The sequence below is a fragment of the Ascaphus truei genome, chromosome 18 (assembly GCF_040206685.1).
Source record: "Ascaphus truei isolate aAscTru1 chromosome 18, aAscTru1.hap1, whole genome shotgun sequence".
Classification (NCBI taxonomy): Eukaryota; Metazoa; Chordata; class Amphibia; order Anura; family Ascaphidae; genus Ascaphus; species Ascaphus truei.
In genome coordinates, this window is record NC_134500.1 from 23,765,990 (window position 1) to 23,867,626 (window position 101,637).

A 101,637-nucleotide genomic window follows, 5' to 3' on the forward strand; every position below is an offset into this window, starting at 1 on the left:
TGTAAAGTGAAAATGTACTTAAAGTGAAGCACTACCTTTTTTTCCCCACTTATCGATGCATGTACTGTACTGCAATCGTCATATACGTGCATAACTGATGTAAATAACGCATTTGTAACAGGCTCTTTAGTCTCCCCGCCTGCGCACAGCTTCGGTACAGGTAGGGAGCCGGTATTGCTGTTCAGGATGTGCTGACAGGCGCATGCGTGAGCTGCCGTTTGCCTATTGGGCGATATGTCCTTACTTGCGAGTGTACTTAAAGTGAGTGTCCTTAACCCGGGGTATGCCTGTACATACATATATGGCCGGCGCTGGTTTGGCCTCTTGTTGCCGCCGGATCCAACATCTCCCCAGCTGCTTGCCTGCCTCTCTGTCTGTCCCTCGCCGGGCTCTGTGACGTCGGCTCGCTCCAGAAGTTGCGATTCGCACTTCCGGCGTGCACCGGCATGAGAGCCCGGCGTGGGACAGTACATGGGAGAGGCAGGCAAGCAGTGGGGGAGACGTCGGTCGTTGCCCGGCGGCAACATGAAGCCCGACCAGCACCGGCTGGGCCCCCCCGCTTCCACCGCCAGGATAGTGAGGGAGAGAGGCAGCAGCTGGGGATCGGCAACCTGCAGAGAGCTGCAAGTAGGAGCGGAAAGGTTGCCGACCCCTGTATTAGACACAACACCTACCTCAGGGCTAAAACCGCCGTGGCCAACAGTCCCTCAGTGACTCAACAGCCACCGCTAACAGTCCCTTTCTCATTAAATAAAGCCCTAAATATGTAATCTGTAGTACTCAATTAAAAAAAAACACATTTGTCGTTGTTGCCTTTTTACCAAGTCTGTTAAACAGGTTCACTGACATTCAAGGTGTGTGTAGCATTCAACATCGCTGCTTCTATTGTTAAAGTTTTCCTGGAAGGTATAAAATTGCAGCTACTTTATGTTCTGTTACAGGAAGGTAACACCATTTATATTTTTAAACGGTATCATGGATTGAAGTTTTGAGGAGGAGTATATGCAATGCATATGTTTTTCTAAAAATATAAATTGTCACCTTTACTTTTCCATAAAACACCTGGGCTAGAAGACACGGCAGGGCCCATTTACTTAATGAAGCTGTAAGGCGTCTTCCAGCACGGGATGGTGCTTAAGCAAAAACACTACTCAGGAAATCAAGGGATTCAATGGAATAGTAGCCCTTAGCAAATAGGGGCATTATTAGAAAAAGCATGTATGCATTGCATATAGTCCTTCTCTTGAATGGACTGTAAGGTGTCCTCCAACGCTGGAGAGGATCTTATGGAATAGCAGTGTTTGGGGCTACCAGCAGGAGAGCCAGAGAGCCGGGACAACCCAGGGCCCTACGGTGGTAGAGGGATCGGCTGGCAGATCACAGAAGTTGGGCCTGGCCGGCCAGAAATTGGGCTCAGCCTCTTGGGCATGGCAGATAATCCTAATTCTTGGATCATCTGCCAGGCCCACATGTAGAAACAGACCCTGTCCACACCCTGCCTTCGGGCCTAGCACTGCTTAGTCAATATGGGATATAATATATGACTCTTTTACGCTTTGGTGTTCTGGCAAGTTATAAAGAACTAAGAGCATATGATCGGCACAAATATCTTTAAACATGCTAACCCGACACATATTTAAATGTATTCCCTTGTGGAGAAGACAGAAGGCCTGAGTATCTACTCCAGGAACATGACCTTCTCTGTGGAGTCTTGTGTTTTACCTTGTTCAGCTAAATAGTCAATGTCTTCTTCTGCCAGTTCAGAACCTCCAACATTGGTCATATGAAAATAGGTACAGTATATTTTAGTTACTCTGACAATGTGGGATACAGGAGCTTACAAGCGAGTAGCTACTGTATGATAGAGGGACCATAACACTTTGCAATTTATTATATGCACAGATCATTTTACCAATAAAACGCTTATATATATACACACACACAAGGTATTAGTGGAGATAAATTCCTTATAACCTGTGGATCATGCATCAAGCCAATCATCAAGTTGCGGCAATTAGCTGAAGGTTCGAAAATTCAACCAATGAAAGACAGGCATGGAGTTCTTCTCAATTCTCAAACACGGGCAGAAAATATAGGTACAGCAACTGCTAAATAGTTATAGTTGTAGGGCCTGCCAGTGTGTTGCAAGCCTGATTGGCAATGTGGGTAAAGCCCCAGTTGCAGCAAAGAGAAAGCGCACTATTATATTAACTGTTGTTTCATAATTTAAGATACGTTTAGTAGCTTTGTCGTTAGGCTTTAACCCTTGGCTGCCAGAGTGACCTGCGATGCATTGAACAGCCATTGGAAGTGTGTAGTGATATTCAGTACGCGTTCATGTTAAAGCATTTTTACACTGAACATGTGTCCTGCTTTTAAACCCTTCATCACAGCAGGGTCACTCACCCTCTCTGGGAAGCCCAATAGAGCTTTCATGTTTGATAGACTGCAAATTGCACCAAGCATTAACCTTTTCCATCACACACAGGCACATAATGTGTCCTTTCCATAACTAATTGAAACATGAAGACCGCACAACACAGTTGTAGTTTCCTAGGCAAATAGGGACTTCTTCTTTTCGCTGGAGTTAAACAGTAGGAATATATGATACCTGCAACATTTTGTAAAAGAATAACTCTAAAGACATCCCGCATACTAAGGCCGCGATGACAGTGCGAGCGGCACAAACAAAATGCAACCGCTCTATCGGGCCGGCCTTAGTGCGGGCAAGCGATGAAGAGCGACCCCGCGGCAGAATTTTGAGCCGACAAACTATTTTGTTTTTTTCGCGTCACGTCAGCGGTTCAGCCAATGATGTTGAACCAGCCTGGTGATGTCACGGCCACGCCTCCCCATCGCCTCCATCTAGGCTGCACACATCGCGCGGGCGACAAGTACGCACGCCCCCACTATAATCGATGCCTTATGTGTCTTATTGGTGTTAACAAGTATTATTAGCTCTAAAGTTGAAATGTTGTCGTTCTTTGCTATATTCATTATTTTGTGTTTATTTGAGAAGGTACTTACATATTCAGTAGCATATACATGTTATCGCATATCGATAAGCAGGTAAGATGCCTATTCAGAGGAGCTTTCCATTAAAAGGATCTTTATGAGCGATCACCAGTAAGTACTTGTCTAGGAGTGAAGATACACAGCAGCAATTCATAAATCAATCCCATATTCATGTAGCCCTGGGTAGTTTGGGGCTTATAGGTCTGCCCTCCTCCTGGCCGTAATACCTGGTAAGGGCAGGTTTTCCAGGAGCAATCATGGGTTTTCCGCACACATGCAGTGAGTCAGTGAAGGTAGTGTCATCAGGCCTTGTGTCCAATTAGAGACACAGGGGTGGTGCTTACTGGAGCTGTACTTAAGGCATGGCACTTACTGATTTAGTCAGTCTGCCTCTACGGTGAGAGGGGCAAGGATACCCGTACCGAGCTGTCAGGTCTCTGGCAGGCTTGAGGCCTCCCTCCGGGGAGCGTGGGTTAACCATACCTCCTATCCCACAAGGGGATAGGGGAAGAGCTAGGACCACTCTCGGTGCCCTTTGGCTGGGAGTAGGATCCAGGGACATTTTGAGGGTGGATACCCTAAGAGCTGCTGTGAGCTGTGACTACTGAAAAAGGAAGAACAAATAAAGTATCCTGTGCTTTTATAAAATACCTCCTGCCCGAGACTGAAGTATATTGGGAGGAGGAGAGTTCTTTTGCAGATACTTCACCCCATACAGCTGGGGGCTGCACAAGATGGAGGCGCTGCACCTGTGAGTACAATTCGGGCAAGACCCCAGAAGCCTGCCCTGTTAGTCACCTTTACCACCATGCGGGAGATCCCGGGCCCCCTGTTACCAGCAGGTATGCACCACACAGAGCCATGTAACCGGAGTAGCATTTCCCCTAGGAGACCCTATGTGAGATTGGGTGGGGGAAACAGGGTTACATTCAGAATCAGAGTGTCTTGGTGCATAATTGCACCAATCATTCTACTGGGAAACCCCTAGATTTAAAAATTACTACATGTTTCTATACTCAGGTTTTTCCTGGGCACATGTTCATTATCAAATTGACAACACTGGTGACTATATCAGTCCATATGCCCCAAACTTGCCTCAGGCCGGGATTATAGTGGGCGCGCGATGGAGCGCATGGCGTAGCGCGCCTGCCGGCCTAGTGATCTGTGTCCTATGTTCCACAATGATGGGGAGGTGTGGCTGTGACGTCCCATGAGCGGTTCATCTTCATTGGCTCAACCGTGCATGTGTCCCGGCCGTCAAAATTATTTGTCTTCTCGAGAATCGCGCGGTGCTCTGGTAAGACCATGGACAGTTAGGTGACAGCTAGTGGTTCCCAGGAAGTATATGGAACAGTTGTTGCAGGTAGCCCATGCAATCCCGCTCGCGGGGCATCAGGGGTCACTCGCACCCGAGCCCGGCTATTGCAGACCTTCTACTGACCGGGGGCATCACAGGAGGTATCGGCGTTCTGCCGCACCTGTGATCTCTGCCAGTGAGTCGGCAAGTTGGGGGACCATGCGAAGGCTCCCCTAAAACCGCTACTGGTGATTGGTGAGCCCTTTCAGCGCGTAGCGGTAGATATAGTGGGTCCGCTTATGATCCCTAGTCGCTCAGGGAAGCGCTACGTCCTCACGGTGGTCGATTTCGCCACCCGGTATCCTGAGGCTGTAGCTCTGTCCTTGGTCAAAGCGCGTAAGGTGGCGGAGGCTTTGATTGGGATCTTCACTAGGGTAGGTTTCCCAAGCAAGATCCCAACAGATCAGAGGGGCGCAGTTCATGTTGGAACTGCTCCAATGTTTCTGGGCTACGTGCGGAGTCAAATCTCTCTGCACAGCCCCCTACCATCCCCAAACGAACGGATTGTGTAAGCGGTTCAATGGGACCTGGAAGCAAATGCTGCGAGCATTTGTGAAAGCTGAAGGGGAAGACTGGGAAGCTCGCTTGCAACACCTGCTATTCGCGTATCCAGAGGTGCCGCAGGAGTCTACTGGCTTTTCCCCCTTTGAGCTTCTGTATGAGTGTCATGTCTGGGGACCGCTCAATCTGTTTTGTGAGGGCTGGGAGGGGGAGACCGCCAATACTGATGCCTCTGTGCTGCAGTATGTGGTGGGGCTCAGAGACCGGTTAGAGGAACTCATGGGGTTGGCACAGGCTAACCTCGAGTCCGCTCAGACCAGGCAAAAGCTCTGGTATGATCCTAATGCCAGTAATAGAGAATTCATCCCTGGGCAGCAAGTGCTTGTTCTGAAGCCCACTCGGCAGAACAAATTACTTGCAGCCTGGACCGGCTCGTACACGGTCCACCGGCGGATGAATGAGTGCAATTATGTGGTAAACCTGGATCCAGAGACAGGTAGCCACAGGACTTACCACATAAATATGCTCAAGGAGTACCATATGAGTAGGCTGTCGGCATTGGCTGTAGCCTGCCGCTGGGAGATCTGCCAGGTACTGCCCGATGTCTTCGGTGAAGCCCGGCAGGAAGGCTCAGTGGAGCAGGTGGGCATCGGTCCCCAACTCACAGCTCCTCAGCGGGAGCAGGTGCGAGAGATGTTAGACAAGTACCAGGTCCTGTTTACGGATAAGCAGGACAGGACCCATCTAATTGATCACCCGGTCAACACAGGGGATCATCGGCCCCTCCACAGGAACGCATACAGGGTCTCTGTGCAGGTGAAGCTGAGCATTGAGGGGGAGGTCGAGGAGATGCTGGCCTAAGGGGTAATTGCACGGTCTCAGAGTCCTTGGGCTTTGATGGCAGTCTTGGTGCCCAAGAACGATGGGACCACTCGGTTCTGTGTGGACTGCCGGCAGCTCAACACTCAGACCGTGGCAGATACCTATCCCGTGCCCCGCATGGATGAGCTCTTAGACGAGCTCGCCGGGGCCAGGTATCCTGTGTGGGGGTGCCGCTGCGCCGCTGGGTCTGGGACAGCTGGCAGAGTTATCCAAGCTCTCCCCCTCTGGCGGACGCGGAAGCCCTGATCGCGGGCAATTTTTTATTCCACGATTCGCTTATAACGCGATCGCATTATGTGAACCTCAAGCACCGAGTTATAACGGGGTTCAGCTGATAGTGATCCCTGTGGTTAAGGTGTTAAAAGTTCTGGTCCCCCGTGACACCGCCCACACACAAGATTTTGTTTTGTACAAGAGTGACTTGCTGCTTTATGGAGGAAGTTAGTCTGTACAAGGTAGTGAAAGTTATTTCTCAACATCACAATGAATGAGAAAACAAAACTTGCCCATGAGATAGAAAAATAATGTCTGTGAAAGCAACAGCTAAGCGAAAATATGACTCAGATCCAGTACATTGTGGGCTATGTATTAATGGTGCAATCCCCCCCGCCCCACCCCCCCCCAAAACAAGTTTTAATAAACGACAAACTAATGTAACTGTGCTAAAATGAAATGTTTGACTTCTTCAGTCTTCTGGAGATTAATTACAAATTGCATTTCCTCGGGGCCTCTGAATGGGGGAGTATTTTTTTCCAAGTGTTTTCTTTACCCTTATCCCACACTGTACTAAAAGAGAAAGACATACACAATCTTAGTGAGCTCAAAACACAAACGCACAGTATTATATATGTACCCGGGAGTAAATTTTCCCGCTCCCCCTCTGTCTCCGCTCCCCCGTTCCCAGCTCCTTCCCCCCCATTCCCAGGTCACCCCCCCCCCCCCCGTTAAGCTCCGTTCCCCCCCTGGACACCTCACATCACTGCCCTCCCCCTGCACTGGACAGCACTCACCCCCTACACTTCACAGCACTCTCCCCCCCTGCACCCCACATGACTCTCCCCCCTGCACCCACATGACTCCCCCCCCCCCTGCACCCCACATGACTCCCCCCCCTGCACCCCAAATCACTGTCCCCCCCTGCACCCCACATCTCTCCCCCCTTGGACACCACATTACTGTCCCCCCCTGCACCCCACATCACTGTCCCCCTGCACCCTACATCACTGTCCCCCCCTGCACCCCACATTACTGTCCCCCCCTGCACCCCACATCACTCTCCCCCCTGCACCCCACATCACTCTCTCCCCCCTGCACTCCACATCACTCTCCCCCTGCACCCCACATCACTCTCCCCCCCTGCACCCCATATCACTCTCCCCCCTGCACCCCACATCACTCTCCCCCCTGCACCCCACATCACTCTCCCCCCTGCACCCCACATAACTCTCCCCCCCTGCACCCCACATCACTCTCCCCCCTGCACCCCACATCACTCTCCCCCTGCACCCCACATCACTCTCCCCCCCCCTGCACCCCACATCACTCTCCCCCCCCTGCACCCCACATCACTGCCCCCCCTGCACCCCACATTTCTCCCCCCTGCACCCAAAATCACTCTCCCCCCCTGCACCCCACATCACTCTCCTCCCCTGCACCCCACATCACTCCCCCCGCACCCCACATCACTCTTCCCCCCCCTGCACCCCACATCACTCTCCCCCCCTGCGGCCCTCATCACTCTCCCCCCTGCACCCCACATCACTCCACCCTGCACCCCACATCACTCCCCCCTGCACCCCACATCACTCTCCCCCCTGCACCCAACATCACTCTCCCCACCACTGCACCCAACATCACTCTCCCCCCCCCTGCACCCAACATCACTCTCCCCCCCCCCTGCACCCCTCATCACTCACCCCCCAGCAGCCCTCATCATTCATCCCCCCGTGCATCCCCCCCACGTCCCAGGCGCTTGTTCCCCCCCTCCCCCCGTCCCCTGCGCTTGTTTCCCCACCCCCTCTCTCCGGCGCTGGGTCCCCCCCCTCCCAGGCGCTTCCAGCAGTCCCCACTGAGGAGCCACCTCACCCCGGTCGGCGGCGGTCGTCGTCCCCCCAAGTCCCGCGGGGTGAGGAGACAGAGTGGGCAGGCGCTCCGCAAATGTTTCCGCCGCTTGTCCCCCCCCTCACCTCGTTCCCCGGCGCGCGTGGCCATTCACCCACCTCACCCCGGTCGTGTCCCCCCCCCCAGGTCCCGCAGGGTCAGGAGATTAGCGGGGAGGGGGAGGGGGCGGGGGGTGGGATCCAGCGGGACAGAGCGCGGGGTGAGGAGAAGAGGGGACTGGCCGGGTGGTTGTGGGCAGGTGAGTGTGGTAGCGGGGAGATGAGCTGCGGGTGAGGGGGGGTGATGGTGAGGAGGGGAGCTTTGGGTGAGGGGGGAGGTGATGGGGGGGTGGGAATCCAGCGGGCCAGGCCGCGGGGTGAGGAGAAGAGGAGACTGGCCGGGTGTTTGTGCTTGCCCAGCTGTGGGCGGGTGCGTGTGGCAGTAAGCCAATGAGACGTGTGCGAGGGCAGGGCCGGGGCACGGACCAATCTGATTGGCCTGAGGCTGAGTGACAGACCGACGGACCAATCAGATTGCCCATAAGAACAGCAAACATACAACGTTTTCAAATATATATAAATATATATATATACACACACACACACACGTAGAGGTATAAGTACCGTGTTAGCCGAGCTTCAATAATCAAAAAATAAATAGATGATACCGTTCTGTGGCTAACAAAATGCTTTTATTTGTGCGAGCTTTCGAGATACACTGATCTCTTCTTCCGGCGATGTTACAATGAATGAAGCAAGCAAAAGGTATACTTAAAAACAGTGTCTCTTGGAATGTTATCTGTGCTTGTCCTTCCCCCGGTGTGGATGTGTTTTATGGCTAGAGGTGTCAAAGGGTTCCTGAAAGCAAGTGATGTAAGAGAGTGTGTGTGTGTATCTGTGTGAATATAAATGAATGGAGAGCCCACAGTATATACAGTGCTTTACAAAAGGTGTGTGTGGAGTGGGAGTGGATATAAATGGTGTGGGTAAGTGTGGAAATGTGAGAGATTGTAGCACAACTAAAAGTGTGTGTGGATACTATGTGGTCCCTATTGGTGTATAGGGATGGAAAAACAAGGAGTATTAGTATGTGTAAGAGACAGCTGTGTGTGCATACATATAGCACAGTATGTACCGACATGGCCTTTAGCGCTCATGGGAAGAGAGTCCACTTGTGGCAGTAATGACTCATAAAATTTCGATCTCTGTTTAGGCCACTGCTAAGTGTCCCGAACAGTTGCATAAATTTGTATTCATGCAACCGTCTCTCTTTCGGTGTTTTAAGATTACCTTTGGCAACCCTCAGATCGTTCATCTTATGGCCAGAGTCAGAGAAATGTTCGCCGACAGGACTGTCTTTTGTTCCGCGTGATTATTTATATATATATATATATATATATATATATATATATATATATATATGTGTGTGTGTTTGTTGGAGAGCTACTGGGAAAGGGACCTCTCTATGCAGTGGATGAAATACTAAGGACAAAGTATAAAATTGGTGGTGTAGGAATCTGGTGAAAGGGTCTACCTCAGGGGTAGCCAACTCCAGTCCTCACAGGCTAACAGCAGGTCAGGATTTGAGGACTTCCCTGCTTCAGCACAGGTGGCTCAAACAGTGACGCATTGAGCCACCTGTGCTGAAGCAGGGACACCCTGAAAACCTGACCTGCTGGTAGTCCTTGAGGACTGGAGTTGGCTACCCCTGGTCTACCTTGACGTGGTTGCAGCTTGACTTTTTGGCCAAAAGGTTGAATTAAATTACCCATACTTCTGAGGGGAAAAAAACCCTGATATAGAACTGAATTGGATGGTCTTTCATACTTTTGAGAGACAATAAAGATGAATGCAGTGAGAGGGGGAGGGGGGCTCTGCCTGTGCAAACTGTTGCTGAACACACAGTGACATCTGACAAAGGGAAACAGCCAGAGGAAATCAGACCCCTCCCAAGTCTCAGCTCACCGTGTTTACCAAATAACTTTGAAAAATGATTTTAAAATACTGGTAAAGGTGTCAGATTTGGGTAAACAGGCCGCAGTTACCCAGGGTGTAGCCCCTTCAACATGTCACTGTCATTAGTGCACTTTGGTTCCCGGAGGCACTGTCCCTTTAACCCTGTGGGGGCCCCCCAACACGTAGTCATTACATCATGGGGCTGTGGCACTCCAGGGGCCCCATGAGGCCTCGGTCCCGCTGCGCTCGTTGGTGCGGGCGGCCACACGCGAGTTCCCCACCAGCAGGGGAATCCTCCCGAGCCGGTCCCGGTCCCCCCTGGCTGCACAGCGCACTACACGCTGTGGCGCGTCAGCCGCTATGGGACACAAGAAAATGGTGTTCCCTAGCGTTGACGCGTCACGTGGTGTGGCTGTGAGCCAATGGGGAGGGGAGGCTTCGGGAGGAGGAGAAGCTTCGGGGAGCGGGGAGGAGTGTGGAGTGAAAGTAGCATGAGTGCCTGTCTGTGTGTGTGTATGTGCCTGAGTGCGTGAGTGCCTGCCTCTGTCTGTGTGTGTGTGTGTGTGTATGAGTGCGTGAGTGCCTGCCTCTGTCTGTGTGTGTGTGTGTGTGTGTGTGTGTGTATATGAGTGCCTGTGTGTGTGTGTGTGTGTGTGTGTGTGTGTGTGTGTGTGTGTGTGTGTGTGTGTGTGTGTATATGAGTGCCTGTGTGTGTGTGTGTGTGTGTTGCTTACCATCAGCAGCTCCAGCCCGAGTCCGTGGAGGGAGGGGGGGGAGAGTAGCGGGTCCCTCCGCTCAAGCCACGCCCCCCCTCCCTGTCAAGCCTCCCACTCCCGCCCACCTCCCGCTCCGGCTCCCTACAGACCGCATATCGCGGTCTGTGTATGTCCACCGCCTGTCTGCAGTGCGGGCGCGCTGACTGAGGGAGCGGGGCCTTAGCCTGAGGCAGTGGCCAAGTCCTGCCCAAGGAAAGATTCCTTTCCAGCTTGTGTCGCGTCCTGCGTGCTCATGCAGCGCAGGGCGCGATCTGAATAGAAGGGGAGCCGTTGATGACTCCCCTTTTCGTTTCCGGGTTAACGGCCGTCGCAGTCCTGTGACCGAGCTTTGCCTCCCGGCACTCAAAGGGTTAAAGCCGGTGTCATGACCTTGGCTGACAGTTTGCCCAGTGCATTGCAAAGTTCCCAAAGGGAGGTTGTTGCGAAGCTCCTGCATCCTTTGGCTAACACTATTTAGTGATACTATATTATCATATATTACTATATTATTATTGATTTTGAGACGCCGGTATATTTTTTTGTATCTGTTGTGTGTATAGATCCATCTATCACTGTTCCTGGCAGCCTTCCTATTATTTTTAGGCACCGTGGTTACTACTGGTAGAGTTTATAGTACACTACTTTTTGATTAAGCATTAGCGCTGTAGCACACGCACTTTTTTTACACTAACACTATTTAGTGAACGAACCCCATTAATATTGTCCCCTTTGCTATGCACGACCTGTTATTGTTTGAACACACAGACACATATGAAGGGATTATTGTAAGAATATGAACAACTGGCCTCAAGTTTTTAAAGAAATATTTGGAAAATGCTCAGGGTGCATGGGCATGTCTGAACAAGTGTCAAGTATGCAAATGATGGCCTGTTATCATTTTCTGTTCTAAAGGGACAATTACATATATGGGGTCTATGTATCAAGGCATTTTTGGAGCAGAACCAGGGCACCTTTGTATCAAAGTATTTCACTCTAATTTAGCGCTGGTTTTTTTGGCTTTTATTTGCCCCCCCCCCCAAAAAAATCCTCTATATCTGAACTGGCGCAAATCTAAAATTCTGCATCAGAAGTTAGAGGCTGTTCTTACATACGCCACAGCTTAGCAATAGAGGTGGGCGTATTTGGATCCGCAGCTAGGGTTGCCAGACGGCTTGTCCAAAAATACTGGACACAATGGTGAAAGGTGCGACGCGCGAGAATCGTTGGTGGGGAAGTATGTTATTTATAACTGTCCTGACTGTTATGTCATTTTTTCTAAATTTCACTCCAAGTATTCACCAATTTGTACCAATTTATATTCTGTTTCGTAAAAAAATCTGGGGAGGAGTCTTGGGAGGGAGCGCCCTTCCGAGGATTTTTTTTTAGGAAATAGAATATGAAATAGTGCAAATTGGTGCATGCTTGGAGTGAAATTTAGAACCAATGACATAATGGTCAGATAATTTATAAATAACTGACCTGCAGTCATACTGTACATGGCGAGTAATACTAATCTTAATGCTCCTCACACAAATTCCAAGATTGTTGCACCCCTCCTCATCCTCTCTCTCCCCCCTTGTCCTCGCCCCCTCCTACCCACCTTGTCCTCTCACCCCCTCCCTTCATCCGCTCTCATCCTCTCATACCCCTCCCTTTATCCTCTGTTACCCCCAATCCCTTCATCCTCTCACCCCCCCCCCCTCCCCTGTCATTATCAGTACAGTAGCTTTCAAATTTAGACTTCAAAATCCAGCTTTAAATTGCATATTAAATCATGCCACTGAATAAGTAACCTGCTCTGCCTTCTTGGGGATGATCTGTAAGTAACAATGCTGCAGAGATTGCAATGCTGCTGTGATGAGAGCTGAGTTATGGAGCCTTTCTGAGCATTTACAATGGTGGTTATTTTTAATAGATCTTGAAAATGGGAAAACAGTTAGTACAGCAGGGCCCCGGGAATATGGCGGGTTCCGTTCCAGGGGCCCACCGTATAGTGAAAATCGCCGGAAAGCAGATCCGGTGATTTTGCATGCACAGAATGGCGTTTTCGCCGTCTGCGCATGCGCGGCCTATGGTCTGCGCGCGCAAACTACGGTATGCGCGCGCAGACAACTGTCTGCGCATGCACGCCGGGCGCACCCGCCCATTCTGCGCATACGCGACTCGGAATCCAAGATGGCGGCCCCCTTCTCGGTGCCGCCGTATCAGCGGATCGCCGAAAGGCGGGGCGCCGAGAAGCGGGGCCCTGCTGTATAGTAAAAGAAAAGTAAGGGTGAGTGAGCAATTATACAAAGTTGCCAGTACTGTATGTACTATCTGTCACCACACACACACACACTGAGACATATACACACACACACACTGCGACATATACACACATACACACACAGAGACATACACACACACTGAGATACACACACAGACATTCACACACTCACAGACTGAGGCACACACATATACAGGCAGGACACAGACAGAAAGACAGACACACACACATACACTAACACACTGAGATACACACACACAGACAGACACACACACACTGGCAGGGCACTAAGACACACACACAGGCAGGACACTAAGACACACATACAGGCAAGACACTGAGACACACATACAGGCAGGACACTGAGACACACATACAGGCAGGACACTGAGACACACATACAGGGAGGACACTGAGACACACATACAGGCAGGACACTGAGACACACATACAGGCAGGACACTGAGACACACAGGCAGGACACACAGACAAGCACAGCCTCACCTCTCTGCTGCATGCTTTTCCTCCGCTCTTTGGCCCCACCCCCAGGCTCCTGCTACCTCCTGATTGGTTGCTGCTGTGTAATTCAGCCAATCAGAAGCTGCCCAGCCCCCTAGCAGCAGCAGACCTGCTCTATCCCATGTACGGTATTATCTCTCATATTTTACTGGACAGGGGAACCAAATACCGGCCTGTCCCGTTCAATACCGGACACCTGGCAACCCTATCCACAGTGGATCGGCCGGTTCTTTTGGTCCGCGCATTTCGTCTCAAAAATGGGCGCTTCACGGTTTGCGGATTATTTATTATTATCACCAATGCACTCTGCGGATTGTCGAATCTGCGGATTGGATTCTACAAATCCGTCAATGGATTTTATCCATTGGCGGTTTGTGATGAATCTGCGCGGATTAAAATCGACCAAATTCCGTTTGTGGATTTTACACCGCAAAACGGATTTTGGGGGGAAAATGCGAGAAAATCCAGGAAACGGATTAGGGCGGATTCGCCAATCGCTACTCAGCACCAAAAACCTCCGCGGTGATACCAACAGCCGATTGAATTTATATGACACATTCCTGTATTGCTGTGACATTATTATTAGCGTTTATTTGTAAGGCGCCAGCATATTCCGCAGGGCGTTACTTGATAGTTACATATACAGTTACATACAAATAAGGACAAACATGCAAAGACAGGTACAGAAAGGTAATGAGGGACCTACTCGTGAGAGCTTACACTCTAGAGCAGGGGAGCGCAATTGTTTTTCCCTGCGCCCCCCTGCTGGCTGTCCCCCTCTCCTCGCGCCCCCCCCCCCCCTCCTGCTTACCTTGGTTCTGACGTCCTGATGTCACGTTGCCATGGCAACGCAACGTCAAATGACCCCGCAATGTCATTTGATGCCACGTTGCCATGGCAATGCGTCACCAGTAGCGTCTGAACAAAGGTAAGGAGAAGTTAACAGAGGCCTTGCAGCTCCCCCGGCATTAATTTAAATGCCTTGGGGAAGCGCCGGGGCCTCTGTAAACCCCCCAACCCCCCACAGCGAATCTTGAGCCCCCTCTGCATGGCGCTCTCCCCACTTTGGACATCCCTGCTCTAGAGGACATGAAGAAACCTCTTGCAAAGTTATGGCCATGATGTTAGTGCATGCTGGGAACTCAGGATAATGCACTGGTTGTACACACGTCAGGAGTTGGATATCACATTGGTTCGGTGTGCTTGAACTCTGAAGAAGACCTGACTGGGGCAATAGATTTGTTACATAGTAGATGAGGTTGAAAAGTAGATGTCCATCAAGTTCAACCTATACTAAATGTAGACGACATACTTATCCTATATTTGTATTTACAGTATTTTAATATAGAGGAAGGCATTGATGCTATAAGTTAACAGAGCTCCCTGTACCAAATTGATTACATTTAGATTTCACTCTGGTCGCTTGTCAAATTTAGCAGGGACATGACCAAGAAAATGTTGGGAGGGGGAGTAAATCGTGGCCTGCTTGACGGCAGTTCTAACGAGTCCCACGCTTACAGAGGTCCCGCGCTCTTCCCCACAACAATGAAACTGATTGCTCGGGGAGAGCGGAAGGGGGGAGGGTGTGTGTGTGTGTGGGGGGGTGGGGATTGGTGCTTCTTACCTTTTCCAGCTGCATCTCCTCCTCCAGTGTCCCGTTGCCATGACAACGTGACGCCACATGGCACCGTGTTGCACTGACAACATGACGCCGCAACATCATGACGCTGCTGTGTCGTCTGAGGAGGAGATACCGCGCCGGACAGGGTAAGAGGCTTCCGCAGAAGCCTCTGCGCCAAGCCCTGCAAAAGTCCCAGCAGGCCCTGGGAGTAATCGTCCATGACACAGAATAATTTGAAGCAGGTCCACACTGATCAGAGTTTTTTTTTTTGTTTTTACTTCAACAGCTCCTTTCAGGACATATACGTGTAAATATTAAGCGCCCCGGGGGGGTTCAAATGGAGTTCTTCCCAGGATTTATGGCAGTCTATACATTATCATAGTAACCACATATGCTACAGATTAAGAAAAACATGTTTTTAACACTAAACATTTTCGTTGCATTATAAAAGGCATTATAAACGGCTGTGTCCATAGTGCGAGCGACGGTGCACCCGCCGCGCGAACAAAATGCAGTAGATCTATGGGGCTGGCCATAATGCGCGCGACGGCGCGGCAGATTTACTGTATGAAAAGACAAATTATTTTGTTTTTTCCCCGCGACGACCGTGTCACGTGAGCGGTTCAGCCAATGAGGGCGAACCAGCCTGGTGACATCACGGACACGCCTCCCTGTCGCGAGCGATTTGAACCCACAGACAGGCGGGCGCGACTCCACCCCCCCTGGCGCGCACGCGCGTGCATGCACTACGGACCTAGCCTAAGGGGCAAGTTAAACATTATATACAATGGCTGATGTAAGCAGGACCACGATGCCGGAAATGGAGGTAGATTCTCATTCTCTGAAGGTGTGGCCAGCCCGATCTTCCCCTAAAATAAAACAAAAAAACAACTGCCCATAACATACCTGGTATATCGTAAGGGCCTCTGGCGTGTCAGGGTCCATGCCTTACCAGGTATGTCACAGGGGCACTGTGAAGGTTACGCATCAAATTTATAGTAAGAATGTTTTTTTTTGCGTCTCTTCATACATAGCCTCCAGCGTACGTGCAATGTTAACTTATTATAGGTGCTGAAGATGATGAAGACACCGCACCATCCAGACTCTTGTGTTCTTCTCAAGGATGTCTTCTTTCTACCCCCTTTGTATCTAAAGCCCTCTCCCGCCTTAAACCTTTTTCACTGACTGCCCCACACCTTTGGAATGCCCTTCCCCTCAGTACCCAACTAGCACCCTCTCTATCCACCTTTAAGACCCAACTTAAGACACACTTGCTTAAAGAAGAATATGAATAGCACTGTGGATATTCTGAACACATGATACATAAAGCTTGGCCCCCTGCAGACCCACTTACCAGAACTCCCTCCTACTGTCTCTGTACGTTCTCACTACCTACCAATTAGACTGTAAGCTCCTCGGGGCATAGACTCCTCTTCCTTAATGTTACTTTTATGTCTAAAGCACTTATTCCCATGATCTGTTATTTATATTATCTGTTATTTATTTGATTACCACATCTATTACTTCTGTGAAGCGCTATGTACATTAATGGCGCTATATAAATAAAGACATACAATACAATACAATAATGGAGCTTACACATTAAGGCAAAATGGGTGAAATTCTGGAACAAACATTCTAGTCCATATGTATCGAAAGATCGAAGTACCCTTGAACTAAATAGGATTTTTGTCTTTGATGTATCTGATGCAGTTTGTTTGGCACCAGAGTTGCACCACTTTTCCATTTGATACATCTGCCTTAATTAGCATTTTTATTTTTGTTGCTCTTTTCTGGGAAATTGGCACTGTTTTTCAAGAAGCTGTGCGCTTTTTCTGCCTCCGATTCCCCCACTCTGTTAGCACAAACCCCTTAAATGCCCTGCACCTTATGTCACACAGAAGCAAAGCAACAGAGACAGAAATGAGTTGAAAATAGCATCTGGTACTTTCATACATTATCCCAACTGATTCCTGACTCTGCTGATCTCGCCACCTAATTGCAAATGGGATGCAAATATAATCCTTAGGCGACCATGCTATAAACTGGTAAACATACTCTTGGAGTAGCCCTATTATAAATGCGTAGATCTTTGAAGTGGGAGGACCTGGTTCCGCAGCCATCCCATTGCCACCACCAAGAGACCCTTTCCCACAATAAATTAGAGTCTAAAATCTTCAGGGCGGGGATGGATTATGCCTGTAAATCCTAGTTATGCCATTGTAAACCCAACTGTGGAAGGCATTGCCTACACTCACTGTCAGTGTAGTACAATGATGAATGCATGATTATTAAGTCAAAGGGGAGGTGTTATGCTTTCTCATGTTGCCTGCAATTCCCAAGTTGCAAGAATCCAAGGACCAATGGGATCAGCAGAAGCAACTCTGTGATTGGTTCAGATGCTGTAAGACCCAATCTGTTCCTGCCTTTTAATTGCAGGCTATGGCTTCTTTGTACAAAGCAGTTTAAGCTCCTATTGCAGATCTGCTGCTAGGAGTCAGGGATGACTTCTTAGACTCAGATCAACCCAGGATGTGGCTTCTTGGTGACGTCACCCACAGATGTTTTTCAAGACCACACCCCCACGTGGGACTGAAACACGTTCACACAGTGCAATAGGAGAGAGAGGAGGCTCAGTGCATCCCAACATGTAGCTCTGAAATACAGGATCGCCCTTCTAACCGGGATCCATCAACAGCTGTCAATGTCAGGATTCCCCTTCTCTCCCCTGGACTCAGATGGATTGCTTTTATTTTGCAAGTTGGGAGTGATCTCCTACATGGACCAAGTGCAATCGGGTGTCAGCTAACAAGCAGCCCCTTGCAACAACAAAAAAAAAAAATCAGCAGCTTGTATGCAAAAGGGAATATTGCAATTAGAAAAATGTCAGCAGTCGCCTATGTGGATCATTTTGCTGCAGAGTGCCTTGTATCAATGTCCAGTCGCGCTATTGTCCATACACCTAATGGGTATCCAGATCCTAAAAGTGGAGCAGCAGCACCTCCTCCGCTGCTGGGAGAAGATAAGAAGGAGGCTAAGGACACCACATCTCTGTTTTTCGTGGCCACGATCCTGGCTGATCTCAACCAGCAAGCCCCAAACCTCCTCCCCCTGCACACAGAAAATGCAGAGAATAGGAAGGTGGTGGACGAGCTAAGCCTTGCACCTACTGGGGGTCAGGGTGATACTGTGTCTGCGGGAGAGAGTGCGGCCACACCTCCCCTCCAGCAGGAGCCAAGCCCTAAACAAAGAGCCAGACGTGGAAATAGCAGCTGTGACCCCGAATCACCCCTGAAAAAGCACAAGTGCCCCTACTCTGGCTGTGAAAAAGTTTATGGCAAATCATCCCATCTCAAAGCTCATCTGAGGACACACACAGGTCAGTGCTGTGCATTCAGTAGCTCTGCCAGCCAACACAATAAAAAAAAAACACACGCACACACACATCTAGATTGTAAGCTCCTTGGGGCAGAGACCTCCTTCCTACAGTATTGTCTGTTTGTCGTAACATATATGTACGCTTTTGTCATACAATGTTGTCGTCCTCCCTCCCACTTTGTACTGCGCTGTGGAAAATGTTGGAGCAATACAAATACAATATACTATACACACACACACACACACACACACACACACACACACACACACACACACACACACACACACACACACACACACACACACACACACACACACACACACACACACACACACACACACACACACACACACACACACACACACACACACACACACACCACCCTCTCCCCCCTAGAAGTTATGTTGTGGTGATCTCTAGTACAGTATATCCCCACCCACATCTGTCACTGGCTGGCAAACAAAATGCCATGTAACTCACATTTAAAAAGGTGACAAAAACCCTAAAATAAAACAGATTACAAGCTTGTTGCACATCACAAACCAGACATCATATAGAACATTTGCTCAGTTGTTCCTAGTAACAAGTGTGCAGAGTAATACTATCACACCTAGAAGTGATACAATGAAGCAGATGTTTTTGCAGATATGTTGCTGGATCATGTTGTGCGGTTATGGGGTACTGCAGGTTTAGGGGACCTGTCTGAAACATGTAGCTGTGCTCACAAGTGTTCGCCATCATTGCTGAACAATAGAGGGTTTATGTCACTTTTTTTTTTTTAATCGCCAAAACTTATTTGTGTACCTTCATCATCTGAGTGTGATTGATAGAGGAGCTGCAGGCTCCCTCAAGGAGCAAAGGGTGCAATTATTTGGGTGGATGCAGCAGTTACGGTGTCATTTTTCTTCTAGTGCAGTGTGTCTGCAAAACAAATGCTTAGCAGTTTCATATTCAATGGGTGGATCTGAAATAACCTAATCTATTATAGCAAGTGATTAGTTTGTGTATTGTGTACAGGCAATTATAAACATAATATATATACACACACACACACACACACACACACACACACACACACACACACACACACACACACACACACACACACACACACACACACACACACACACACACACACACACACACACACACTTCAGCCCTTGTCAATCCACTGCTGGATGAAGACCTCCAAAATGAGATATTTTATAGATAGATAGGTAGATAGATAGATGTGTGTGTGATGACCTGTCCCTAAGGAAGAATGCTTAAATGTAACTGTGGCAGGGGTGGAACTGTGATCATAGCTGCCAGAATGAAAATCCCTGTTTTTTTATACTATTTATGTGTGTGGAAGGGAACTGGGGCAGAAACCTAGGGAGGAGCATCCCAACCACTGACTTTACAACCCACCTCATGCCACCTCTGGAATGTCACTATTTCCCTATGTTTCAGAAGCTGACTGATTGTAAGCTCTCCAGGTCAGAGCGTAGGATGTATTCTGGGGATTTAACGTTGCAAGGTGTCATGTACAATATAGAGATTATAGTCAATTAAATAAGAATCTTGCTGGGACCCTCTTTGTTATACAGGGCACACCCCCCTTGTACGTCATGGCCACCCCCCTCCTTACACACCCTCGTCTGTGGATCACGCCCCCAGAAGCATTTGCTGCCTATCCCTCAAGACAACCTAACCCTCCCCCCGGTCTCGCCCTGTGCAGCCCACTCTTCTGGCCAGCAACAGACATCACTAACAGATCCCAGACTGTTCTATGTCTGTGAGCTTGACTAGTAGCTATGAAGAGGAGGAGTAGTTACAGCTCAGTGAGGGGTCTGAGCAGACATAATAATGTTGGTATATTTCTCTGAAGCTCTGTACGCAGCATCATAGAAATCCCTGACCCATAGGCCCGTACCCTCTAAATTTTGGTGCCGACATGATCGCTGGCGTAAAAATATTAGATTTTTTTTGCCCCTTGTATATATTATTATTATCGTTAGATAGTAGGACCTGCCCCAAAGAGCACAATGTGGCTGCCTGAGGCACAGGCAGTTCCAGTGGCTTGCCCCAGATCACTAGAAGATCTGGTATTACCATTAGACTAGGATTGCGCAAACTTTTGGGGCTGCGTCCCCCTGCCTGCTCCCCCCCAGGGCTCATGCACGCCTGTAACCTTTTTCGCCGGTGTCAAATGACGCGTGGGGTCATGTGACATGGCGTCACGCGTTGCCATAGCGGCGGGCGTCATTTGACTGCGTTGCCATGGCGCCGCGTCACACCAAGTCTCTGAATCTCGGTAAATTGAGTTGCAGAGGCCAACCGCCGCGCCCCCCCCCCTCCCCCAAGTTTGCGCACCCATGCATTAGACCACGTTATCTGCTTCGTATCTATATTTCAGCATATATATTTTTGAGCTCATCAAGCCCTTGATCTACACACCAATAATGAATAATGGGATCCTTAACCCTTTCAACGTTGCCATATCCCTGACACTTAGAGGGTTAAAAACCATTTGTTCCACACTTCCCCGCAGGGAGACTCCCTGATAGCTCAAAGTGTATCATCTTTCTACTTTCTCCCTGATTAAAGTTGAAGATTCAACAATCTCTCGATTGCCAATCAGCATTGCTTGATCGGGACAGGGCTAACGGACTGAACGAGACCTATATTTACAACAAGTACACAAAACATTATGCCTGTAACACATTTATTAATAATAATAATTTTTATTTCATATAGCGCTTTTCTCCCAATTGGACTCAAAGCGCTTCACAATCCCAATATAGTGCGTGGTACATGGTAGGGTTTTTGCGGACACAGTCCCTGCCCAGGTGAGCTTACAATCTATGTTTTTGACGTCTGAGGCACAGGGAGATAAAGTAACTTGCCCAAGGAGATGACACTGGGATTTGAACCAGACTCCCCTGCTTCATATTCAGAGTCTGGCATTAGTCACTGAAAATAATAGAGAAGAGGCAGCACTTAATCCTAGGCAAGCATTACACTCTCAATTCATAGATTCATCCGGATTCCTATCAGACAGCACACATGGTTAATGATACAAGAAGTTACCTCTATTTAGAAAAGGAACATACCACACAGCAAGCAACGTTTCAGGCCCATACACTGCCTTTCATCAGGTAGGTGGGACAAATAAGTTCCCAACAGTGCAGTTTATATACCCCTCCACCACAATCCCTGGATCTACAGGAAGTGATGTCATTGGACCGGAAGTCGCAGCCACGTTCAGTTGCTAAGATTCCGAAAGGGCACAGTGAAACATCCCGATGCCGGAAGGCAAACTCAAGTAGGCTTCCGAAGACAGCTGTATAGGAAAAAAAACTGATTAGAAAAGATGCAAAATCCATATATAGAGAGACAAAGAGTCTCTCAAAGGCATTATTTAATACCCCCTTATGTCCGCCATCACTCCAGATTGCATCCGGAGCTACGTAGGAGCGCAGGACACGATATCCCCTAAGATGACGAGCATTTTTTGGGTGGCGTTACTACTAACTCATGACGCACCCAGAGTGCAAGAGCACATGACATAATAGCTATTTTCCAGGGCACTCAAAGGGTTAAAGCAGCATTCTGCGCTGACGGGCATTTATTTTATTGTATATATGTTATAATCGATCGTCTCTTGCCCTTCCAGTGGCAGTTTTTATTTTTACAATCCGATGCTTCGTTCAGGAGATAGGAGCTTTTGAAATATTAAGTGTCTGGGAGGTAACAATGGATGTCTTCCAATGGTCCAGTGCAGTCTAAGGCAACAGCGCCAGTCACTGCGTTCATCGGAGCGCCTGGCGGCACATGCTCCACATGCACCGTTTTAAGCCGCGATCTGCAGTCCTACAGAAGATTTTTAGCGGGGGCACGGCCATGATGTCATGCGGGTGGTTCGCCCTCATTTGGCTGAACCGCCGCCGTGACGTAGCCAGCGCTCGCCCGCCGCGCCAAAAGACACATTTCTTGTCTTTTGGCAAAGGCGGTCACGCATCGCACTTTCTGCAGGCGCACAGCCAGTGACTGGGGCCGGCCCCATAGAGGGCCGTATCTTGTTCGCTCCGCGCACGCTGTAGCGCGTGCCGCCACGGCCAGTGGGGACGAGGCCTATGGATACTGTGGTAATCTAAGATGGCTCGAGATTAAGAAAACAGTGCATTTTTTTAATAGGCCTACTGAAAAGATAACAACATTGAGTTAAACACATATAGGCTTTTAGAAATTCACTTTACTTTTTCATTTTCATCCTAGTTATAATCACTATCCAAACCTCCAAAGTTTTAACATTTTAGAGAAATATTGATGTAAAATTATTTATTGTGGGGCCTCTTAACTAGAGCTGGCATTTCTTTTTGAGAAATACCATACATCTCAACACAAATCAGTGCAATTTTACAGGCAACGGAGGATTCTTGCTTCACTGAAATATGATCCTTTCACCAGCCCATTATGAAAGCGTAATCTATATTTCATTGTTGGTGTGGTTTTTGCAGACCAGCTATTGTGTATTTTTTTTTACATTTTCTTTAAAGCTATTAAAACGTGCCGTAAATTCTAAAACAGATAAAAATGTTAGACATGCCCCAGCTTTTACATTTTTGCACATACATGTTCTTAAAATGGGATTAGTGCCGGTGGCGGATCAAGTAAATTGTGGGCCCAGCAAGTATATGAACTAGGCCTCCCTGCAACCCGGGGCGGCTGATTGCAGAAGTTGGACCCGACTTCCCGTGCGAGGCTCCATCCGGCAGGGCACAAGTGGAACACCGCTCAGAGGGTAGATCCTGGGGGGTGGGAGGGAGGCAGAGTGGACCCCACAGAACTGCTAAAATAAGTGCCAGAACGGTGTTTCCGTTGCGTTCCTGGTCCACTCTATCCCTGCTACAAAGAAAGATAAGTCCCTCCGTCTGCATAGGGAATGGGCCCAATAAAAGTCGTGAGCCGTGTTACAGGTGGACCGGCAGTAGGTTCGCCACGGACTAGAGATGGGTTACTAACTCCAGTCCTTGAGGGCCGCCAACAGGTCAGGTTTTTAAGGATTTGCTGGCTTCGGCAATGGTGGCTCAATAAAAATGACTGAGCCACTGATTAAAGCCACCTGTGCTGAAGCAGGTCTATCTATCCTTAAAAACTGACCTGTTGGTGGCCCGAGGACTAGAGTTGAGCGTCCTTGGACTAGATTAACGTATTAACGCATTAGCGTAGCCTCTACTATACAGGGTTGCAAACAGTGGCGGATTTACAAAAGTGCCGCCATTAGGCACTCACTTGGTGCCACCCTCCTCCTCCTTCAGCATCAAGTGACGCTGCGACGTAACATGGTGTCACGTTGGCACGGTAATGTGACGTCACACAGCGCCTCATTACCATGGCAATGCAACGCCGATATCATGGCACGTTGGCGCAGCATTGCCATGGTAATGAGGACCTGTGTGACGTCACGTTACCGTGGCAAAATGACACCATGTTACGTCGCAGGTAATGAGGGCGGCAAGAAGGATAAGGTTAAGAACTTTACAGAGATCCCCTCTCCCCCGGTAATCAGTGGGGAAGAGAGTGGGGCCTCTTTATATGGGGGGGGGGGGAGGAAAGGCACCGGAAATATACCACCTAGGACCTAATGTGAAATCCGCCACTGGTTGCATTACCTGGCAGTGGAGGCGTTCGTTCATGCACGCTGCTCTCACACCTTCCCAGTCCTACTTGGGACAAAGGCCCAGACTCGTTAAACCTGGTAAAATCAGGGCAAATAGCGTGACGTTTCCTAAATCAGGGACAGACATTATTTGCCCTGAGGATAACAGCGTACTTGCAAAACAAATTATATTCAAGAATAACATCAGTGTTACAGCTCATAGGGTTAACGCCATATTATTTCAGGATAAAGCTGCGGTATGAGATTTTATTTTTGTCCTGGCGTTACTCCCAGCCCGACAATGAAATTGGGCTTTCAGAGGAGAGCAGGAAAAAAAAGCTGGGAAATAACACTATGGCGGGGGTGCCAACCCCATCCCTCAAGTCCCACCAACAGGCCAGGTTTTCAGGATATCCCTGCTTCAGCACAGGTGGCTCAATCTGTAGCTCAGTCTTCGCCTGAGCCACTTGTGCTGAGGCAGGGATATCCTGAAAACCTGACCTGTTGCTGGCCCTTGAGAACTGGAGTTGGCCACCCCGGCACTATGGGGTCAATTATATATACTCTGAAGTGACTGTTCGGGATGTTTATGGCTTAAAATGCCTGTCTGGTCCCATGGCCAGATATAGAATCACCCACTATTATTTAAATCCTACCTAACCCTTGCTGACTCCCAGCCACGCCCTGACAGAGAGCTTTTGTCCTATTTCAGTATCAGGATGGGAGAAATGCCATATTTAGGTATGACTTAAATAACGTGACGTTCTTTTTTTGGCTTCAACACTAACGGGTTCGGCAGTGGGCTCATTTGCATAGAACTTGCATCTTCATTTCTCTAACGTCTGTTGGTTATAATGCTAAGCTTTTAACGAGAAAAGGTCTAACGGAGATTACTGGAACATAGGCAGGGCAAGTATGTGGTAAGCACAGTTTTCAGTGGGGCCATTTGTAGCTTCTGCCCCTTTAATGTTAATCTTTAACCTCCGTGCATGGATTCCTAACACACAGTGAGGCACACACACTACAACTCACAGACATTGATATACACATCCTAAAGGCACCAATACACTGTAGTTTAAACACAGAGACACCGACCTGCTAGAAGGGATGGATAAATCCCGGGAGCCTGATGGGATGGCTGACCTGTCGATCACCTCAGCAACTGGCAACAGCGCTCCCCTAAATCGGATCTGGCTTGCTGTGACCGGCATCTGCAGTGATTGACAGATCACCCACCTAGTTGCTGAAGAAACACTGGCTCCTGAAAATCCTGGCTTGCTCCTAAGTATTTTATATTTTTGTCCATGGCTTATGCACAGATGAACATATCCACACTTACATGTGTAGCTCTCTTTCCCCCCGTGTCTAGGGTGAGTATGTGTGGTGCGCTGTTACCTGTAGGCTCACAGGAGGCCTGATCTTCTGCTGCAGGGAGCCTGGGGTGTACCTGGTTCGTTTGGTGACAACGCCTCCACCTGTGAGGGATCCTAAAAATGCTGGATAACCCCGTCACAGGACCAATACAAGAAATGCACCCACTTGTATACATAACAGGTTTTACTGACCACATATATGGTTATACCACAACATGTATAACGTAGGCCTCGCACGGCCGTAACCCCACAGTGCTCCCAACCACCTTGTCCACACCCTGGTGGGGTTTACCCCAAAGTACTGGGGCACCTAACCACCCGGTGTCCACAGGAGCCAACCCACCCAGTGTGTGACAGCGCTGCCCACAGTAAGTGTTATAGTTGGTGCACTTGTAGAGGGTGTGATACCTGCCGGGTGCTCCAAAACCCGGTAGCGCCGACTGAAGACAGGGGTACGTCCGGTCCCACGCAGTCACTGTCAGCGATGGTGTCCGCCTCCACGTGGGGTGGTATCCAGCTGGAGGGTCCAACCGTAATAGTCTCTATATGCGTTGGTGGCCTGATCCCCGACCACAGGCCGCAACTGCTGCGCGGCATCCTGCTGTGTCCCTGACACTGATCAGCTAATGGGGCAGTGTCCCTGTCTAAGGGGCCTGTCCCTGTAGCAGCCACAATCTTACAGGGGGGTCGGGGCCTAGCTGGAGCCTATCGGGGGGTCTCTTGCCTAGTGCAGGGGCCACAGACACCCTGCACATACACTGTCACTCACTGTGACATCACGTACACTGTAGTGTCACAGCTCTGACTGGCCTGGCTCTCTAAGCGCTCCAAATGTATCTCTTTACGTGTAGGAGAATCCGTGCACCCTATTGGTTGGTTTTGCGCCATGTGTCCATACTCCCAGAGGCTAATGGGAGTTGTAGTTCCCCTGCGGAGCTGTGTGTGATGGCCGCCACTATACTAATTCTACTGCGCATGAGCGCATCTGAAATGGCCGCCGCACTCTCCTGTTGTGCCGTGCATGCGCGAACCTCACACGCGCATGCGCAACCCACAAAATGGCGGCGCCCTGGGCGACCGCGGAGCACCGGAGCACTCCCTACCCTGCTGGCCGCAATTCTCCCTGCCTGATGGCGGGTCCGCCTCTGCCTCGAGCGGCACCACACCTTGCCGCCAGATGCTGCTCGCCGCAGCGGAGGTATGTGGGGCACCAAAGGGGGGGGCCGAGGGGAAGCCCAAAGGGAGACCTGCCCCTAATTGAGGATCCTTCATCTCCAGATCTATATCAAGACATTTCACTTTTAAGACTTTTTATCAATGGTAGAGTGCAATAATAGGGGATTCTTTTGTGATCACTCCTTGATCAATTGGTATTTATTAGTGCTTATTCCCCATGCACCCCATTATTTGAAGAATATTCATTTATTTGTCCGAATATTAAGGTTGAGCGGTTGATCACCTCCCCCTCTTTTTCTAGTCTCCAGATTTGATCTCAGAACTTCAAGTTGGAGTCCAAACACACTACAGCACCTTTGGTGTCAGGGAGTGGAGAGATGATTGCCCCGAGCCCCCCATACCAATGCAATCTATCGTTTTGGGACCTCCCTCTACTGTCAAATACAATTGAGGGTTATTCATTGATGTCAAAGCGAGCTTCAGTGCCCGGTCAGCACGATCACAGTTTAATGAATAACCCACAAGGCTTATATTACATTTCCCACATTACCTATTCCTTATACAGGCTTATTACCAGAAGAGGCCTGCACACCATTACGAATATCACTATATTTTCTATTCTGCTTTGAAAATCCCCAGTTGACACGGGGTACAATGGACCTCTGTAATTCCCAGCCAAAAGGAGAAGACACGGGCCACAAGTATATTAACCCTTTGAGTGCCATCGGAATGTGGTCACCGATGACGGAACGGAAGAGGCCGTGTCCCCAGTCAGATCAGCACAGAACTTGATCTGCCCTGGAAAACAAGCAAGTGGCATATAACATGGCTACTACGTCAGAGTGCCAGACCCTATAACATAGCTAATCCAAAGGATTAAAGCAACAGTCTACGGTGATTGGCATTTTGTTTTATGTTTTGTTTACTTATATAACAGGTGAAAGTTGCAGGTAACAGGTAAACCTGCAGATGAGCACCACAACACCAGGTAGCAGCGAATCTCCCCCCCACCCTAAGGGAGATTCGCTGCTACCTGGTGTTGTGGTGCTCACCTTCAGGTTTACAGAAGGGCCTGAGCTTCCGCCGATGTTAGTGGGGATAGACAGGACAGGCTTTTGGATCTGTAGCTCTTATCTTCTTCGGTGCAGCTCCTCCATTCCCACAGGGCCTATCAGAGATAGGTGCAGTCCCTGCCGAAAACCTCTTTCCCTCCCCCTGAAGGACTGCAGCCTCAGGCAGGAGTAAAAACAGAACTGGGTCTTTATTGAGAACACATCGCAGCACACAACATACACGTTCTTCTCTGAGTCCCTGGAGTCAACCCCATGGGCTTGAGGCCCCCGGAGTCTCTCCTCGTCTCCCATGCTCCCTGATGGAGTATGCTCCCACTCCGCACGCAATTTGGCTGCAGCTCGTTTTTGTTAATAGGGGTGGGTCCCAGGTCTTAGCCCCGTTGTGGGCAGTACCTAGACCTTAGGCACCCCCCCCTATCACTCAAGGGAGCCGTTTACTGCAACAGGGCATAGATTTAACCCTAACACTACCTGCGCTGGTACCAGGACTTATGTATTAGGCAGGGGAATTAGTAGCCCAGGTGGTTACCTGGCTACACTTAATTTACCAAACGCTCTTTTTGCCCTTTCGAAAACTATTTTTATATATTAAATCCAAAAGCTTTGTTCAGGAGTTATGGGTTAGAAATATTAGGTGTCCGGAATGTTTAAAATGAAGTTCTCTCATAACCTCAGGAGCTAGAAATTAAGAAAATCAGGATTTTAACACCAACTTGTGTTCCTTACAATGAGGAGCTTGATAAAGGAACCGGAAGGTCCAAAACGTCACTTCCTTTTTTTTTCTCCCTGTATCTAGCCCCTAGTCCCGCTCCCAATCGCAGATCAGGTCCCCTAAGGTATTCTGGGGTCTGGCTAGGTGTCTCTGTGTGGTGCATACCGGCTGGCAACAGGAGGGCCTGAGTCCCTCATGGAGCAAAATACTAAGCGCATGGAGCAAAATACTAACACTGATTGTGTCTGAAAGTCTTCTGGGGTAAGATTGCAGCTTGAAGGGGATTTTAGACTTTTTCTTTGTATCATGCAGCATTAGAATATCTGGTTACCCTCATTGGTTATAAAAGAAACTACATTACCCATTATTAGTTTCCACATTAAACGATTTTAATCTAGAAGCTTTGGCATAAAAACGTGTTCCTAGCTACACAAAACATTTGATAGAAACATTATGAGGAATACATTGTACTATTATTTGACTAAAGTAGACTATACAGAGCCCAGTGGAAGAAAATGAACTTGGAACTTGATTATATTTGACATGTGTTTTTGTTCTGTTTTTAGAATTAAAGCATGTGGTAGGGTTTTTTTTGTGTGGGGGTTTTTTTTTCTTCCTTGGATCAGCTGTTTGGAGAGGGCACAAGGCCGAAAGAGCCAAAAAAACAAAAAACAAAAACGTATTCCACCCCCACAAAAAGTTCTTTTATAGTTTCTAAATGTTTGCTCGTTTTTTCACCGTTGTTTTTGCACTTTCTTTGTTGTGTTGAAATCATATGACCAGGCAGATAAGGATCTTGCATTGTAGGGATACAATGCGGGTCATTCGAGTGTAGAATTGAATCCAGACACTGACATCCTGCTCTGCAGACTCAGCAGTTCCACGGAGCCTCCTTGAGGAGTAAAAGCAAAACAAAGTTGGTTCAACGCTCTACGCAGGCAGTGACAAACGTGAGCGCCTGCATTTGCTGTTGCAAAACATTGCCTACAGACATTTGCTAACTAGGAACTTGCCAGTGTTGAAATAGAGTGGGGAATGCAAGTTAACCCTGTTAGTGCCTGACTGGTCTGCATGGGCTTCCCTGTCAGTTACGGGGTTAATGGAGCAATTCCTCTATCATTTTGTTGTATCCATTGACCAGTCGTTCTTTGGGAGACCTCAGAGAAATGTAATTTTATACCCTTTTTGCAGGCCCGTGTGGCAGTGATAGGGTTAATACGTACTGGGTGTTGATTTGTCTCATCTGCCTCCGGATCATTTTAATCTCCCAAAGTAATTACAATGTAAATATCTAAAGGGGCTAAAGGTGCAGTTCCGTACTTGTGATTAAAAATATATATTTTTTTTTATTTGAATTATATTTGCTTTTCATCCTAGATATATACTCCACTGAAATTCTCATATAATTTTTGGAGGAATAGGGATGTAGAACAGGCACCACAGTGTATGGTTTTTACTTAATGTTACCCAAAGAAACAGCACCCTTAGGGAAGGATATGACTTAACCCCTTTAAAAATTATATATGTTATATAATTTGGATATTCAGCTCAGCATCGCCCACTCATCATGCATTAGAACAGAGGTATTCAACTTTTATTTGGTTAAAGAATCCTATAATTATATTGTAATTCTGCAGAACCCCAACCCTCTCTAATAGCGTGTCTGAGATCAGATGCATTGTTAGGAACCCCAACCCTCTCTAATAGTGTGTATGAGATCAGATGCATTGTAAGGAACCCCAACCCTCTCTAATAGTGTGTCTGACTATTTCGTAGTGCGAAACGCGTAGAGGTCACGACAGGTCACTCTGCGCGTGTTCTGACAGGCTGAGACGGCGTTTGCAGGAAGCTCCGGCGGTGTTTAGATCTCTGCGGTGGTGTGATCCGGATCCTTATACGTTCGCCGCGGCACCCGTCCTGGGCTTTAGTGTAAGTCTCCGTCTCCCCCTGTCAGTCTTTAGACAGCTGTTTAACTATAAAATAGTCTATTCAAGATTTAGTTATCCTGATTACTGAACACTGTCTTTTTATTATTTTTATTGTTCATTGTGTATTATGCGTTTGGTGAACTTAGTTTTACTAGGTAGTAGTAATTAACCATAGGGTTTGGGTTCTCCGTAACCGAACTTAGTTCTGCAACGCATATGTACTGAGGTGGGGTTGGATCCCCTCGGTCACTTTTTATTAATAAATATTTTACTATTATTAATCCCTGGTGCGCATTGTCTGCATTTTTTTCTTTTCATTACCCAGAATCCCTGGCTGCAGTGGAAGCATTGTATGCTAGGAGATAATGAGGTAATGTGCTCACAAACATTCCACCCTCTGTCCAGGACTTTCTGAGGATTCATGAACACAAATGCTACACGACGAGTACAACTTAAATGAAGATTTAACCAGTTCAGTTACCTAACAATAGTTAAAAAATAACTACAAAATTCGAGTAGGCAGGAGTGTTGCTTTAAAAGTCTTTATGCACACAAAACCCTAAACAGGTTTATATTGGACAGAACTGACCCTCTTATATCCTATAAAACTCTTGTACAGGGTGGGGGGGGGGGGGGGGGAGACAAGCATCGCATTACGAAGCACTGACTAAGATAAAATACTAAATAGGATCTTTGTTTTCTGATTGAAATTGAACAGAAAAGATACACAACATGTAATATACACTTTAATAATAATAAAAATACACCGTTTATTCAAATATGGAATGGATAACATTGTATCGAGCAAAAGGGAATCTACACTGAACGAGAGGCTTCCAGAGCTAAGGCAGCAGCCATCTTAGGTACAGATACACTTTGTTCCGTTAGGCTATTTAACCCAACGCTAACCTAATGAATTCACCAAAGTGAAAACCTAACGTTAACCCAGTGTTACGCCTTGAATTAACGGGCAAGTTTTTTTTTTCCGGCTGTTAGTGCTAGAGGCGTTTTCCCTACCATTGCATATCCACTAAAGGCCGTTCAGGGTAACGTAGGGATTTAACCTGGCTTTATTTAGAGCATATGTAAATATGGTGTTACTCCCTCTCAGACCCTGAAATTTGGGTCCTGGAGGGGGAGGAAAGAGATGATATATTTCATAGGATCTGAGGTAATCTTGTATAGTAAAGAATAAGGAAGAAAACTATGGGTCTTCTTATACAAAGTCTGTCCATGGGACTGGGCTGTTTGCACGACTAGAAAAATGTATAGGCACTTGATCAGATCTAAGCAGTTTTATTTCACCGACGTTTCGGTCCCCAAAGGAACCTTTCTCGTTGAGGCACAGGGAAGCTGCTTCCAAACGTGTTGAGTACAAGTAAATACATTTTCTGTCCTGCTTTAAAATCCCAGGTTGACCCAAGAAAGAGGAACAGATCAGATGCAGAGTTGCTGAATTCAGCATGTACTTTTTCATGGCTCAGGCACATATTAGCTGTGGTCACAAGGATTAGTCAGTCGGAAAAAATGTGTGTTGCCCGACTTCAAGAACAGTGTCTTTACCACTAAGACCAATGTTACACTTGATTTGCACCTTCAAATAGATTGCACAATGTTTTTGAAAACAACTTACCAGTCACATACTGACCAACTCTCCCTATTACTGTGGCAGACCCACCCACATCTGAAATGTTTTTCACCTCCCTGAAAAGAATGAATTGAACTTAGTACAAGTCAGTGGAAGTTGAAGAAATCACACACATTGTTCTACCATACTGTATCTCCTTGGAAAGAGTTTTCAGATGTAGGATAGTATGTTACCATGGTAATGGTCTCCCGTGAACAATTGTAATCATACTTGATGCAAACATGGGACTGTTTTCAATTCTTTGGAAATGAAGGTGAAATTTCATTTAATATGGGGCTCTAAATAGTTAGTGCTCGTCATATGTTTACTCAACCTTTATCACACACTGTCCATGTCCGTAATGGGAAGGATGGAGTAGGGATGGAGTAGATAGCCCCTGCAAACTCCTATTCAGTATATAGCGATATCATACAAAAGTGGGTAGCCAGAGGAAATCAACCCCCTCGTTTCAGGCCAGCTTACAAATGAACGGCAAAAAAAAAAAAAAAAATGATTTAAAAGCAGCAGTTCATTCTGGAAGGATTAGAAACTTGATTTCCCCCCCCCCCCCCCGCCCAATCCCCGTAGTTAATTTTTGCCTTTCCTGACAGACACAAAAATGCCAAACATTCGCCATGATTACAAACATGGCCGCAGGGTCCCTGAAAGATGACATCACTCACACTGTAGTTAGTGTATCCCTAGAACCATCATCATATGCAAGCCATATGAGGCATGATGGCAAATCCTGAAGCAGACGCCTGCATCCCAATGCAGAATAGTGCATTGCCAACTGCTTTGACAGCGACAGGGGTCAACTTTAAAACTCCAGTCGTCTGCCAAGCCCCGTACATACACTGCCAACTTTACTTCCTACATGACTTTTATCTGTTGAGTCTTACTGAAAGCAGAGCTCATGAAAGATTACATTCAGGATTAGGTTTTACTCCAGTTTGGCAGCATGTCAAACAGCCTTCCTGATATGTCCATTGGTAGAACCCATTATTTCAAAGATGCAGTTCCTCTCCGTGATTACCCGTGCTGCATTGTGAAATCCTCCACAAGTTTTGTTTCTTGCAAAAAAACCAGAAAACTGTGCAGATTCTCTTAACCCTTTTTCAGTGCCGGATGTCCAGTAGCCCAACAATAACATGGCCCATGCCAAGGTAAAAATGAGAAGTCATCATCTTCCATTCTGATCGTGGAAAGTTTCCGGCACCCCCCGAATAGCATGCTGCTCCAGTTCATGTTCTACCTGAAGTAGAAGGAGACGGAGTGGCTCAGTGAGTGAAGACACTGACTGGCACTGAGTGAAGCAGGGGAGCCTGGTTCAATTCCCAGTGCCGGCTCCTTGTGACCTTGGGCAAGTGACTTTATCTCCCTGTGCCTCAGGCACCAAAAACAGATTGTAAGCTCCACGGGGTAGGGAATGTGCCTGCAAAATGTCTCTGTAAAACTAGCAGCGCTATACAAGAACAAACAATTATTATTATAGGTGGAAAAAGGCAAAGATGTCAGCCAACAAGGAATTGGTGACATTTGATGGTTCTAGACTAAAAGTTGGGCATTTTGATAGAAAATGACTCTTTTTTTTTTTTATTATCAGATACACAGAATTGAATCCTATGAGACTGGTGATCTTAAATATCAATGAGACTGACTTCAAATCCATGAGTGTTTCTCAGTATAAGTTACATGGCGGAGTGGTTTTCCATGTTAGAAAATAGATGTTGATAAGTGAGACTGAATGTGTAAAACCCCAGTGCCAGTTAGGGCCTTATTCAATACGCTGTGAAGCCACTTCCCCACGCAGGAGAAGATTTAATACACATTCATTTGAAGGGCGCTCTTCTTTAGCAGCTTCACGTCATATTGATTGGGACCTTAGATGTTTGAAAAATACTTTCTTTTATACTCTGCCTTTGCTTCTTCTCCTTCGTCCAATTATTAGCTTTAACGAAATGCGGAGAGAACATCATTTTTGCAAGGTTGACATTGTAACTTTTCTAGGACATGGCTAAAACGAAGCCCAAATCGCCCGGACCTTGAAATCCGTACAGCATTTAAAAAATGTAATCACATACAAGACCTAGGTCAGGGGTGGGCAACTCCAGTCGTCAAGGGCCACCAACAGGTCCGGTTTTCAGGATACCCCTGCTTCAGCACAGGCAGCTCAATCAGTGACTCGGTCTTTCGAGCCGCTGATTGAGCCACCTATGCTGAAGCAGGGATATTCTGAAAACCGGACCTGTTGGTGGCCCGTGAGGACTAGCGTTTGCCCACCCCTGACCTAGATGGTCTCCAAGCAAAAGTTGTGTTGTTGTGTGTGGTGTGTGGGGAAATGTGCTGTTGTGCATTTCTCGGTTAGGCTTTTGGGTTTACATTTGAATAGATATTAAATAAACTGATCTATGAAACATACGCTGTATAATGTGTTACACTCATGACTGATTTTACTTTACTACAAAGTCCAGTGTATGATACAAAGTGGGACAAAAGGTCAAGAACTGCGAACTTCCTATAATTGAACTTTCCTGCCGCCAGCTCTCTCTCGTGTGCCAGTTCCTCTTTTTGATCTTTCTAAGGTCGGGCTTTTAACATCATAGCGCCAGAAATGCAAATCCTATGTTGCAGAAGTTCATTTTTCTGCTGAACACTGCGGTTTTGCATGGTCCATAGGTAGAACTGATTAACATCTCACTCATCAACTATCCCAGCTTCACTGCAAATCATTCCCAAATATTGGTGTAATCCACATTCCAGAGGAAAACGCCCAATATTGCATTCTGCCCTCTGCCCAGGGCTCTCTGAGGATTCATGAACACAAATGCAACCGGACGATTACAACATAAATACGAGGATTTAACCATTTCAGCTCTAATGGCGTTTCCTGTTATGTCACGTTGCCTAGCAGAGGCCCTGTTGATGTAACTGATACAGTACATCAGGGGAGCGCAAATTTTTACAGTTGCGCCCCCCTGTCTGGCCTGCTCCGGAGCTCGCACCCCCCCTCCTACCTTGCAGCTGCGTCAAATGACGCTCCGGGGTCATGTGATGTCAGGTCACGTGACCCGCGCCGTCATTTGACGCCTGTAAAGTCATGTCACGTGACCCCGCGTTGCCATGGAGACGCATCACAGCGTCTGAATCCCGGTAAGTTTTATTGTTGCAGAGGCCTCACGCGATCCCCCGGCATTTAATTCAAATGCCTTGGGGAAGAGCTCGGGACCTCTGCAACTGCCCGGGCCCCCTCAAGAAAAATCTCCCGCCCCCCAGTTTGCGCACCCCTGCAGTTCATCACGGTGAACGATTAGGTTTCCAGTGGCTAACCTGTGAGAATGCTCCAGTAGCGCAGACATCCTCAGGCCCGGACCATAGAGGAGTGGGGAGAGCGGAGGCGCGCTAATGCTGAGGCTCTCCTGCTTCAGTCAGCGCGATTGCACGGACTTGCAGGCGAGCCAGCGTGCGCGAAGGGAGCCGGGGGGAGGTGGTTGGAGGCGGGGCAGTGACGTCGCTGGGCCAATCGCCCGCGAGGCACTGACGTCAGTGTCACGGCGCCGACGTCTCGGCGCCGTGACGTTGACGCTGCTGTGCTGTGATTGGAGGTTTTCAGCCGACAGCGCGCTGAAAAACAGCTTGGCGCTCGGCTGAAATCTCCATCTCGTCAGCACGCCTGCGGACGCTCGCGGGAGCCCCCTCTCAAGGCATCCTCATTGAGGATGCAGGGGCTCAGCGTGGAGCGTCCGCACGCCTCAGCACGGCCTGTCCGTCTATGGACTCGGCCTAATAGAAACGGAAGCAGAGACCCCTCCAATTCATTTTTTGTCAGCCAGGAGGCGGTGGCGGTCATGTGATTGCTGCTGGACAGATCATATGACTGCAAACGCTGAGGCTCTCTGGTGCCGATAAACCCCGTGGACACTGAACATGTTAACTTAAGAAAACAATGATACATTCACGCCTTACTGAACGGCGCAAATATAATAATTCAGCTTGAATATAGGTTTGTTTTTTTTAATATTCATTTATTGATACACTTCAATAAATTACAATGGCATCTATTTTTGCATTTAACATAATTGACATGAGTTTTACCATATGCATATTCGACAAAACAATGCAGGTTAACCGGACGAGTCTTGTGGCTATACCGTAGAGAAGGAGATATTGTAATACTTTTATTTTTTATTTTAATTTAATAAACTAGAACTTTGAACTTGGTCCGCCTTTTAAAATGCGAGTCTTGTGTGAAGAATGAATAATAGAGAAAAGAAAAGGGAGAAAGATCTCAAACTTATTCCAACAGAGACTAAATCACAATCAGATGTGTTAAGGGTAAAAACGCGTGTTTAAATGGGTGAGGTTTTAAGACTTGAGACATTTACTAACAGAACTTCTCACGGTTTCCAAGCACAATGGGTTTCCTGGTCCAAGAAAAAGGATCTCGTTTACAGGTTCTGTGGAACTGGGCTTCAGGGTTCTCTTAATATATTGGAGCGGTGAGCTGAGTTACTGCTTGACATCTTCTTTCTCTGGGAATAGAATAATTGCAGCCAGGCAATAAGAAAACAGCAACTACACCATTATAACATGCAATAAAACATAACATAGGACATGGGAACACATATAACAGTCCAACCCTCCTAAGAAGGAGATTCCATTTAGATATAGACAATGCTGTTAGTAGAAGAAAAATAACCGCATATCCATCACTATCATATAATTGGTGGTACAGATATATACATGAGTACAGAAGAGGTTGGAAGCCGCTGTTACTTATATTGTGAGATTAGCCTGGAGAGTGAACGCGGGCCGGGTTCTTTCTCTGTCGCTACCAAATCAGGGCCATCGTGATGGCGGTGCAGTCGGTGCTACTGCACCGAGCCCTGCGATTACAGAGGCCCCGCACTCTCCCCCACATCAATTAAACGGTTTGCTGGGAGAGCGCGGGGCCTCTGTAACTCTTACCTTCTCCTCCTGGTATCTCCCCCTGCATGGTCCCATCATTATGGCTCTGCAATGTAAAATGGCGTCGTGTTGACATGACAATGGGACACCCAGTGGCGCCGCAACGGACAACGGGACACCGCATGACGCACTGGTATTCCATCGTCATAGCAACACGATGCTGTTTGACGCCAGAATGACGGACCATAAAGGGGGAGATGCCGGGAGGAGATACCACCAGCCACCAGATGCCTGAATCATAATCTGTGTAATAATTTCAGTCAACTGATTTGTCCCTTGTACCACAAAGGTGACAGCAGCTGCATCCTCACCCTGATGCACAAGCCCAGTCTGTGTCCGAGGACCCCTTGCTCTCACTGACCGGTCACACATCATGGTAGGGTTCTCTGGGGTCACAGGGATCATCCCTTATCATAGATTACTTAGGAGATATACTAGTGCTTTATCAAATACAGGTTCCTGAGATGAGGTTCCCATAAGTCTGCTCTTGCCTGGATACTCAGGATACTCTAGAGAAGGTAAAAACCACTGAATTCAGCAGCTGTCCCTGCAGACACATACTGTACCTGCAACAGAGGCTGGCTTCTATAGTGCCATGAGGTAGGCCCAATATTTTCTTTTAATCCTGGACTTCTGGGGAAAGGACCAAACCGTTCAATAATGGGTTACGTAGAGCAGGCAGGAGGTACACTCCCTAGCAATACCTTTCAATTTGGGCTTTTTACGCTTTTAAACATCGATGTTTGCAGATTATTGTTAGGCTGAACGGGAGCTCCTAGAATCTGCAGCCAACTTGGATCTCTACCTCCCGGAAGTCCAGTTGATCGGCGGCACCAGAGTGCAACTAGACTTTTGCCACTACCACGTGATAGCTTATTGTGGCGATTACGTGGTCGCGGGCAGGCCTCCAGGACAAGAATTCACCATTTACATTGGGATCCCGTTCACTGCAACATTGCGTTCACACTACAACCTCCCCCTAGAAAATGTGCATTTAATGATGTACGCTGTATGTCATATGGCCCCTTAAGATGTGCAGGGTACGTCTGGGGGCACGCAAAGGCTTTTTACTATTTTGATCAAGTAGAGCAAACCGTACTGCTGGGTGGTATTCATTATTAAGGTAATTTGTGAATTATTTAACTTGGAATGCATATGGCTATTGAGCGTTGCCTTTGCTTTTCCATAACAGTTTTGGGACTAGTCTGGCAGCCATTTTGTTCCGACATCATCCACGTTGGGATTCCACAAACCCAGAGTAAGGCTTGTTTTGTTAATGACGACCAACCTGGGATCTCTATTTCAGTGATGCCCCACAGCGGGGAGGGGGGGGGCTGGAAAGAGTGACAGACTGAAAGAATGGCCATATTATTCAAATAATACCCCGCTAACGTGGAATCCTTATTCTATGATATGGGATTTTTGGGGAGAACCAAAACTTGGTCACCCTCCATTTCTCAGCAAATACTGATGGGTTCGATAGGCTTTTGGGTGGGATGTGGCAGTTTAAAAAAAGACTAGGGACCACTGTTGTATTGCTCTTTTAAGAGACTGGTATTCTTGGTCCATAACTACAGAGGTGCTGTTCCATAATACTACTCCTGGTGCCGGAAGACGCCTTACAGCCCATTTACGTGAATTAAAATATATGTAAATGGGCTGTCAAGGGGTTTAGTAAACACAGGCCCGTCAGGGTGTTTGTATCAAGCTTAATGTTTAATCACGTCACTGGAAGCATCTTAACGGTGTTCATATCTTTTAACTGTAGATTTAGTCCTAGTAAGAAATTAGGATGGGCACTAGCTTTTAAAGGAGCAATCCGTGCAATATCCTATAGAACGTCTTTTTTTTTTTTTTTTAATAAATCCGTTCTGTAGTATTAGATATACTTATTAAAAACATTTTTTTATTCAACTCAATGTCATTTTCTATGATTTTTAATATACTGTGCATCGTTTGATTCCGCAGCAGTGCAACATATTTGTAACACTTTCCTGTTTGTGATAATTTGTTGCCAATATTCCCAGCAGTTTGAGCTGCAAACAGTAACAATTGATAATGTTACCTTAGAAATATAAGAATACATTGCAGCTGCTGAGTTACACGGGCTGAAGGATTTATTGAAACTGAAAGGCAACCATTTAGTGAACCCTGTGAAGCAGGATCTTAGCTGATCGATCACAGGAGAACTAATCGATCGGCTGCTTAGTTAATTTGTTTTCAATAAAGGTAATCAAAGTCTTTATATATTAAAACATTTTTTTTAAAGTGCCGCTTGTACTGCCTCTTTAATGTTAACCCAGTGCAAAACAACAAACCTGTTTTTTCTATATAACATATGCTAAAATAAATGTCATTTATATTCGGATTTTATTTTACACCCATCTTTCATTTGGAGTGTGTTAAAAACTTGTTTAACTTAACCTTTTATAAATATGTACAATGTACAGTAAGTGGATTGACGTCATAAAGGCACTTAACCCAAAAGTGAAGATTAGAAGGTTTAAGGGCATGACAGAAATATACATTCCAGTACTGTGTATTCATGTCTCCAGAAAGAGACACAAATAGAAGTGAAAGAACAACTATTATGATAAAGGGCTTGTATCATACGACCTGCCAGGAAAGAGTGAAGGACCTCAGGGTCCTGGAAGCAGGGCTGCAGACAGATTTCCCGGGGCCCAGGACTAGGGTTCCAACCTCCCCTCCCGTCTTGTAAGCCCCCCCCCATTTCACACCTCGCAAGCCTCCTCTATTTTCCCCTGTCTCACTCTTACCCCTCTCTCTCTATCAATTACCACATTACCACTCAATCCCCCTCTTCACACTCATTCCCTCCCCCCCAAAATACATATAAACCCCCTCCACCCCCAAATTACATAAACCTCTCCCACGCCCAACATACATACAACCCCCCACCCCACAAAATACATACAGCACCCCCCAAATACATACAAATCCCCTCACTCCCCAAATACAAAGACCACTCCCCCACCCTCCCAAATACATACAAAACCTCGCCACCCTCCCAAATACATACAAAACCTCACCACCCTCCCAAATACATACAAAATCTCACCACCCTCCCAAATACATACATAACCTCACCACCCTCCCAAATACATACAAAACCTCACACCCTCCCAAATACATACAACCCCCCAACCCCTAAATACATAAAAAAAAACAAATATATACAACACACTCCCTGAATACATACAACCCCCCACTCCCAAATACAAACCCCACCCTACCACACCCCAAATACATACAACTCCCCCCCCCCAATACATATTTTTAAGGAACCCTGGCGCCCCTGCCCGGAAGAAAGGAGTAAGAGGGGATATACGACAGAAATGTTCACATACAGGATCTCTACAACATACAAGATGTTCTAGCATTCCTTCTGTGAAAAAGTCTTCCATGGGGACATACTATGAACCCTGAGAGCCAGGGAAAATATAATGAAGTTCTTATTCACTGAAAGGGTGGCAGATTCATGAAACCTCAATGGAGAATGTAACCTTGCAATCCAAAAAAGTAGAGAGGGAATCAATAACACACGTGGTGATTGTCCAGATCTAGAGATGTGCAAAACGATGATGCAAAATGCAGTTTCAAAATATCCAACTTTTATTTTATTTTGTTCAAAATTGGATTCCTGCAGAACTTTAAAGAACTAAAAAGTTTGCAGAAATCCGACATTTCCACCATCAATTCTGCTCCTGAGGAAGTTGCTTGCCAGCGACAAAACGCGTATGGCTGTTCTGATTGGTGGTTCCGGTAGTGACGTCATTTGACGCGCTGCATCTAGTCCCGCCCCCGATCGCAGACAACGTGGGAATCCCCTGCTCAGCTGTGTGTCGGCGTAGACATCGGCTGCTGAACGCCGAGTGCACTCTCCTTCACGGCGACACTGGAGCCCTTTCCCCGGGACACTGAATAACATCACAACAGAGCCCTACGGAGACCGCCCAGACTGGAGGCTGCAGCAGGGAGGTGTTTCATCCGGGTTCCAGTGTGTTCCTGCAGCCACCGCAGAGCAGAGATTCCTACCTATTATCAGATTTTTCTACTATGCGATTTTAACACCTATGTTTGTGCATTTTTAAGGTTTTCATCAACCTAATGCATGTATTAAACGGTAACACATTATGCGCCATGCGCTCATGCTTTTTGTACTATATATGTATACACACACACACACACACGTGTGTTGGACCGGGTCCTACTTTAAAACAAAAACAGATAACCGGTACCCGGCCAAAATTAAATGATCTACCCGGCCGGGCACCCGGTTGGCACTTACCTGGGGGTGGAGGAAGACGGCGGTGACATCTAGGAAGGTCAGCAGCGGTCCTGTGGCGGTGGCAGCATGAGAAGTGTGTGTTCAGCCGGCTGTCCAATAGGAACGCTTCTGCTCCGGTCACATGGTTCCCCAGCTCACACTGCTATGGAGTCCTGCAGCTCCCGCGCAGGCTGAACATACACTGCTGATGCTGCCACCGCCACAGGACCTCTGCTGACCTGCCTAGATGTTGTCGTCGTCGTCTTCCTCATGGGTCTTCCTCGCCTTCCGTTGCTGACTGCAGGTAAGATATGATGTATTTTTCAGCTACCCTGACATTACCCAACGCCGGGCCACTTCTCAGTTGCCGGGTACGGGTAATGTCTGGGTAGCTGAAAACCTGCCGGGTACCGGGTAATTCCGGATACTCGGTACATCACGAACACACACACACACACACACACATTTTAGTGAGTATTACAATATATTTTCCCTGCGTCTTTTTCCTATTTTTATAATATAATATTAAATGTAGAGTGCACCAGAATTAATAATCCCTCTAAATTAATGTTTTCATGCCACGTAAAATCTGTGTATGATTAATATATCAAGGAAGGTACAAACATTATGGTTTATACAGTATTGTCACATGTAAATATTACACTCCAATATAGATATTTATATCTACAGGTAGAGAGAAATTGTATATACTGTACATAAATACACATATATACACATAATATGTGACGGGATCTGACTCATATCTGCTTTATCTCAGTGTGTGTATACACTAGATATGTATATCTATATATGGCACTGGGGTCTGACTGCAACCTTGCAATAGCTGCTGTATTTTAGACTTACAATCTATGCAATGTGAATTCGAACCAAAACCACAGAGCATGACTGCTCAGAACTCCGGTGCTCAATAGAGTCACCCTCATAAGTCTCTCTGTTGATAGGAGAAATAATTCCACGTCTGTATGGCAATAGAATATTAGCTCTTAGTGAAAGTCAAATGTATTTACTCATGGCTTGATGAAATGATAAACGATCACGCTTGTATAGCCACGCGGGTCCGCAGGTCAGCAACTCTACGCGTCCTCTTGAGGTGTAGTCGTCGACTGGCATAACCGCTAGCACAATGACGTCGCTGCAAATCACTCACAAACCGCTGTGCTCGATTGGACCTGGGATGTACCCGCGACTCAGCGTCTCCACGTATGGCCGGTCAGACAGTGCTCTCAGGGTACCACAGCCACCAGCTTGACGATAAGCACGGCATTACCAAACTGCAATAAACACTCACAAGCCACTGAATAGTCTCCTATCTGGCGTGCTCCCAGATGGATTCAGAAAGCAAACAAACATCCCATACAGGAAGTCCCGTGTAGGAAAAGATACCGGAGCATTGCGTCTCACAAAAAGAAAAAATGGGACATGATAATCAAAAGGATTTATTCATATAAAAACCATGGACAAAAAGTACAGATGCAGACACTCTTACGCGTTTCACACGCAGGGTGCTTTATCAAAGAGAATTCAAAGTGAATTTTAACCAAACAGGTCATAATTTGCTGCAGACATGTGTGTGAGGAAGGGGTGTGGTTGATCCCTGGGTGATGTTATGGCAATCTGGGCCTTATAGTTCATCTATCTGTAAGTACTATACCATTGGACAAGGTGCCATACTACAACTCCCAGAAGCCCCCGCAGAGATGTGAAATAACCTGACAAGCAGCAGCCTTAAACACAAGCACCAAAAGTGGATTTTGGGGCGACCAGACACCCAGGATTTTTTTCACCCCTGGTGTTACCATCAAATTTTACGGGCCGTTAATGTACGACACATCGATGAAGATAATATGAGTATTTACCTAAAATGTTGTGTTGTTTTTATGCCATAATATACCACAATAGATCTACAGTATTTAATCAAATGAAACTGAGCGAGAACTCTCCTTTCATGTACGACATCAACAAATATCCAAGGGTTACTATGCTGTTTCTGTGGAATTGGATGGCCATCAATTTCTGTTCTTCTGTTAAAGCGTTATGGTAAAATCAATGTGCTCAGAAAACCACAAACCGCATATGGGCCTCAGAGACAATAATATTTGTCACAGAAAATTATTGTTGACCCAAGCAGGAATAATTTAATATGATCTACTGCGCGTATAATTAAACCTCTTCTAAAAGCAAGATGGAATTGCAATGCATTGCCTTGCTTAACCCTCTTATCTGTGAAAGGGATTAAACTTTGGGCACAAAAGATATAATCAGAACCTTCTTAAACACCTTTTTGTTTGGAGGGAATCAAGCAATGCAGAAATAGAGAGATATAGAAAGATGGAAGATATTGTCGGCAGATAAGAACCACTCAGTCTGCCTATTCCTGCTGTGAAAACTCAAATATTATCAGATACTTTACTTTATATTTAGGATAACGTGGTGTATCGAAAGCATTTCTAATTCCCCTAAAGCTGCAGTTCAAGCTGCTGTTTTAAAAAAAAAAAATTCCATTCAGTATGTGCATTAATACAATCTGGACACTGACAAGTGATTATCTAAGTTGCCGATTGATCCATTCTCCTGTAATCAATCGCTGAAGATTCGGCTCGGGTGATCTTTATATCACTGTTAGGGCTGCAGAAGATTACCCAAGATGCAAAGTTCTGTGTCGAAGAACATGTGACCAGGCCGGCACTAGATACAATTGGTGCACTGCTAAAGAGAGGGCAGTGCTCAAGAGCCAGAGCCTGTCTCAGAAGAGGAAGGGGATGCGACTTTGTAAATGGTTGCTATAGAAACAAAAATGCTTGTTACATTAGAAAACATTAAAAATGTCTTTAAAAATACTACAAGTATTTTCTCCTAGTACAGAACTGATTTATTAAAAAAACAAAACACATGTAGGATATTGCTTGAACTGCAGCTTTAATACATTATATTACCTTCTACTACCTGTGTTGGGAAGGCATTCCATGAATCACCCATCCGTTCTGTGAAGAAGCACTTTAATGAAGTTTCATGACCTACAAGCAGCAAAACTTGAAATCAGAAGATAGTTGAACACAAACATACAAAACTGAATATAAAATAGTATCAGATAGAAACTTAGCAGACAAAGATGTTTTTATTAGCACTAAGCTACTCCTGAAGCGAATATTCACTAGAAACACTGTCTGTGAGAGCGTGAACCTGGTTTGGGTTCATCACTGCCTGTGGTTTTGGGCAAATCACATCATCTCCCTGTGCCTCAGGCACCAAAATTTGATTGTAAGTTCTTCCGGAGAGGAACTCATTGCGGCTGTAACATTCTATGCACAGGGCTGTGTACGCAATCGGAGTGGTGTAAGAAAAACGCGAATATATTTTTCAGCGTAGCCTTTTGTTCTCAGAAATAGGGAAGCTATAAACGCTGCAGAAATAAATAAACACCTTCATTTTCCCTCGACAGTGTTTAATTGGAAACAATGAAGCCTATAGTCGTAATTCTCTGGCTACTTACTTTCTATTTTCTTTTCTTTGTCTCACACATGCTGGCATTTCCATTGTGAGAAAGGGATGATCCGCCGAGGTGGAGGCAGACACAAGAATATTAATAGGAGCTGGTACGGAGGCCTAGTTTTCAGTGTCATGCTTTTATTAGAGAGTAGGGGATTTCATGGCATATGATCACATAAAAGAGACACTTTTATAAAAGACAAAACCATTCTTTCTTAAATGAAATGGAACAAAAAGCAGACAAGCCTGGTGGGCATCACTCCGCCTGAATAATTGTGTTTTCCCCTCCCCACATTGGCTAAAGAGGAAGGCATTTTTGAAATGCTGAACCCTGATTGGTCACAATTCTGGGCATTAATGGCCAGGTAATGTCCTGTTCTGGGAGGATTATTACTTAAAGCAGGGGTGCTCAACTCTAGTCCTCAAGCCACCCCCCAACAGGTCAGGTTTTCAGGATATCCCTGCTTCAGCACAGGTGGCTCAATCAGTCCCTGCTTCAGCACAGGTGTCTCAATCAATCCCTGCTCCAGCACAGTTGGCTGATTCAGAGGCTCAGTCTTTGACTGAGCCTCTGATTGAGGCACCTGTGCTGAAGCTGGGATATCCTGAAAATCTGACCTGTTGGAGGGGCTTGAAGACTGGAGTTGAGCCCCCCTGACTTAAAGAACACCCAACAGCTTCAGTGGCCAAAGTTCTACTACTTGTAAATAAAAAGGAGTTACTCTTTCCCCTCCCCATTTTGCCATCAAAACAATCTATATGAGGTACGCCTTCCCCCTGATCTATTTTGTTGGTTAGAAAGAATAGGGATGGAGACAAGCTTATCACCAATCAATTATAATGAACCTTAGGACCACCACCATGTAGCCCCGATCTGTTAGCTCGCTGTAAAATCATTCAATAGTTTCGTGATTTGGAGACTGAAGTGCAGATACTGTATGTAAACCTCAGAGGACTGAAATCAGTTAGATTTGGCGATTCTTACCCCCAAAAATAGCAACTTATTGACAAAGTACTGATTTTTATCAGCGAGACTCCGTTAAGGTCTGATGATAAAAATTAGTCGGACTGACACAGAAATCAGTGAGACTTGACAGGTGTGTATAATGATGTAACACAGGCCCGTCCATAGGTATACTTTGGGTAATGCACCGCCGAGGGGCAGTAGGTATCAGCGGGCGGCAAGAGGGAAAGGGTAACAGCACTGCTGCTTTAAAAAAATATATATATGAAGCAGGGGGTTTCGGGAGCTGAACCAAGTAATTCCAGCTACGGGGACCCCCTGCTTCCTGAGATACCTCCTTATGGGGTGCCTGCTCAGGTTTAAAGCCTGCGGTCACATGGGCCAATAGGAAGCTGCCTATGATGTCATGGCTTCCTATTGGCCAATGTGAGGGGACAGCTAAACCTGAGTTGGAGATTCCGGCACCCCTTACGGAGGTAAGTAGCTCAGGAAGCAGGGGGTCCCCGGGAGCTGAAATTAATGTGGTTCAGTTCCAGAGACCCCCTGCTTTCTACCTAGGGGGGGGGAAAACATCAGCACTGCAGTGTGATAATGATCAGATTTTCATTGTGTATTCATATCCGCTACATTGATATGAAATAGATATGAAGATAGACAGGCCCGCATCATAAATGTGGAGTTGGACGGCAGGCATCCTATTGGCATTTTCTAAAAACGGTTGCATACGCCGTTCCTTATTGCAATTTTGGAATTTTTCTGCATGCTTTCCCTTGTAGTAACAAAAGTGGGGAGAGGGAACAAGGGATTACGATACCTTTTATTGGACCAACAAGTAGTTGATATATGTTCCAAGCTTTCCAACCTGTCAGCGTCCTTCATCGGGCATGGCAGAAATAGAGAGACACAATATTATATACAGTGTTTGTAAGAGGGATATCTGGTTGCTATGGATGTTGAGAGGAAGTTGTGTTTAGCTAATGAGTTACTAGAACAGGGGAGGCCAATGTAAAACAGTTGATGGCCAACTCCAGTCCTTAACTGGCCTGGTGTTGGGGATATCCTTGCTTCAGCATAGGTGTCGTCTCAAACAGTAGTTCAGTGACTGAGCTAACCTGTGCTGAAGCAGGGATATCCTTAATACGTGACCTGTTGGTGGCCCTTGAGGACTAGAGTTGGCCACCCCTGTACTAGCAGAAAACACCAGTCCCTTCAATTTTATTAGCAGGATGGGATTAACAGTGTTAATTTCAGCACCGTTGACCCCTGGTACAAGATACCGGTGAAGGTAGTGCTGGTATTTCCTGGTTGCAGTCCCCACCAGGTTAAACAAAATGGCGGTTTAAATCGTGATGCGTGCCAATAGGAACAACAAAACAAAACACAGCACACAATGCTCATCGTGAAAAATGTAAAAACTCGGTTGCGAGTCAGACGCTGATCCATGAGGTTGAGACTGCTACTCCTTGGTTCTATCTAGTACTGGATATTTTCATTTGGACTCTGGGGACTGTCTATTAGACAATTTAAGCATCTTATTGGCTGAACGGCAGCTGTTAACCTACTCTGGTCATAGACTTATGATATGGGGAAAAACATCTGATGACTTCGTTTCTGTGCGGTCCTAATCCAGTTGCCAACGAGTGGTAACAGCTACATTGTAGCAATCTGTGCCTATTTACTTTTGTTTTGATGTACGCAGAACCTTGAAACCTTTTAATATATAATAACTGTTTTTTTTTACATTTTTCACGATGAGCGTTGTGCGCTGTGTTTTGTTTTGTTGTTTCTAGTTACCCAGGGTTCTGGGCTACCCTATGTACAGCGGCAGACGCTTTCTCATCTACTGATTGGTAACAGTTTCATCAGTAATTTCACCTGTGTGTCACCTAAATGGGCATTTGGTGGTAAATCACATTCACATATATGCACATTTTTCTTTAGTTCATTTTAGTTGCGCACTTGTCCTTTATTGTTATTGTGCCAATAGGAAGCCTCAATTAATAATGTTGCAACTTCCTATTGGCCCATGTGTTACGGGCGATTTAGACCGCCATATTGTTTTCCCTGTAGACGCTATCTTCACCAGTAAATATCTCGCGAACCAACGTGACCGACCATTACATTTTGCTGAGGGTTTTTGCATTTATCATCCCTAATATTCTCAGCCATATTGACCTCTCTGTTGGAATGTGATGTTTGACCGTGACTAAAATCGCCGCCGGAACTCCACCGCCACACATGTCGCTGCGACCAAATACTTGCCGGAGATCTGTCTCCACCGGGGCTACTCATTGCATGACAACTCACCGTCCGGCACGTCGCTGCTTCACATCTCACAGCCGCTCGGATCTCCCCACCAGCCGCCGCTATCGTTAAATGTCCTCTCTCTCAGATTTTCCCGCGCTGCCGTCGCCATCTTTAAATGTCTGCTCGGATCAATTTCCCTCTGGAAATGTAAAAAAAGGGTCCCGGCTGCTGGTGGACACAATGAGTGTCCTGCTGTGCGCACGCATGGGCGCGCTCACAAATGGCATCAGAGGTGTGAGGTATACCCTGCGCTGAGGACATTTAAAGATGGCGGCAGCTGTCATGGAGATCCGAGTGGACATTTAAAGAAGACGGTGGCAGCGCTGGGAGATCAGAGAGGACATTTAAAGATGGCGGCTGCCGGTGGGGAGATCCAAAGCGGCGACGTGCTTGGCGGTGAGTTGTCCCTGTGGCAACATGTGTGATGGCAGTTTGACCACGTCCAAATGTCCTAGGCCAGCGGTGCACAAACTGGGAGGCGGGAGAATTTCTTGGTGGGACGCGGCGCTTCTAACTCACCTGCTGCCAGCCGGGTCTTCGGCGATGTGTCGCCATGGCAACACAGCGTCAAATGATGCGGTGGGGTTCACGTGGCTTCACATGACCCGCGATGTCATTTGACGCCAAGCCATTGGGAGAAGGGGGTCGCGAACGCTGCGGCTCCCGGGAAGGGGGCCGCAGCTCAAGAAGTTTGCGCACCCCTGTCCTAGACCACCTCTCCGTTGTTGAGAAATGTAACTTTTATATAGGCAACCCCTTCTTAGTTGCTTTGTAAACATGGCGAGCGGAGACTTGGGAGGAGTTTAGCTGCTGCCCTTTGTGTGATGTCACTGTGCATTCAACAAGAGTTTGCACAGGCAAATCCGCACTCCCCTTCCTCCTGTTTGTATTGGCTCTCTGATAAGGAAAGGATAAAGAAATGCAATTTCTAATTCATTTTCAGTGAAACGAAAGAAGACCCATCTTTGCTTTTAGCACAGTTAGAGTAGTGGAAGAAAACAAATTAGATTGTTTACAAAATAGTTTTTGGACCGGCTACTACAGAATGGACCTTTAAAACCACTGGAGAGGAACACCTGGGTCACCAAAAGCCGCTACATTATAAGTAGATTACATTGCGCCTTCCTATTGGGTGATCTCGGGGCCATTTTTGTTTTTCCATTATGGCAACTAGGGGGCCACAATACATTGGTTCAGTGCTATATTAGCTCAGGAGCTCAGTATTGCTATGTAATGCAGCATATTCATTTTCTGGGAGATCTGCATGCAATTATCCTTAGTGTTGGCAATGACAACGCGCTTAGTTTTCCATCACTTGCACAACAATTTATTCACAACACCAGTCGACGTTTCTCCGTGACAAAGCATCTTCTATGCTCTACGCGAGCACAAGTCCCAGGGTCTGAGCGCTGGAAGCGAATGTGGGGTTATTGATTAAATAACACTAGCACATTCACAGAGGAATATTTTGACATTTGTAGGCCTGCTGCTCCAAAAAAACAACAAAAAAAACGTGTTTTCTTGGCTCATAAGGAGTTGACTTGCCAAACAACCAAAACAAACGTCACATGTGCATCTTACAGAACCTCGGGGCATTTTTACCCTTTGTCTGCCGGGGGGTTCTGCTGGTAAAGGCTGTATATGGCTCCACAGCAATGGATACGGGAGAATACAATTCTGCAGACCAAAAAAAGCTATTATATTATCTTGTATTAATAAATATCTCTTATATTGTAAGATCTCCAAGACAAAGCAAACAAGGAAAATATGATGAAAATTTTTTTTTTCCCCCCGTTTGTTTTTCTCCAATTTATAAAGTTGGTTTAACCTTTTCTGTGCGATGATAATGTACCCGGTACGTCATGGACCACATTCACGTCCGTTTCCTACGTCAGCCGACCAGCTGCGTCACTTGTGCCTTCACGTGAAACGGAAGTGGCGGGATTCTGGTGGCACTCCGGTGCTGCCAGATCCCCCCGCACTAAAAAGGTTAAATCCGCATATCCCCCACAGGTATTTATTTTCTTATATGATCTATATCAAGGGTGTGCAAAGTTTTTAACTTGCGCCCCTCCCCCCCCCCCCGGCCTGCTTACCTCCCGACTCGTGCGGTGTCATTTGATAAAGGTTACCATGGCGACATCTCGCCGAACATCAGATAGGAGAAGCTGCAGAGGCCTCGCGCGGTCCCCCTGGCATTTAATTTAAATGCCTTGAGGGAGAGCGCGGGACCTCTGTAGCTGCTGCGCCCCCCGGAAATTCTCCAGCCCCCCGCCCCACTTTGCGCACCGCTGATCTATATTATTTTATTCATATTTTACAGCCAGCCTCTTGTGCACGAAAAAAAACACTTATACGCGGCCACGGGGTCACCCGTAAAAAGCTGCAACGTTAAGTCTCAATGACTGAGTGGGCCCGGAGAGAGAAGAATATCATTGTTCACTGGATACAAAATAAGTAGTATTGTTCCTTTAGGGATGGCTGAAGCCTTTGAATGGTAGCCAGTTACATTGATAAGTTGTTTACGTTTTGATCTGTAACTTGGGACTGTCCCTATTAATGAATTTGAAAGAAAACAGTGGAATGTTTTCAAAATGGTAGACAAAGTGTTACTTGCAAGGTCACAAAATCTAATTCAAGCGAGACTGCAGCTTTAGGCCGCACGTATAGTGACCGCGACGGGCGACGTCACCCGTCGCCGCCAGCGAAAGTTATATTTCGCTTTGCGGCGGCGTCGCGTGCGTACTGGCATTTGATTGGTTCAGGGACTCCTCTTCCGAAATTTTACTTTTATGTCTAAAGCACTTATTCCCATAATCTGTTATTTATATTATCTGTTATTTATTTGATTACCCCATGTATTACTACTGTGAAGCGCTATGTACATTAATGGCGCTATATAAATAAAGACATACAATACAATACAATACTGTCACATGAGGCGACAGCCCTTGAAAAATCAAATATTGCTAGCTACCAAAATTCGTTACGCTCCGTCGCTCCGTCGCATTGTCGCGCTTACTATAAGTGCACGCAGCAGCGGCGGCGGCGACAATGCATTTGTTTTTGGGCACCATCGACGGCACTATACACGCGGCCTTAGGCTGCGCTTAAATTGACAGCGACGTCACGTCAAAACAAATGCATTGCCGCCGTTGCGTGCGCTTATAGTAAGCGCGGCGCGATGGCTTGGTCGCGATCGCTGGAAGTCATCTCAATTTGATTTTTCCAGCGACTGGAGCCTGCCGTCGCCGGTACAATAAGCGCAGCCTTACGCCTGGGACATAGTGAGTTTTAAGCTCGCTGAGGCGGGCTGAGCCGCGATAAGCAGATGCACAAAGCCCCTGCATCTGTCATCAGCGCGGCTATAGTTTCTCCCTCCGCATGCGCGCTGATGGGTGCGGAGGCTGAGAAACTTTGCCGAGACAGGCATGTTTCAAATTTGCCGCTCGGGGAAGCCATGTGAGCGGTCACGTGACCGCTCACATCCAATGGGCGCGAGGGACTAGCCTCGTCTCCTGCTCCGCCTCCTGGCACGCTTCCGCCCCCGCCCCCTGAGCGCGCTCACTGCAAGGACAGGAAAAAGCAGCATTTTGGCGCTGTTTGCTCCTCTATGTCCCAGGCCTTAGGCTTAGGCCTACATGTTACAACCCATTCATATGCCAGTAATTACTCATGACTGTAATCCGGCCCATGTTTACTTGCCCATAGGGCACATCGTTGTCCATTCATATTGTGCCTTATATCTTAGCAGCACTGAGTAAAACAAGGTAATGTAACCCCTTGAGTGCACCATGACAGAGCTACCACATCAGGAGATCTGCCATTCCAGGGGCGCCATAACGTAGTATTTATGCGATGGATTTTTTCTTGGCTCGTATTAGGGGAGATTACGTGACCGCGATCTGACGCCTCTTGCATCCCCGTCAACTGTGATGTCGCGATCACATGATCAACATGTGGCCGGAGTGGCTGTGGCACTCAAAAGGGTTAATGTCTATAGGTGCTGGGCAAATAATACGTTTCCTCCCTTTGTTGAAAGATCAGATTTAACCACCAACATGTCTCTGAATGTGTAGAACACAAGCTACAGTACCTTGCCATCTGGTGGAGGAGGGTGTGTTTGTTTTGTGAGAAGGTTCATCCATTCATTGGAAACACATTCCCATTAGGGAGTACTACATCTTTGTGTTTCCCAAGGTAACGGATATATAGAACATGCGAGATAACCAGTCAAATATGCTCAACCTGGCTTCTACTGTACATCCCCCAGGAAATAATCCGTTCCACATCACCTGTTCTCTGTCACTGTCACCGTGGCCTCTTACTCCCCTCCAAGTCCCCCCTGGTAACACCAGAGCTGCAATAAACCGGAAAGCCATTAGGCACCTTCTTTACCATGATTAAGAGACAATAGAAGACATAACAGCCTATTTGCCAGTCACACTCAAACAAATACCACAGAATAATTCATACTGTTTTGCTTTGGTGAGCAGCAATTTAAAGCTGCAGACCAAGCAATAACCTACATGTGTTTTTTTTATTTATTTTAATCAGTTCTGTACTTTGAGAAAATACTTGTAGCATTTTTTTTAAACTGAATTACATGTTTAATGTATTATAATGTAACAAGCATTTTTTGTTTCTATAGCAACCATTTACAAAGCCATATCCCCTTCTTCTCCTGAAACACCCCCTTTTTTAAGCCCTACCCTCTCTCTAACAGTGCACCAATTGTATCTGGTCACATGATCTTGCCCACAGAACTTTGCATCTTTGGTCCTCTTCTGCTGCACTGATAGCCATTTAGTGAACCCCCGAGCCGAATCTTCACCGATCGATCACAGGAGAACGGATCGATCGGCAACATAGCTAATTACTTATCATTGTGTGGATTGTATTGATGCACATAATGGGGGGGGGGGACGACGACGACGAGGGAATTTAATTAAAAAACTGTCAGCTTGGACTGCGGCTTTAAAGCTTCATCAGAAAATAATGCAGCAGCAATTCCAAAGGGACTAGGTCTGGGTTATAAAAAAAAAAATTGAATAAGTTGCAGCGTTTTAACTTATTCTTCCTTTTTTTATTCTGCGGATAATTATTTGCACTTGTAGACTTTTAACTCCTTCGCTGCTATAGCGTTGCGGAGAAATGAAATTGTTCTAAACATTGCCCACCATTTTTTTTTTTAACACTTGTTGCCCTGCTGTTTTTTTGACAGGCAATTCTACTTCAGAGGCGCCAAATACAGACAGGCCTGTAATATATATACATATCATTGCTATCACACTTTATTAAATAAGACATTACAACACGCAACAAATCTACTCTTCTCTAAGACTAATACAGCTACTAGTATTCTGCACTACAGAAATTGAACAGAGAATTGAAAAGACTTCTAGAGACATCACAACACAAGCTAGCTGCAGGTTTTGGTTCAAATTTACAGTAGCATAAAATCTGCCATTATCATAACATGTGATTGTTATTGTCAACAAAGGCAGTGGTGTGCAAACTGGGGGCCGCGAGATTAACTGCGGGGGGCGCGGGGTTTGCAGAGGCCCCGTGCGCTTCCCGAAGGCACTTAGGTTTACAGAGGCCTTCGCCGCTTCCACTTTACTTACCGTGGTTCAGCCGGCATCTGGAGACGAGTCGAAATGGCAACGCGGTGGGGTCATGTGACATCACGTTGCTATGGCAGTGTGACATCATGATGCCCAGAACCACGGTAAGGAGGGATGGGGGGGGGGGAGGGGGGTGGCGCGGAGAGCAGAACAGCCGGCAAGGGGGGCGCAGCGAAAAAAAAAAAAAAAGATTGCGCTCCCCTGAACTAAGGTACTTAATCCCCAAAAGTCCCCCCCCAATACAAAGGCCAGCCCTTCTCTTTCTTCCAAAGGGTCTGTAGTAGAGGAAATTCACTAACCACCATTGTGGATTAGTGCATTGCGATCCCGTGTTAACTGCCATTAAAGTCACCAGCGGTTAACACGGGATTGTGGTCATTCATCTGTGGCAGAATTTTGTCTAAGAATTCTACCTCTTTTTGCCATGATACGATCGCAGACCCCTTTCAGAAACAGAAAGGCTAAAGTAACATTTGGCACCTCATTTACCTTTGATGCATAGACACCATAATATCTCCCATTAAAGAGCCAGAGGATATATTCTGGGAAAATCACAGAACCAGCCAGAGTTTTACCTTAGGTGAACCCGGTTTCCCATCCTGTTCCAAGATCATAACGTTTTATTTAGACAGCTGAGCCGTCGGGGATTTGGCACTTTACACCTGCTAAACGCAAAGGTTGGATTTTGGGAAGGAAAACCACAATTTCACCACAGATGTCAGTGTCACAAGGCCAACATTAACAAATCAGAATATATTTTTACAGTTTTGAGATGCAGTACATGGAGAAGTTAACAGACTAAGATAATGAGCTCCATTGTAGCAGACACACATATGCTGTGCATTACTATTATGCTCTGTCATCTGAGTTAAGCTAACAGTTTGGGGATTATCCTATTGGACAGAATGAATCAAAAATACATATGATGTAGTAATGGCTTGTACGGTCCAGATTTTATACCCATGGGTACAATTTTAACAACTTCAGGAATATATGAGCGGAATTCTGTGTGTAAGAAGTCAGACTTATTAAGAATATGTAACGTGTGCTCCTCCACTCTTTGGGAGATGTCACTGTTACCTGTACTCTCGCTGTGCTGTACCTGTGAGGCTTACAGATTTGCTGACTGTCCGCCGATGGTAGTGGGGAAGATAGGACAGGGTTTCAGGATATTCTCAGCTCTTTCTGGGTGTAGCTCCTCCATTTCCAGCAGGCCCCAGCAAAGCAGGGTGCAGTTCCTGCAGGGAGGCCAGTTTGCTCTCCCCCTGAAACTGCAGCACAGGCAGAAGTATAAAAGCAGCAACTGGTCTTTATTCTTGTATATCCGTACACAACCGTACACTCTTCTTACGGTCCCTGGACTCAACCCCTAGGGGCTTGAGGCCCCAAAGGTCTATCCTTTGCTCTCCTACTCCCTGGTACAGTAAGGGGTAGTATCCCACAGTGGAAGGAAGGTGGCCAGAGCCCTGGCTCCACACTTCCAACAACCACTACATTTGGATCTGCTGCCCCTTTTGTACCCAGGGGGGGGGGGGGTCCTAGGTTTGAGCCCTTGGCCCTCAGGCCCACCCCCCCTGCCACTCAAGGAAGTTGTTTACTGCTGTGGAACCCAGATTAGCCCTAACATTGCCTGCACTGGTACCAGGGCTTGTGTTAGGCAGGGCAGATTAGTAGCCAAGAGGATACATGGCTAGAAATATACAAATTGGAAGACAAAAAGGGCACACCATGTGTGTATCGATAGACAAAAATCACAGCATCTAAAATGTACAATTTAGTAAGACGTATCGTGTTCCGACTCAGGTGGCAGCAGAAAAGCCAAAGTCCCGGTCTATTTCAGCTCAAGACCGCATGCACTGCGGTTCCAGGACATATAGGAAGGAATCTCTGGCTCCCCGTGACTTCACGTAATCCCAATAATCGGGAGGTACGTGAATGCGTGGTGACGTCGTGGAGAGCCGGAGCTTCCTTCCTAAATGTGCAGGAACCGCAGCGTGCACGCGGTCTTGAGGTTTTCAGCTGCCACCCGAGTCGGAACACGATACTTCTTACCAAGTTGTAGGTTTTGGGTGCTGTAATTGTGTGTATCGACACACCTTTTTATCCACATCTGGTGCGCTCCTTTTGTCTTGTGATGCTCCAGTTAGGAGGATCCCACTTAGGAAAGGTGGAGCAGCAAAGAGGAACGAGTTTTTGACCTGAGAGTTATCCACCTTTTGAAGAGCAGTGTGCGGAAAAGGTACTTATTAATAGCATACTTCAAGTAGAAGAGGAAGACAAAAGGTGGCAATAAAGGGGAACAGAGACTTATAGGATCGATAGGAGGCTACCCTAAATATGAAAGAAAGGCAACGATGAAATAGAGTCTATGGTTTTACAACAGATCACAAAACGGGCAGACTAGGTGGGCCAAGTCGTTCTTATCCGCCATCAAATTCTCTGTTTCTTTGGATAAAGGTGAAATGAGATGAGAAGGGTGATACCCGCGCAAACTAGGGCAATGTGTGGCTGGTAGAGAGTCGGTGCACTAGGGGAGAATAACAGAGACACAGAAAGAGGTCCTGCCAGACTGACAGGATAAACCCCAAATTGCATGCATGATAGTATGATAGATGTAGGATAGATGTAGGATGGCTGAGTGGAGGAAATGTCCTCCTTGGCTAGTATAGTGTTATGTGTTAGAGCAGAGGAGCGCAAACTTTTCAGTTTGTGCCCCCCCCCCCTCCTTACCTGCTGTCAGGCGTCACGGTGTCATATGACGTCACAATGTCATGTGACGCATTGCCATTTGACCCCGCGGCGTCATTTGACTATTTGTCATGGCGACGCGTCGGCAGAGAGCAGGTAAGAGAAGTTGCAGAGGCCTCCCGCCTCCCCCGGCATCTAATTAACATGCCTGAGAGAAGAGTGCGGGGCTTCTGCAACCACCCCCTAGAAAATCCTGCACCCCCCAGTTTGCGCACCCCTGTGTTAGAGAACGGTGCCTGTACAGCACAGATAATGGGCTGTTTGCCCGGAGAACGGTCAGCTGTCCGCGGTAAGGTGTGTGAGTCACAAATAAAACCAAAAACGTTTAATGGTATAGAGAGAAAATATATAGGGGATTAGCTGGTAGTTACAGTGGCATAAAATAGCGTTCTTTTAGTGATCAGTAAGTTATTACTATAGCGTACTTCTTATGATTCATCCACCCAATTGGCATGAGTGGTATAGCATCGCTCCAGCCATCTGCAAGTCCTTAGGCAACGCTTGTGTGTTTAGCTTGTCTTGTAGCCGTTTATTAAATACAGAGATCAGACTTAGGCTGCGCTTATAGTGCCGGCGACGCGACGTCGCTCCAAAACAATTGACTCCGGCACGAGTGCTTATAAAATTTGGAAACCGGGTAAATGTGATTTTTCAGAAACTGTCGCCACATGTGACTGTCTCTGAACCAAATCAATGACCCGTCGCTAGCGACGTCACTGAAAGTTAAATGATAACTTTCGCGGGTGGCGACGTCATCGGTCGAGCCGCCAGCACTATACGCCCGGCCTTACTGATCACTAAAAGAACGCTATTTTATGCCACTGTAACTGTAACCAGCTGATTTCCTATGTATTTGATCTCTCTATACCATTAAAGCAGCAGTTCAAGCGGTCTTTAAAAAAATCAAAAAAAAATCCACACAATCTACACACTGGCAAGTGATTATCTAAGTTCCTGATTAATCCGTTCTCCTGTAATCGATCGCTGAAATTCGGCTGGGGGTTCACTAAATGCATCTTGGGGTCCTCTTCTGCTGCACTGACAGCCAAAGTTCTGTGAGGAAGATCATGTGACCAGACAGGCACTCGATTAAATTGGTTCACAGCTAGAGAGGGCAGGGCTCAAAAAGGTGATGCTGTTACAGAAGTGGAAGGGGATGGGTCTTTGTAAATGGTTGCTATAGAAACAAAATTGCCTGTTGCATTAGAATACATTAACAAATGTCTTTAAAATGGTTTATTTAAAAAAAAAAATTAAATGCTACATGTATTTTCTCAAAGCACAGAACTGATTTATTTAAAAAAAAAACACATGTACTGTAGGATAGTGCTTGAACTGCAGCTTTAAACATTTTTGGTTTTGTTTATGACTCACACTCCTTCTGTACATTACTGGGGACAGCTGACCGCTCTCTGGGCAATCAGCCCATTATCTGTGCTGTACAGGCACCATCCTCTGACTACAACAACACTAAACAGAGCACATTTCCCCCACGCAGCCATGCTACATCTATCATACTATCACAAACTGGTTACACAGTCTGAGTGCATGCAATTTGGGGTCTCTCCTGTCATCCTGACAGGACCTCTTTCTTTGTACGTCTGAGTAAGAGGTCTGAAAGCCCAACCTAAATTGTACCTCCCTATCAGCATCTATATATACCAGTATCTTTTACAGGAAGGGGAAGAACACAGAGCAGAAGTGTATATCAATTGTTATTCAGATGGTTTTTGCTTCTCCTGCCTGCACTTGGTTAGACACACATCTTGGAGAGCTGAAGGTCATGGCCCCAAGTTTATTATCGAAGCAGTATCGTCAGCATAACTACTTTACACGAGGAGATTTAGATCCAGCGCTTGCTGTCCAATTCTTGTCCCAGTGCATCCTGACTCCCAGTAGCCATGTATTTCCAGATTATAATGATGAGATTGAGTTAATGGGGCAGTTCCACATAGCAGTCCAAGAAAATATCTCCTTAAACAACTTATAACTGGAAAGATCCCAAACCATCCAAATCTTTGTTTATAATGGAAACATTTAAGTTTAAACATTCCCCCCCCACATATTTATATATAATTTTTTTTAAGGTGTCAAATCAGCTACATTAAAAAAATAAACCCAAGGGAGAACCTGCACTCAGATTATCACATACAAATCAGCAGCAAAAAGAAACCGCATACAGTACAAAAGAAAATAAGAGGAACTCGCTCAAATGCGTTGCGTTGCATTTGCTCGAATTGCCTCCGTTTAAGGCATGTTCATCAGCAGCACAGAGGAAAAAGCAGTTTAAATTATATACAGTACTCCCACCCAGAGGAATAAACAGTAAGACACATACTGTACATGTACTGCCACAAGCAGGAAAACCTTAGCAACGTTTCTATGTCCCTGGCTCTTTTTTTGAAGCTTGAGTGCAGGTCCGCCCTTGTCTTCTGTGTGTGCAGTTGTACCAGTGCTATGTTGGTACTGGACCTTTTGCACCTCTGCGCTACTGACTTATGGAACATGTGGGTGAGTGCACGTTCTACTCTTTCTTTTACAATCAGCTACATTTAACCTATTATACATGTCAGGGGCCTTAGTATACTTTCATAGTAGACGAGGTTGAAGAAAGACATACTGTACGTCCATCAAGTTCAACCTATGCTAAATTTAGACGACAGATACTCTATCCTATATCCGTACTTCCAGTATATTGATTTAGAGGAGGGCAGTACCCCTAGGGGTACTGCTCCTTTAATTGGACAACTTGGATGAAGTTATTTTCAATTTGTAAGGGTACTTGGCTTCTTCAATGACAGTACAAATCTCTCCAAACATGCGTTGTTGGAGGCTGTTCATTCTGCGCTTGGCCGTTGAGGCATTTAGCTCAGTGCAAACTGTAATGCTTATTCAATATGTTGACTGTAGTTATCAACATGTAAGCAGGAGTGCATGTTTTTCACAATGCAGGGAAAACACAAACCCAGCCTTCACTCCCCCAAATATTCAGTGGGATAGCCATAAAATATTCTACTTCTTAGTAATTAGCACTCAAACACAGGAAACGAGACCCTCTACTTGAAGCAAAGACTAAACAAAATACAGAGTGTAGTCTGGACATGCCCTGCCGTCTTTGCCTTTTCTCTCGGTCGCCTCAAATTGCCGCTGTCATATTTTGAGGAGGTTAAGGGGCCAAGACATGTCAAGAGCCTCTTTGTGTGAGAAAAGGTTTACAGTATACTGGAAGAATGTTCAGCAACTTGAAAATATTATTGTCTTCTGTAATCAGACCTGGGAACTCTGGTTTCACCCCGGGGGGTAATTCTAGCTACTCCAAAGCAGCCATTCAGGACATCTTCGTCATACAGCCTCCATTGCCGTCAATGGGGATTTTCCGTCCGAAAAAATGGTCCAAACGGACCCCAGGTCTCATGGTGGGCATGAAGGGTTTCTCAGAAAGGGTGGTTGCATTAAAAGGCAGTGTGTTATGTGGGAATCGGAGAGGCCAAGGAGATGTCACGACACTGAGATCATGAATATTATAGATGTAGCAATAGTTGCTGTCCGCAGCACCGCGGACAAAAAAGCAAATATCCGCAACGTTGGGGACAGTGTCTGCCGCAATCGTGCTGTGTTGGGGGGGGGGGTTCATGCTTCTGAATGGGACCCCCTACAGCGGTAATCCTTCTGTGCTGCGACACCGCAGACACCATATCTTACAATAGCTATAGATCATGGGAGCGCAAAGTTTTGGAGCTGCGCCCCCTGCCTGCTTCCCCAGGTGCTCGCGCCCCCCTGACTTTTTTTCCGGCATCAAATGTCGCTGCGGGTGACGTCACATGACCCCCGTCGCCATAGCAACGCGGCACAAGAAGACTTCTGAATCCCGGTAAGTATCAGAGGCCTCGGTTTTCTCGCTACCCCTGAAGAAGTGTAATATCAGACGAAAAGCGTAGGTTTAAGGCCCTTCTGATGACCTAATATTGAGTCCAAGATTGACTTTTAATATATATCCTTATTTGCTAACGTACTGAACAGTACCAAGGACTGCTTCAGTTATTATCTATACCGACAGAGTTTCTCAGACATCACAATCTCCCTACCATCGCGAGATTGGGCTGACAGAGGAGGAGAAGGAGCAGCTGTGTTTGTACTCAGCGATGTTCCTCGTGGATTCCTAATTCCGAAGCAAGTCCCACATAGCAAAGATAGGATTTTTATCTTGACATGCCAGATTTCACTGCTACATTGTAAGTAGCGGTCTTTCTTGCTCTATATTTGCGAATACAGATTTACTTCACCATATTGGCAACTTCTTTCTTCCTAGGTTTGGACACTTTCTATTGGATTTGATATTCTATGTCCCTGGCTAAAAATAAATAAATAAATATACACACACACACACACACGTATTCAAATCCCAATGGTGCCGGATTGTTGGGTATTTCAGACTATTGGGTGTCACTCCTAGCAGTACCCAATACACTTTAAGACACTTTAACAACACCTTTTTACATGTTATACAGTAGTATAAATATGTATAAGTACAGTAACTGAAGTAGCTTACATAATAATAACCAGTCATTTTTGTAAATAACTACTGTCTTACAGTACAGTACTAAAAACAATACCCTCAAATACAGTATTTTATTTCACCAATATTTTAGAGATGACTTCAGAAGTGATGCAGAGCAATAGATTATTTTACAGTATTCTCTTATTAAACAACACAACACAGCGTGGTCTGCCGTGCAGTTGGCTCAAGGGCTTACAACAATTTGGCCAAAATGTTAAACTAAAAGACCATTTTATTTATTAGTTATTTATACATGTACATTTAGGCACTGTACCGTATATAAGTTTTTCTGGATGTGCACTGAGCTTTGTCTGTGTTTTATGTTATGTCTCTGGTTTTAAATACATATATATCTTATACTATATTAGTGAAAGCACTGTATGTTTGCCTGCCTGCCTGCATGCATGCCTGCCTGCTGGATGTCCGGTGTCCCTAGGTGAAATCTCATTGGTCCCTTGGGCCGCCCCCGCACACCTCTCATTGGCCTGAGGCGGAGTGACGGCCCAAAGGACACACAGGGACAAAAACACACACACAGGGATATACACACACACGGACACACGGACACACACACACACGGACACACACACACACACACAGTAGGGGGGGGGGGTGTACATTAGCAGCATGTATAACCCGGGGGGGGGGGGCGCCCTCACATACCCGCCGGAGCCTCCGCCTCTTCCTCCCCGAAATCAGCCTCCCCCCCCCTTGGCGCCGCTACAGTCAGCGGAGGAGCGAGTGCCCGGGACACAGCGGGGGAGCGGCCACAGCAAGCTGCCTCCCGCCTCAGTTTCACGTGGGAGCGGCCGGACGGGTGAGTGAGCGGCCTTCACCTCCCCTCACCCCCCTTCAAATCACCTCCCCTCCACACCCCCCCCCCCCGGCGCCGCTACAGTCAGCGGAGCGAGCGAGCGCCCGGGACACAGCGGGGGACCGGCCACAACAAGCTGCCTCCCGCCTCAGTTCCACGTGGGAGCGGCCGGACGGGTGAGTGAGCGGCCTTCACCTCCCCCCACCCCCCTTCAAATCACCTCCCCTCCACCCCCCCCCCCCCCCCCCCCGGCGCCGCTACAGTCAGCGGAGCGAGCGAGCGCCCGGGACACAGCGGGGGACCGGCCACAACAAGCTGCCTCCCGCCTCAGTTCCACGTGGGAGCGGCCGGACGGGTGAGTGAGCGGCCTTCACCTCCCCCCACCCCCCTTCAAATCACCTCCCCTCCACCCCCCCCCCCCCCCCCCCCCCGGCGCCGCTACAGTCAGCGGAGCGAGCGAGCGCCCGGGACACAGCGGGGGACCGGCCACAACAAGCTGCCTCCCGCCTCAGATCCACGTGGGAGCGGCCGGACGGGTGAGGGAGCTGCCGAACGGGTGAGTGAGCGGCCGGACGGGTGAGGGAGCGGCCGGACGGGTGAGGGAGCGGCCTTCACCTCCCCACACCCCCCTTCACCTCCCCTCACCCCCCTTCACCTCCCCTCACCCCCCTTCACCTCCCCTTCACCTCCCCTCACCCCCCTTCACCTCCCCTCACCCCCCTTCACCTCCCCTCACCCCCCTTCATCTCACCTCCCCTCACTCCACTTCCCTTCCACCTCCCTCCACCCCCCCTTCACCCCCCCTTCACCTCCCCTCCACCCCCCCTTCACCTCCCCTCCACCCCCCCTTCACCTCCCCTCCACCCCCCCTTCACCTCCCCTCCACCTCCCCTTCACCCCCCCCCACCTCCCCTTCACCCCCCCCACCTCCCCTTCACCCCCCCCCCCACCTCCCCTTCACCCCCCCCCCACCTCCCCTTCACCCCCCCGACCTCCCCTTCACCCCCCCCCACCTCCCCTTCACCCCCCTTCACCTCCCCTTCACCCCCCCCCCCACCTCCCCTTCACCCCCCCCGACCTCCCCTTCACCCCCCCACCTCCCCTTCACCTCCCCTTCACCCCCCTTCACCTCCCCTTCACCCCCCCCCCACCTCCCCTCCACCCCCCCCCTTCACCTCCCCTCCACCCCCCCCTTCACCTCCCCTCCACCCCCCCTTCACCTCCCCTCCACCCCCCCTTCACCTCCCCTCCACCCCCCCTCACCTCCCCTCCACCCCCCCCTTCACCTCCCCTCCACCCCCCCCCCTTCACCTCCCCTCCACCCCCCCCCCCCTTCACCTCCCCTTCACCTCCCCTCCACCCCCACCTTCACCCCCCCTTCACCTCCCCTCCACCCCCCCCCCCTTCACCTCCCCTCCACCCCCCCCCCTTCACCTCCCCTTCACCTCCCCTCCACCCCCCCCTTCACCTTCCCTTCACTCCCCCCTTACAACCTCTCACCACCTCCACCCCCCTTCCCACCTCCCCCACCCCCCTTCCCAACTCCCCACCCCCTTCCCACCACCTCCCCCCACCCCCCCCCCCTTCCCACCACCTCCCCCCACCCCCCCCCTTCCCACCACCTCCCCCCCTTCCCACCACCTCCCCCGCACCCCCCCCCCCCTTCCCACCACCTCCCCCCCCTTCCCACCACCTCCCCCGCACCCCCCCCCCCCTTCCCACCACCTCCCCCGCACCCCCCCCCCCTTTCCCACCACCTCCCCCCCACCCCCCCCCATTCCCACCACCTCCCCCCCACCTCCCCTTCCCCCCCACCCCCCTCCTTCCCACCACCTCCCCCCCCACCCCCCCCCTTCCCTGAGGCGGAGTCACGGGCCAAAGGACACACAGGGACACAGACACACACACACACACGTAGACACACACACACACACACACACACACAGACGTAGACACACACACACACGTATACACACACACACGTATACACAAACACACACACATAGACACAAACACACACACGTAGACACACACATAGACACACACATACACACGTACACACACACGCACGTAGACACACACGCACGTACACGTAGACACACACACATGTACACGTAGACACGCACACACACATATACACGTAGACACGTACACACACACACACACGTACACGTACACACACACACACACACACACATGTACACGTAGACACGTACACACACACATGTACACGTATACTCACACACATGTACACGTACACACACACATGGAGACATACACACACACACACATGGAGACATACAAACACATACGTGGAGACATACACACACACACATGTACACATACACACACACACGTATACACTCACACACGTATACACACAGGTATACATACACATAATGTATACACACACACATGTATACACACACACACATGTATACACACACATGTATACACACACACACACATGTATACACACACACACACGTGTATACACACACGTGTATACACACACGTGTATACACACACACACGTGTATACACACACACGTGTATACACACACACGTGTATACACACACACATGTGTATACACACACATGTGTACACACACACACATGTGTACACACACACACATGTGTACACACACACATGTGTACACACACACACGTGTACACACACACACATGTGTACACACACACACACATGTGTACACACACACACATGTGTACACACACACATGTGTACACACACATGTGTATACACACACACATGTGTATACACGTGTATACACGTGTATACACACATGTGTATACACACACACGTATACACACACACAATATATACATACACACAATGTATACACACACACGTGTATACACACACGTGTATACACACACACACACACATGTGTATACACACACACGTGTATACACACACACACGTGTATACACACACGTGTATACACACACACACGTGTATACACACACACACGTGTATACACACACACACACGTGTATACACACACACACGTGTATACACACACGTGTATACACACACACACGTGTATACACACACACACGTGTATACACACACACACGTGTATACACACACACACGTGTATACACATACACACACACGTGTATACACACACACACCCCAGCACCACCACATCAGCACACCGGTATCCCATGCCCCCCCAGCACACTGGCATTCTCGGCTCCCCACCATTCCCAGCCCCCATCAACACCATCAGCACCCACACATCGCCACCTTTGCACCTCCCCCATCGGCACACCCACATCCGCACCCCCACATCAGCACCAAACCCTCCCAAATCAGCACACCAATACAATCACCATCAGTACAGCCACAGCAGCACTACCACCGCACATGGGCCGCGTGGACCACTCCCCACCCAAATGCCACACCCACACCACAAACATCCCGGGCAACGCCGGGGCTCTCAGCTAGTATATATATATAAATAAAAAATGTCGGCATTTGTGTATGTGTTGAGTAGCCAGTGAAGTTTGAAAGCATTTAGGGGGTTATTCATTAATCCTTTGAGTACCCCAAGACATAGCTACTACATCATGAGGTCTGGCGCCCAGCGGGCCCCGCAACATAGTAGCTATTAAAAAAAACATTTATAATCACGTGACTGCGAGTGAATGAGGGGCCGTGACCCCCTGCGTCCCCACCGGCACTCAAAGGGTTAAACTGGGAGAGTGCTGATATCACGGAAACTCCTTTTGACATCAATTCCGTGTATAGTGCCCCAATCGGCACTATTGCAGTTTGATGGAGAACCAACCCCCCTCCCCTTAGACTCTACTTCTGAAATCAAGTCAAACACCATTACTAAAAAAAAAATCCATGAAAACTATCCAAGCACCATTTATAATGAAAGAGTAGCCATTTTAAACTGCGTTGGTCTGTATACCCTGGTTCTTAGCTATAGAACAGGGGTAGCCAACTCCAGTCCTCAAGAGCTGCAAACAGGTCAGGTTTTCAGGATATCCCTGCTTCAGCACAGGTGGCTCGACAGAGCCACGGATTGAGCCTCCTGTGCTGAAGCAGGGATATCCTGGAAACATGACCGGTTGGTAGCTCTTGAGGACTGAAGCTGGTTACCCCTGTTCTATAGCCAAGAACCGGAGTATGCAGACCAACACAGTTTAAAATGGCTACCCTGCTATAGACAGACAACAAACTGTTAAGCGCTTAAAGCAGGCTGGGAACCGCGCTAATTTCGTCTCCGGGGACCCGGTTGGTTCTCGTAGTACTTGGTGGTGACGGTAGCACCGGTACTTGCTAGTATTTAAATGAATAAACACTTGGACAAGTGACTAAGAGAAGTCACTAAAAGCCCTAATAATAGCACTCAGAGTCACCATACATTGATCTGTATGGTGGAGATACAGTGAAATCACTAGGACCAAAAAGGAGGTATATAACCTCCAGCCAACGGACTACAAACACCAATTAAAACCAAAAATAATAACATTTTATTAAATAAATGACCGACGCAACTTAACAACTATGGGGAACAAATATAAACACACACAGGATTTAAAATCCTCACGGACCGAACGGTGATGGGCTAGTAAATGGGACAGGTTTATGTGTTAATACACATTGGTATCAGATAAATATATCATACTGCTGAAGGTAGATATATAGCTTGGTAAAGTCGCAATAACACTGTTTTACGTATATGCTGGTGGTAAACAGAAATTCAAACTGTGAGTAGATGTAAATACAGTGTGTAGTGCAATCAGCGGGGGTACTGCCCAACAACAGAAAATAAAACATAAGCACACCAGTAACAGTGATGTAGCGCTACTGGACAAAATAGCTTAGAATCAGCTATAACTTATCTCTAAGTGTCCAGACTGCTACCGCATAACCAAAGCAGCGTGTTGCTGTGTATGGAGGAATACTACCTTCGCTGCATGTCCCTGCCCATACAGACCGTTCTTCCTGGTGTGCGTCAAGCGTCTGACGTCACCATACCCCGACGTACGTTTCACGTGCTGGGCACGCTTCTTCAGGGGGAGGAGTCACTAGGAGAGCGACGAGTCACTCTGTGTTTGTGTGATAGTATTTAAATGCCCTGTGTGACTCCGGCCAATGGGAAATGTGTAATGTAAATGTGTGACTCTGGCCAATGGGAAACTGCGACAGATGGTCAACGTGAGGCGGGAGATTCCCATGTTGTGTCCCTCTGCAGGGGACTGCAACATCCGACCTTCAGCTGTAAGTATCTCAGGGGGACCCCAGAGCTGAAGGTAGTGTTGTTCAGTTCATTTCAGCTGTGGGGACCCCCTGGTTCTAAATTTTAAAAAAAGGGGTTAAAGGGCATTATGTTCTAAAAGTTGATTGAATCAGTGCTTTGCATTTCAATAAATAATGGGGCACTTGTCATCTTTATGGCTTGAAATCACACTTCTCCATTATGTGCACAAATAAGGTACCTCAACAGCCATCTGATACCTGTACATATGGTATTCATTTAAAAAATGCGGGAACCATCACTAATTTACTTAGAGGGTACTGCTCGTCTCGCCAGCAAAATATTCGTTGTACTACACTCACGGGGAAATCAATTTTAACACCTTCAGTGCTGTAGAAGGCAGAAATGCAACCGATTGCTGCACCCTGTTCCCGTCATTTAAAAAGAAAAAGAAAATAGCTATCAAATCCTTCAGTAATTTTCAACCTCTCAGGAATAAAAAAAATAAACTTTTCCAGGGCCTTCTTATAACGGGATAGAGCACTTCAGCTTTTGATTCACTGCATCATTCCTAACGTATTTGTACAACGGGGCCCCGGGGACATACGGCGGGTTCCGTTCTAAGGGCCAGCTGTATAGTGAAAATCGCCGGAAAGTGGAACCTGCGATTTTCAGCTGTGCGCATGCGCAACCCGGCAATTTCCCCCTCATTTCCCTACGTTCTGCGCATGTGCGACCTCTGAGCAGACATGGCGGCCCCCTTCTCAGTGCCGCCGTATCAGCGGATCGCCGAAAAGCGGGGCCTTGCTGTATGTATGTATGTATGTATGTATGTCTTTATTTATATAGCACCATTAATCAACATATAGCAGCAGTAATACACGTGACAATCATATAAATACAAAATAATATAAATAAAACAATGAGAAGAAATGCTTTCAGACATAAAAGCGACATTTAGGAAAAGGTGTCCCTTCCCCGAATAACCTACAATGTGATGCCAATTAAAAAAATGTAGCATGCAATAAGGCTTTTTGTTTGTTAGTTTGAAAAGGTACTTATCACACGGAAAAGATCAACTCCATTCATCAGGAGTCTTTACAGCACAGTGAATAGGGGCCTACGCTCGAACCAAACTCCACTCTAACACCCCCTAACATCCTCACCCCCAAACCTTAATGGGATAAATTATGCGGCTGAACCATATGCCATCCACAATGAGCAGCCACTTCATCTTTTGTTCCAACATTGACCTTAGTTCCCTCTAGATCAGAGGTGGGCAACTTATTTTTCAGTGTAGCCACAAGTGTGGCGAATGAGAAGTGAAAATCGCGACACCATGTAAAAAATTGAGAAATTAGGCTGCTCAATCGAACATTTAAAACAACACACACTGTTCGTCTGCTTCACTCAGCGCTATCGCCTGCTGCTGCGTCCCTTTTTCAGCCACCTCACTTCGACATCTTGTGGGGTGGTGACCCTGTTCGCTGAATCCTTTCAACCTGAGCTGCTGTTTGCCAAAACTGTTGTTCCAGGTCGCCTGTTGCCTCTCAGGGTCCGGCACGAGGACTACACGTTTAATTTCTTGAACGTGTATACTCCTGCCACCGGACCCCTGAGAAGGCAGTTCTTTGTCAGATTGTCCGAATACCTGGAGACAGTGGACGCGGACGAACACGTGGTGCTCGGGGGTGATTTTAACTGTACCCTCGAGGTTCGGAAAGACCGGAATGTTCCGGAGCCACACCCGTGTTCTGCGTCGGCCTTGCGGGAGGTCATCACCCGCTACTCCTTGGTAGACGTCTGGCGAGAACAACATCCTGAGGCATCCACTGAGTTCACCCATGTTAGGGTGTTTAGGGGTGAACGGATGTCCTGGTCCCGGATCGACAGGCTGTATATTTCCAGCCACAGCCTGTCGCGAGCCCAGTCCAGTGCCATTAGGCTGGCGCCGTTTACGGACCATAATTGTGCGTCCGTGACGGTGACGCTGCTACCTGCAGCACCCTCAGCCGCATATTGGCACTTCAACAATACGTTGTTGGAGGACAAGGGGTTTGCGACGTCGGTCCGAGACTTTTGGATGGCCTGGAGAGGTTACAGGTCAGACTTTGCCACGTTAGAGCAGTGGTGGGACGTGGGCAAGGTTCATCTGCGCCTCGTGTGTCAGGAGTACACGAAAGGTGCCAGCGGGCGGCGCGATGCTGTGATCGAGGCCCTCAGGGAGGAGGTGCTCGATCTCGAGAAGCGGCTGTCTGTGGCAGGAGACCAATACCTGCAGAGTATGTACGTGGAGAGGAAGTGCACTCTCCGGGACTTGGAAGATCGGAGAGCTCGGGGGGGCGTATGTGCGATCCCGCATCCACTTCCTTCGGGAGATGGATTGCGGGTCGCGCCTCTTCTATGCGCTGGAGAAAAAGAGGGGAAACCGTAGACATATCACCTGCTTGTTGGCAGAGGACGGTACCCCTCTGACTGACCCGGAGAGCATCCGGGACAGAACCCGGAGATTCTATGTAGATCTTTTCTCTCCAGAGTCCATCCAGCCAGATAAATGCAGGGTCTTATGGGAGGGGCTTCCCACGGTCAGTGAGGATGAAAGGGAGCGGCTTGAGTTACCTTTGACTCTGGCCAAGCTCTCTGAAGCCCTCAATCTCATGTCCCGCGGAAAAACGCCGGGGCTAGACGGGCTGACTGTGGAGTTCTTCCGGTTTTTCTGGGAGATGCTGGGACCTGATTTTACCGAGGTCCTAGCCGAAGCCCTGGAGACCGGTGAGATGCCCCTTTCATGTCGGTGGGCAATACTGTCTCTGCTGCCGAAGAAGGGGGATCTCTGCCAAATTTCCAACTGGCGACCGGTCTCACTGCTCAGCACGGACTATAAGATCGTAGCCAAAGCGCTTTTGCTGAGGCTCAAGTCCGTGCTGGCAGAGGTGATTCACCCCGACCAGTCCTATACTGTCCCGGGCCGGAGTATTCATGACAACATTTTTCTGGTCCGGGACCTGATGCATTACGCGCAGAGGACTGGTCTATCACTCGCCTTCCTGTCCCTCGATCAAGAGAAGGCGTTTGACAGGGTGGATCACCGTTACCTTATGCAGACCCTGCGGGCGTTTGGCTTCGGCCCACAAATTGTGGGCTTTCTCCAGATGCTCTAAGCCTCTGAAGAGTGTCTGGTGAAGATCAACTGGTCCCTGACGGCACCTTTTGTGTTTAGTCGGGGAGTACGTCAAGGGTGCCCCCTGTCTGGGCAACTGTACGCGCTGGCCATTAAGCCCTTCCTCTGCCTACTGAGGAGGAGGCTCACCGGGCTGGTGATGCGGGAGCCCGACATGCGGGTAGTCCTGTCGGCTTATGCCGATGACGTGCTCCTCGTGGCCCAGGACCTAGATGATTTAGAGCGGGCACAAGCGTGCCAAGAGGTCTACACCCCGGCCTCTTCTGCTCGGATCAACTGGTCCAAGTGCTCCGGTATCTTGGTGGGTCCCTTACAGGTGGACTCCTTGCCCCCCGCGTTTCGGAATGTCTCGTGGGAGAGCGATACTCTCAAGTATCTGGGAGTCTACCTGTCTGCTGCGGAGGACCCGGCCCCAGAAAACTTCAGTGATCTTGAAGAACGGGTCATTGCTCGTCTGGGGTCATGGGTGTATCTGTCGAGAATGCTTTCCCTTACGGGAAGAACCCTGGTGATTAATCAGCTGGTGGCCAGTCAGCTATGGCACCGGCTGATAGCCATGGGTCCAACCCCCGAATTTATCAACAAGATCCAGAGGAGGTTGATGGATTTCCTCTGGATGGGGAAGCATTGGGTCTCTGCGGGAGTTGCGTGTCTCCCTTTGGAGGAGGGTGGAGAGGGAGTGGTGTGTGTCCGCTCCCAGTTACACACTTTCCGCCTCCAATACCTGCAGAGATACCTATTCGCAGATCCGTCTCCGCAATGGTGCCAGCTGGCGACCAGTTTCTTTCGCCAGCTGCGCAGTATGAGGTATGACCGGCAACTGTTTATCATCAGGCCCCTGCTGTATAATCCGGCAGTGGGGGCTCGGATGTTGGATTCACCCTCTATTTGTCGCCGGCTAATCCTTGCACAGGTGACCAGAGTCGGGGATCTCCTGGATTATGAGCGGCGAGACTGGGTAAGCGCAGAGGTGCTTGCACCCCGTATGGGTATGCTTACTGCCCGGGTCCCTCGTCGTTTGATCCGGGAGATTAAAGATGCAATCCACCCCGACTCATGCACCTTCATCGAGGGGGTTTTGCAGACCGGAGAGCCTTGTCAACCTATCAACTTCAGCTCTCCGGATCTTTGCGTGGAACCCAAACCACAGCAATCCCCTCGGGCTCCTATCTCCCCCAACCTCAGAAGGTTGGGGATATGTCCCCGGCATGTTTCCGCGGCATGCCGAGGAAAGTCCTGTATTCTCTGGTGCTCCATATAGTGCACTACCTCGCCCTTGTCACCCGCCCAGATACCATCTGGAGGTGGGTATTTCTTGGGAACGATGGCGAGAGACCGCGGTGGAGAGAGCTCTATTCAGCTTTGGTTCCCCGTCCCGCTGGGGATTTGAGTTGGAGGGTCCTCCGCGGTGCACTGAGCACAGGAGAGTATTTGGCACACTTCACGGACTCCCCCGCCGCCTGTCCTTTCTGTGGCGAGCGGGAGTCCGTATATCACATTTATTCGAGTTGCGCTAGACTGCAGCCCCTCATGTCTTTCTTGAGGAGCCTTCTCCTGCAGTTCTGGCTACACTTCTCCCCTCATCTTTTTATTTTTGGGTGCCCAGTGTCCCGAGACAATAAGCCTAGGGATCTCCTAGTCAACCTGCTCCTGGCAGTGGCTAAGGTAGCCATTTACAAGACCAGGAAGCAGCGTTTGGAGAGGGGGGTCCCAACGGACATCGTGGCAGTGTTCCGGGCGCTGGTGCACTCCCGTATTTGGGCAGAGTTCATGTACGCCGAGTCCGCTGGGACGGTTTCGGAGTTTGCCTCCCAGTGGGCGTTAGGCGGGGTGCTCTGCTCGGTATCCCCCATCATGGGTTCTTTTAAGTTAACCCTTCTTTTTTAAGTGCATTTTTTACAGTGCACTTGTTGGTTCCCTTATATATTTGTTTGACTGGTTTTTCTTTGTTCTACTTGGCAACAAGTAGAATTGCTGTTTAACTGAATTGGCCGGCTTTGCCGGCCAATCAGTATTAAACCAGATCAAAATAGGCTGGTTCACTTCATTGACTCATTCAGAAAGCGGAAACCAGCACATGCCGTCAGGAAAAAGTTTATTTTACTGTGGGAGCTGGCAAACTCAAATTCGCCGCACTTTCATGGCCGATTCGCCACTTGTGGCGATTGGCGACAGGGTTGCCCAACTCAGCTCTAGGTTGTGAATGGCATTGCTTCTTTGTATCTGTTTGCTCTTGCTTGTCCTTACTTGGCATGTCATTCTGTTTATGCATTATACATAACTCTGTACCCGCGTTGTACCGCCCTGCGGAATATGTCGGCGCTTTAAAAATCAACAATAAATACGAATAAAACCTTGAACAGGCTAAATATGTTATATGCCCGAGTGCTTTCACTATTGTAGGTGCAAAATATGTGAGCCTCGTGGGACTAGAGCGGTTATAGATTTTCGATCCTAACCTGCGCGATTTCCGGAACCTCCCGGGAGTTACCGGCTGTTCTCCACTTGTGTCATCAATATGGCGCCAGATCAGCCTCACTCCAACAATAAAAAGTCATGTGATTTTTGCAATCACATTGTCGCCTCTGGACTGTGACGGCCATCTTTAAAAGAAATTGAAGGACACATCAAAATATAAATATCTTAGAAACAAAAAGTTCCTGAAGCTCCAAATATAAGGTTCAGGTTTTTTTTTTTACTGCCCCCAGTTAAGAATGTAACTAAAAAACAAACAAACATCATTAAATATAAGGGATAATTGTTGATTATTAACCCCTTGATGCCAGAGTGGCCTGTACGTAGGGTTGCCAGGTGTCCAGTATTGACCTGGACTATCCTGTATTTGGAACCTCTGAACCTCTGTCCAGTAAAAAAGTAGAGATAATACTGGACATGTATGTGTATACTGGTATTACCTCTCTGGACATGTACGTGTACCTATCTAGGCAGGACTTGTGCTAGGGTACTGGACAGCATCCTCCATCTTTGATTGGCTGCTGTATAATGCAGCCAATCAGGAGGAGGTGTCAGGAGCTTGGGGGTGGGACCAAGGAGAGTAGGAAACAGCATGGAGCAGAGAGAGGGGAGAAGGGTGTGTGTGTGCGTTTTGCGCATGTCGCTCCTTTCACCATTGTGTCCAGTATTTTTTGAGAAGCCGCCTGGCAACCCTACCTGTAGGAATGGCTCAGTGAGTAAAGGCACAGACTGATAACAACACAGAGCTTGTTCAAATCCCGGCTCCTTGTGAACTTGTCACTTTATCTTCCTGTGCCTCAGGATCCAAAGACATAGATTGCAAGCTCATCTGGGCAGGGACTGTGTCTGTAATAATTCCTGTGTACAATGCTGCTTACCATGCACTATATTGTGCAGCGCTTTGAGTCCCATTGGGAGAACAGCACTATATGAAATAAGGTATTGTTATTAACGCAAAGGGTTAAACCAAGGCTGTTAACACTTCCCTGCAAGTAACCAGGATAAGGATATTGTGAAATGTCCGCATTCCTGGTCATAGCCAGAGGTATTTTTAGGATGCAGGTTATAGGGTTCTGTTGACAGCCTATTCATTCACTTCTGCAAACCACAGACAGCGCTTGTTCTCTCTCCTTTTTTTCTTGCCCTTGAGAGGAAGGGTGCCCCACCCTTCCCTGTTTAACCCCCCCCCCTCCCACCCCACCTCTTCTGCCAATTCTTGCATTCCCATCTGTCTGTCTCAGCCTTGACAGGGTAAGGTAATTCCAGGTGGGGTTATAGGACTTATTTATATTTCAAGTGCATCTGAGCTAGTTCAGCAGGTTATGGGGGGTCCCCCCCCACCTTCTGTGGCAGCAAATTATTGCTAGCTTACCCCCACGTAGCCAACTGAAATGCCTATTGGGATACAGATTAACCCACTCGCTGCCAGAGAGACTGCAAAGGGACTTGAAGCAGCAAAATCGCGCCTAGTCTAGCTTTGCAATGCGTTGCAGGACTCATTGACAGCAAAGGGTAGAAAGCAACAGTTCACGCTGCTTGTTTTTGCTGGGGGGATTTTTTTTTGGGGGGGTGGGGCTCCAATTCCTAAGATATTTGTATTTAAAGCAGCAATACTACTTTCTAATGCAGCGGTGCGCAAACTGGCGGGTGCGCCCCCCAGGGGGGGGGGGCGGGAGCGCGGGCGGTTACAGAGTTAGAGGCCGCGCACACTTCCCCACGGCATTTAAATTAAATGCCGGGGGAGGCCTCTGTAACTCACTTACCTGCTGCCAGCCGGGTCTTTGGCGATGCGTCGCCATGGCAACGCGGGGTCATGTGATGCTAAGCGTCGCCATGGCAACGCGTGTCAAATGGCGTGATGTCACATGACCCGCGACGTCATTTGAGGCAGAGACATTGGGAGGGGAGGGCAAGCGGCCCAGGAAGGGGGCCGCCCAGCCGCAGGTCAAAACGTTTGGCCACCGCTGTTCTAATGTATGTATAATTCTACATTCTTACCTAAACTGGCCATCGTTTGGTGCTCCTGTCATAAATCTGTCCAAATCCTGGCTGTGAGCCTAACATAATGGCCGCTCCAGTCAGTGTAGCTCAGCAGCTACAATGTATCCTTGTATTAATAAGGTAGCATTATTTATTGTTACAGTTTATAGCTCAAGCTGCTGGGAACATTTGCAACAAATTATCCCAAACAGGAAAGTGTTGCAAAGATCTTGCACTGTTTGGGAGGTGGGTAGGGTGGCCAGGTAGCAATGATCACACCTTTATGTCTAGTTTGCACCAATTCATATTCTATTTCGTAAAAAAAAATTCTGGGGAAGGGTTTGGGGATTGAGCCTCCCAGCATTTTTTGTGAAATAGAATATGAAATGGTGCAAATTGGTGCAAAATACACCCCTCCCAATACATATAAAAATACACCCCCCCAATACATATAAAAATACACCCCCCCAATACATATAAAAATACACCCCCCCAATACATATACAAATACACCCCCCCAATACATATACAAATACACCCCCCCAATACATATACAAATACACCCCCCCCAATACATATAAAAATACACCCCTCCCAATACATATAAAAATACACCCCTCCCAATACATATAAAAATACACCCCCCCAATACATATAAAAATACACCCCCCCAATACATATAAAAATACACCCCCCCAATACATATACAAATACATCCCCCCAATACATATAAAAATACACCCTCCCAATACATATAAAAAGACACCCCCTAATACATATAAAAATACACCCCCTAATACATATAAAAATACACCCCCCCAATAGATATAAAAATACACCCCCCCAATACATATAAAAATACACCCCCAATACATATAAATATACACCCCCCAATACATATAAATATACACCCCCCAATACATATAAAAATACACCCCCCCAATACATAAAAAAAAACACCCCCCCAATACATATAAAAATATACCACCCCCCAATACATATAAAAATATACCACCCCCAATACATATAAAAATATACCCCCCACGCCATACATATAAAAATATACCCACTCCACCCAATACATTTAAAAATACATACCACAGCTGCAGGCCTCCCACTCTGTCCCACGCTAGGGACAGAAGCTCGAGTGAGGGAGAAAGCCCGCAACTGTGGGAGAGCCGGGGCACGGACACACCTGTCCCGGCTCACGCTGCCCACCGCATGTTCAGAGAGGTAATACCAGATACATACATGTCCGGTATTACCTCTCATTTTTTACCGGACGCAGGGGCAAAATACCGGTCTGTCAGGTTCAAAACTGGACACCTGGCAACCCTAGGGTGGGTTAAAACGCACTATAGAAATCAAAAGATGCTCAGTATATTACAACTCATTAAAAATGGCATTAAGAGTTGAAAAACAAAGAAAAAGTCACTATTATCTATTACTACAAAACAAATTTATTTTTAAAAACTCCATAATATTTAACATGTTTTGCTGCTTTAATATGCCAGCGTAAGACACAAAAAAACTACAAATATGACTTGGGAGTCTATAGCCACCGGAGCGAGGCTGTCCCCGGCAGCCATTTTGTCTCTACTGGTCAACTATTCTCACACAGTGGCTTAACCTCCAAATATTTCAGGAACCAGGTGGTCCCTTGAAGTGGAGTGTAGACTGCAGATCAGTTTCAGTGACCCCACCCCCTTCATTTCACACAATATATAAAAACAAGAAATCCCCCCCGTGCCACAGACTGCAATGCATTGGAAAAAGGTTGAAGGTGTTAAAATATACGTTTATGAGAGTAGGAGAAAGGACCGTATATGTTGTGGGTTAAAAAAAGAAAAGGCGGTGTCCATATTCTTAGCAAATTGGTTGGTAGTTATATATATATATTTTTTTTATGAATACCATATTTTCCAGTATCAGATGACTCGAGGTACAATAAACAGGATCTGATTTGTACACATGGCAGTGTGCATCACAAAGCAGTTCCCAGTGGCTGTGAAGGTGTAATTCCTGTTCACAGGCTTTATTTATTTCACTTAAAACCAGGAGAGTGCCCCGAGGTAGAGCTGTCAAGTTGTCAACAATGCAAACCGCTCATGAGAGATTCACAGGCAAAGTGCCGATGTGTTGTGAATTCAAAATGGCTGCCAGGAGAGTTCTTAGTGGCGAGCCAGAAAATATGGGGGCATTACTGTGACACACCAAATGACGTGATTGAAATGTACTCTGTCCACAAATTTTGTGTGGGTTAATTCCAATCTAACACTGCAAAAAATGTTTTGTTTTTTTTAAGTTAAAGGCACAATTGCAACTTTGAATGCGTGAGAGTTGAAGGTGTAATCCTCTCTAAATGCTTTGCTTTTCAAAGGGTAATCCCTTCCACATTAGGACTGGGCCCTCATAAATTTCCTTGAACCTTTCTAAAGAGGGTTATTCGTCTAGCTCCGTTACAGGCTAAAGCACCAGAACGGGCATCATCTCCCATGGAGCCGAACGCCTGTTTGGGTGTGTTAACCCATAATAACAGAGCTTGATGAATAACCCTCTAAGTGGGAGACGGCCCACATTAAAATTCCTGCCACCAAAATTGTTACTGATATTCACCTCTAATTGTTTTAAAGCAGCAAGTCAGGTTTCATTTATTTTTTTCTTATTACAGCATTGAAGCAGGGGGTTTCTGGAGCTGATCTGCATTAATTTCAGCTACGGGGACCCCCTGCTTCCAAAGATACCAACCGTAGCGGTGCCGGTATCTCTGTGCAATTTAAAATCATTGGTGACGCGGGCCAATAGGAAGCCGCACCGGATGACAACACAGCATCCTATTGGCCTGCGTGACATTTAAACGTCGCCATTATGTTAGGCACGCTATTTGCCTGCCTGAATAGATTCCGGCACCGCTGCGGAGGTACAGTAAGTATCTCTGGAAGCAGAGGGTGCCCGGGCATGAAATTAACGCAGATCAGCTCCGGAGACCCCCTGCTTCAATCCAGTATAATAATAAAAATAATATTAAACCTGTATTGCTGCTTTAAACTAGATCCTTGATGCCGGTTTTTAAAAAGATTAGATAAGTGTGAGTGTTCTTAAATTAGTTAGGGTATGTTGTAATGGAAATATTTGTAAGCCTGAAGCTATGAGTGTGTATTACTGCACCCTTATTTTCTCATTATGTGCCCTTCCCTAGCTGGTCTACAAACATGGAGCGTAGTGAATAAATTGGGATAGAGAAAACAAAACCAATCATTCCAGCAGGAATGGCCCCAGAATCCTATATGAGTTTAGTAATGCCTACATGTTAGTACCGTGTCCCCTGAGCATGCCCTGCGCTTAAAAATAACCCTCCACTGCCCTAACGACGTACCATACGTCAAGTTCCACCCCAGGGGCCCTTATAGCGTACACCTGGGGTGCGCAAACTTTCTGCGCTGCGAACCCCTGCCTGCTCAGCCCCAGTGCTCGCGCCCCCCCCTTACCTAGGAACCGGCATCAAATTAAACTGCGGGGTCATGTGTCGTGGTAAGGTAAGTCAGTTACAGAGGCCTCGCGCACTCCCCGGCATTTAATTTAAATGCTTTGGGGAAGAGTGCGGGACCTCTGTAACCGCCCGCCCCCCCAATAATAATTTTGCGCCCCTTAGTTTGCGCACCACTGGCATGTACCATCGCCCTCTGCTTGTTTTTTAAGGGGGTTATACATGATTGGCGCTCCAAACGTGTATTATACTTATAGCCATGGCTGGTCCAGACTATCTTTCTGCCCTCCTGTCACGTAAGCCCTAGTAGCTACAGGCAGTGACAGGCAACCCTGTGGGGTTTACCCCCCTCCCTGAGTGGCAGGAGACGTGACACTGGGTCTGTGTTGCAGCCAATCATGGTGCAGACCCTGTGCCCTCCCCTTTCTGCATTAGGGAGGATGCACCCCAAATTATAGTCAGTTGGATCTTCTCAGCCGGGGAAGAGAGAGGAGATCAGCCCCTCCTGGGGCTGCATGAACCCAGGTCTGTGCAGAGCACAAGGCTTCAATATTACCTGCTGGCCAGCACCATCCAGGGGTCTGGAACCTATTCTCCACTATGATGCAAACGCTGTGATACCACCTGCAGTGGCTGCACCAATAAAGATCCCTTTTATATACAGGAGGGCCCCACTAATACGGCGGGTTCCGTTCTGAGGACCCGCCGTAAAGCGAAAGTCACCGGAAAGTGGAAACGGTGATTTTCTTTAGGTGCGCATGCGCAGACCGTCAATGTGGCGTTCTGCGCATGCGAGACAAAAGGAAACCCCTTCATTCCGCGCATGCGCGACCCCATGCCAGCCCGTTCTGCGCATGCGCGGACATGGCGGCCCCCTTCTCGGCACCGCCATATCAGCGGATCGCCGAAAAGTGGAGCGTCGGGAAGCGGGCCCCTGCTGTATACTTCTGACTAAGTCGCAGTCTATTGGGCAGAAGTATAGGAGAAAAGACTGTCATGGCGGGGACTGCCTCCAACTCTGCTGGAGCAGCTGTCACCAATGAAGAGATCCTGAGGATCACCAATGAAGAGATCCTGAGGATCACCTAAAGCCTGTCCTGTTCTCCACAACATCGCGGAAGCACATCTCCCCTGGACCCCCACAGGTAACCAGTACCCCACGGACCTGTAGCTAGGCATGATCTCCCAGGGGGAGGCAGGTTGCAGTGCTACATACTTAAGGGGTCTGAAAGCTGCAATAGAAAGCTAATTACGGAAATGGTTAAATTGGGGAGGGGGGGTGGGGGTGGCGATCACCACTGACTGTTGCTTTAAATAAGCATAAACAAAAATCTCATGATATCTTAAAATCAGCCTCTATGTGTCTGACATTTATATATTTTTAAGGTATCGACCCTGTTTTTTAATTTATTTTACATGTCGGGCATTAGCTGAAGTTGGTTGTAAGTGGGACTGCACCTTTAACTTTTTCCCTGTAACTGTAAGTTAAGGGGAAAAAAAAAAAGCTTTGATACATAAGTGTAACCACATCCTCTTTCGGAGACAGCAGAGTTTCTGTAAGTAGCATGAGAAGTCCCACTCGAGCTTTGAATGTTAAGCATCTGGTCGTCCTCTCCGTTTGCCGCAAGCTTTGCTTTCCTGGCATGTTACCGATGTTTACCTGTGTAATTGAAGAGAAACGGAAAGGTGTTACCCCAAGACGGCAGGAAGTGTTGCTTCGGTGCTGAGGCAACGGCACTGCAAGAACATTTCGGGGTAAAGTGAGCAGTCAGCAGGCAAGGTTATTTATCCTAGGTGTGTTCACACTTACTTGTGGCTAGTCATTCATTTTACAGCAAGAATAATAAATAGTTTTGCTACTTTCCTAAAGCGAGGCTGCGCCGATCGCCAGTTTTTATTTTAGATTTACAACTTGCTTTAAGAGAGCTCATCTTGCCCTTTGCAGCAGCGTTTTTATTTATTTTAATCTGAGTTTTGGAGAAGTTAAAATAGCGCTCTCCCCAGAGCCCAATGCCGTCTAAAGGTTACTGTATTGTAACCCCTCTTTATTTGGCTGTACCTCAGTATATGAGGTGGGGGGCCAAGTTCGTACAAGATAATAACCCCCACACGTATGTGTGGCCAGCAAGAAGGGGCGACACCACAACAGGATATGTATGTTTATGGATAAAACGAAACAGGAATAAACACAGTTTTGCAATACTCCTGTGACCCTTAAGCTGCGCTTATAGTGCTGGCTACGGCGCCGTAGCAAGTACATGCAGTCGGTCGCGGGTGCCCATAGTGGGCGCGACTGCGACGGCGCTGCAGAGCGACGGAGCGGTCGCGATCGCAGGTAGTCAAAAGGATTTTGACTTTTCGCCCGATCGCCGCGTGACGTCAGCGGCACATGAACGCTTCAGCCAATGAGGGCGAACCGCTCACGGCCACACACCCCCCGATTGCCCTCTCGTCTCCTGCACTATAAGCAGGAATCGCTATTACGACGGCTGACGTCACGCGGCCGCGAAGCCGGTCGCGGTGCCAGCACTACCTTATAATAAAGGCCACAGCATATTATACACAGATTTTAATACACATTCACTTGTAACTTAAGCTAATATAATTATATATGGTACAGATATTATACTACACTACAGATGCCTACCAAATGTTCAACTATTATCAGTTTCAAGTTTTTAAATACATCTAATATTACATTGCAATAATCTTGTGGCCCTGCTACTCCTAAGTGTTTTGTGATCTGACCCCCTCGGAGAACTGGGTTGAGGGCTCTGATCTATTGTATATGTAACCCTGTTTCCCCCACCAAATCTCACATAAGGTCTCCTAGGGGAGATACTTCTCTGGTTACATGGCTCTGTGTGGTGCACACCTGCTGGTAAAAGGGGGCCCTGGGTCTCCCGCATGGTGGTAAAGGGGAATACCAGGACAGGCTTCTGGGGTTGTGCCCGAATTCTACTCACAGGTGCAACGACTCCATCTTGTGCAGCCCCAAGCTGTATGGGGTGAAGTATCTGCAAAAGAACACGTCCCCTCCTCCCAATATACTTCAGTCTCAGGCAGGAGGAATTTTATAAAAAGTCAGGATGTTTTATTTGGGTTCCTTCTTCAGCAGCCGTAATCACAGCAGTTGAAGGATCTTCACCTTCAGGATGTCCCTGAACACACTTCCATCCAAGGGCACCAAGAGTGGTTCTTGCTCTTCCCCTATCCCCTGGTGGGATATGAGGTATAGGTTTACCCCACACTCCCCAGAGGGAGGGCCTCAAGCCTGCCAGAGCCCTGACTGCTGGGTACGGGTATCCTTGCCCCTCCCACTGTAGGGACAGACTGACTAAATCAGGAAGTGCCATGCAGTAAGTAGCTCCAGTAAGCATCACCCCTGTGTCTCTAATTGGACACAAGGCCTGATGACACTGCCTTCACTTACTCACTGCACAGCATGTGTGGGGAAAACCCATGATTGCTCCTGGCAAATCTGCCCTTACCAGGTATTTCTGACAGGAGGAGGACAGAACTATAGCCCCAAAACTACCCAGGGCGACATATAGTAAAGTGAAGAAATCCATTAGACACAGATCCCCTCTGTAGGTTTATTATTTTATATTTTTACACTATTCAGTCACCTTGTGGTCTGCAACCACCGAGGTGCCTTATTAAGCATGTGTTGCCCCACTACCTTAGGATCCTTTACTGCTTGGAATTGGTCACACAATTTTAGTCTGATGATCAGGCAACACGATTGAATAATTAAGGGGTTCACTGAACAAATATTTTCTAGTAGGGGTTGTTCAATGTAAATAAAAGGTTGAGAACCACCAAGTTAGACAAACCAAACTTTTTGGGGTAAAATCCTTGATTATTTGCACTTGCGAATAAATGCTGTTTTCGGGTGGGATTCGTACTTGGGCAAAATAATGTGCCCATCTCTACCTAGTATCATTGGCACTTCATTTGGGGTGCGTTGAACACAAACACAGCCTACAGTATGGTCACAGAAACCTACTAATATAGATTGTGTAAAAAGATGAATAGTGATGTGGGTTGTTGCATTAATACATACAGCACATTACAAATGACTGAAAACTGTGAGGAGAATCTCCGTCCCCAAAAGAGATACATTGTGTGTGTGTGTGTCTGTGTGTGTCTGTGTGTATATGTAATATATATATATATATATATATATATATATATATATATATATATACTGTATGTAATGTGTGGCCCTTTTGAGGATTACCATGTTGCCAACCACTGCTATGAATGTGTGTCCTTCATTAGGAGCTGTGAAGGGAGGATGACATCTTCACTTCAGAGCATGAGACCGGGCCCCACACAGGCATGAGGTTAGCATGAGAAATGCAGTGGGGTCATGACAGGGAGCATGGAAATGGGGTTTGAAGTGGGATACTATTGGGGGGGGGGCGGCATTAGAACTGTCTCAGGCAGGGGAAGAAATACCATTGGTTCAGCAACCGAAGAGGATGAGGTAGCAGGATTGTTCTGGCTCAGCACTGCCCCCCCGCTGGGCCAAATATATTCTTGTACCGGGGCCCACGTTTGGCTAGTTCAGCTTCTGGTCTCGGTCTTCCAGCACTGGCAATTTTACCTCCATGCTGTGTGAGACTGCGAGGCACCGTTCTAATGCCCGAGACTCAGGCAATGCATGATACTGGATAGGGCTGTTCATGTTACATTGACTTACTTGTTTTTTTTTACTAATTAATAATACTTTATTCTACACAACTCTATTAATGGTTAATTCAGTGTTCCGTGAAGATACAGACGTTTGCTGTGTCATTGGATATATAATAATAATAAGTTCTAATTCGCTCACGTATTTACCATGAATTTCTACTGTATGTTAAATGTGGGATTATGTGAAATTGCAATACCATTGTATCCACTGGCAAAACTCACGATAAATCCCTCTGCCTGGTAGAGTTTATATTTTCACGTTACTACTGGAGGCCTAAACTATCCTGTTTCTTCTCTGAGATCCCCCAGTTTAGTATATATTTCATATTTTATGATATACCCTTCTTGGGAGAAAGAAATGCCAGTCATCAAGCCAGTAAATAAATGTGTTCCGTATCGATTGCCTCAACAGTAATGGTGTTGTCGAAGGCCGTTTTTCATCCCTGGACAGAGTGGATTGCTTCATTGCAGCACCACCCAAAAATAACCTATTCTTAAAGTGAGCCCTGTGTGATTCCCATAAATCAGATTACCAACCTATTTATTTCCCTATGTGTTTTTTATGTGATATTTTACATTCAATGTTATTTTAAATGACCCAAAGCGAACAGTTAAGTGTTCACATGCTAATCGGCAAAGCACAATCCTCTTGTATAGAGCATATTACTGAATATTTAAGATGGCCTTGTGCTCAAAGTTGATATTAACCAAATGTCTCCCATTCGTTCCCCAGGTGAGAGACCTTTCGAATGCAGCTGGGAGGAATGCAACAAGAAATTCGCCAGGTCGGACGAGCTGGCCCGGCACTACCGCACTCACACCGGCGAGAAGAAGTTCAGCTGTCCTATCTGCGAGAAGCGTTTTATGCGCAGTGACCACCTGACCAAGCATGCCCGCCGCCATGCCAACTTTCAGCCCGGGATGCTTAAGAGGCGGGGCGGTATCAGCTCTAGAAATGGGTCGGTCAGTGACTACAGCCGTTCAGATGCATCTAGCCCAGCCATCAGCCCAGCAAGCTCTCCTTAAATCTACTTGCACTGGACATTAGCACTTTACCTCTGCTAATGTGGAACATTTTGTGAAATGGTCTTTTTATTACACATTTCACATATTTTTTTCTAGGTATTTAGATTTTTTTTTTTTTTTGTTTGTTTTTGTTTGAAGATGGCTTATTTTAAACGACAAAACATACCAGTTACCTTTTTTTTTTAAAGATAATCTTCCATGGTTCCTTTCAGTTTGGTTTTCCAGACATCCTTGACTGCCTTTCTCTTGGATTTCTAGAAAAAACTTTGTGTCTTCTGTTTTGCATTTTCAGAATTCTATCATTCAGTCTGTTTTGGATCTCCTGAATTCCATAGATCATTTTATTTTGGATCTCAAGAAATCAACAGTTCCTTCTATTTTCTACCTCCAGAATTCCACAATCCTTCTGTTTTGGATCTCTAGATTTCCACAGATCCCTTCCTTTTGTATCTCCAGAATCCCATAACTTCTATTTCGGCTGGCCAGAATTTCAGATTTCTGGTTCACTTGGGTTCTTAACTTCTGTATGTCATGTTCATCTCACGGCAATTGACCACAATACTTATTCAAAGGACAACCAACTTCTAAAAACAATTTTCTCCACCTCAGGACTAAAAGAAATACTATCTTGCACAACAGAAGCATTGGTCTCAGTTTCAATTTCAACTGTGTTCTATTTAACCTCTACTTCCTCAATATTCCCCTCTCTCAGGGATAGATTCCTAGATTATACGAGTACAATGAAGTCACATCTTAACTGCAGCCTTATTCTGTATTTTTTTATTTTATTTTTTGCACTCAAGTTTTTTGGGAGGAGTTCAGGCACACTGGGAAATGCCAGTACTGGAATTTAGTGCCCATTCACATAAGGATAGTGGTAAACCTGCTTTAGTTACAAATATGCTTGTATGGTCTACAGTAAATGTATATAGTGTGCCTACCCATGTCAATCTGTATAATACTATATATATATATATATATATATATATATATATATATATATATATATATATATATATATATATATATATAAATGTTGTTTATTTTAGTGGCAATTTGAAATATTAATATGATATCATTTAGTATGTGCTACAGGACTTTCACTGCCCCTTTGTTCCATGTCCAAGTGGTGTACTGTATTCTCTGTATGGTGAACATTAATGCATCACTTATTATGCCTCAGTTTTCCCATTATTCAGTGCACGTCTCGCTCTTACCAGGTCTAATGTCTAGGGTAACAAGAGGGTAACAAGCCTATTACTAAGGGCCTAACTCTATATATGCCTAAGAGGCCCTTTGGGCGGGTTTTGGATGAAAATTCCTATTGACTTCATTGGGTATTTTGGTCCCAAATGGCCACTTTGGAGTATATAGAATTTATTCCTAAATCACTACATATGGTCATATTGATATAGCCTTCCTTACGGCACCTGCAGGATTCCATTCCTTAGAAATAGAGCTATTATTCACCAATTTATTTAGAAGTGTCTAGGAAGGTGGCACTTCTTGTTTAAATGGTGCATATATATCACATGTTGTATGGTATATGCTTAAACTATCAGCTTCACAATTAATAGGGTGTAGCACTTACAGGATTTGTTTGTGTATTTGTATATATACATATAGGGAACAAAACTGCAATAGGATTTCATAGCAGGATCTATGAAACCACAACATTCAGGACTCTTAAGTAGAAATATCTTTGAGATCCACACATTATTCTAGCCCTCTATAACATAAGTGGGATCCACGTGTCATTTACGTTGATCAACATTTATGAAATAATCGAAGTACAAAAGATGACATTTCTATAGAAATATATATATTATATGTGTGTGTGTGAATCAGGGTCCCGTTAGATTCTTGGAGCCATAAGCAATTGTGTAGTCTACCGAAAGATACTGGTAGTGAGGTTATATATAAAATACTGCCAAAAGGCATAACGAATATAATTAGAGATGGACACATTTTACACCAATTTCAAATTTGCGTCGAAATTTATTTTTTTTCCCCCCATTTTTGAATATTTGCGACCACTTGGCATTTTAAAAAGTTGAGAATTCGCAAATGTGCGAATATTCAAAAACGTACCCCACAAAAATGTTAAAAAATAAAAAATCAGAGAACATTAAAAAATGTCTAATAAAAAAAAAAGAATAAACTCTAGAATATTCAAAAATGTTTAAAAAAAACAAAAAAAAAACGGGATTTTCCTTTGGAAAAATACTCAAAATGTATTTTCAAATGAGAAGGGGGAAAAAAAAGCAAAGTTGAAAATTCACCATCTCTAAATGTAATGAATAATTACAGTAACACCCAGAGATTATAATGGAGTGATCTTTATTTAGTTGAAAGGTGCAAATATGAACTAGATGTGTCCACAAGATGCGCAGTTACAGATCACAAGATGTTTCAAACACCGGTGACTTCGCCTCAAGGAAACTCCGCTTCAGCGCTAAAGTAAGTCAGTAACCTTAACCCATACCATGACCCTAAAAAGCCCTAATCTTTACCCCTAATACCAATGCTACCCCCTACCCTAAAAACTTTAACCCCTTACACCCCCAAAACCCCCTGATAGTAACCCCTAATACTAATGTTACCCCCTACCGTAAAAACCTTAACCCCTTACACCCCAAACCCCCCTAATATTAACCCCTAGTACTTACGCTACCCCCTACCCTACAAACCTTCGCCCCTTGCACTAAAACCCCTAAAGCTAACCCCCTCCCCTAAAACTTACTTTCTCGTCGAAACGGCCGGCGGCGAAGGGTTGAGCGGCCAAACGCCGGCGGCGACTTGGACGCGGAGAGACGGCTCGCGACCACATGTGGCATTACGCGAAACACTGGGGATTGCCAGTTACATACAAATGCAAGTTCCTTTTCCAATCTTCCAGTGCCAGGAGTTTTTTTCTGCATGTGCAGTCACGGACGTTCTTGGCCCTGTCGCTTCCCCATTATAACACCCTCTCATATTCCCAGTTTGGGCGTTTTGAGTCATTGAGTCACTTGGTGCATGGTATCAATTGCAGTGTGATCCAAAGACAGAGGGATATATTTAATTCATGTTAACGTTGATGATGCTTTATTATTAGTGACGTTTGTGCAGTTGTGATTTTAAAAACGACTTCAGGTTGATGATCATTTAAAAAAAATAAAACGCACTGTCTCTTGTCTTTTTCTCCTTAAGTGACCAGGTTATGGATGACTTGCTAAGAAAAGGGACAGTACTCACTAATGTATACATGGAGCAGAGGCGGCCAACTCCAGCCAAGGGCCACAAACAGGTTGGGTTTTCAGCAAATCCCCGCTTCAGCACAGGTGGGTCAATCATGAGCCACTGATTGACCCACCTGTGCTGAAGCAGCGATATCCAGAAAACCTGACCTGTTGGTGGCCCTTGAGGGCTGGAGTTGGCAGCCCCGACATGGCATATACAGATGGGTGCATCAGTGCATATTGTATGCACATCTTCCTCTTTCTAGAAAGGGGGGTTGTAGTCACACCCCTTCACTGCCGCGGAAACCTGCAGCAGAAAAGCTTTTCTTTCTCTAGGCAGAAACAGAATAGACAGCATTTCGCTATTGACTTTTACGTGGGCATTGATACATATGATTTTTACAGCATTATTACTGTATGTCAGGGCATTTTGACAGCTTGATGCAGTTTTCAGGTTGAATTCCCCTCTTCAGTATGTAAATTGTCTTATCGATTCTTTATTAAAGTATGCAACATGTTACTGGTTTGAAAACCTGGGGGGGGGGTTGACATGAGTTTAAAATTCACTTTTTTTTTAAAAGCAGTATTTCTCCTGCGAAAGCGTTTTGTTTTTATTTGTCTTGTTAATTAGACACCAATGTATTTATGTAGCTAACTATATGACATTCCAACAGACATTAACTATTGCCTGCAGGAAAATAAAAACTACCTTGTCTGGATTATTGCTTGTTTTTAGTAGGTTCATTAAATCTGTCGTGTTTAGGGAACTACTTTTTATATTTGTTTGGTTTTGCGTTAAAAGCAGTTAAGTGTGTAGCATTATAAGTGTTTAATTGGTGGTTTTAATTATTTTTGGTCTAAAAATGTAAACACATTCCACCGTTTTTAATGATGTATTAATAGCCATTTTGCATTATTTCAATTTGCCAATCTTTGCAGTATATAAACGCTTGTGTTCTTTGCATTGTGTTATTCTGTAAGAGGTTGTTTGTGATGGGCCCAGTGGTTTTAAGCAACAACAGCACAGTTAATGTAAGATGAAAAAAATAATGTGGAGGTTGTTTTTTTTATGGATTTATATCACTTTGTTCGGCAGACTTTAGGAACGACTGCTACATATATTTAGGATATCCACCTGAATAAACAAATCAGAAATTACAGAGGCAATGAATGCCTTTTTTTCTGTGCTTACAGGATTGAAGCCGGGGCTGAACCCCGTTAATTTGAGCTCCGGGGATGCCCTGATTCCAGAGATGGTTAGATCCGTAGTGGGTGCGGGTAGCCGCTTCAGGGTTCACACAGTGGCGGGTTTTCACAGCTCCCGCACCCTGCGGGCCAATAGGAAGCTGTGACATCACCGGTGCGGCTTCCTATTGGCCCATGTGACGCGGGAGCTTTAAACTGCAGAGAGATACCAGCACCCCCTTCAGAGGTAAGTATCTCTGGAAGCACGGCGTCCGGAGACTCCCTGCTTCAATCCTGTATAATAAAAATAAAATAAACAGCCTGGATTGCTCCTTTAAAGGGCAATTTACACATAGTAGGCAAAATAAATATTAAGAGGCATACTTCCAAAGCAGTGCTCTGCCATAAAACGTTAATGTCGCCCCGTGCCAGAAGGTGTTCATATGGGATAGCACTGCTCAGTAAACATGGGCCTAAATCTTTTAACACTTCCTAAGAAAAAAAAATACATTCAACTCACTCAAAGTTTTCATTATATCCTGTGATATTTTTGCGACAGATCCTCTGTAATCCTAATCTGTTTTTTTTTTGTTTTTTTTAATCCGAAAACAAATGGATTTAAGAAGTAATTAATTCTTATGAATTTCAGGACGTTTTATAAACTACATCGTATCAAATATATTCTCGGTAAAGTAAAATAACTAAAGATGTCACGTAATGCGCTGGTTTTAGTGGTCTTAGTTTTAAGAAAATGTATTTCTAATCTTTCGTTAGAGGATAAAGTTACTGTAGTCATGCCCCGCCACGTGAAGGAAACACACACCCAGAGTATAATTATGCGTATAAGTTAAGAGGGTGAGATCAGAACTTTGAGCCATAGCGGCTTGTAATTTTGTGGGGGTCGGTGCAGGGACCTCTTATCTGGTCCAGCCGGCCTGTCTCCTCAGACATCATGGCGCCATGCAGCATCACGTTGTCATGACAACGGCACACCATGTGACGTCACAATGTCATGGCAACGCGGCGCAACTTGCAGGCGCAATGCCATGACCGGGACACTGTAGGAGCGGAGATGCCACCGGACCAGGTAAGAGATATTCACAGAGGCTCCGCGCTCTCCCCGCCAATCATTGTAACTGTTCTGGGGAAGAGCGCAGGGCCTCTAAGTGTGGGGCGCAGTGCGATGCCAACGATGGAACCGCCATTAGGCTGGCTCTGCGTTAGGAATTTGAAGTCTCCGTGTGTTGGATTGATGTCATTCAGCGACAAGTTTGCACTAATTTTAAACAGCAGTTCCTGAGACCCCCTTTTTCATAGGCTAGGAGCCAGGGGGTCCAACACACACATTCATTTCAACTACAGGGCTCCCAAGATGCTGATCAGAAAAAGTAGCATCGGTACTTCCTGGTTTTTAAAGCCCCAGCGTCACACAGGCCAATAGGAAGCCCACAGAGGATGACATTGCAGCTTTCTTTTGACTCGTGTGACGCTGGAGATTTAAACCACCATATTCCCCCTTGAGGGCAATGAAAAGCGTTACTTTCAGCAGTAAGTATGTTGGGAACCCCCTCGTTCTCCTCCGGGTAAGAAAGGAGAAAAAAAACAGGGTTATAAAACAAACAAGTAGAGGGAACTGCTGCTTACAACCATTTTTTGCTCTTTAAGTTAATAATGTCAGTAACATCTTCCTTATCTATCTAGTACTGGTCAGGTGTTTAGCGGAGGTGTACCGGATACCCACGTGATTATCTGACCAGTTACATAGTATTATAGGTTCAGTACAGTATTGGTGCATAGTACAGTACACTGGTCTTAGTCTTGTCTGTGGCCTAGCGATATTGGGCCATATATTTACTAAGTGGAGCTAAACCATGAGACACCTTATGGACTGTTCAATGAGCAGGAAGGGCCGTCTGGCTTAGCATCGCTTAGTAAAAATCGTCCATCGTGTCTAGTTGACAAGCAGGCAAACATATTTACTACAGCTTACCAAGTGCAGATGTAGCCTTCAACCTCTAATGCTACCTGTGCTGGATGCTCTTGCACTATTACAAGAGTATTTCCACAAAAGACACTCACACACACACAAATATACAGATGTAGCCAGATGGAAGTTTGCTTCTGCCGGGGGAAGCTGTGGGATCCCGGCATTGAGGAATCCTGCGAGGGGGGGGGGGGGGGAACCGCGCTTCAACAGTCAGGCTGCATCTGTGTGTGTGTGACACACACACACACACACATATATACATACATACTGTACGCAACATGGAGAAGAGAGACTTGCAATCACAGTACCTTGAAGATCATTGGGAAGGCCTTCATCCAGCAGTGGATCGACAGGAACTGATAAAGATGATACAGAGGAAGTGTCCCTTCTGGTGTTGACATAATAGATATATATATATATATTCAATATATAGAGTCAAAGAGAACAGTTGGCACTCCCGTAGGTGCTGGTAGGCAGTAGGTGCATGTCCCATATAGATAAGATGTCGATACGATACCGTTCCGAAGTCTGGTCATCAAGAGACAGCACTCTGTAGGTAATTCTTCAAAACACGTGTATTAGTGACAAAGGTGATATACAGAATCAAGAAACCCGGGTTTCTTGATATATCACCTTTGTCACTAATACACATGTTTTGAAGAATTACCTACAGAGTGCTGTCTCTTGATGACCAGACTTCGGAACAGTATCGTGTGTATATATATATATATATATATATATATATATATATATATATATATATATATATATATATATATATATATATATTGTAGCAATATATATTGTAGCAATGTTTACATATACATGCTACATGTATGTGTAAATATGCATATATATATATATTTTTTTTTTCTTTTATTTATACACTCCAGTATGTTAAAATGTTCATTTTCAGTCCTGAAGTGGTTGAGGCCGGCACTATATGCATCTATCAGTGTGAATTTTAATACTGAAGGGATTAACCTTTTCTTTGCTGGAGGGAAGCGAGATACATTTCCTTCCGGTTTAAAGCCAGCTCTGTCTGGCAAAAGGGCATTAACTCTATCTGTCGGTATAAGCCATATTAATAAACTTTTAGACTCCAATTGTGCTCTTTAATTTGTGTGTGTATATATATATATATATATATATATATATTTACACACATACACACATAAACACACACACACACACACACACACACACACTCATTCATTCTCCTTCACCTCAACTGAGCAACTTGGTCAAACTTGAAATTCTACATATTCATGTATTAACTTCTTAATACTGTAATTAGGGTTAGAATTTTTTTTATATATACACTGTATATATACATATTTTTCATCTTTGCCATTTTATTTCCAATTAAGTTGTGGTAAACGAGTCATCCCAGGTTGGGAGTGCATTTTGATTTTTTGTAATGTACAGTTTAACCTAAAATAATTTGCATGCACCACATACGTTTTATTGGCACTGTCCATGGGACCTTGATAAACGCTGAATTTATGGGAGCTGAATTATGTACTGTTCAGGTTTTTAAATAATGTAAACCGAATTTTTGTAAGTCTTGTTTTGTTTGTTTTGTTATATTCATTCAATAAAATGTTTTTTTTTATGCACAATCTTTGAAGAATAACATGAATGGTCTTGCATATTATTGGTCAATTGATTTCTATATAATGTTGAGTAACATGAGATTTCAGGTGCACCTAAACCCATCTAAGTAGAATTTGCTGTTACTTTATTATATACTGGTATATAATAAAGTTACACACACTGTATACACTTACATAGGTTACAAATTGCAATGATGAAATGTACTCCTTCATTGCAGCAAAGGCTGGCAAAGTATTGAACGGTCCTTGAGCACGAAATGGGCTTAACAAAGTCTGTAAGAGATCTTCCAGCTGTGCTAGGGAACAGTTATACCTCACACCATTGCTTTTTAACGTTCACAGCTGTATTAAATTCCATCTTTATAGCCATCCTGACAAATATCTTGTTCACATTCTGTAATTATAAATATGTATATTTCAGGCCAACGCTGCAACCTTTGGAAAATCGGAGGTATTGCGGGATTACCTCATTTCTGGCAGAATTAGCATTTATTTTTTTGGCTATAGTTGGTGCACAGGGCCCGAGTAGATTTAGTTTCCCTTGCAGGGCTGCATTAACACCTCCTAAAATTTGACCTGGAACAGGACTCGCCCTCTAGAATAGGAACTCGTAATTCTATTTCTATTCAGTTTTGCCCTGCACATGTTTTTTTTAAACCTTCTTCTGTGTGGGTCGCTCTGTATTTAGATAACGTTTCTAGATCAACTTGATTACTGTTTGACATCTTCTTTATTTCATTTATCACCTCCCACCGGTTCCTATAGTGTCTCGCGATGTCACTGCTTTGCTATGTATTGTTTGTATGCATTAAGACTAGAGAGACAAAAAGTGGGGCGTTAGTGCAAGGGTGGCCAACTCCCTTCCTCAAGGGCCACCAACAGGTCACGTTGTAAGGATGTCCATGCTTCAGCACAGGTGTCTCAGTCAATGAGTGAGTCACCTGTACTGCATTAGGGATATCCTAAAAACCTGAACTATTGGTGGCTCTTGAGGACTGGAGTTGGCCACTCCTGAGTTAGTGGATAGCTACAAATAATACCCTATACTCTCCATTTCAAATAGGCTCCATTGTGCTGCGGAACAGTCTACATAAACAAGCAGGTTTCCCTCTAGACCCTCCTCCTTTAAAACATTTTTTTAATATTTATTTATTAAAATGTTTTACCAGGAAGTAATACATTGAGAGTTACCTCTCGTTTTCAAGTATGTCCTGGGCACTGAGTTATAACAATACATGGCTACATTAAAAGAACAGCGGTTATAAAATCAATTCACAGACATTTCATGGACAGAGAGTAGGAAAATTGGGTACAGGGGATAAAGGATTTGTGAGTTTCAGATTGAAATAGAGAAGCTTTAACATCACCAAACATCAGCGAACGGCGGCAAACGGCTCACAACCTCTGGCTGTGACCAAAGGCTGTTCGCCTTTGGGGCAACGCAGATATACATTGGGGTGGTTGAGATTCAATGCAGCTGTGAAAACAAAGTTCTTTGTGTCCTCTTGGCTCATTAACATTCCAGTGGGTGGGGCTGACTTTCCACAAAGTACAAGTTAATGTTAACCCTTAGCACGCTGGTCCTGTGCAGAGGGGAGCAGCTCTTGGGCAGCCCCATCAGGCTGTCCGCCTTTGGCAGATGTAAATGGATGGAAAGCCATGGTCACCGGTAGTGTTGCCAGGTGTCCAGTATTGGACTGGACTGTCTGTTATTTGAACACACTGTCCAGTAAAAAGGTATGTTTTGTAAATTAGTTTTTAGTGCATTTCAAGACTGACATTTTGCCTGATAAACAAGGTGCGGTTTCTTACATGTACATTGTCACAGTTGTGAATTAAGCGTAACTCTCCCCCTTCTAAGCTTAAAATGTATAATGATGGACGTAGCCTCTGGCCAATGGCTGTGAACCCAGGAAGAGATTAATGTGATTGGGTATTAGGGAGGATGATGTCATGGGAGGAGGAACCAAGAGATATAGAGAGGGAGGAGGATGTGAATAAGGCTAAGGCCCTGCTGCACACGCCCGCACGGCCGCCTTGCTTGCAATTCACTGCACCACGATCTGCAGCGAATTTTTTCCGGCGCGCGGGGGGGGGGCGTGGCCAAAATGGGTGGGGGGGCGCGACCATGACGTGAGGGGGTGGACCACCCCACAGCACAGCACTGCAGCCGCCCCTCAGCACCCTCACACACACAGGCACCCTCACATACTCACAGGCACCCTCACAGGCACTCACACACACACAAATACACACGGGGGGTGAATCGGAGGGGGATCAGAGCAGGAGAGGAATCGGAAGGGGGATCGGAGCAGAGGGGGGAAATCAGAGCAGGGGGGTTGATCGGAGCAGAGGGGTTGATCGGAGCAGAGTGGTAGATCGGAGCAGAGGGGTTGATCGGAGCAGGGGGTTTGATCGGAGCTGGGGGGTTGATCGGAGCAGGGGGGTTGATCGGAGCAGAGGGGAGAATCGGTAGGGGGGGGTCGGATTGGCTGCCTTGCGTGTCACGTGACGTGGCACTCGCCGAAACCACAAGCTCCTTGTAGCTCCGGCTGGCTGACGCGTCACAGCACGCAGTCAGCCACGCCGGAAGGAGCCAGCGGGGACATCCAGACCGGAGGCAGGCAGCTGATGGGTTGCGCGCGCCGCCGGCCGCAGCGGGACCAAAGCCTAAGGGGAAGAGCTGCACAGACTACAGAGTAGAAGGCCCTGTCCTGAGAAAGATCGGCAAAGGAGCAGAGTCATCCTATCACAGCAGAGTCGAGGTGACCAAGAAGACTGCTGCAAATGGACCAGAGATAACCTGCAGACCACAGCGCTTCTGGATCCGTAAGTAAACTATGAGGATATACAGCCCCCCTACTATCCAGCAGTATCCTTTCAGTTACACACAATTTACACCAAGCCTTTGCGAAGTAACAGGCCTGCACCTATAAACACATCAGTAGTCACAACGAGCTCCAACGCTGTACGGGCACCTGCAGTGACCCAATAACGAGTCCTGGGTCACCGGGACTTAGAGAGAGACACTGAAGGGACAGTAGCACAGCTATACACACAATGGTTACTTAATGTTATAAATTGAGCTAAGTTGTATCTAGGATTCTCACATTCGAGGGCCCCTGTTTGTGTGTCTGTATGAATATAAATTTGTTATTTACAGATAAATGTCTTGTTACATTGTCTGACCCCAGCCTTGCTCTTTTCCGGCTGATTAGTATCACGTGAGCGCACACACCTAATTGCACATATATTAATAACAATTTCATTTAAAAAAAACAGACAATATATGACCGTGAAAATGCATGGAAAACATGATAGAAATAAAACTGTAAAAATGGAAGTTAGTGGATGCTATATCCTTGAAAAGGATAAGAGGAATAAACCCTGAGGGTGTGAAGTGTCTGATATTGTTTGTGTCTTATAATGTCCTCCTTGGTAGATTTTGGAAGTGACTCTGATTATAAATTCCCATGCACAAACAGTTCCAGTAATAGATGGTATGTTACTAACTACTGACAGTCATAAGCCCAGATGTATGCTGATTCGGGAACAACGTCAGCTGGAAGCCTCGTGTCCTGGAGTAATTTGAACAGTCTGTTTTAAGGCAGTGTAGATACGGAGTACCTGATCGGTCACTAGTAACACGTCGGAACCCACGTCCTTCAGCCGGGACAATCCTGTAAGGCTCTGTAACTAAAGGTTGCTGTGACAGTCCGACTATCAGCCCGATTGGGTCCACTACTCCAAGGTGAATTCGGCAGCGAAAACGAGTCACGTGAGGATCATAGCCCGGCTGTAGGGCCCCCCGACATCAGTGCTTCACTGAGAGACCGAATTAGCAACAGCACACGGCCTCTCTGTGTCAACCCACATATATATATTTATTTTTCTAGGGAAATGAAGAGATATTACATAGGCTAAGGATAAGGGAAATTAATTGCCGACGTCGTTCACATGGATGAAATTGTGGGTAGTTAATTATGTTTCAATTACCAAGCCTTGGAAGAAATGTACACACACCAGATGTGACAAGCTTTCAACTTATGCAAAATGTGGTACCTCTGCTATTACGGCTCTATGTATTGTGCCGAAATGTTCAACTTTCCACATAGCGCCATCACTTAATGTGGCGTTAACCTAACTTAACGGCATGTTAAGACTGTGTACCTTCAAAGGATAACACCACGACATTAAGCCATGTTTTCTCCCATAAAGACCAGAGTATTAACTGTTATGGAATGTAGCAATAAATAAAATGCAAAGAAGGCATTATCATAACGTTGCATCAGATTAACGCAGGGACTTAATGTTAAGTTATTTAGGCCATATTTAAACTTGGCGTTACACACATCTAGACCTTGAAATAGGGATTTAGCCCGGTCTAGACGGGTGTAATACCACAGTTTGGTATGATTTAACGAACATAGTGTTATTTCCAGTGTTAAATCCCCTCTCTTCTATTTCAGGGTCTGGATCAGAGTAATGCCAAGACCTAATTAGGCTACATCGTTGACCCAAAGGCAGATGTCTGAAAGGGTTCCCCAAGAACTGCTCCCCTCTGCACAGGACCAGCGTGCTAAGGGGTAACAGCTGGAATTTCTTGATGCTATATGCTTCATCAGCCCCACGTCTTACAGTGTGTATGACTGGACAAAGGAATTTCAAAGCCGAGCTGAATTTATTCAGAACCCCTTCAGTCTACATCTGTGTCGCCCCAAAGGTGGACAGCCAAAAGGGTTGTCCTACTTTGCTGCGGTTTGGTAATGTTACAGCTGCTCTATTGCCCACTGAAGGTCTATCCATCCTCTTCTAACGCTAATTTAATCCTGTCTGTAAATGTTATTTATGCCCATAATCCTACCTCTGACTGTCCATGAAATATCTGTGAACTGAATGTGTATTTCCTTTGTTCATTAAATGCAACCATTTATTATTATAACTCTGGATTTTCCGGTCTGTCTCGTGTAACAAAAAATAATTGTATTTAATTGTAGTTGTTCTCAAACTGCCTGTAAAATATTGCGTTGTCCCCTTACGTGGACGCCTGTTTTTTATTTAAAATAAATAAATAAAATAATGATGATGAATGTCACGTTATTGAAAGATAACGTAAATTTATGCTACAATAACATTACATTAAGCCTATGTTAATGAGCTGTAGAACAGCTACTATTTTTGCATATAATTAACGTTGAGGATACACGTTAACCCAGGGGTGCGCAAACTTTTTGCCCTGCTCTCCCTCACTGCTCGCGTCCCCCTTACCTAGTCTGATGCATCAAATGATGCCACGGGGTCATATGATGTGATGTCACCTGACCCCGCAGCGTCATTTGATGCCGCATTGCCATGGCGATGTGTCACACAAGCCGACTGAGTCAAGGTAAGGGAAGTTAGAGGCATCGCGTGGTCCCCCGGCCTCTGCAACCGCCGTACCCCACCAAAAACATTACGAGCCCCCCCCCCAGTTTGCACACCCCTACGTTAACCTCATGGGAACAGAACATCCGTTTCTGTTTTAGATAAAGAAAACCCTGACCTATTAGGGGAAATAGAAGAGAGGGGAAGGGAAGCTTGAGTGGCCATGGAGTGGGGGGCCTGTCAGATCAAGGAGTATGAGCCGCTAAAGGAGCAGCCCCAGAAACACTGGTGCAGGTGGAGGGGAGGTGCTTCAGTCCAGTTGGTGGTCCCGCACCCTGATCGGTTCAGTCCTAGCAGCAGTATGTGTTCCCGGAGCATCTCTCCAGCACGGAGGCCCATGAGGGGAGGGAAAAGGACAGAGCTAGGACCCACTAGTCCCCGTGGGAGAAGCCCCGAAAGCTCTAGGAAGCAGAGAACAGCAGGTTTGTCAGCATTCCCTACAGGTCAAATAGAGGTGAGGGGGGGCTCTAGGCCCCCGGAAGGCCTTGCAGAGGTGAAGGGCAGGAGCCTCAGTAGGCCACAGGCATACAGGGGCCCCTGTAGGGCCCAGGAGAGAAGAGTCCCAGCAGCGTCCAAAGAGAGAGGGGAGGTCTGGTTAGTTGACTGAGAAGATTTAGGCAAAGGAGTCTGACACATGGTCTAGCTATACATGCCCAGATTAACACGGATCCTCTGTATTAATCTGCATCATCCGGGTGCTGGAGCTCCCGGGCAGGTACCCAACTAAGTGCACCAACACTTCACGGGATAGCGCTATTTCCTACACTTTGGGTGGACCTTAACATTGGGAAAAGGAATATCAGGGTATTGGTGCCTGGCACCCAATGTACTTTGGGGACACTCACTGGTGGTATCAGGCTGGGGCCTATATTACTGTGTGGTACAGGGTACCGATATTATTGTGTTCAATAAAGGTTGTTGGTATATACTTGAGTGTGTGTATTATTGATAATGTTCCGGTAAGCGGCTTATCCCACCCCGTTGGGATCCCTTACAGGTGGAGGCGTGGTTACCAGATGAATCAGATACACCCCGGGCTCCCAGCTGCGGAGGTAAAGGCCTCCTGTGAGCCACAGGTAACGCACCACACACAGTAGTGCCATATCTCCCAGGGGGTGGGGGAAAGTATGCTACAATACAAAGGAATTTTCTTGTTTACCTGAACTGGAGGATCCATCAGGGATGATTCGTGGTCCCCCCAACCTCAGAAGCCCCCCGTTTGCCAAGAGACTTGACTTCATTTTTTTATATTTTGTTTTAGAAAGCTTCGAAAAACTATATAAAACACATGGCCAGCAGGATCGCGCACGGCTGACCCGGCAGCCATTTTGTGTCCATCAGGCAACAATACGTCTTCCACAGAGCAGGAACAGCAGTTACTATATCAGTGCTCAGAGTATGAAGAATGTATTCTTAAACCATATATTGATGTGTAACAACATCTGCTATGCCCGGATACGTTAATATAGTCATGTAGGTAATAATCAAAATTGGTGAAAAAGTCATATTATGCTGCAGAGAAAAAGTTCATAGGGGATGCCTGTGGCCCCACGAATGTGATGACCGCAGACCCCATCTCTGACTAACAATTGAATCTCCTGGAGCTACACAAATGTGAGTAAATAGATAGTACTATATGATTTAATAACAATCACTCAAGGACTAACGACCTTCTAGTAGATGCGTCCGGTATCGGCGTGCTCCCTGCTTGCAATAGGATGTACCGGAAAGATTCCCATGGGGGAGGGAATAAAGTGGTGCACTGCCTGAGGTAAAATGATGGAGGCTGGATCGAAATGAAAGTATTTGGCCGTCAGCAACATGCTAAAAAAATGCAGGAACCTCCAACGCGTTCCGCGCAGCTTGTGCGCTCTGTCAAAAGTTCTTTAGCATGTTGCTGATGGCCAAATAAATACTTTCATTGCGATCCAGCCTCCATCATTTTTCCTCAGGCAGTGCACTGCTTTATTCCCTCTCCCATGGGAATCCTTTCGGAACAATACGTCTTCGTTGCTCGAGAACCAGGATGTCCAGAGGAGAAATACACCAAAAGACAGGGGTGCCCAACGCTACATCCAATTGACAAAACATATAAAGTAATAAGTATAAAGTTTAAATACTTCAATAATAATAATAATATTTACGTGGTTATTTAGTTAAACCCTTTGGCCAAAGCGTCATAAGCCTGCATACCACATCAAGGTATTACCAATAATGCAGGTCCTACACTACACTGTGAACCCTTCCTTTTACCTCTCTATGAGGGAAAAGAACCAGAGTAGATCCTGTTCATTGCAGCAAAGTGAAAAGACCTCCCAAGTTAAAAAGGTGAGGAGGAGTGAGCTCTGGGGGGAGGTGCCACCTACCTCCATACAACTGTTACCAGTCAGAAATTGATTAACCCAGATTCCCAGCTAGCTCAAACTCCTACACCCACCGCATCATGAATATATATTTATGTCAAAAAGAGTGCTACTGGGCGTGGCACATGTATACAACAAAAGACAGGGGTGCCCAATGCTACATCCAATTGACAAAACATATATAGTAATAAGTATAAAGTTTAAATACTTCAATAATAATAATAATTACTTGGTTATTTAGTTAAACCCTTCGGCCAAAGCATCATAAGCCTGCATACCAAACGTCAAGGTATAACCAAAATTAATACAGGTCCTAACACTACCTTGTGAACCCTTCCTTTTTCCTCTGTATGAGGGGAAAGAACCAGAGTAGATCCTGTTCATAATATATACACAGATACTACCGCTCACCTATATGTATGCCAACAATTGAGGGGTACATACTGTAGGGTGCATGGATTTACACATAGCATCAATTAGACTGTGTGATGATAGAATATCCTCCCTGTTGCACTTTCTCCCTGTTATTTTATTTGTATTGTTCACACGTTGTATATATGTTTAATAAATATTTTTTTTAGATTATTAGTGAGTGGCTATAGGGGTCCTTACCCCAGGATTGAATATTTCTAGCCCTCAATTGGTTAATAGTGAGTGCACATAGGTTCTTTAGGTTGTATCCTCAACCTTTCTCTCTCCTTGTTAGATCCTGTTCATAGCAGCAAAGTGAAAAGACCTCCCAAGTTAAATGTGTGTACAGTATGTCCCGAGGAGAAGTCAGGAGATGGAATTAAAGCGGCAGTCTGCACTACTCGAAATTGATTAGCCTATTGATGGCTCCAGGCGCAATCTGTCAAATTAAAATGGTCAATATATCAGTACATTGATATTTTGTTGGAAGAGAAATAGGGTAATACAGCTCAACCCCCTTATAACGCTGTGCTTGGGGTCCAAAGAATCACATTGCGTTATAAGCGGATAGTGTTAGAAATAATGTACAATTGTATGCATTGTACAATAAAGTATTTAAGATACCAATAATCGTGTTGTAAAGTATTCATAAATATGAAAATTGGGAGCCACGCTTTCATCGCGTTATAAGCGGATTCGCGTTGTAACGGGGTTGATCTGTACTTGTAATTAATCACTCTTTCATATTATGTGTGTAGATCAGGGGTAGCCAACTTCAGTCCTTAAGAGCTACCAAACAGGTCAGGTTTTCAGGCTATGGCACAGATTGAGCCACCTGTGCTGAAACAGGGATATCCTGAAAACCTGACCTGTTGGTAGCTCTTGGGGACTGGCGTTGACCACTCTTGGTTTAGATCCAAACTCATTTTAAGTGGTACTGTGCCCTAAAAAAAATTGGGACTGCAGCGTGCCACAAACCCTGCCTCTATTTTTGTGGCAGCATTTCGTTCATTTGCGTCTATAAATGAATCGGCGCGAACGTAGCTACAGTAGATAGCAGTCATTGTAACGCAGAGCACGTAGCTTCAAAATTATTCATGGCATAGTCTCATTGAGGAAATGTTGACTAATCAGTTTAATTGCACTTAAGATTGAATATGCATGGATTCCATTAGGGCTGTACTGTAGTTCCATAACTGTTCTCTTTCCCCGCTCCAAATGTAATTTGAGATGTACTGTACTGTACGCTCTTGTTTTTTTCATCCTTCTTATATAAGGAAGCACTTTAATGAATGCATGAAGTAAACATAGCTAAGGAGCTGATGTAACGCTTACTATCAGAGGGGCCTGCAAGGTTTCCCGTCATATTTGTTAAAAAAAAAAAAAAAAAACTCCCAAAGCGCTTGGTTATTATTGAAATTTTGTTTTGAAATATTTATATTTGTAAAAAAAAAATATATATATATAAGTGTCAATCACCTGCATTTAATCCATATCACAACCATTAGTTCTTTTTGGACCTACAGATGCAGCGGCCATAATTTTACGAAATCACGCGGTGTATACCTCGGAATACGCATGTGATGGCGCGGGATTACTTCCAACTGTACCGCCTTAAGACCCGAGTGCAGAAAATGGCATTTTAGTGTTCTGGCTTTTAAACACCTGAAATTGACACAG

General features: G+C 46.4%; 1 protein-coding gene and 1 long non-coding RNA gene across 2 annotated transcripts; one reads left to right on the plus strand and one right to left on the minus strand.

Moving 5' to 3' along the window:
- Positions 1 to 17,429: 17,429 nt before the first annotated feature.
- On the plus strand, positions 17,430 to 86,953 carry KLF13 (KLF transcription factor 13). Its single transcript, XM_075575881.1, has 2 exons — positions 17,430 to 18,350; positions 83,458 to 86,953. The coding sequence occupies exons 1-2, from the start codon at positions 17,855 to 17,857 to the stop codon at positions 83,748 to 83,750; spliced, it is 789 nt and encodes a 262-aa protein (XP_075431996.1). The 5' UTR covers positions 17,430 to 17,854; the 3' UTR covers positions 83,751 to 86,953.
- Positions 21,112 to 25,191, minus strand: LOC142469038 (uncharacterized). Its single transcript, XR_012788947.1, has 3 exons — positions 25,090 to 25,191; positions 21,446 to 21,675; positions 21,112 to 21,305 (listed from the first exon to the last, which is right to left on the minus strand). It is a non-coding gene; the product is annotated as an uncharacterized LOC142469038 (long non-coding RNA).
- Positions 86,954 to 101,637: the final 14,684 nt, after the last annotated feature.

Excerpts from the sequence above, each read along its gene's own strand:
- KLF13 (XM_075575881.1), top strand. The coding sequence starts at position 17,855 with ATGTCAGCAGTCGCCTATGTGGATCATTTTGCTGCAGAGTGCCTTGTA. Across the intron at positions 18,351-83,457 it reads TCATCTGAGGACACACACAG|GTGAGAGACCTTTCGAATGC; the intron begins GTCAGTGCTGTG and ends TTCGTTCCCCAG.